This window comes from Pogona vitticeps, chromosome 2 (genome assembly GCF_051106095.1).
Source record: "Pogona vitticeps strain Pit_001003342236 chromosome 2, PviZW2.1, whole genome shotgun sequence".
Lineage (NCBI taxonomy): Eukaryota > Metazoa > Chordata > Lepidosauria > Squamata > Agamidae > Pogona > Pogona vitticeps.
The window spans coordinates 177,691,957-177,811,788 of NC_135784.1; the positions used below are offsets into that span (position 1 = coordinate 177,691,957).

The 119,832-nt window shown below is 45.7% G+C and overlaps 4 protein-coding genes and 2 long non-coding RNA genes across 20 annotated transcripts; 3 read left to right on the plus strand and 3 right to left on the minus strand.

The window, feature by feature from the left end:
• Positions 1–2,563: 2,563 nt before the first annotated feature.
• LOC140704721 (uncharacterized) lies at positions 2,564–3,246 on the minus strand. The gene is made up of 2 exons (XR_012084087.2): positions 3,065–3,246; positions 2,564–2,935 (listed from the first exon to the last, which is right to left on the minus strand). It is a non-coding gene; the product is annotated as an uncharacterized LOC140704721 (long non-coding RNA).
• Positions 3,247–5,913: 2,667 nt separating this feature from the next.
• On the plus strand, positions 5,914–17,239 carry LOC110078627 (uncharacterized). The gene is made up of 12 exons (XM_078386537.1): positions 5,914–6,909; positions 7,104–7,348; positions 7,911–8,038; positions 8,834–9,944; positions 10,148–10,316; positions 11,636–11,892; positions 12,153–12,283; positions 12,682–12,919; positions 13,719–13,854; positions 14,567–14,817; positions 16,100–16,236; positions 16,349–17,239. The coding sequence occupies exons 1-12, from the start codon at positions 6,707–6,709 to the stop codon at positions 16,610–16,612; spliced, it is 3,270 nt and encodes a 1,089-aa protein (XP_078242663.1). The 5' UTR covers positions 5,914–6,706; the 3' UTR covers positions 16,613–17,239.
• Positions 17,240–22,277: 5,038 nt separating this feature from the next.
• On the plus strand, positions 22,278–54,715 carry LOC110078628 (semaphorin-3F). 5 transcript variants are annotated; one of them, XM_072991408.2, is made up of 18 exons: positions 22,280–22,428; positions 25,493–25,618; positions 33,865–34,025; positions 34,305–34,367; positions 34,897–35,016; positions 35,822–35,915; positions 37,693–37,812; positions 38,299–38,438; positions 39,010–39,124; positions 40,388–40,457; positions 40,567–40,711; positions 41,456–41,678; positions 43,347–43,435; positions 43,568–43,609; positions 43,935–44,092; positions 45,439–45,506; positions 51,328–51,458; positions 51,624–54,715. In XM_072991408.2, exons 2-18 carry the CDS (start codon positions 25,516–25,518, stop codon positions 52,086–52,088), a joined length of 2,307 nt encoding a protein of 768 aa, XP_072847509.2. In that variant the 5' UTR covers positions 22,280–22,428; positions 25,493–25,515; the 3' UTR covers positions 52,089–54,715. The 5 variants fall into 5 exon arrangements, with proteins under 5 accessions (XP_072847511.2, XP_072847509.2, XP_020648654.3 ...); XM_020792995.3 differs by having other exon boundaries at positions 22,281–22,428; positions 51,325–51,458; XM_020792994.3 differs by lacking the exon at positions 22,280–22,428 and adding an exon at positions 22,460–23,124 and having other exon boundaries at positions 51,325–51,458.
• A 344-nt stretch (positions 54,716–55,059) lies between these two features.
• Positions 55,060–78,379, minus strand: KDM5C (lysine demethylase 5C). 6 transcript variants are annotated; one of them, XM_020792990.3, is made up of 28 exons: positions 77,281–78,379; positions 74,042–74,119; positions 72,890–73,012; positions 72,428–72,598; positions 72,146–72,280; positions 70,226–70,294; positions 69,683–69,806; positions 69,413–69,594; positions 68,965–69,123; positions 68,616–68,735; positions 68,323–68,481; positions 68,026–68,207; positions 67,369–67,531; positions 67,154–67,273; positions 66,754–66,948; positions 66,472–66,653; positions 65,112–65,236; positions 64,494–64,641; positions 64,106–64,202; positions 63,628–63,986; positions 63,319–63,457; positions 63,047–63,226; positions 62,817–62,957; positions 61,583–62,119; positions 58,072–58,129; positions 57,624–57,823; positions 56,045–56,248; positions 55,060–55,909 (listed from the first exon to the last, which is right to left on the minus strand). In XM_020792990.3, the coding sequence occupies exons 1-28, from the start codon at positions 77,824–77,826 to the stop codon at positions 55,901–55,903; spliced, it is 4,905 nt and encodes a 1,634-aa protein (XP_020648649.3). In that variant the 5' UTR covers positions 77,827–78,379; the 3' UTR covers positions 55,060–55,900. The 6 variants fall into 6 exon arrangements, with proteins under 6 accessions (XP_020648649.3, XP_020648648.3, XP_020648651.3 ...); XM_020792989.3 differs by having other exon boundaries at positions 61,583–62,122; XM_020792992.3 differs by lacking the exon at positions 70,226–70,294 and having other exon boundaries at positions 72,146–72,277.
• A 3,535-nt stretch (positions 78,380–81,914) lies between these two features.
• On the minus strand, positions 81,915–96,401 carry LOC110078631 (uncharacterized). 2 transcript variants are annotated; one of them, XR_013542279.1, is made up of 5 exons: positions 95,789–96,401; positions 92,148–92,192; positions 91,416–91,531; positions 84,360–84,555; positions 81,915–84,263 (listed from the first exon to the last, which is right to left on the minus strand). It is a non-coding gene; the product is annotated as an uncharacterized LOC110078631 (long non-coding RNA). The 2 variants fall into 2 exon arrangements; XR_002300474.3 differs by lacking the exons at positions 91,416–91,531; positions 92,148–92,192; positions 95,789–96,401 and adding an exon at positions 84,792–89,237.
• Positions 96,402–96,543: 142 nt separating this feature from the next.
• Positions 96,544–109,075, plus strand: FAM3A (FAM3 metabolism regulating signaling molecule A). 5 transcript variants are annotated; one of them, XM_078386541.1, is made up of 11 exons: positions 96,604–96,726; positions 98,186–98,260; positions 99,736–99,851; positions 100,077–100,187; positions 101,238–101,261; positions 105,052–105,175; positions 105,505–105,563; positions 105,663–105,713; positions 106,456–106,540; positions 107,386–107,512; positions 107,690–109,075. In XM_078386541.1, exons 3-11 carry the CDS (start codon positions 99,839–99,841, stop codon positions 107,786–107,788), a joined length of 693 nt encoding a protein of 230 aa, XP_078242667.1. In that variant the 5' UTR covers positions 96,604–96,726; positions 98,186–98,260; positions 99,736–99,838; the 3' UTR covers positions 107,789–109,075. The 5 variants fall into 5 exon arrangements, with proteins under 5 accessions (XP_078242668.1, XP_072847513.1, XP_078242667.1 ...); XM_078386542.1 differs by lacking the exons at positions 96,604–96,726; positions 98,186–98,260 and adding an exon at positions 96,544–96,597; XM_072991412.2 differs by lacking the exon at positions 98,186–98,260 and having other exon boundaries at positions 96,596–96,726.
• Positions 109,076–119,832: the final 10,757 nt, after the last annotated feature.

The following is a 119,832-nucleotide window of genomic DNA, read 5'->3' on the forward strand; positions in this document are numbered from 1 at the left end:
GAGGTTGGGATTCCCTCAGACTATACTACTGCATGGCCAGATCACCCATCTCCAGTTCAACCATTCATCTGCAATCTAAAAATGGGTCTAACCTTCAAGGATAGTCTGTTAGCATTATTTACTTAAAAATGTAAAGTGCTCTGAAGGAGGGGTTATATATGTGCCTGTTATCTGTGGTGATGTCTCTTAAAGGTAATGCATTCAGGCTTGCTAGTTCAGAAGGGACTGTAAGAGCATGGCTTCACTTGTCTTCCGTGTCAAGATTGCAGAGGTGTCCTTGGCGTTTGGATTTGACATGTGTAGATTCCGTGCGAAACTAAGCTGAAATCTTTATTCGGCTGTCAAGTTCACAGGATGCCCTTGAACAAATCATTATCTTTCATTCTGACCTACTGCTCCGGGTTCCTGTGAAGTTAAAATTAGAGAATCCTACGTAGGTTATCCTGAGCTCCTTCCAGGAAGGGTGGGATTCAAATACGATAATAGATGTCTAAGTATGGGGCACATCCTGCTCAGCTTGCGTAAGCTATCGTCAGGGAACTTGAAGGAAAGTTAGTGCCTCCTTATGAGGCACATGCATTGTTGTTTTTCTGAGTAGCACTCTAGTGGGAATGAATAGCAATTGTACACAGGATGAGATGTGTATATTCTTAATCATCTATGATAGCTACGGTAAGAAATCACTTTTGGGAGCATAAACCTACCTAGTAATTTATCAATGGGATGAGTAGTTCTTGCCTGCAGCCGTGACAAACATTTCAGTGTTGTGTGGTTCCATGGCTGATGCTTCTCTGTCTCCAAAGCCCTGTAAAGCAATAGTTCCCAGCCTTGAGTAACCCAGCTGTTCTTGGACTGCAATTCCCAGAAACCCTGGCCGGCACAGCTAGTGGTGAAGGATTCTGGGAGTTGCAGCCAACTGGGTTACCCAAGGTTGGGAATCACAGCTGTAGAGGGAGAATCTAAGCCATGAACTGACTTACCCACAGCCTTTTGCTAAAATAAAGTGAGGTGAATAGGCTGAATCAGGTGCATATAAAGCTTTTCTCTCTCTTCCTTAAAGCAATCTTAAAGTGAGGCTCCCAGTGCAAATTGATTAGGCATCCTTCAGTCTCAAGAGACTATGGTAACGTGCTCTGTATGGAGGACTTGGAGCAGCATCTAGTGTGGCTGAGAAGGCTAATTTGAAAGTGACCATCCCTTCCACACTGAAGACAAATACAATCCAGCTCCCTGATTTTGCTGGTTTGCAGAGCCTATGTATATTACTGTGTCTACAGATATCTGCTCTGCTGTCTGCCAGGCTCCCGCTCCTAATATTTTTAATTCTATGATTATTATTATTATTTTAAACAAATAGATGGTGAAGCACACTACAAAGTGGAACAGTAGCCTCTAGCGTCACTTTTATTTCCAGGACTGCCTCAAGGCCCGACAGGGCTCCCAGAGGCATGCTTTCAAAAGTGATTGTCACAAGTGGCTACAGCTTAGCTGCCCAGAAAGGAACGTCACCTGGAGGAATTAAGAATGGAGCATCCTGAAGGGATAGCAGGCATAAGGGGCATCCCCTGCATTTGGGAATGGAACATCCTGGAGGATCAGAAATGATGTCAGGAAGCAACAGATATTTTGGCTGCACTGTCTTTGTGTGTGTTATGCTCATTTGTTTGTTGTGCGTTAGAAGGTTTGAGTTTTTTTGTATGGGGAGAGTGGCTATGTAGATGGGTGGATTACATTGCCCATATGTATTCCTCTAAACTGCTTCAAAGAGTTACTTTGTTCTTCCGGGACACACGGGGCATTTAGAGTTTTGACCCCACCTCTCTCCTGTACCCTTGCCCATTTTCTTTTGCCCTAACCATCAAGCAATTAAGTATCCTTTTAACTAACTAAATCCACAGGGGCAGACATTTCACCACTGTGCCTCCAAAGCTCAGAATCCCAATGGCATCTTTAAAAAGTGAGGAGCGTCACATTAACCCTGTAAAGAGGAAGAAACAAAGACAGAAGCTGCATCAGATTGGTGGTATTTTTCCCATTTGCACAATGGGAGGGGTGTGTGTGAAATTAACTGCTTCTATGGTTCCTTCTCCAAGAAAGTAGTTGTAAGGTAAATTAAGACAGTACAGTAATTGTAACCTCTCAGCACCTCAAGTGATAACAGAGCTCCAAGGATCATCAGAGGAAAGAGAACAAAATAGTATAAAACCACACAATAAGACCAGAATCCTGTACAGTACACAACTGAAAAGAAAACTGATTGAATGGGCTTTAACAGCACAATCTTACATATATTCTTACGTATTTCCTATTCTGACGAGGCACACAAACTCGATAGGGAGGAAATGGACTGCTGGAGAACAAAGTTCACTTTCTATTCGTAGCAGACCTTCTGTCTCCTGATCCCCCCCCCCTTTAAAAACTCCCTAAAGAACTGTCACTCCCAAATAATCCTTTTAAAAATCTCAACTCCTGCATTCAGGCTCGGCTTTTCCCATCAAAGCGGAGCAACGTGGCGAGGGTGGATACAGACTTAAGCTAGAAGAAAAACTCGTGAGTCTTAAGAAGCTGAGGAATGCAATTCTTTTGTGGATGGAATTTCCAATATATTGGAATTTGAATGACAGTTTTTTCCCACGTCTCCTTAGTTCTCGCCCCAAGCGTTAAATCGCCATTCAAGAACTGAAAGAAAAAAGAAAACAAAAACAAAGTAGGCATGCATCTTCTGGGGAGCCATTTCGGAAGCTGATGGATCTTGCTTCTCACAGCATAACGTTGTAGAAAAATGTCTCCTGTGGGCTCCTTGGTTGCTTTTTTCCAGGTTTCTCTGCAAGGTTTGGGTGAAGAAGAGGACAGATAGTGCCTTTCTGGACAAGAACAGGGTTCCTCTCCCATTCTGGCCTCAACAACGCTGCCCTTTCGCCGGTTTCACCCCATCCTGCTTTAAAAAAAACAGAGAGAGAGAGAGCAAACCGATTCTTATCGACTCGTCCCGGGAAAGAAAACACCACACAGGCAGTTCCTCCCGCTGCCCTTTTGACTGCGGAGCAGGTGGTGTCGCACGAACCATTTCGGAGGCGGGTTGACGCCATCTCCAAAGGGCCAATAGTGAGGCCACGAGGCGGAGCGTCATTCAGTCGACGCCATATTGGGAGTGGCAGGTCGGGACGCTGTCACAAAGAAGGGTCCCACCACTTCCTCTCGGGAGGGCACTTGAGACCCTACCTTTTCGACGCCATTTTGAGTAAGGGAGAATTTGGCGCGAGGGCTGCTGGTCTCTGCGTCGAACTAGTGAAGCCGAACTGGCTTGCCTCACTTTGCTTCTTAGTACTGTACCAAGTTATACTGTAGTAACTACGTAGAGTGCAGAGGGAACAGTATGGTGCTTGGCTGCCTGTCCAAAGTAGTTGTCTCTGAGGGGTGTCATTTGCTGTTGGGGGCAATCTTAATTTTTAGCAGAGCCCAAGTAAAAGCACTATATTCTAGTCCAGTTCTTAGTGCTGGTTCTATCTGAAGGTGTTCCACCCATGCTCACAGCTCTGTTCACCCCAAACCCCTCAGGTATATAGTGGCTAATAACTATTAAATGCAACCATTAAAGGGACAACATAAAAATAGTGTGAGGTTCATTTGTGTAATTCTTTACTTTTCTGCATGTTAGGCCATGCAATAAAACTTGAAATTTCAAAAGTTTCCCTACATGGTGACTTTACTGTTCTCAGTTTCACAACATGATGTTGTTGTTTAGTCACTAAGTCATGTCCGACTCTTCATGACCCCGTGGACCGGAGCACGCCAGGCCCTCCTATCTTCCGATGCCTCCCGGAGTTGGGTCAAATTCATGTTGGCAGCTTCAGTGACACTGTCCAACTATCTCGTCCACTGCCGTCTCCTTCTCCTGCCTTCACACTTTCCTAACATCAGGGTTTTTTCCAGGGAGTCTTCTCTTCTCATGAGATGGCCAAAGTATTGGAGCCTCCGCTTCAGGACCTGTTCTTCCAGGGAGCACTCAGGGTTGATTTCCTTTAGAATGGATAGGTTTGTTCTCCTTGCAGTCCAGGGGATTCTCAAGAGCCTCCTCCAGCACCACAATTCAAAAGCACCAATTCTTTGACGGTTGGCCTTCTTTATGGTCCAGCTCTCACTTCCATACATCACTACTGGAAGAACCATAGCTTTGACTATGCAGATCTTTGTCTGCAAGGTGATGTCTCTGCTTTTTAAGATGCTGTCATAAACAACATGATGAGTTTATGTTAAATAAGCCTACGCTGGGAAAAGTAACCTAGGTACTTCAAATAGCATTTTGTTGATGGTATCTCAAGATTCTCAAGGCATCCTAAGGAGTAATATGTGAGAAACTTAAGGCAACCAAAACACATAAGTAAATTGGTTATGTATTTTTCTACATATGAAATTTGTTGATTGCCTTTTCTAAAATAGTGCTCAGAGTGATATAAACCACACTCAAAAGCTGGTAAAACAAAATAAGTCAGAAAGCATTTCAGCACTTGAAAACAGATTTATTTCTGTTTTCATGGATTACAATCCACTTCCTCATTCAGATTGAGTGTAATGGTTAAGCATAGGTTTGCATACACAAGAACTAGAGGAGTGGGATGGGGACCTTGTTTGATGGAGAAAAGAGGATGACAATTACATTGGAAATGAACTTTACGCTGAAAATGGCTTATTCAAACCAGTAATAAACATGCAAAGTATTGATTTCACTGACATGTCAATGGGTGGAGCAATCAGCTTGTACACTGCTGCCTTTAGGTTTAGATGGAACTGTTCTCAGGAAGCTGTGCTGAGGTTAGAGTTATGAGGGAGAGAATACAGTATTTTGGTAAAAGTAAGATCCACTAATTTTTTTTCTTTGCCATGACTAGCACAACTTTCTGAAAGCAGCTCCATCTGCACTTCAAAGACCAACAACAAGACTGGGACTAGTGGCAGAGATTTTCAGACATTAAAAAGTTTTCCACTTCATTCTGTGGTTCCCAAAGGCTTCCCTAGAACAAAAAAGATTTCTCGGGATCGCTGGTATCTGGAAGGAGTGGGGTCAAATAGGAAAGTTTTAATTCTTGTCAAATAGCAACAGCTGATGATATCATTCAAGTTGTGTGGTGTAAAGTTTTCCAACAAAATTCCAGGCATTTTGTCACAGCTGTGGTGCCACAAAGGCTATGCGTACCATCCAGGAATATTCCTAAAACCATAGAAATATGCCTTCCACTTAACCTTAATATTGATCTATCTTGTTGAGAAGTTCGCAGGAGCTGAGCAGGGCTGCCAATAATAGGACATTTTGGAGGTCACTCATTCATGGGGTCACTATAAATCAGAGATCTGAGAACACATAACAACGATAACCCAATGTTATCAACTGTGATTGGCAGTGACTTTCCATGGTCACAGGCAGGATTCCTTCCTAGCCCTATATGGAGATCCCTGGTAGTCACCAGTCTAAGTGCTAATCAGGTCTGACCTTAGTTATCTTTTCAAATCAAATGACATCAGCTGTGTGCAAGATCATATCATGAAGCCTAGGCAGTTGATGTTGCTGTAGAAAGTTCAGAGAATTCTACCATGAACAGAAAAAAAAGTACAGGTTAATTTGATAATCTCATAAACAGATTGCCAGAAAATTGCTATATTTGTGTAAATAGGTTGACAGATACTCACTATAACTTTTTTTTATAAGTCCTTTGTTTCATGGCATAGCAATACTATAAGACATAACTAGGGGACATGGTAATGGATGGTGCACACAATCCTAATTTTATGCTACTGGGTCACAACTGCACTACAATGCTTTATAAATATCTGTATCCAAGTAGTAGGAAGTTAGATTGATTTACTAGAAATAGAAGCAAATTTAAAATGAGCCTGGTGCTCCTGAGTGTGGCAGAAGAATGCTATCCCATTGCTGGTGCTGAAGTAAGAATCAACTGTCTGGCTGGCTGTTTTCTTCAATGAACTGATGAGAACAGGTACCATTTTGTGTTTTGGCTGAGCCATTGCCACATCTTGGGATGGGCCTGATGTTAGGATATCAGAGCACTAGGAAACTGAGGTCACAGATGACTCTCTTGTGAGCTCAAAGGTTCCATCCCAGACTCCTTCAGCACTGACTTTATGCTCTGTTCCAGTGGGGCCTGTGGGTTAGCCTGTGTCATCTCATCTCGTCTATGATGCCCCTTCATGACTCTTTGGCCTCCCTCTGCCACAGAGAGGAAGGATGGAGCTTCTCCTTGGGCTCTGTGCTCTTTTCCAACTATTTATCGTCTCCTCCGGCCGTAAGCAACAATAGCCAGAGCCAGGATATTTGAACTCAGTTTTCCCAATTCAAGGAAGTAGGGAGGGCTTGGGGGACAGACCTGTGTGACTCAGAGACTCATAGTTCTTTGGGATGAAGTGGTATAAATCGGAAGACACAAAACCCAGGCAATTAGTCTATAATAATAAATTATTGTGGAGAAGTCAAAACCTGTATGAACTGAAGCTGGTTTCTGTGACCAACACCTTGCTTTGACTAGCCTGTCCATCATTAAGGGAGGCTATGGATGAGTGCTTTATGTTGTGTGTTCCTGTTCACGGATCTGGCGTGAAAAACTGGTTCTTGCCAGCTCTGCACGTAGGGCTCAAAACTCCCCAGATTTGGAGCAGATGCTGCCTTGTATGCTAGGTAGGATGATTGGGATGGATGATCTTAACGGTGTTCTGCTGTTCCCTTGTAGTCTGTGGCTTTCGTCACCTGCTGCCCAAGCTGGCTGAAGCCATGCCAAAAAAGAATGCAACTGTGGAAGCACCGTGGTTAGTGAACATCTATGGCAATGGCCAGAGGTGCCAAGGAGTGGTCCTGAGCAGCTGGTGGGTGCTGACCGCAGCCAACTGCTTCCTGTCAATGTGAGTAATAAGAGAGAGCCTGGTAACTCTTTCTCATCCAGGTAGAATTATGAGCTCTGGTCGTGGAATTGTTGATTTTGCCATCGAATATAGCGGCTGATCCAAAAGTGAGCTGCCGTAAGTATAGCAGCTCAGGATAATGGAACAGGTACCCTTACTTGGGATAAAAATGAACTGCCATGTTTGCCTTACAGGTCGCCGAGCCATGTAGAATTGACCGGGGCTCATGGGAGTATTAACACTCAGTCGGTGAGCCAGTTCATGCCACACAAAGGCTTCAGTACCTGGGATACAGAGCCTAACAATGACCTGGGACTCCTTCTGCTTAGCCAGCCACTTGATTTAAGAATGAAAGATATGTGGCCAGCTTGTGTCCCCAAAGAAGAAAAAGCTGACAACACACAAGAGGAGTGTAGGATTTTTGAACGAAGCCAGGACGGTGAGTTTGCGAGGTTGTACCTTCAGGATTCAGGGGGTTTCATTTGCTGATGATAGTAGCCGTAGGATGCAATATATTGTAAAATGATTAGCTATTGTGAGGAGTGGATGCGTGTATGAAAATCTGCACAACAAGCAAATTGTCTGATACCTAATACACCATTCAGCACCCTAACCGTTTTTTTTTAAAAAGTCACTTCTTTAGAATGCTTAAGGCTATCAAAATATTTTTAAACATACAGTTAGATTCTAATGCATTACCAGAAGCAGAGGTGGATGGGGTCTAGATTTGCTTTGTTTTTCTGTATATACATAGTACACACACAATCCTAGTAAGGGTCTCAGATATTAAAGGACATTTTATTTATGTAAAAAAAATTTACCCCATCTTTCTCTTTAAAAGTACTCAAGGTAGTTTAGATAATTAAAAAGATATTTAAAAACTAAAAACAATGAGTATGCTAATATTTTAAAAATTAAACAAGTATTATATTAAAATAGTAATTAAAATTAATACTAAAAACATATCTGGCTTAGACAAACCAACTTTCTCTCCTCTACAGAATCGACACTGAAAGAAATTGAAGTGGATGCTTTGATGACATCAAAATGTGTCAAACGCTGGCCTGGAACAACAGAAAAACTGAACTTGTGTGTTGCAAGAAAGAACTCTGACCAAACTGATTGCAGGGTAATGTGTATACGTGGATTTGCGATCAGGCTTTTGAATGGGGGTAGCACTCCTTCCCTGCTTTGCAAGAAAATACAGTCCTTTAACAGCATCTCTCGCCATTTCCTTTGGCTCTCAGGGCGATTAATTCTCTGAAACACTCACAAGAAGACATCACTTATACTTGCCCTATCAAGACCCTGGATGCTGGTGTTTCAAGCGGCAAGTGAGACCCCTTAAGCAAAGCAAAAGCAAAGCATGCTGCTTATATACCGTCCCATAGTGCTTCAGGCACTCTCTGGGCCCTTTACAAGTTAATTATGCAGGCTACACATTGCCCCCCCCCCCAGCAAGCTGGGTACTCATTTTACAGACCTCGGAAGGATAGAAGGCTGAGTCAGCCTTGAGCTGCCTACCTGGGATTGAACCCCAGGTCGTGAGCACAGTTTTGGCTGCAGTACAGCGGTTTAACCACTGCGCCACGAGGCTCATTTAATCTGTTTCCTGCACTTGTATCATCTTTTTCCCAGCCACAAAGGTTTTCGGAACCATTTGGGACCTTTTCCTTAAGGTTCACTATTGGAGCAACCCAGTGCTTGAAATCCACTGGTTGGTGGTTCCATTGTACAGTATAAAGTGGGAGACATGCTGCACTGGCAAAGCACAGTAGGTGTCACTGCCATGGAAGATTGATCCAGGGAATACCTCTGAAACAAAGCTTTTCCATCAGCAAAGATACACCAAGGACAATTTCTGGACCTTCCTTAATTGTCTTCCATATCTCATTCTCATGCTCACCTTATTTTTATGTTACAGGTGCCCATAGGCAGTCCTGTGATCTGTCATAACCCGGACAACAAGCACTGGGAAGTAATGGGCATGGTGAGTCGGAGCTTGCGTAAGTGCACTGCTCCTATCTTGGCTTCCAAAGTTTTAACACATCTGGAGTGGTTGAAGAAAGAAAAAGCAGTAGAGGATCCTCTCAATCCACGACTTGATGATAACAACCAGTCATCTGCTCCAGAAGAAGAAGAATTGTCTCCAACCGCTGGACAAGCTGTAACATTCCCAACAGGATTGATCTATAAACCAAGATCCCAGGAACCTTCGGCAGCTTTAGAAGTGCCAGTATCGCTCCCAGATGCAGAACCAACACCTGTACATCCCAGAAAAGCAACAAAGCCTTCCTCGACTGCCAATAATGTTATTTTAGTAGCATCTCCATCCATCCAGCGATCATCACACATTGCTCCCACAAGAACCAAAACATCAAGGCGAAAAACATCAGCTTCAGTACCCTCCACATCTGAACAGCCGTCAGTTGTACAGTCCACGGAAACACAGCAGTCATCGCCTGTAGTCTCTTCCACAGCCGAAGAAACATCTGTAGCACCCACAACAGTCGGAAAATCTACAGCAGAACAACAGACATCAGCTGTTGCCTCTTCAACAACCAACCAAACACCTACAACATCTACAACACTTCAAACATCTACAACAACGCAACAGACCTCCACAACAGAACAGCAGCCATCCACAACACAGCAGCCATCAACAGTCTCTTCCACAACTAAACAAACAACAGCAGGACCAACAACAAAACGCCCACCCCAAACTTCCCCAACATTCAGACCACCGCATATAATAATAATACCTGCTACCACCCCAAAGCCTTTGCCACCTCCAGATCATGTTCATTACATTGTTGTAGATCCTCAGTTCCCCAAGAACAAACGTGAAGAAAGCCCATCTCCTGACCCTTCTGTAGCATTACGTGGCCCATCTAGTATGGAGGTGTCCTTTATTCCCCACTTTGGACTCCCTGTGCAGGTGAAGCTCCACCAGTGTGAGATGGGATTGGCCTGGAATAGCAACTCCCATACATACCAGCTTAACAAGATGGCAGTTCTGATAGATCGCAAAATTGGTGAGCATTTCTGGCTAGTAACTTTTCATATACCATTCCTTCCTTGGATCATGGGGGCCTGGGCATAGGTTATTTTCCCTTTGTATCAAGCTCCTCCATCTCCACCATTCTTGAACTTGACAAGTGATCTAATTTCTGACAGAAAATCTAAAGCCAGAATGCAGGTAAATCCTATTTGTAATATTTGGGTCTTCCTTCCACAGGATGTGGGCTGCGGCCTGGTTTTGTGCCGAAATGCCCCAGCTGCTCTGAGGCAGAGATGGGTGAGTTCCCCTGGATTGTTTCCCTAAGACTGTCCATCCAACACTTCTGTGCTGGCTCCATTCTCAACCCTTGGTGGATTTTAACCACAGCCAACTGTGCCAACCTGATGTGAGTGTCCTATTCTACCTTTCTTATCCAGTTCAGTACTTGGGAACTCTGCAGATGATGCCTGGGATCTGTAGGGAATCTCCTTTCTCATTTCAAATGTTTCAGAATTCTGTGTAGTTGGAGACAACCTGGCTCATAGGTTTATTAGGGGATCTCCTGGAGGCACTCCAGGGTTTAATGAGCCCCTGTGAGCCCCATTATATTATCCTGCAGTGAGAAGGATTGTATCTTGGTCTGGAATCTGGTTTGTGTGAAATAAACCAAAGTAAGATCATAAATAAATGTATTAGGCAAAGTATTTTAATCTAGAAACAAATCTTGTGTGTTGATTGTCGGAACCTTTATATTTCAGCAGTGTGAAAAATAACTCTGTAGAAATATTATTTAATGTTTCTCCCATCATGAGAATTCCAGATCAGTGGCTACGGTAGGTGAGAGCAGTGAGGTCTTCTTTGTATTAATCTTCTTGTTTACAGGTTGAGCAGGTATAATGGGTTGAAGAAGCATATTTCAGTTGATCGCATTTTATGTAAGATATTTTCAGAGCTTGGAAAGTTACTTCTAGCAACAAATTAATTACCGTTACGATTGCAGTCCAACTCACCGTTATTGCTGCATTAACACTTTTGAAAATGATTATTTAAATCTCTGCTTCTTATAAGAAACTGAAATAGTTACTTTAAAATAACCTGAATGCTGCAAACTGCTGACCTGCATTATAAAATTAATTATTTCCCTATCCATCTCGTCATCACCTCAGCACCAGCAAGACAGCACAGGACAACATTATAGACGAGGACTTGAATTGTAGGGTTTCTCCTCTTTCACTGTTAGAGGCCACATTCCTGTAACTGTGAAAGTAACTAAAAGTTGCAGTTACACCATAGGAGACGTCAGGACACCCCTCAATACGTTATATGATTTTGATATGGAGAAAAGGAATTAATTGAAAGTAGCAAAAATTTTTTGTAACTAGTTATTCTAAGCTGTGGCTGTTCCTAGCTGCCTTTCTTAATCAAAGGGCAGAACAAATGCTGGAATAGCAATAGATGGAAGAATTGATTATTGATGTTGTATATTGATGTTGTATTTGAATTGTTTCATTTTTGAGTGTTGTTAGCCGCCCAGAGTGGTCAATTGACCAGATGGGTGGGATATAAATAAAATCAATCAATCAATCAATCAATCAATCAATCAATCAATCAATCAATCAATCAATCAATCAATCAATCAATCCCAAACAAGTCTCTGTAATATGTGATGGGTGTAACTATTGCAACTTTGCTTACCCTTTTGATTTTGCTCCATCCCTATTTCAGAAAGAATTCAGAGACTTTGGCGCTGGTGCAGGCTGGGCAGGTAGATGCCTCCAAGGCAAGGTACTCCGTCCAGATCCGCCAAGCTCTGACTCACCCTGGTTCACTAGAGCAGCAGGATCTTCACAACTTGGGGCTTTTGGAACTGGAGGAACCACTGGAATTTGGGCCCCTTGTTGGACCCATCTGTCTCTTAGACAAGGCGGATACAATGGCTAATTTCAGAGACTGTTGGCTGCCAGGCTGGACTATGCTGGATGGTGAGTGCTAGCAGGTATCTGTTTCGAGTAGAGCACTGACTTGCAGCTGGTGGTAAGCTGTGATACCCTGAAGGAGGTGTCTTTAGGACTGGGAGCTAGAACTGACTGCTTCTCATGGCCTGGTCAGTGTATTATCCTTTTTTAATGGCACTCCTTGTTAGATCATTCCTGGTGATCATCCATGAGTGCATTGGTGTATTTGAATAACCTAATATCAAGCCCAGAATATGCTAAGCGCATATGCTCTCCTTGTACTCCAGGAGGTCCTACTGTGCTGTTGAAGCATCATTTAGACATCCTGAACATCAGCAAGTGCAGCCAGCTTGGGGACCAGCTCCCCAATGCTACCTTTTGCGTCAATGCCCAGGTGGGCCAGGAAGGAGTCTGCAAGGTGAGAGAGAACTTGGCAGTATGTAATAATTCTTACCCATTTCTATATTGGTTTCAATGCTGCTGTAAGCTGGGTGTGAATTTAAGTCATTACTCCCCCTACTACATCTTGCTTTTGGACAATGAAAGTGAAAGGGCCCAAACTGCATAATTTTCTGACCACCGTGCACAATTTGTTCAGTTATACAAATTGATATCAGGAGCACTCAGTGTGAAAAAAAGCCATTTTACACACGGTATGTACAGTGTTTACAAATTAGCTTACTAAATGATTTGCAGAAAGCATCCTGCAGAAAGCAAACCAAAAGATTCAGAAAAAGTGTGATGGCCAAGATGTCTTTTTCATACTGCTTTTGTTTCTCTTCTCAACTCTTCTCCCTTCTTGTCTCTCCTCTCCAGGGTGATGTGGGCTCTCCACTGATCTGTTCTGACCCCAAGGGTGGGGCATGGCTTCAGCTGGGGGTATTAAGCAGCTTTGATGAAGCTTGCTCCCATCCCTATGTGTTCAGCAGCCTGCCCTTCTACTTGCCCTGGCTGAAGAGGGCCACAAAGGCTGCTGGGCATCGTTACAACCTCTTTGTCCCTTGGGAACGGCTGGGTGCTGCAAATAATCTTCGTCTGCTAAGGCAACCAGAGAGTGAGTAGCAGCTTAATGATTGATCTGATTTAGTACCATCTCCCTAGTCCTCCAGGTCAGTGTAAAAGGCTTGGGACCCCAATATCTGCTGGAATGTCTCTCCTACAAAATGGCTACACATCCAACCTATTCAAGAAAATCATCACTAAAAACTGGGCATTTTCTATTGTGGCCCCATATCTTTGGAGTAAATTGCCAGGTTTGCCAGGTGCCTTCCCTCCCAGTTTTTAAGGAATTATAAGAACAGAGTTGTTTAACACAGCATTTTATTAATGTGTGCCAATTCATGTCTAACTGTGGTTTAAATTTGTTTACTTATGTCAGATTTCACAAGTTATGTGGTTTTATTTATTGTTTATTGTTTGCCAGTGTTCTTAACTGGTATTATATTATCTGTAGTTTATATGTATTGGTTGTTAACCACCAGAGATTGCTTATCCCTCTAGTGGACAGTATACAAGATAGAATGAATGAATGAATGAATGAATGAATGAATGAATGAATGAATGAATGAATGACTGAATGAATGAATGAATGAATGAATGAATGAATGAATGAATGAATGAATGAATGAAGAAACAAACAAACAAACAAACAAACAAGTCTTGGTTCTATCCCTATCCCACCATACAGTACAGTACCCTCCCTAGTAAGCACTTTTTGCCGTATGTAGAGAGTCAGAGCAGTGAGGGCTTAATCTTTCCTGCTGGCTGGGGAAATATTTTCTCAAAAGATGTGTCTTCAAAACTCTGCTCTTGTTTCTTTCCCTTACACCTTGCACCCTCTTTCCCCTTCCTAGCTATGATTGCACAGATCTCTGCACAGTTGTCCATGCCCTGGCAAGTACTCATTGCCACATGTGAGAATCAGAGCTGTGGAGGCTCCATCCTGAACCGTTACTGGGTACTGACAACAGCGCAGTGTGTTCGGGAGGCGTAAGTGATGCTCTTGCTCTCGGCCTGATTCAGAGTCAATGCCATCTAGAGGTGGGGGAAGGAAGTCCCATGTCTCCCACTGGGTCGCCGTGGCCTTAGATAGCTTGGCCCAACAAGGGAATGGTATTTTCTTATTAAAATCCTTTCTGAGTCGTGTCTTTTGCCTTGCAGAGATATTGCCCTTTTATGGAGCTCTAGTTTATTCCCTTAAATCGCATTTGCATAGAAAGGAGGAGTAGGGAGAGATATCTCATTACAGAGTGAGAACCGAAGGATGCGCCCATTCTGCCCACACAAGGTGCAGGGAGCAGCAGTCCCCCAATAGGCAGGCAGGAGGAGACTATCAGGTTGTCTGGCCTAATCTATACTCAGCCGCTCTATGGAGATCAGAGGATATGACATTCAGGAAAAGTGAGAGAAGGGACCAATTAGGTAAAGAATAGCCTCTTTACTTAATTATATCAGAAGTAAACTTTCAGCTTACTATAGTTTGTGGCTAACTGAGCTAATCCATAGTTTGAAATAGTGGAGGAGTTACCTTAGATAAACAATGTAAGCGTCTCTCAGCCTTTTGCTTCCTACCACAGCCCCACCCACCAGACTGTGGTGACTATACAGTATAGAGCAAAAGAGTTTCTGTCCCTCATGCCTTGTCGTTCTACCTCTCACCTGAAACCAAGTCCTTCTGGCTTTCTTTTTAAAACCTATGTAGGGACCCAGGAAGCACAGCTGTCTTTGTGGGGTTGACCCACCCCAAGGGCTATGTCAAGGGCATCCCTGTGGCTGGGATTTATCCCTATGAGAATGGCTCCTCACAGTACAGCCTCTCCGATGACTACAGCTTGGCTCTGCTGCTCCTCCAGAAACCCATCACCTTTGGCAAACACATCACTCGTATGACCTTCACCCCAAAGGAGTCCTGGGATAGCTGCAAAGTGATGGGTTTGCAAATGCTACAGCCTGGTATGTTAGGGGTTACTGGGGCCAGTGGGGGGAGGGAGGGAGGGAGGGAGGGAGGGGAGCATCCCTGGGCTGAGATGCTGCGCTCTAGAGCCACTGCACACGGCATTGTTATTGTTTCTTTCGTCACTTCAAAAATCCTTTTGTAAACACTACACCACTTTTGAACTGGGTTTGTGCAGGCAGGCAACAAATCTCAAGCAGACAGAGCTATTCCCCCCCCCCCCAAATGCTGTGCAGACTGGGATGTACGTACATGCTCACAAACTGTTCCACTTTGAACAACACCAGCTGATGTATGGATTATGAAAATCAGATGAATTACATGGAAGTGAAGAGTCTGATCTGTTCTCCATGCCATCAACTCCGCACCTTTCTATCAGCTTTATAATTATTCTTTGGGTCCCATACAAAGAAATCTGTGCATGATCAGGTGAACAAAAGTGCAGCCAAAAGACATTCTCTCTCTCTCTCTCTCTCTCTCTGTCTCTGTCTCTGTCTCTCTCTCTCTCTCTGTCTCTCTCTCTCTCTCTCTCTCTCTCTCTCTCACACACACACACACACACACACACACACACACACACACACACACACACAAAAGTTCCAAAGACTGTCTGTGCTAAAGGGTTGATCCTTGAAGCACTTTGTGGTACCAGTATATATCTCAAAGGTCACTCAGCTACTACTGATCCACATGTCCCCAGAAGCATTTTTGCTAAATGACATACGCCATGCTGTTATCATGCACAATATTCTCCCATTCCCTGTTTCTTCATGTAAGCATCAGTCAATAAAATAAACAGAACCTGGGGAAATTACTTTTTTATATTGCAACTCCCATATTCCTCTAGGTAGTTATGATCACTATGGGGTTCTAGGAATTGTAATCTGGAACAATAACTTTTCACAACTCTGGAAATGGGAGAGAAAATGAAATCTATTATGTCAAATCTTGTGCCATCTGGATCCCCTGTCACATATTTCATTCCTGTATCTTTCGAGCAGATGTGCTGAAGATAATGGTGGATTTTTAACATGCATGCGGTACTAATATATAGTAGAAGTTGTGATGATGGGAACAATGGGTAGGTCGTAGTCCCTAAATAAAATTAGTTTGGAATAAAATAGTCTTATACTGTACTATGTCTACACATCTAGAGTTAATGGGTGTGTCCATACAGGGTGAGGTTTACTCAAGGCAGAGTTCTGCAGGATTGTTCATCAGAAGCATAACTGTTCAAATGAGGGTGGAAAGCAATTTCCTGATTTTCCCATCTTTTGCCAGGAGAAGTTCGATTCAACCCCAGTGCATACCAAGTCAAGGTGCTGATACCCTCAGACTGTGCCAAAGAACATCCTGGAGTCAACCCAGGCGTGTATTGTGTTGTGAGGGATAACTCGAGCTACCTGCCTGCTGGAGCTGTGAGTACCTCTCCAAAAAGCCTCCGGTGAACCACAGAACTACGCAATCTAGGAAGAGGCCAAAGCCCATACTTTTGTCTGATTCTCTTCTTTTTGTCTGGTTCTTCTTCAGGTAGGTGAGGGCGCGGCCTTGCTGTGCCACTTGGAAACCAAAAGCACCAAGTGGAGCCAGGTTGGTTTGGTGAGTGAGCCATTTCCAGGATCCCAGACCGTCGTTCTGTCCTCCAGCATTGCCTCCTATGTGGACTGGATAGAAAAAACATCCAAGCAAGCCAAGCATCTCTTCGTCATGCCCCACACAAGCGCAGCCCGTAAACCAAGTAGCTGGTTACTCCTCCTGCTTCTGTCTTTGTTTGGTGGAGCAGAGCTGGGCTGAACAGAGAAGCAAAGAAGATGGCGACATCACCCCAAAACCTTCTACATGGAACGCTGGCCCAGAATACTATTTTCAATATGCTGTTGTGGCTACCAGATTATGGGCTGGCTCAGCTTCAGTGCTGGTCTTGAGTGCCTCTTCCCCATGTTGCAAGTGGCCGGACTCTTTAACTTCTGCAGACATCATGAGATTTCTCCACATGTAGATACTCAATGAAGGACAATCGTGGCTGCCTCCGTCTAAGTCAGCCGGGGCGCAGCCTAGATGGACTTCAGCAGCTGCCCTGGATGTGGCTGAGCCGAGCCTGAGGGCTATTATGCCGACTTGTATTGACTACAGCTTTGATAAAGGAGCAAACTGTAATTATGATAAATGAGACAGAGACATTTGAGAGCATAGAAAGCTTCATCTTTAGGATTTTAAGAGAGAGAGGGAAAAGATAAGAAAACTATGGAAAAAAAAGCTCTGGAGAATTCCTACTGAAGTTTCTGAAGACTTTGCAAGGAGCTACTGATTTGATTCTGTGATGTGGGCCACCTAATCCTACTCCCAAGCATGGGATTTGCATAGAATGAGTGTCAAAAAACAACAGATTTGGCAGTATATATGATTCCAATTGTACAATTGGACCATCGCCCTATAATTAAATACATTTTAAAAGCTCCAAATCCTCCTAAATATGATGAGGGTTTTCCAGTCTATACTGGGCTACCCCAGGACTCGGCATTGAGACATCAGGCAGGGGGTCAGTCTTTTCCTGGCCCAAAAAAATCTTGTTCTAGAAAGTATCCTTTGCTTATCTGCCACCTTTTTTTCATTCTAGAAGGAGCTTCAGAAAGGCTCAGAACTATAGCAGGTGGTGGCCGAGCAGAGGAACTGGGAACAGGAAAGATAATGGGGGATAAGGGGTTGTTTCCCACTGTCTGGGTCAGCCAGTTGCAGTTCAGCTTTCACCTCGGGGGCAGTCGGATGCTGATCATTACTTCAGAGCCATGAGGACCATCTGGTTTCTCTCTCTCCCAAAGGCGCTGTGGATAGTGTGGTGGCAGGTTCCATCTATGTAGGTTTGCAGAAAAGCAGACACCAAGGGAGACGAACTCTGTAGACTCGGAGGGGAGGGGAAAGCCATACCTGACATTCCACAGTGTGAGCCCCCAGGGCTAGAATCTGCTCCTTGTGATTTACCTCCTCTGCTTTCTGAACTGTAGTGCAATTTTAAACGCCCTTCTCCACACCTTGGTTGCTTCCAGCTTTTGGTCCCATGTTTTAAGCTGTCGGCTCTCCACTTTTTTTCGGTGGTGGAAGATGGTGTCTGCATTCTTTAGGTTTGCTTAGCTACCCTCTTTGGAGGCATGTGGTCATAGAACCCAGGAGTTCTGATTCTGAAGCTTGGTCGGTGTAAAAGGTCCAGAGAGGCTTGTTAATAATTCAAGGGGCATTAGAGACAAGCCAGTGAAAAACAGGATGCTTCCAAGTGAGTGTTTACTCTGCAGTCACACTCTGCCTTATTCATGGAAAATTATAGGAAGTCCACACAATGCTGCCTTTGGTTAGCAACCTTCTGTTTTCCCAACACTTGTGTCTCCCCGCTCTTTACTTTTGAATATCCATCCAAGGGGGGAAAATAGATTAGTTGCACAATGCCATTTGATTGTAAGCAGTGTGCTTTCTCCATTTGGAAGTGTCCAGGATCTCAGGAAAATCCTGACAGAGACCTTCTGGATTTGTGATATTTTCCACACTGTAGAAATACTGAGAAGACTTTAAGACCTGGTGATGTGTATGGCCCATGTAAAGGTCAGTCTGAGCCCATTAGAAACACAGTATGGAAAATTCCTTCCGGCTTTGCCAATAGCAGTATCAACCTCCATCCTGCAAAACTACCTGCAAGAGGCCTAATATGAAGGTTATAAAACATCCTGTGTGTCTCTGGAAGGAGGGAATGGGGCTAGCAGCAACAATGACTACAACACACTCTCAAATCAATTCTGATTTATGATTTCTCTTTTTTGGTATAGAGTAGTCAGTCTTGGTTTACCAGTTCGTCCTTCTCAGAGTGCTCTGGGATGGAGTAGCTGGCCCAAGGCTACACCAACTGGCTCTTCTCCCAAGAGGCACAGTGCGGAATTGAACTCCCATCTTCTGGCCCACAGCCAGGTACCCAACTCCATCCATCCATCCATCCATCCATCCATCCATCCATCCATCCATCCATCCATCCATCCATCCATCCATCCATCCATCCATCTATCTATCTATCTATCTATCTATCTATCTATCTATCTATCTATCTATCTATCTATCTATCTATCTATCTATCTATCTATCTATCTATCTATCTATCTATCTATCTATCTATCTTCATCTAATCTTCCCTAGGAATTGATTCTGCTGTGGACTGTGAGGGATTTTCTGGTCTAAAGAATGTGACCTAGGAATGATGCTGTTCCAGGGTATGTGGGTTCCTCATTTCTTTGGCTGTTTTCTCAGGTCCCATCTGCCTCCACCATGTTTGCGCTCCACAGAGTGTTGCTAGGCACCTCTGTCCCCATGGAACGCCTTCTACCAGCACCTGCTGGCAGTGAGAATAATCACAGCCCCCTCCCTTAATCAGACTCATTTCACTCCCATCTCTCTCTCTCTCTCTCTCTCTCTCTCCCCATATCCCCCTGCGGTAATAATGCCCCCCAGCCCCTTTCCAAGAGTTTGGGGGAAATCTGGAGCCGTGGGAATGATTCCTGCTGTGTGGCATACATGAAGGATGAAGGACGGGGAGTGAGACAGGAACAGCTCATGCATGGGCTGCAATTCCTAACAATAAGGCTGTAAGCTGAAAAGAAGCATTTGCACTAGTCTGGGAAATTTGGGCATGAGGTGGGGGAGGGTAAACTTTCAGCATGTGGAAAGAGAAGGCATTTCCCCAACGTGCATTGCTGGTTTATACTTATTTATTTTTGAATTGGAGCCATTATACATAGAGATTCCCATCATTCTGTGCTCTTCCCATGTGCCCCAGTTCTTGGGAGGAGGGATTGGGATTTTAGAAGCATGACAGTGAAGTTAGTAATACAAACTTTAAGGAGAAAGGCTGAAAGGGGTGGGGAGAGAAATGGCCATTCAGAAACTCAAGGTACACAGGATAAGATATTGCTCTAAGTACAAAATACAGAAATATATTCAATCACAGACAATATTTCCCTTAAGTGCTATTCTTTTTTTGAAATTATACAAAAAGGGTGTTGGTTTCCTGTGCCTGTGAACGGAGGTTTTCTGGCGGTCAGTTTGTACTGAGTCTTCCTGGGGAGAAGATCATGTGAAGAACATAGGAAGTTGCCTCATGCAGTATGGGCGAGGGCAGGGCAGGGGGTGGGCAACTGTGAAGGGGTACGGACCAAACACGCACCCCAGTGTCATTCACCATCTTGAAGGAAATTTGGAAACGGTAGTCAACCAGCAAACGTTTATTTTAAACTGTTTGCACACAGCTCCACCAGACTGTTCAAGTCACTGTAGTCTTTGCAATGAAACCAGCTCTGTTCCACTGAATCAGCCCATTTGACTCAATGGACCAGAACTAAGGGCTGGGGTGAACTCATCTTTACTGCACCCACTATCCATGCTGTCCAACCAATAGCTTTTGTCTTGCAGCTTATATACTGCCTTATAATACTCAATCATTCTCCGGGCAGTTTCTAACATAATTATGCAAACTACTTTGCCCCCACTGAGCAGGGTACACATTTTACCAACCTTGGAAGGATGAAAGGTCAAATCAACCTTGTGCTGACTACCTGAATCCATCAGGATTAAACTCAGATCATGAGCAGAGGCTTGACTTCAGTACTGCAGTATAACCACCGTGTTGTGGGGCTCTGTGACTGTGGACAGTATTTTTTTACCATTCATGTTCTATTGCTACATCATTTTCATTGGCTTACATCTCTGTTTTTAGAGCGTTTATCTGGTCCAGTAGACTTCCAAGGAAAATAAGTTAGCAACTTAGATTGAATTAGAGCAGGCCCTGGAGGCAGAAGCAGCTTCCCAGAGCTGTTATGACACAGCAGCAGAGACATAATTGTAAAGCTACAAAAACTTTTGATTTTGTTTTTTTGGTTCTGTATCTCAGAGCTTGAGCCAATACAGGGGGTCCTTGATCCAGACCCTGGCGGGAGTGGCAAGGGTCCTTGTCCAAGCCCCCCCCCCCGAGAATCATTGCCAGTCAGTGCACATATATATTGGGATGGGTAAGGCTTGTACCTCTCCAGTGTTATTGGACTCTTTTTGTATGTTGTGGCATATCTAAAGTGTAGCCCAAAGCTCAAGAATGTAACTCACAAACTCAAAGGCCACACAAAGAGCCTCCTTTATGCTCATTTATGGCAGGGAGCATGCAATATCCATCTCAACTGGCAGATGCTGCCTGGTGTGGAAGAGGGTGCAGATGTTGCAACTGACCAGAATATTCCCGCTTGAGGGAAGGACAGACTTGTGTTTCCCAAACAGACTGCTTTGCACTCCTTAGCATACTCACTCCACTCAAAGGAGGTGGAAGATGCCTTTCCATCACCAGCTTTGAAGTCACGTTCAGCTGGCTGTCCGGTCAAGTACTTTGTGTGGAGCTGTGTGTTGGCGGAGAGACAATGCCCTCAGATCTTAACCACAGACAGCAAAATGTCTTGAGCGGATCCTGCTTCCCTGCATTCTGCAATCCTTGAAGAAGGCAAAGGAGATGCCTTCAGGCTCCCAAGCACTGGTGCTCTTTAACTGTTTTTGGATTCGGGACTTAGTGGTCTTCCAGAGGGGAAGGCCTCTTGCAGGGAACATTGGGCTCTCCAGGTGGTGTTGGGCTGCCCCTCCTATCAGCCCAGGCCACAGTATGGTGGGTGGTGGTGGGGAAGGGATGAAAAGAGCCCTGGACTGAAAAGAGTGGCAGGAAGGAGCACCACAGATTTCACACCTTTTATTTACCCTAGATAGGAATGTATACTATTTCACATAATTCAGTGGAGCTTGAGAGAACTCTCTCTTTTGTTGGTAATTTGACCAGACATTTGGAAGCATTTTTTTTACTAAAACAAACACCCTGATTGTAACTGAAGTCCCAAGAAGTAAAATGCCCCCCCCCCTGCTCTGACATGGGGCAAATCAGCCTTGCCGCATGGCCCTTTGTGCTGAGCAGGGAGGGGGCTGGATTCCTGCCCCCAGGCTGTGCCCTGGGAAGCCCCCACTGCTCTTGGAGGCTCCGTTCTGGAAGGGTCATGAAATGAGATGGATTGGCTTCCAGCTCAGGCAGTTTGCGCGCATGAGGACTGTTATCCACGACTTTACCCTTTCCGAGCAACTTGACCCGATCGGTATGAAACCGGAGGGGTGCACCTGGGGTGGAAAGAGCTGGATCCGAGCGGAGGAGGGATTGGAAGCCAGCCGGCGGGAAGACAAATGGCCAGCCTCTCTTGTCAAGGTGTCTCTCACACACCTCTCCTCCTTCCAGCCGGATCCGCTCGGGGCTTCACCACCAGCTCCTGACATCCCGCCTTCGCCGGCTTCCTTCCTTGCCAGCTTTCCTCTCCCTTCTCTGGCCCCCCACAGGTGCCGCCCAAGAATGCTGGGGAGAGTCCAAAGGTGCGGCGCGCCGGATGCACACCGCTCCAGAGGAATCTCTTCCCCCCCCCCCCCGGTCCCCCTGCTCAAGCCTCCCTGGCCGGCCTGGATCGAGAGGCCGCCGGGACACTTCGCTCTCCCTCAAGTTGTCCTCCATTCTCCTTCGCGTCCCGAAACTGTAGGAAAGCCGATTTATTTTAGGCTCCGGGGAGCAGGTATTTATGAGCAACAGATACTGCCAAGCCTTCGATTCTAGAATTGGGAGACGTTAATTTTCTGGACTGCGGCTGTCAGAACACGGCTCCGTTTCTGCGAGCTGCCACCCAGATGACCAACCTCTGATCTCTCCTCTCTCACCCATCACAAATAAGGGGAAGAGGAGATGCCTTGGCGAGCGGCTTCCTTTTCCCAGCCGTCATCCTCCGTCTGCCGGCTTCCCTTCCGTAATCCACGGAATCCCCTCCTGTTAGGAAGGAAGCGGCCAGAAGAGCACCCCCTGGAAGGTTTTAGAGCCGATCCCTGCTTCTGGCGGCGGCAGCGAAGGGGTTAAGCTGTCCCAGCCCGTCTCGGGGGAGGGAAGGGTCTGGTTATCTGGTACAGCGAGAGGCAAAAGGAACGCGCAAGCCGATTAAACGCCGCGCTCGCTCCTTCCATCCGCGCTCCCCCGTTTTGTTTCGCTTTTCCTCCCCCCCCCCCGCCCGCCCGTCCGTCCCCCCTCCAGGCCAGGTCACTCCCGCTATAAACCCAGGGCCTCTGGTGGTGTGACGGTGGGGGAGGGCAATGTGTCCCTCTGTCCTGGCCGCCCTTCGTCCTTCTGCGAGAACATCCCTCCGCAACTTTTTCTCTTGGGCATAAGCCCACTTTGGGAGGAGAGCCCGCCCGTGATCTGGACGCTGGGAATCCAGGCGGGGGTAAGTAAGTAAGGAGCTAACTCTGACGTCCGCTGTTTTCGCGACCTCTGGGATCCGATCCACCACCCCCACCACCCCTCAAGACACACGTATACCTGAGATCTTCTTACACCCAATGTCTCCTACGAGCCTCCCTCCCTCCCTCTCCCTCCCCCCCCCCCCCCGCGGACGGTGAACCTCGCGGTCTCTCCCTTTGCAACTTTTTCTCTCCCCAAGTCACTCCTAGCCTCGGTAGTTTTTAGTCCCCCCCCCCAACAAAAAAACTGTCGGTGGTTCCCCTTTAAGCCGACTCTGCTCCACATTGCAGTCGGACCCGATCGGTGATTCCCTAGAAAGAAACTCGCCTTCCCCCACCACCACCACCTCCCCTACCCCCCCCCCCGATTTCTGTAGGGACTTCGTTGTCAGGTAAAAAATGTCAAGGCGGAGGAGAGGGGAAGGAGGGCTGCCGCGCTCGGTCTCTGTTTAAGCGCCGCCGAGTCGCCTCCGACTTAGGGAGGCCCTTGTCGGGATTTTCAAGGTACGTGAGACATTTAATGCATCGTTTTGCCGCCGGCGCCGCCGCCGCCTCAACGAGTTTCGTTTGGCCCAAGGGAGAATTTGAACCCAGAGCTCTCAGGGATCCTAGTCTAGGTATCCCTCTACCCACTACACCCCACGACGACGGGTTAGCCGTTCCTCAGTCTCCGTCAAAGGAAGTCCCGCCGAGCCCTGTTGGCACCTCAAGGGCTTTTAGCCCAAGTTTTCCCTCGGCGGCAGCGGCCGTGTGGCTGGCGGGCCACGAAGCGAGCGCCGGGCAAGCCGGGCCCGCCTTTTAAGGTGCCCAGGGACTCTCCCGCCCTGGTGTGTGTGTGTGTGTGTGTGTGTGTGGTTCCCCCCCCCCCCACTCTTCGGGAAAGCGAGCGGAGGAGCGCCGCTTTTGGCCCGAGGGAACCCGCGCCACTTCCGACGCAGAGGCGAGGAGGGTGCCCGGCGCCTTGAGGGGGGGTCGGGTTTGGCTTCCGTGAAGCGAACGCGGGTTGCCCCGAGCCGAGAGAGAAAGGACGCTCGGAGTGCCTCGGGCGGCACAAGCCTTGTGCAACGTGTGTATGTGTGTGTGTGTGTGGGGGGGGAAGGAGGCAGGCAAGGAAAAGCTTCAAACTGGGGTTCACCTGTGGGGCTGGGGCTCTCGGAGCTGGGGGGGGTTAAAGAGAGAGGAAACGGTGTGGCAGAACCCATGAAAAAATGGGCGCAGGATGTGTGTTTGTGTGTGTGTGTATGTGTGAAGGGAGGAAAGTTGACGCCGTTGGCACCTGGGGCCATTCGGGACTCCAGGTCCCAGCATGCAGTGCTTCTGCAGCTGCACCTGGTTCAGGTATGGGAGCGGCAGGTTACAGCACGTTGCCTGAGCCGGGGAAGGGACAGGGCAGAGCAGAGCGCTTACACACACACACACTCGCACGACACAGACACACACACACACCCCGGAGAGGGAGGGGTGGACTGGCAGGCAGGCCCAAGCCCCAGGCCCTGTTGGCACGAGTCTTGAGCTGTGCTGGTGGTGCATTGGGGAGGCAGGAGGGCCTCCCCGCAGCCCCCGAGACGGAACTGCTGTTGGCATTGTCCCCTGGCACCTGTTCTGTGGCATGGGGAAGATTATAGCCCGGCTGGGGCGCGGGGAGGGATTTCTGCCGTTCCTGCCCCCCCCCCCTTGTTCGGAGAGTGATGGCGCCAGGAGGCCACCAGCCAAACCCAAGCCTGCGTCCAGAATGGCAGCTCAAACCTCGGTGCCCTCTTCAGAATGAAAGGGGCCGTCCCAAGATGAAAGCACCCTCCCCACTGACTTAAGGCTACGCCCGAGCTCCAGCAGGGGGCGCTCTTTTCAAGGCAGTGGCGGGGGTCCCCCACCCCACCCCTCTTACTCCCAGGACAGACGGGAGTCCGGCGAGGTAGGTTTTCTTGGTGGCGAGTTTTGGGGGGGGGGGAGAAAAGAGGAAGACCCAGCTGGGGACTCCCATTCTCTGCACCCCAGCTTCAAAGTGCCGCTGGCCTATAGGAAGGGGTGGCCTCTGTGTGTCTGTGTGTGTGTGTGTGTGTGTTGGGAGGAGAGAGTCTAGCAGAAGCTGGCAGAGGCAGACCAAGCCTTTGAAGTGCCCATCAGCCGCTGCCGCCACTCGGGTTACAACTGCTTGGATCGGTGCCCGGGAAGGATGGACGAGGCAGGAAGCTTTGATCTCCGTTACTCCAAAACAGCGCCCTCTAGGCCTCTTCCCACCCGCCTGCCCTTCCCTGCAGACGCGAAGTAACCCCCGATGCGTGTATAGCTTCCAGACGTGCCCCTCTGGCCATCGAAGGGGCCAGGATTCACTCCCGTCTTCTCTTCCGACAGGTGCCTGCAGGACGCCCCCTACCATGGTGCCCAGGCTTCCCCTGTTCCTGCTGGCGCTGCTCTTCCGCTGCTGTCCGGGCCACAGCAGCCTCACCGGTGCGCCCCGTGTCTACCTAACCTACAAAGGTAAGGGGAAGCTCAGAGAAGGGTCGGAAAGGACAGCTGGGGCGGGCGATGGCTGCCCAGCCTCCAGATGGGCAGTGCTTGTGGGTCAGAGAGTGTCCCCGGATGGGATCCGGTCACGGCGGAGTTGGAAAACAATACTTTTTGGACTACATCTCCCAGAATCCCCCAGCTGGCATAGAACCTGGGATGGAAGAAGGGTTTCTTTCATTCGGTAGCAAAGAGACCCCCGTTCGGTTTGCAAAACGTGTGTTTTATTTTTATTCGACGTTTCGAGTTATAGACCCTCCCAGCCCCTGCAGCTGACGGGACAGCCTAGCTATGGTGTCTCAGAGCAGCGGGCTAACACTGGAAGCAAAACAAAGCGAAGCCAAACAAATATTAGAAAAATATAGCAATTAGCTCCCTGCTTGATGAAAGAAAGTTGGAGAATTGTTTGAGTTTTAACTTAGCTGATTAGATATGCTTCAGACAGCATATGAATAAGACAACGGTTTTGAAGCAAAAAAAAAAATCTGTTTTGTTTGGGTCTTTTAAAAAAATATGAATACAGATGTGTTAGCGCTGGCACCATGTAAAAATAAGTTATTCTCTTCTGTATGAATGAATACCTTTGAAAATAATCATGTGTGTTTTTATATTACAAGCAATTAACAATTCAAAGTGCAGCCTGATTATCTACAGGTTTCTTTTATCAACCAAGATTTCTAACTGATCAGTCTGGTTAATTGACAACATTGCAGCCTTACTAGTAGTACAAAATTATCATGGGCAGGAGGGGGTCGGATTGGGGAGAGAGAAAGAGGGAGTTTATTCTTTACACATCATGTTTGTGCTTCATATCATTGTGATTATTTCCAGGGCAACCCTTTTTGCTTTCTCTTATAATTGTGAACATTAAAGGAGAAACCAGGTGGAGAGCCCTGAAAATAATCGGTCAGTGTTGTGTACTCACAGAATCATAGGGTGGGAAAGGATCGAAAGGCTCACCTAGTCCAACCCCTTTGTTTGTGTCCATTTATTTATTTGTTTGTTTTCTTTTTGCTTAGACCAGTGGTTCCCAACCTTGGGTGCCCAGATGTTCTTGAACGACAGCTCCCAGAAACCCTGGCCAGCACAGCGAGTGACGAAGGCTGCTGGGAGTTTTAGTCCAAGAACATCTGGGGACCCAAGGTTGGGAACCCATTGGTTTATTGCAAATGTATATATTTATTTATTTATTGGTATGCCATGGGAAAATGCTTACATCCCAGATGGTACGGAGGTGTAGCCTGAAATATAAAGGCATGAAAAAAACAGAGGAAAATAGAGAGTCTGTATGTTGGTCAAGTTGTGGTCAGGTGATGAGAGTAAGCAGCAGCACCATGAAAAAACTGTGGCTACTTCCCTGGTGCTTGTGGCATCTTTGCTTCCATGGCGGATGAGAGCAGAGGCAGCCCCCTGCAGAAATACAGGACGGCACAGTAGCAGTGGAGTACAGTTATTAAGACAGAGCATTGCTTTTATTAGCTCAAAAAAGTGATGGGTGTTGCTAAGCCAGTCCCTACCTCACAGTCTAATAGACTTCACAAGGTGGTTGTGAGAATGCAGTGGGATAGCTGCCATGTATGCTGCTAACATGAGATATTAGGAGCAAATGTGAGATATATATTTATATTTCTATCTGTCTGTAAGGGAGTGTGAGCTGGGTGGATAGCCCAGGGGTTGAGGTATCTGGGTGCCGAGCCAGAAGTTGGGGGTTCAGTTCTCCGCTGTGCCTCCTGGGAGAAGGGCCAGCCTGTGTGGCCTTTGGGCAAGCTGCACGGTCCCAGGGAACCCCCCCCCCCCAAAGAAGAAGAGAATAGGAAACCACTTCTGAGTACTCTCTTCCTGGAAAACTTTAGAATGGGTCTTCATAAATCAGAATCGACTTGATGGGATGCAGTTATTAAAGAAATATAGGAGCCCTGTGTGTGTGCGCACATGCATGGGTGCACATGTGAGGCATATTTTCCTGTGTGATCAACCTTTCCAGGATAGCACATAAGGTCTGTTATTCACAGCAGAAGACGTACTTTGCGTCAGACCAAAGGTCTGGTTTTGAGCATCAGTCAGGGTCCAACCAAATCCTCAGGGAGATTCATAATGAAAGCCTACCTAAAGTGTCTTTTCCCCACTGCTGCACCCTGACGTGGGGCAGCTGAAGAAGGCGGGGGGTCCACCACTTGCTGTTATTGCCACTGTCCTGGAGCAACAGGTTCCATAGGCTAAGAAAGATACTTGTGGAGCATTATGTTGGCAGGTGCTTATGCCTTGTGAGAAATAACTCCCTTTCCCCAAATCAGCAAGGGGAGAAGCAGTGCAGATCAGACACTGGAAGGGTTAGTGTTTTGAGTTGCAGCCTTTGGGGATCCTCTGCCAGCGTGGCGGGCTTGTGGGAGCTCAAGTGTAGGAAATGGCCACAGGTAGTGTCAAATTCCCAAGTGGCTTTCTGAGCAGCCACGGTCAACTGTGTATGCCGAGGAAGGCCATTCAGACAGAGGTGTTCAGGCAAACTAGACATTTTTCCAAAAGTCGGCACTCGTTGGTGGCTGAGAAGTTTCATGTTAAAACTATGCACATTTAGGAGCTCTTCCATATTGAAGTCCTGCTCCTACATTCAACTATGCATTTGGAGTAGGAAGAGTGGACTTGCTGCCGAACAGGCCTTTGTGCCTACAGGTAGGGAGTGCGTGCGTGGTGTGCGTTGATGGCCGCTTTTAGCCAAGCAGAGACAGTTGGGGGCCTCTGCTTCCTTTCTCTCTTCTCCAGCCTCCCTCCCCCACCCCACCCCAATATAACTCCTGTGACCTTGGTGGGTTCCCCCTACACTCTCTGTTCTCGGGGATTCCAGGATCTGGTTACTTGCCAGCCACAGGGGAAAGGATTTCCCAGAAGGGCTTAAAATACCCAGCATGCCATTCAGAGAAGGGGCTGGAGTACACTTTAGATAGATTCCCCTTTCCAAAGCACATTGTGGGGAAGGGGGAGAAGGAGAAAGAGAGAGAGAGAGAGAACGCCCTGGGGACAGAGAGGGGCTGGTTTAATTTCTAGGGTTTGCATGCTACGGGACCTCCCCAGAGGCACCTTTCCTCCATGGCACTCCTTGCAGGGGCTTCCTCGTGCTTTCCTAAAGGGACTGGGACTGGCCCTTGAAGTGTGTGCATGCGGGAGGGAGGGAGAGGGAGAGGGAGAGAGGGGCAGAAGGAGAGGTCTTTGGCCAAACGACAATTCATTCCTTTAGGCAGCAATAGCTTGGCTATAAAAGGCAAAGCTCCGGACATCACTCCGATCTGAACGGTCGTGTGTGCGTGCATGTGTGTGCAGACATGCAGGCACATGTGTGTTGTTTGTGTTTACACACCACAGAACTGCATCTGAGAGGCAGATGCATCTCGAGGGTATAGACATTCTGGATCAGGTCACTGTTCAACGGAAAGGGATATTTGCTGTGGAGTTTGACCAGCTCATCATCCGTGCCAGCGGGGTGGGTTTATGGTTTAACCTGGGCATTAATATTTGAGAACAGTGTGGGTAATGGGGGGGGGGAAGAGGCTGGACAGTGGCATTTATGCACAGAGATCTCTTGCTTATTACAATGTTGTCTGCACCGTGGGTTTGGCCAAAGGGGTGGGCAGTTGCACTGCTACCTAATGTGGGGCTTGTGTTTGGCACAGCTTGGGGAAGTGACCTTTTTTTTTTGGACCACAGTTCCCAGAATCCCACAGGCAGCATGACTCCTGGTATGTAACTTGGCCAAGCTAACTGAGGAATTCTGGGAATTGTGGTCCCCAAGAAGTAGCATTTCCAAGGTCTGGTGTTCAGGAAGATCACAAATTTTGTTTTGTCCAGATGGTGTTCCCACCGTGTTCCAAAGCTGCACAGAGTGTTCTTATACCCGCTACAGCTGGTTCATTTAATCAACAAGGGAAATGAGCCTGGGATAAAGAAGCCCCTGGACTGAATCAGGTGGCCTTGGAAAAGCCAACCAAGCTCACCCTCCAGCCCCAGGTAGCCAAAATGCTACGGACAGGCCATCGGGGCTAATTGCAGTACAGAACGTTAATACCTCTGAAGTACCCATCCAACCAGGCTGTTGCAAGTAGATGATGCCCATGAAGCACTTTGGGAACACGGACGCCCAGCATCGGGGATTAGGAACCTGTGGGCCTCCTGTTAGGCCAGTCTTTGGTCAGTCCTAGCCCATCTGACCGAGTGCAGGCACCTGATGATAGTAGTTAATCAATACGTGGAGGACTGGAAGTTACACTGCCCAGGGATTCTCTCTGTACAGTTAATGAAAAAGCAATGGGCAAAACCCAGATGGTAGACCCAGTTAGAATAGGCACAGTGAATGAATGGGTCTCTTTAAGTCAACACTTACATAAATCTCAGTAGTTCAATGTGTCTACTCTATTCGGAGGCTAACCATAGGATGTGTCTATCATAGGAGCTGTTGGAGGGTTGGAGCACCTGAAGGGGGCCCGGGAGTTCAAAGCCTCCTTGTGCCTCCCAGGCAAGCGGCCAATCTGTTCTGGCTTGGGGGAATCTGCATGGCTCTGGCACCCCACCAGGAGGAGGGATCAGTAATCTCTTGCTGTATACTTTGTACCTAAAAACCTTAGGAGGCTAACCGTAGGTTGGAATTTGAGTTGATGGGATGTGGCTGTTTATGTTCTTGTTGTTTAGATACAGAACTTATATACTCACAGATAAAAAGTTTTGCAATTAATTCTTTTCTCTAGTAACCAAAGTCTAAGTATTCTAAGTCTGTCATGTTACAATTCTAACTCGATGAGCAATCATTTCATGCTTTTGATGGCATAGCTGTATCTTTTATTTACTGTTGTAGTCCGGGGTATGGAAGGCTGGCTGGATAGCTCAGTGAATTAGGTAAGGAGTTCAGTTCCTGACTCTGCATCCAGGGAGAAAAGCCAGCCTGTGTAGCCTTGGGTAAATTGCACAGTTCCAGAGTGACCACAGAACAAAAGCTATGGTAAACTACTTCTGAATACTCTCTACTGAGAAGGGTCACCATTAGTCAGAACACACTTGATAGCAAATAATTATTATTATATGATGGAGGAGGGATATCACTGGCTTGTGCTGCATCTTTTGATGCTATCTAGTGTCCTGTTGTGGGTATTGAGGACATGAAAAGATGGATAATAGAAAAAGATAAGAGTTTAGTAGAGACTAACCGTTGGTAGCATTCTGATTTTTTTTTTAAAAGTCATATAAGAGCTACTCTTTTAGTTGTTTTTGAGAAATGAGAAAGTCGAGTGTTTGTCTCTTGATGATTACAGCCATAACTCTACCTAAGTTTTGAAAGTTTACCCTTGGCCCTTAAGCAACTTCAACTAATTACTTTTAAAAGTAGTGTTCCAAACTATTTGTATTGCTCTGCAGAGTATGGGAAATAGGAGTATACGGAATTTAACCAGTCCTTCTAACTGTCCATCTGCCTTCCCAGCTTCCATGTAAGACGGAAAGGTAGACTCTTTTTAAGATCTCGCTCTCCCAGGTTGAGAGAGAGCTTTTGATTTGAATTTGTGCAAGAGGGTGGTATGAAGCCAGGATGCCCCTAGGCAACTTCCTAACAGCAAAAAGAGAGTAAGAACCAGATTTACAGCTGCAGTGAAATCCACCACAGTCTTCCATTGCTTCTATTGTTCAACCTCAGAGGCTCATGTATGATAGATATGGCCAAGATCAGTTAAACTTCCTACTCGTTAAAGCAGATACCAGTTCTAATGGAGGATGAAAGTTTAAATAAATTATCTGTGTGGTAGGCATCTGAAATGGACGTGGTTTCTCAAAACCCTAAAACAGTCGACCAAGTGTGATTTGCATTAATGCAGTGTGCAGAGAATGGGTGGGTGATTTTCTTGTTCCTTGTTTTGTTTTGGTGTGTGTTTTTTTTGCCATGATCTTTCTCAATGTGTATGCAAAGATAACAAGGAGTTTGGTGGCCTTTCCTGTCTTGCCGTGGCCTTGTGCAAAACATCCAGAGAAGGTCTCCTGTCATCTTAAAGACTGACAGGAATTTGTTTGGTGTGTGCTTTTGATGACAAAAGTCCACTTCATCTGATTCAGCCGTGTGTCTGCAGTCCAAAAAAGTTTCAGCCCAAGAAGTTAGTCTTTTAAGCGACACTAGACCTTAAGGAGTCCTTTTGCTGCAACAGACCCCCCACCCCCCTAAAAAAAAAACCACCCTGAAAACACTCCATCATCCATCCATCTAAGGGCCAGGGAAGCAGGATGGTGAAGGTTTTTCATAACGCGAAGTTGTTCGCTTTCTTTCTCATTTGTACTGCTTAGCAACTATCTCCTTGTTTGACCAGCAACAAAACTGCCAAATTTGGCCCAGGGAGATTCCAAATTTATCCAGTGGAAACGTCATGGGTGAACTGGTTGCTCAAAGACAACAAGCAGTCCTTAGGGACTCACTGGGTCTAAAGACCACTGGTAGTAGCGTTGGCATCACCTTTATTTCCATAGCAATCGTCTAGGGCAATTTCACCCTCTTTACCTGTTACCCTAGTGACAAGAGGATTTTCACTGTGCATACTCCACTGGTGATCAATAGGAAGAAGGGAAAAAGCAGGCCTGGAGAAGTTACTTTTAGCCTTCTACAGTACCTCCCAGAGTTATAGTCTGATACCAGTATTTAATCCAGTTGGTGTCTCCTGAGGAAGAAAGAGGCTTTCTGGATGTTCTGCTTTTAATACCTTTTCTGTCATTGTTTATAATGCCTCATAATCCCATATTGCTTGCTTATGTACAGGTTCCGGAAAGGTTAGCACCGCTCCTTGATATACTACCAGTGTTATATAATGGGCATTGTATGTCAGATCTGGGTGGTGTGCCTAACAACATCCTATCGCTGGGCATCTTGCCATGGGGGCTGCATGACATTTATTGTGGGGGCCAGCGGAGGAGGGGGAGAGAAAGGATGACAGTCTTCCACCTGCCATGTGTTAATGCTTGGAGAATGCCATCAGGTTTCCTGGATCCTGCCCCCAGCTTTCCAAAGTCAGGAAGGGAAAGAGGCCTGCTAGCTAGGGATCCTTTGCTGCTTTTCTCTGATTTACCTTTCAAAAAAGAAATTAGAGAAAATTGGAACTTGATTCCTGATCCAGCTAGACCTATTTTCTTCCCCACCCCCACCCCCGCCCCCACCTGTCTTTCTTTGAGCTCCCCGGAAATCTGCTCTTCTTCTAGGCTTTAGCCCACTTGTCCAGAGGGATTAGGGCCAATTTCAGCCCATGTTCTCTGAATTCTTGCCCAGACTTGGCTCTGGAGGGTGACTGGGCTGTCGGAGATGTCCTCTGGCCATCTCCCCAAGGTCGCCGCAGGTGGGAAGCTCCCCACGCCACTCTCTGATCTTCGCCCATGGAATGCGGCTAAGGGGATTGCTGGGGGATTTAGGCTCTTTGCTGTACCAGCCGCGGAGCGCAGTCCCCCCCCAGCGCCCACGTCAGCTCTCTCTGCCTTGAGCCACTTCATGAGACCAAAATACCCCTTGAGCTCAGCCCAGACCAACCCCGGGCTGGACCAGGCCCAGGCCAGGCCAGCCATTACATGGATTAACGTAGGCTCCAGCTGCTGCCCTTTTGGTGCACGAGGAGAGAAGGCGAGGAGGGTAGAAAAACAAACGCTTCTGACAACCCCCAGAATCCCCCCAGATAGCAGGTTCAGTGGCCGCTGCTGAGTAGAGGAATCAAGGGCTTGTAGTTCTTTAAAAAGAACCTTTACCCCAAGCCCTCATGGAAGAAGGAGGACTCTTGTCCTCCATTTGGGGAGCCGCCGCCAATCAGCAACCGGGTAGCCATGTGTCCTACCCTGCAAGGGACAGATCTTCTGTTTAAAGGCGCCCTTTTAATTGACAAGTGGTCTAGTCCAACATACAGACCACTTGTCTGCTCATCCCCAGACAGTCCCTGGTTAACAGACTAAGCAGGCACATGGGTAACCTTATCACAGCTTTGCCTTTTATAGCGGCATATATTCTTGGGTCAGATGTGTTGCATATTTGAATAAATTATAACAACTCAAAAATTTTGCCTTCATTAGCATGTGACAATTGTATGTGCATTTGTGGGTGTTCATCTTTTCTGTCGTGGGTGATGGATGGCTAAGGGGCCACCCGAACAGGGACTGGGCAGGGCTTGGAAGCAAAGGCTTGTGGAAACAGCCCATGGCTCAAAGGATACTCCTCTTCTCCCCAGAACTTCTGGAGACTCGCACTGCCCGTCCCTTCAGTTTCACCTTCAACACAAGTGATTATCGCATCCTTTTGGTGGACCAAGACCAGGAGCGGCTCTACTTAGGGGCACGGGATTTCCTGGTGGCCTTGGATCTTCACAATATCAACAAGGAGCCACTCATTGTAAGCCTGACGGAGAGACCTGATCGGAGAGGCCCAGGAGGTCCATCGTGTCTGCTCCAAAGTGTGGGCAGATGTCGTAGGATGGGGCAGAGAAATGGGATGGGATAGGATCGGTGTTGCAGAGGAGAGGGCTACCAAGGATCCTTGGGTTCTAGCCAAAGCTTCAACAGGATTGAAGGAAAGTGACTGAAAATCAAGGGGTGGGGGGGGGCAAGAATATTAGCCTCCCAAAGTCATCTTCAGTCTCTCTCTGTCTCTCTACCCTCCCCACCCACCCAGATCCATTGGCCTGCATTACCAAACCACCAGAACGAGTGCCGTTTGGCAGGTAAAGGTCAACAGGTGAGTAGTTGTCATCTGTTCTGCCATTCTCTCCTCTGAGCCCTAGGCTGCTTTGCCTCATCTCTCTTAGGTTCCTGTGGATATTTGTCAAATAACACCGTGGTTCTATTTTGCCCTTGATTCACCCAACTCATGGTTGTTGTTGTTGTTGTTGTTGTTGTTGTTGTTGTTGTTGTTGTTGTTGTTGTTGTTGTTGTTGTTGTTGTTGTTGTACAGGGGAGCAAAGAAAAGTGTGCCATCCTCATGTGAGCCACTTCAGGGAGGCACACTTATCTATCTACCCGTTCTTGCCTTCACAGTATTTCCTTTGCTATTCTGTGACCTGGCTGAACATGTGGCTTTCAGCTGTTGTGTTGCTAATGGGGCACATCAACCCCCCCCCTTGAGGAGGCCCCCATCTACTAGAGCTTGAGCCTTGCCGTATGATCTTTGGAGGAGAGTCTGGGACGAGAAAGCAGGGGTTAGACCAGTTTCTCCCTTAGCGAAGGAAGCCGGCCAGCTCATGCTCTTCTTCCTCTGTCCTCTCTAGGGTGAATGTTTCAACTACATACGGCTGATGGAGCCCCTGAACCGCACTCACCTCTACGCTTGTGGAACAGGGGCCTACCATCCCGTCTGCGCCCTCATCAATCGTGGCTGGCGCTCTGAAGTAAGCAAAGACCATTTCCGTTGGGAGGAGAAGAACCAGGGCAGAGCAGATCTCTTGCTTGCTAAACCTCTCGGGTCCTCTGGTAGACATCGGAGGGCAGGACTAGAAAAGACGCCTCTCTTTGAAACTCCGCAGCACTCTTGCTCCTTTGTGCCCTCTAGTGGCCACTCAGTATAGACCAAGTTAGGCAACATACAGTACAGCCCAGGAACTCCACGCAGCCTCCTGGAGGCCCAAATATGGCTTGCCGTTCCTTCCAACAGCCCAGTTATCTTAAAAGTTTTGGGGGAAATGTTATTTGCCCCCAGGAAGTCCCCATTTGCCCTCCAGGTAGCATGGGGGAAAATTTTGCCATCCTTTGAGAATCCCACACACTCTTGCACATTTATTTTACTTTTTGCCACTAGACCTCACAAACCCGGATTCATATTTAAAATGTAGTAATTTTTAAACGGGGTGATTATTTAGGGGGGGGAGCTCTCCCAAGGTACAGGGAGAGGCATCTGTGGCTTTTGGATCTGCACATGTTGTCCACCTGTAGAAAAGTACTGTACGTAGGCAAGAGTGAGCTTGGTGTATCAAGTAGCCGGATTTGGTATGATGCAAGGTATTCTAAGGGGAAAGAAAAGGGGGAAGATATGCAAGCCGAGAAGCAGAATGGTGGTGGAACTCTCTTCTGTGTCTCCTCAATACCAGGTGTTGACTTCAGCCGGGACTTAGGGGACTTGAATTCAAGGTCGGTTTCCATTCTAGCCTTCATGCTCTCTCTCTTCCCCCCCCCCCCCGTTTCCCTGTTTCTTCAAAGGAATACCTTTTCCGCATGGTCCCTCGTTCCCTGGAGCCAGGAAAGGGGAAGTGCCCTTATGACCCACGGCAGCACAGCATGGCCGTCCTTGTCAGTAAGTGGCTGTGTGTAAGTGCAGGCAGGATGCCACCATCCTCTCACCAATAAAGTACAGTGCTTTTGCACATCCTGAGCTGTTCCGTGTTCACCGGCTTCCAAGTTTTAAGTTTTGGCTGACTTAAAAATAAACTGTAGGTAGGCATGACCCATCTTGCCTTTCACGATATATGTGGCCATATGCAGCCCCGTGGAGTTGGAGACCCTGTGAACTTGTGTTGTCTGTCTGGTCTTCTCATATTCAGTAGGTATAGCTGCATTAGGTGAAAAGATAAAAGAGCTGATTAGCCCTAAGGAGTTGATTGGTGGGGAACAAACAGCTGATAAGGATGTTGCAAGAGGAGCAGCTGCTTTATTACACCAAGGAGCCATAGCATACAGTGGTGCCTCGCTTGACGATTACCTCATTAGACGAGGAAATCGCTTGACAATTAGTTTTTTGCGATCGCTATTGCGGTTGCTTAAACGCTGACTGAATGGGCTTTTTTCGCTTAACGTTGATTGGTTCCCTGCTTCGGGAACTGATTTTTTGCTTAACGACGATAAAAAACAGCTGATCGCCGGGTTTCAAAATGGCCGCCCGCTGTGCAAAATGGTTCCCCGCTGTGCTTTAGGATGGATTCCTCACATTACAGACACCAGAAAATGGCTGCCCCTATGGAGGATTTTCACTGCACACTCAGGTATTTCTCCCATTGGAACACATTGAAACGGTTTTCAATGCATTTCAATGGGATTTTTACTTTCGCTTGACGACAATTTCGCTTAACAGCGATTTGAACAGAACGAATTATCCTCGTCAAGTGAGGCACCACTATAGTTGTAGATCACATGCTTTGGATGGAAGAAGTCCTGTGTTCCACTGCTGACATCTCCAGGGTAAAAAGTTTTGGATAGCTGAGTTGAAGAGACTTCTATCTTACACCCTGCAGAGCTGCTCACGGTGAGGATAGATGAGGCTGGGCAATAGTTCTGGACAGTCTCAGATGGAAGAACACAAGAAAAACCATGGTGCTGCTGCTGCTGTTCTCAGACCAATCTGAGTCACTGTTCTGTGGTCCGTCCTTTCAGTGGCTGACCAGATGCTTCTGGGATGCGTCCGAGCGTGTCTTGTAGGCAAGAGCACCTGGCTACTAGCGGAATCCAGCAACTTGTATCAGAGCTTAGAACTAGCCAGTTGCTTTTTGAATAACAATATATATAGTAGTTGCAAAGTTCCATTTTTAGGTGTGATGAATAACATCTGTTAACACCAAAGTCCCCCCTAAAATGTTATTTTAAAGATATGTTTGGAGACATTTTGACTGTTTAAAAATGTTATGGCCCATCTTATCCATTGTACTTTTTCTTACATATTCTGTACTTTTAGTTGCAATATCAGACATGGCCACTAGAGAGAACCAGAGAGTATTTCCTTGTATTTTTCTGACCTGACTGATGGAATGTGTTAATGTGTGAAAAAAACAAATCATGAATCCTTCAGTTTATTCATGAGTGATAGGAACAGTAATAATGATAACCTGAATACAGAGAAGCAATGAGGAGCACAAATTCCTTTTTAAAAAGTAACATTGAGAGTTCTTACCTATATACAGCAGCATACTGTATACCACTGTGTACTACTGGAGGTCTAGTAGCCATAAAAAAATCCAGAAGTGTTCCATACTAACAACTCCTGGTCCCTCAGAATGGTATTGGAACTATATACACCTGTGTGTCCATGTTTATGTTCAATTGATATCCTGTGTGTTCTTTCTTTTTCCCACCCTCCTTAGATAACACACTGTATGCGGGAGTGCATGTGGATTTCATGGGTACTGACGCCGCCCTGTTCCGTACCATGGGGCCTCGCCCGGCTGTGCGCACGGAGCAACATGATTCCCGCTGGCTTTATGGTAGCAGTTTGAGCATCAACTAGAGAACGCTGAAAGGGAGGACAAGTAGAGAGCACAAAGAGTAGGCAGAGTGTTGGACGGACACAGGGGACAGACTGACAGAACATTGGAACAAAATGGGTGGAATGCAGAACCAGGAGGAAGCTTCTGACCCACATATATAAAGAATGGGTTGAAAACATGGGTGCCTTACTGTGATCTGAGTTGAGTGCAACCACACTCATAGGTGGTGGCATGCTTATTTCATGTTACACTTCTGCCTCTTCTCCAGTTCCTGCATCAAAACATATAACTATTCCAAAGGATAGACTGGGGGAGGGGCTGCATGAATACGACACACTTGAGGGTGATATTATCTCGTATTTTTAACTGGGTATGTGGCGGATCACCTGCCCACGAGGTCACGCCCACTGCTGGCTAGAAGTGTTTGCGGACGTCACCTAATGGCCAAAGACAGTAAAATCCTCTTTTCCTCCCTTGCTCCAGACCCTGTTTTCCTCCAAGCCCACATCATTCCCGACAGCTCCGACCACAACGATGACAAACTGTACTTCTTTTTCCGGGAGAAAGCCCTTGAGGGTGCCGTGGGGCCTGCTGTGCTCGCTCGGGTGGGACGGGTTTGCTTGGTGAGCAGTGCGTGGACTGGGGCTGACACCCGGACAGGTCTTTTGCTTGAAGCAGGGGCTGAGAAGGATGTGGAGGTTTTGGGGGGGTTCCCTCTGAGGGGTGTCTGCTTGTCTCTTGTGTGGGCAACAGCTGTAATTATTTCTCTTGCCACTGGCTGCCAAGCTAGAGTCGGAGGCCCTGAAGGATCTCCGGTTAATGGGTTGGGAAAGTTCCTTTTTTGGGGGAAAACAATGTCTGGAACCACCAGCGCCCCAGCCGCCATAGACAGGGACCATGCTGACTGGGGATCTCTGGAAGTCTGTGGACTGAACCCAGAGCTCCTCAGTTCTCAGTTTGTTTTCTGTTGCTGCTCTTTTCCTGCAGCTCAAACTTCCTTGCAATATCTTCTCTCCTCCCCCCCATCACCCCTCAAATGATCTCATTAAATATTACGTTTCCTCTTCCCCGTCCACATGCTGGGGATATAGGCAGGAACGCATGGCTCTGTCGGGGTGTGTGTGCGCGTGGGGGATCCAGTGGATGCTTGGGGCTGTTAGGAGCATCTTTCCTTTCCCTTCCCCCCCCCCCCAGAATGACGATGGGGGACAGCGCTCGCTGGTGAACAAGTGGACAACGTTTCTCAAAGCTCGCCTGGTTTGCTCTGTGCTTGGAGATGATGGCGTGGAGACCTTCTTTGATGAACTCCGTGAGCATCCTTTTTTGGTAGAGGGACTTGGTTTGGGAGAGCAAGAATAAACGGGGTGTTAGTGATTGCATTCGTGATGGACAGAGAAGCAGGGCAGGCTCATCCATTGGACAATGTGAGCAAGTGGGGAAGGGAGCCACTAGGCCTGCCCTGGCAGTCCTACACTGGTTTGGTTCCCTGAAGGCATGTAATGGATGTTCTCCTGCTTGCCTGTGTTACTGAGCTGCCAGTGGGCTCTGCTCCTGAACAGGGAATGAGAAAGGGGTGGGTGACCTTCTTGCACTCGGCCTCTGGCCACAGTATGTTTGAGGCTGAGGCTGGTGATGAGGGTTGATGTTTCAATGCTGGAGGGGAACTCATGGTTTAGTAAGATTGGGGGGGGGGGGGAAAGAGAAACAGAACTCTGTCTGGACAGAGAAAGTTTTAGAAGAGTTTTAGCCATCTGTGCAAAGCCTATCGATCTAAAACAAAAGAAAAAAATTAAGACAAAAGTGTTGCGGCACCTTAAAAGCTAACTATTATATTTTAATGTGAGCTTTTGTGGACTTTCTCACCCCCCACTTTGCCAGACACGTGAGGTGGGAAACATTCATGCTGGACTGCAAAACATTCATGGTAATCCCTGTTTTCCACCTTAATACGTCTGACAAAGTGGGCTAAGAAAGCCCACGAAAGCTTACATATATAATAGTATAATAGTTTGTCTTCAAGGTACCACAATGCTGTTGTCTTTTAAAATTATTATTATTTCTTCTTTTCCTTAGAGGAAGTTGTAGCACAAATTATTTAACACTGGGACCAATGAAGACATGTACCAGAGAAGGGCCAACTGACAGGGTTCTTTCCTCATGAGCTCCGCATGGAGTTCTCTCACTAAAACAGGTTGAGGCAGCAGCGCCTAGAATTCCTCCAAGCAGAGGCACTGTGCTGCTGCTGCTGCTGGTGGTGGTGCTGTTTCTGGGAGAGCTGTAATTCCAAGAACTGACTTTCACTCAGCCCCTGTGAGAGTCTGCCCAAAGCATGTCTATGACCATTTCAGTGGGTGATAGTTTTGCATCTGGCCATTGGGTTGGGTTTCTGTAAAGAAACCAAAGTATTGCCGTGGTTGTTCTCCGTGATTGTCCCCTTCAAGTAAGCACAACACTGAAGCACCTAGGAGTGGGGAGAAGGCAGCTGAGGCAAGAGCGTGCTTTGAGGTTAGCTATAGGTGCAATGCCTCTCACAAGACACTCACCTTCTTTGTTCTCTCCCCCGCCCCACCAGGTGATGTTCTCTTACTGCCGACTCAGGATGAGAAGCATCCATTGGTTTATGGAGTTTTTTCCACCTTGGGGTGAGTGAGCACCAAGCGACTCTTTGGGTTGCAAGGCTTGGCCTGGGCAACCAGCTGCACAATTAAGCACCCCTTCCTCTTGTGTCTCCACCTCTCTTCCTTCCCCAAGGTCAGTCTTCCGCGGTTCAGCCGTCTGTGTTTACTCCATGGCCGACATACGCACAGTCTTCAATGGGCCCTTTGCCCACAAAGAGGGGCACAACTACCAGTGGGGCCCGTACACCGGACGCGTGCCTTACCCTCGCCCTGGAGCTGTGAGTCATCAAGACCTCCCGTTCCCCTGATGTCCCGGTTGGCCTTATGCCCAGAGTTCATTTCCTGATTCCATGTGTTCATTCTGTTGCCCTCGACTCCTGAATAATACTTCCTTATGTACAATTAGCGGTGCATCCCCTTTGCACTCCGGTTCAAGCAGATAAGCATAAAAAAACTACTCTTAATTCCTTCCCCCACCCCAGCTCCCTGAGTCTGGATGTAACTTGTTACAAATCAATATTCTATTGTAATATACTCTTTACTTTTTCTGGTAAGGAAAACATTGTTCTAGTAAGAAAAGGATAACTATAGTACGTTATAACTGCAATGTAATGAGGAGTGATATCACATCTTTTTAGTGTAACTATAATCTTTACAAGTTATATTAGAGAAGTGCAACCTCATGGATGGTGGAGAAGGAATGTAACTGGCTTCAGGTGCCATAATCTCATACACAATATTGCAGATGATGACGTGATGAGAGAAGAGCGTATTTGGTACTGCTGGCCTGCAACGTGTAGCATTCAGCTATAATTTTAATGTTACTCCTTCAATTACTTCTGAGAAGTGGGGAAATAAAGTTACTTTTAAAAAAAAGAACCATAATGATAACTAACTACTTGTTGGTCTCACGGAGCTGCTACAGTAAGAAAGTTTAACTTGTTAAAAGTAACCGTCTATGTAGTAGAGTCTCTCTCTCTCTCTCTCCTACTCTATCTCTACAGCTTGCCTTTCTCTTTTAGTGCCCGGGAGGGACTTTCACCCCAGGGCTTCGTTCCACGCGGGAGTTTTCGGATGACCTGGTGTCCTTTGTCCGCGCCCACCCATTGATGTACAATGCTGTTTATCCACTGCAACGCCGCCCCCTGCTGGTGAGGACCAATGTACCCTACAGCTTCACCACACTGGCTGTTGACCTGGTGGATGCCGTGGATGGGCGCTATGAGGTCCTCTTTCTTGGCACGGGTATGCCCAAGAAATGTGGGTTTGACTTTGCCGCTCTGGGAAGGAGCCAGCTGTGCAACTGGGTGCGAGTGTGTTCTGAGAAGCATTGCTAAGCCTTAGGTCCCAATACAAACAGACAAAACAATGTAAAATCCCAGCCCTTGACATCAAGCCGGGCCTCACTGATTGCTGCTGGAAAGGTGCTTCAGTATCACACGGAGTAATTTTCCACCTATGACCAAAGTGCTCTCTCTGGATAGAGAGGCCAGAATCCTGTGGCTATGTATGGAGGTGATTACAGAACTCACTGTATCCAATTGATGAGGGCCCTGGTGCATGGCCTGTCATGCGACTCACAAGGGTCCAGCACCATGCCAGTTAGCCATAGCAAGTTCTGCAGTCCCTCCCTTGACAGGACTCTGGATTATTAACACGTTCATTTGAACACCAAAAAATGTTATGTGTGGTCATGTCACCTCTGGCTTGTGGTCACCCTATGAATGAGGGACTTCCAAAATGTCTTGTCTTTAACAGTCCTGCCCAGCCCTTGGAAACGCAAAGCTGGAGCTTCCTCTATGCAGTCAATCCCTCTCTCCTGTTTGGCCTTCCTCTTTTCCTGCCGCCTTCAGCAACTGAGACCTATAGACCAAATTCAATGTCTGTAAGGCAGAGCTTGAACCTTGACTTCCCCCTGCCTGAGAAAGTCCAAAAATGTAGGTTTTCCAAGCTCTGCAAACAAAGGAAACATTATTGTTTGCTGGATGATTAAAACAATTGCAACTCAAAATATGACAGCCTTGAAAAATAGCGAGATCTTTGCCTGTCTCTTAGCAAGAGAGAAATCTCTATTCCAGGTGAGCTTTTCTGAACGGGAATTGCAAAAATGGGGAGCCACTCTTAAAAAGGGGGGGCTTCCCTCTCATTGTTGCCCCCCATATGCCTTCAAAGGGAGGGGGCTCTGTGGGAGGAACTAGTTTGAGGAATTCAACAGAAGAGCAGGTCGTTGTGGGGATGACTGTTTTCCTCAGGACTCAGCCCTCGAGGGCAGCCGTCCCACCTGTCGGGAGGAGTCACCCCAAGAGCTGCGCAGGCCCATCCTTGGGCCTTGGAGGGCTGCACGTTGCCCCTGCAGCTCCCTATGCCACTACCCAAGGGAGTGGGGTGGGGAGATCTTACGAATAACAGTTTTCTTCACTAAAAATTAGAGGCCAAGATTATACATTTAAATTCAAAAACAAGTGCCTGAGTAGGTCTAGGGTGCTGTGCAGAAGAAGGCCTGGCAAAATTAAGCCCCCACCTCACCTCCACCTCCTAGGGCACTGGAGAACTTCTGGGGCCATCGGGGGGGGGCGACTGATTTTTTCCTCAATTTGAGGCTGCAAGGTGCCTGCATTTGGGCTTGTGGGGTGGGGGTGGGGTACTGCATGTAGTTCACAGGCCTCACACTGTTCACCCATGCTGTGCATGGTGTCCCGTGTTGGGCACCATCGTCATGATGGGAAGAAGAGTAAGGGTTGTAAATCACCACACCTGGAAGACGGCAAGATCCAAAAAAAATTTTTTTGGCCTTGTTATCAAATCAAGGAAGACTGATGTAGTGCTCTGAAAAGAGGCCAATCTTTATGGTGCGTGCGTTCTGGGAAAGAAGAAGCACATGGTCTGGCTGACATCTGGTTCTTCTCCCTCCAGACCAGGGCACTGTCCAGAAGGTGATTGTGCTGCCCAAGGAGCCTGGGGTCTTGGAAGAACTCACCCTGGAGGAGGTGGAGGCGTTCAGGGTGAGTGAGCGAGCTGGGGCACCAGGATTCTCTCTCTCTCTCTCTCTCTCTCTGTTGTGGCTGTGCCAACCCTTTCATCTCTGCCATTCTCAAGCTTTGTTTTCCCCACCCTTTTTTTTTTTTGCCATATAGGTTCCAGCTCCAGTGAAGACCCTCTGGATATCTTCTAAACGGGTAGGTTTCCAGAATCTGGAAACATAGAGCTTTTCTTTTTGGACTACAACTCCCAGAATTCCCCAGTGACCATGGCCATGTGGATGGAGGATCCTGAGAACAGGTAGTCCAGGAAAGTGACTTTTCCGAGCACTGGTGGGACGTTAGCTTTCTGGCTGGTGGTCCCAGCATGAAAAATGGGGGTTCGCTGCCTGTGCAGGGGGAGCTGGGAACCAGGTGGCTTGGGTTCGGCTTGATGGCGGCCAAAAAGGCCCCAGGAGATGGGGAGAGTAATGAGAAAGCATGTAAGTTCCCTTGCATCGTTCTGCCCTCTTCCGTTGTGTAGCAACAGCTGTACGTCTCTTCCGATGTGGGGGTTTCCCAGCTGAGTCTGCATCGGTGCCGTGAATATGGGGAAGCCTGCGCTGACTGCTGCCTAGCCCGGGACCCCTATTGTGCTTGGGATGGGCAACGTTGCACCCGCTACAGCCACACGGCCAAAAGGTACAGGGGTCTAAGAGGACCACTGAAGTGAAACTGCTTAAGGCAGAGAGACGGAGCAACGGGGTAGCTAGAGAGTTGGCCTAGGAAAACCTGGGTTCAAATCATCATTTGGCAGTGAAACTCCCCGTGGGGCCCTGGGCCAGTCTCTCCTCCTCTCAGCTTATTTATTTATTTATTTATTTATTTATTTATTTATTTATTTATTTATTTATTTATTTATTTATTTATTTATTTATTTATTTATTAGATTTATACCCCGCTCCTCTAGACCATGTCTACAACTTGGCCCACCTCACAGGGTGGTGGTTGTGAGGAGAAGTGGAGAGGAGGAGGGGATCCATGTGCTCTATCCTGAGCTCACTGGAGAAAAGGTGCGGGATAGAAATTAAATGAATAAACAATTAAATCTCCTCAAGTGCACCTGACCCCCGTTTGGCTGGCCACCCATGAGAAGCAATGCAGGGGCAGAGGCTTTCCTGACCTCACAGCTTGGTTCTTATGGGCCATCAAGTCCCTTCCAACTGACAGTGGCCCTAAGTGTGGTTGCTGGGGGGTCTGTAACATGTTAAAGGCATGGTTTTCCAGTGCCACTTTCCATGTTCTTAACTTTCAGTGGCTTAGTGGGGATTTGAACCCAGGTCTCCTGTGTCCTAGTCTTGACATTCTGTCCACTATGTCACACTGGCTGTCAAGTTGCTTTTATAGAGGGCTTTCTCTTTCCCTTGTTCTTGTAGTCCTTGACCCCTGATAAGACTGAGAACAACTTAGTTCCAATGTACTGTATTAATAAACCAAAAGCTGCTTTTTTTGGACTTCAGCTTCCAAAATGGTGTCCAAAAACCCCTTGTTTGGAAAGCTCTTTGCTGAGGTAGCATTGTCCTAGGGAGTTTCCAGCATAAACATCAAGGAAAGAACGGGAGCCTCTGTCTGTCTGTCTATCTGCGGAAAGCAACCCCTGAAGAGACCGAAAGCAACTTAGTTCAAACACGTTAATAAACTAATTATAATAAATTAATAAACTGCCTTCAGAAGCTATGTTGTGAAGAGCCTGTCCTGTGCCCACTAAACGAATGCCTTATTCCTTCAAGTGGAGTGACCGTTGCTGGCGTTGGAAGTAAAACGCCTGCTGGCCATGGAATGGAGGAGGCAGCCATCTTGGCCTTTGCCTCAGAGAGCTTTGGCTGGGTCTAAACCCACTTCACAGATACATAATAAGATAAGCACTGATTGTTATGATGGTTGTGGTTCAGGGTTGTTCAAAAATATCCCCTGTCTTTCAAAGCAAGTCTGGGAAAGAATAGCAGGAAGGGAAATGGAGCCATTTTGATCTCTCCCTTCTCCCTCAGGAGGAGCCGTCGCCAGGATATCAAGCACGGTGACCCCCTGAGGCAGTGCAGAGGGTTCAATGCCAAAGGTAAGCCTCTCCACCATCATCCCAAGAATAAGGCCCAGTGTCTCCTCAGTCCAAAATGTTGTGTTTTCCCCTTTTCGTGAACGATGAAAGGAGTTGGCAGATCTCAGAAGAGGCGCCTGGAACCGGACGTTTCCCCTCGCCTGTCTCTGGGGGTTAGGAAGGCAGAGGCAAGTGTCGGTTTGTAGCACCACAAGAGGAAAGGTTATGCCAGCTCCTCAGATCAGGGACCCCGCCTGGGTCAGCCGCACTCTTTGAGGAAAAAACAGAGCCGTTGGCTGTGCAAGAGAGGTAGTGTAATAAAGGTTGCGAGAAAACCTCATGGGGTTTGGCTGCTACGACGCTCAGCTTCATCAAAGCCAACTCTGTTGCTGAAGGAAGAGTACACAGGAAGAGCTGAGTTGGATCAGACCAAAGACCTATTGAGGCTGTTCCCGCCATGGCTAGCCGGATGCATCTGAGAAACCCGCAAGCATGGCATGAGCGCCATAACACCCTCCTGTTTGCGTTCCCCAGCAACTGGTATACAGAGACAGACTGTCTCTGGAACTAGAGGGAATATATATCCATCATGAGTTGACCAGCAGCCACAGATCTCCCCATCTTCCATGAATTACTCTGATCCCTCTTTAAAGCTGTCCAAATTGGCAGCCAGTGTTGTTTTGTGATAGGGAATTCCATAGCTTAACTATGTGCTAAGTATGGGGACAGGACTGTAGATCATGTACTCTGTGGCCAAGTACATGAAGTCCACAGAGAAGACCCTGTATCTCTGGTTGGAAAAGATCTTAGACAGTAGGCAGCATATGGCTGTTCTCTGACTCTGGAGAGTTTCTGCCGGTCAGAGCATACAGTATTGGACTAGCTGGGAAAATAGTTTGACCTGCAGTTTCCCATGTTCCTAGGACAATTGGACAGTTCCAGCTGTCATCCCAGATAAGAAAAGAGGAGACACAGCTGCATTTGTATTGCCAAAGATAGGAACAGAGTGAGCAGGGTTTGGGGGCAGGGTTTGCTCAGGAAGAAGAGAGAGAAGGGACCATGATTCATAAAGAGAAGATTCTGGGAGTGGCAGTTCAAAAAAAAAAAACAAAAAACACCACTTTCCTCACCCCTGTGAAAGAAGGGGTTTGGGAGGGTAATAATAATGGGAAGTAGGGCTGTGCTCCCCAAAGAAAGATGGCAAGAAGGAACGGGTGCAAGCAATCTGATCCCACAAATGGGAAGTGTTATTTTGGCTTGTTCCAAACAGAAGCCAACAGTATGATTTGCTTTAATTGCAATGCATACCTATGACTAGCTCGAATTCTCCCACTGCCACAACACCATGCAGGCTCCTATAAAATGATGGGTAAGTCTTGCCACTAGGATTGGTGTAGAATTTAGTTTGGTTTGCATTAAGTGAAATGACCTAGTTGGCATTTCTTGGAATAAGGCACGGAATGGAGCTTCTGTGCTTCTCTGGATCTTGCAGTGCTGTTGTTTGTTGACTCAAAAACTGCATTCAGAAATGCATCTATAGTGGAGAATGTTGCAAAAAGAAATGTGAGTGTTTGGAGAAAATTGCATACAAAAATGCATATGTAAAATAACAATAATCATGATCATATTGTAAAAAAGGACAGTAGAACCCCCATATCCATGGGGGATTGTTTCCAAGCTCCCCCTGCAGGTGCTGGAAAACGTGGATTACTGTATATCAAACACTACATAGCATGGTCCCTGGCTCCCTCTAGTGGCTAGTTCTGTGATGATATGGTGGAAATTATTTCTCTAGTGAACACTATACAATCATAGCATGGACTCTAGCTCCCTCTCGTGGCCCATTCTGGTAACTTCATTGTTAGAAATACCGGTATATATTTCCAGAAATTTGTCTTCTAATATTTTTAATATTTTCACACCATGAATAAGTAAATCAGCAGATACTGATCCCACGGATATAGGGGCCCTACTGCATGTAACACAAAATATGTTATGTTAGCAAATGTAGTATATAAAAGGCACATATAAAGTAATGATGCATAAAAACTGTAAAAACACATATATCAATGTATTTAATCAGCCTCTTAGATAAATCTTTCTTGCCAGCTGCAAAGTCTCTCCTAAACCAGATGGATCAGAAAATGAGTTCCTTAGACTTTAGTGGTCTTGCTTACAGCTCAGTGGATCTGGGCCTAAACCTGACTTCCTTGTTGCTAACAGTACCTGCTTCTGGCCAAATATCTGAGCCATTTGCTTTCCAGATGGACCGGTCTGTGAATGAAACCATATCTGTGATTTGGAGGAAGACAGTGGGGTGCAAAGATGCTTCCCTGATTTGTGAGGTTTGTTTTTCTGTTAGGGCCAGCTTGCAGAACAAGATTTTATCCCTCTGTACCGGTTCCCAAAAGGGATTTGGCAGTGGCATAGGCCAAACTGTGAATATCTTTCCTAAGAGTGAGTGACAGCTAAGAGGATCAGGGAAAAGAATGCACTGCTCAACTTAATTTATGCTGCTTTGCATGTTAGCTGCAGGATGATGTCCCTTTTGCCCTTCTGCCAATTAGCATAGTTCCTTCTGGCAATAAGACTGCACCCATAGGAGCAAATGTTAGGCAAAAGATTCCCAGACAGAATCCTTTGTTTAAGAGTTAATTGGCAAAATTGTCCTACTTTGGCAGCTTGGTACCAGATCTCGGGATTCGTAGGTTTTAATCTTGGAGGCAGATCACCGGGTTCTTAAAGACCGAAGTTAGTGTTAGTGCTAGTACTGTTTGCCCTTCTCAGCAATGATGAAGGTCGGTTTCTGCCAACTGGCTGGGGAGTGAGGATTCCAGAGTGTTTGTTTTAGTAAGACCACATGCAAAAGTGGGCAGGTGTCCTCACATACTTTCAGTATTTGGGCAGAAGAGGATGTCACAGCAGGGTTAGCTCATGGGGCACATGCTCCACTTGCTCTTCCACACAATCATTTAAGGGATAAGAACCCCGTTTCTGCCTGTGGCCACCCAAGCAACCTGCCTTACTAGATTTTAATTTTGTTTCTGCCTGTAACAGTGAAGCTTTCATACACCCATCAAAGTACTGAGAGGCAGAATAGCTTCCCATGATGTCTACTTAGCTGCTGGAGCAGTTAGCATGGATCAGGCTCCACTTCATAACCCCAAGGAGGCAGGAATCCTTTGGATTTTCAACAGGAATTGGGTGGTGGCGCTTGTCCTCTAGTTGTCCTGCTGTGCTGTATCATGGATAATAGTTATAAAACCCCCACCATGATGTGATATAATTGGTAGTAATTTCCTCCCTCCCATGGCCACACACATACACAAAATGTGGAGAAGCTGGGTGTGGAAGACAGGCTTGCATACACTGGTATAAGTGGCTGATTTTGAAACGGCAGCAACTGGGCGTCAGAGTCCCTCTAGCTGTGTGCCAACAAGCGCTCCAACCCTCGGGCTGCCAAGTGGCTCCATGTCAGCAAAACCAGCTCTAGCAGCTTTCCCCTCCTGCCAGAAGTGGGGTTTTTGCAAAACTGATGAATCTTAATTCCTCGTTGAAGGACATCAGTGCAGGGACAGCTCACACCAATCAGTGTATTTTTTTTCACGAAAACCCACCTTCTCCCCATTACTACGAGAACAGCTTAGAGAGGAGTGGGATTGCAGATAATGTCAGAATTATCCCTCTTAATAAAAAGACCCGATGCTCGGGCTTCTGTGAGTCTGGCCTCCACTGCCCTGTGGACTCGATGAGGACCCTGACGAAATGGGACACCAATTGTAGTCCATTAAGAAAGGCCTGATGAATACGAAAACAGGCAGCTTCTCGTTGTTGTTGTGTTCTTATTGGGTTTGTTGTCACTGACACTTGAGCTTCTGTCCTCTCATCCTTGGTCTCAAATACAGATGCATCACATTTCTGATTTTCATATGTTAGGCAAAATAAGTGTTTGCCGTTGACGATAACTGTAATAGGTGTCGGAAAAGATGTTGCAGATTTTGAAAATGTAGAAAATATATGGCGGCACAGAATGGGATGGAGAAGACTTGAGAGTCGGACAGCTGGGCCAGTTCTAAGGAGCCAACCCTGCCTAACTAGTGAAAAGTGATCAAATCATGTTGCTCATAATTCCAGTGATCTGGGATGATGAATTTCTACAAGATTGGAAGATTTTGTTCTCTGCTCTTATTGTGTCATGAAATCCTTTCCTAAATCTTGATAAGAACAACCAACTGTGGTCCAAAATTCAGCATCAGTTCTTCCAGGATCTGTCTGGTATTTTTAGCTGTAGCAAGTCCAGTATACATTCTGCTGAGCAGGGTGATTTCCAGCATATTTACCATTTTCCTGGCAGTTTAACAGAACTTTCCACGGAAGACTGATAATGATAGATCTATTCTAGATCAGAAGGACGAGCTCATGTTGTTGTTTAATGATCCTTGGAAAGAAGCACTGGTGAGAATGTGGAGGGGGTGGTCAGAAAAGCTGGTTTCCCTGTTACAGTTCATAATGATGTAGTGCTTTTTAATGCAGCTCATCAGCTTTTTTTTAAAAAGCTTTAAATCGTTTTTTTTAAAAAACCCTACGGACTGCTTTCCTTAAAGGGGAACCTTGAGAAAGCAAAGCTGTGTGTCAGTGGTGGATTGGGCCCAAGCTAGAACTTGAAAAGGAGCAAAACAACCTACACACACACACATTCCTCATATTATCTCACATAATTCCCCTCTCTCACCACTGCACTCTGTCACTTGCACAACAAAGAGGCCTGGAAGCCAATGGGAGGTTATTCCTCCAAGCTTATAATTATTGCATGGAGGGAGCAGCTTGGTGGGAGGAGGTTAGTGCACGAAGAGCAAATAGGGTCAATTTGGTTTCTCCCTCTGGAACTGCTCCAGCTCGCTCAACAATACAATAAAGCTGGGGGAGAACCCTCCTATTCTCTCCCTCATGGGTATCATTTCCCAAGTACAGTACTCTTGCGGAAGGGGGAGTGGAGGAAGAGGCAGGGTGTGTCTGCATGTGGATCACTAGCTGCCTCCTCTCCTTTTTAGATCACAATACACCCACCTTTGCCCTGAGGGTGGGGAGCCTGTAGTTGAGTTGCCCATCCTGACCACTAGCTTTTCTGCTGTTAAAAAGCCTACCTGCTATGTGGGCAATCATTTTTCAGGAGGGGGACAAAGTCAGAGCTGCACTGGTTCATGCCACCCAAGCCACCTGAAGAAGGCTCCCATACTTGCACACTTTATTGGGAGTAAATGCCACTGACCTCAGTGGCACTTAATTTCTGGTGGGAAGAAGCACAGTGCAGAAGTTGGGTTGGAGAATCTGGAAGTTAGAGTAGCTTTTCCTAGCCAATTGACTTCTTAATGAGCTAGATTTCCTTATTTGGCAGGCACAAACAGTTGAACCTGTGAATGGCTTTGGACTCCCTTATTTTTTTTATTTCCCACTGTCTGTTTGCATATTGTTCTGGGTGTGCAGGTGTACCCCTTGATCTCCAACAGACTCAAGACTACACTTTCTGCTCCTCACTCATTGGGAATTTTCCACTTCATCTCCTTTTACTGTGGGACAATAATTAAGTACCCTACTCTGTGTTCTCTTAATTATTTCTTGGAGGAAAGGAAATGCTTAAGCTGAAAGTGAGAATTTACTTGTATGTTGTCATAGCCATGGTGTGATGACTACAGGATTCCTGACCTAAATACTTCTGTAGCAAAACCACTGTTCTCACCAAACTGTCAAATCTGCAGCGTTTACAGAAAATACAGCTGTGGATGCACAACACAAAGAATCCTGAGCTTTTCCTCTGACTCATTTTTTTTTTTTATCACAGTAGAGCAGCAATTACGCGAACAGATTCAGTATGGGCTAGAAGGAGGGAGCGTGTTTCTTGAGTGTGAACCAAAATCTCCTCATGCATCCATCAAGTGGCTTGTGCAAACCGATGATTCTGACAAGCGCAAAGTGGTAAGCCCCTCTTCCCGTCTGCCCTTGTCAATATTTGTTCTGTAGTGATAAGAAAAGCCTGGTTCCCTCTCAAAAAGGCAGCTAACAAATTGCTGCAAAATTATTTAGAGGACAATGGATTCTCTTGTTAGAACCATACTATCTCACTCTCTGTTCTGTTCTCAGTTGCCCCGGGATCGTGTCCTGCTGCGAACACCCCAGGGTGTACTTTTAGGCCCGGTGACACCTGCGGATGGTGGGCTGTACCAGTGTGTAGGCACAGAGAACCGATTCCGCCACACACTTCGCCGCCTTCGTTTGCACATACTTCCACGGGCTTTGCTTGAAGGGGCCATAAACCAGGAGGAGCCTCCTGCCCTTGGGATCTGCGAGAGCTACTTGCGGCAGCTCAGCAAAGGCCAGGACACACGGCGTGGTCGGAGTGGCCGTCAGTCTCATGCCTCACCGACCTTGTGGGACTCTGAACAACAGGCTGACTGGTCCAGAGTCATCCAGCAGTCTCTGAACTGGACCACGAGTCCTCCTCACTACTCCCACAGCAGCAGCAGCAGCAGCAGCCGGCGCCATCACCACCACCACCATCACCGCTCTAAGCCATGGACAGGCCACCGCTCCCCACCACGAAGCTGAGTGGAAGGGAAGGGAAGGGAAGGGGGGGCAGGGGAGAAAAGGCCACGACCTTTGGCATGAGAGAATGACATTCCAATGGACTCCTTCTAGGAGCTGAGTGGATTGAGAGATGGGGAAAACCTCTCCCCGCACCCTCGAGAGGGGACAACACTGTCGCTAACAGGGTGTGTTGTGCTGTGTGTCCAGGCTAATTCCAGGGTTTTGCAGGACCAGAGCTCACTGGCTCTTTCCAGAGATGTAAATATGACCAGTGCTGATTCCATGAGCTTTGGTTTTAGAATTTGTTTTTTACCGTGCTCATTCCCAACCCACCCCCACCATGCCAGGAAAATTGTGGTGGTGGTGTTTCCTTCAACATTAACCCCATTATTTTATTAACGCTCGGTTGCAGGAGCAGACTGCAGAGAATAAAAGTGCCAATTTATTTTCTAAACAAAATGGAAAAGGACCATGGTTAGTTTGTGACAGGAGAACATTTCCATGCACTGTTATCCTAGTATTATATAGTAAAAGCTGCAGGACATGATCCTGGTTTGGATCAAAGTCCTATTGAAAATGGTAGTGAAAAACAGTCAGTCCAGGTGTTATTAACGGACTCTAGTTCAGGCTAACTTGAATCGTGGCTATAACAAGAGACATTAAACTGAAGTCTTGCTTCAGTAGAAATAATGAGACTACCCCACCCCCTCTTTTAAGGGTGTGGGTAGGAAAATGAAAAGAAGGATGTGACTTTTTTTTTGGACTCCTCAGAATTCACCAGGCAGAATTCTTGGGAGTTCCAGCTTGCAAACCCATACCAACAGATACCTACATTTCATTCACCTGGAGAAGGGTCTAAGTCCAAAGATGCTTCACAGTAGTAGTAATCTTGCTGTCCTTAAACCTCTATAGAGGGCCCCTCCTAGACACCTATCACTCCCACAAAGTTATTGAGTACTTTTTTCTTTTGGTAAACTCACAACAGGAAGCAAGGCTGGAGCCAGGTTGTGCAGCCTTGGAACTAAGCCCTTCTCGAGAGGAGTAAAATAAAGGTGTCTGTGGGTGTACATATATGGGCTGAACTCTGGAAGTTGGGAATTGAAGAGAACCCCAAATGAGACCTCTCTATAAAGAAATATGGTCAAGGAGCTTTGTCAACAGAGTTATAGACTGGAACTTGTGACTGCAGTTCAGCTGGAGATGCACAGCACAATTACTGAAACTGGCCTGGTGGTTACAGTCATGACGTCTAAAGGTTGAGGCTACCTGTGGTAGAAAAATTTATTTCCCTTGCCTATTGAAAATGATACCTGCCTTTCCCGTCATCCAGTGCTGGCATAAAAAACATTCTGGCACCTGTAATTCCTTTTGTTGGCAGGCCCTGGTTTCCAACGTCTTTAAGAATTTGTGTTTTCCTGAGGCCACTGAAGCATAGGCTATCACCACAGCTTAAATGCATGAATTCCATATGTTGATCACAGTAGTAAAAAGGCTTCAGAAGCATATCAGAGAGGTGTGTACTACTTCACATTTGAATTGAAAAAATGGATAGCATCTGGAGAAGTTGGTCACTCCTTATCCACTCCTAGCAGCCATTGCTTTCTAAAAATGTTACACAGTACAAATATATACATACTATCATGCTCCTTTCTACTGTGAAAACTCTTGATTAGCTCCCACTGTTTTTTCCTGTTTTACTCCCAGTAACAGATGCCTGGGAAGACACCATCTATCCCTTACCATTGCAAGTGTTTTAACCTTTGGTAAGAATGGCCACATCAAGTATACAGTACAGTGGTGCCTCGCATAGCGATCACTCCATATAGCAATGAAATCGCTTTGCGATGGACTTTTTGCCATCGCAAGAGTCATCGCTTTGTGATGGCCCCTATGGGGAAATTTCGCTTTGCGATGATCGCAGGAAAGCGATCATCGCAAAGCCCTCATTTTCGGCCAGCTGATCGGCGGTTCCAAAATGGCCACCGGGTAAACAAAATGGCCGCCCGTTGTTTTGCCTCACTTTAGAGGCACCAAAAATGGCCGCCGTAATGGAGGATTTTTGCATAAGGTTAGTTTTTAAGCCCACGGGAACGCATTAAACGCGTTTTAATGCATTTCTATGGGCTTTTAAAAATCGCTTAGCAGCGATTTTTGCTGCACCGATTAACATCACTAAGCGAGGCACCACTGTACCTCCCAGCTCTGGGTCTGTGTGCGAGACAATATTCCAGAAGACAAGCATACAAGAATTTTTTAAAAATAATGAAAGCCACACTGATTATTTAGCAAGGTTTGTCCAAGCTAGGGTTCCTTTCTATAAGGCTTAATATTGCTTTCTACCAATATGCAGAGAGTGGACAACTACGGAAACAGCGCTGTTATTTCCTCAGCTATTTATAACTACTATTGGACTATCTTCTATTCCTCTGTGTAAAAAAAAAGAAGAGAGAGAGAGAGAGAGAGAGAGAGAGAGCAGGCAATGGTGTTGACATGTTGCTTGTTTTAGCCAAGAAGTCAACTATTTAATTTTAGAGTGGAGAGGTTCCAGCAGTTAGTGTTATGAAACCAGCTGTTCATTATTTTTAATTGCAAATCCTCTTTTGTCATCTCTATGCAATACAGTGTCCATGTTCTGATGGCAAGACTGACTAGATTCATAAGGTTCTTTTTGTCACGTTTCTGTTTTCATCTACTGGTCCTACTACTTTTCTGTCTGGTTTTCTGCTTCTGCTGTATTTAAAGACGTATTTGGTATTTGTTTTTATATCCTTAACAGTTTGCTTCTCAGATTTATCCTGTGTTTATCTGACTGGCTATGTGTGTTTGCATTTGGGCAGGACATCTGCTTTTCTAACTTTAATGATGTGGACTTTCCTACAAGAGGAAAGGAAATTTGGTATCAGACCTGTGTACACCCACATTTTACACAAGGTAAAGGTAGATACTGGCCCGCCCGCTCCCATGATTTCCCTTCCGCCAAAAGCCAAGCAAGTTCATTAACCTCCAAAGTTTAATAATAATAAAAAAATCATAATACAATAAAATAACACACCCCTCCCTATCCCCCAACAGCCCACCCTCCTCTGCCGGAGAAAATAAAGGAGAAACACTAAAAAGAGAAAGACAAAAGACTTTAGTGTCAGAGCCTGAGGCAGCCTTGGGGCCCATGATGCAGGGTTGGGAAGGGTGAGGGCGGAGTAGAGGCTGGAGTGGAACAAGAGATCCCTTGCCCTTTCCTCCTCCCCGAAGAACAAAGTGGTTGCCCCAGTTCCTATAAAACCCACCAGGTACCAGAGGAGGATGGGGTGTTTGGGGAGCGCTGCCCCTCTGTCCAACAGGAGGCATCATCTCTCCTGCATCTAGTGAATGCTGGTACAAGGAGTGGGGCACGACCTTCAAGAGGGCACCTGACTCCTCTCACTGCCTGAGGTGATGAGCCTGGGCTAGTCCCAGCACACGCTGCTCCCACCCAGAACAGGCCTCCGCAAGGCTCGAGTCCTGACAGCAGCAGGGCGGCGCTCTCTGCTGCTTCTGCCAAAAGGGAACAGGTGGCCCCTGCGCGTCGGTGACCCCTGCAATGCCTCCCCCTTCTGAGGTATCAATAATACAAAAGGAGGACAAAGAAAATGAAATATTACACCGTCTGAAAAGAGTTTGGTGCAGGGCCAGTGCTGAGTCCTGGTGAGGGAGGGGAGTGGCAGACCCCAGCTTCTGGGGCTGGCTACCTCCCCCAATCCAGAGTGCTAGTCAAACCAACAGGGTGGCAGGGGGCTGCCAGAGTCCCTTGCAGTGCAGTATAGTCCAGGAAAGGAAATCCAGGCATCTTCTTACTGTCACAACTGCTAGGAAAGAAGCAGACAAAAATTCATATACATTAGGCAGTATTCAACTAACTGGGGATGGGTGGGGGGAAAGAACAAATCCCGAGGGCTCGCACAAACTCGAGCAGGACTTTTTCCCCTTCATCCCCCATTTACCCCAACTCCATTGTGGCTGCAATCTGTGCCTGCTGCAGGGGGAGCCCCACCCTGGGGCAGTGCTGGGTCTGCCCCCCGGATCTTCTTTGGCTCTAATTCCTCCTTGGGCAGGGTGGGGTAGTCACCACGCTCCGTCTTGCGTTTCCGCCGTCGTTCCGAGTCCCGGCCTCGCCCGCGGCTGCCACGTCGCTCTGCCTGCTCCAGCTAGAAAGGATCAAGGAGACAGAAACTGAACACTCCAGTTCTGCTACATATGTGGGACTGCACACTCACTCACATACATACATATACACAGTAATAATTTGGCTTAATTACACATTCCTCTATGACAAATTTAATTATGACACTATGCAGTTCCAACCATACCAGATGCAAGTCTTAGTCTGAGAAATCTGCTGAGGATGCAAAACAGTTATCAATCAATGTGATTTTTCAATGTGCCTTCTATGCTCTAAATCTCTCTTGCTTGCTGCCCAGCCTACAAGTTTCCATTTTCCTTGGGCACTTACTAACTCAAAGCATTGCACAAATATTCCAAACAATCCCAAACCACAAAATTGCATACATTTACGGAGCGCAGCCAACAACAAATGTGGCTTTTCTTGATGCAGAATAGCCCTCAGCATAGGGCCAACATGCTATTTTGAAGCAGCTGCTTGGTCACAAGCTACACGAGATGGCCCACTCCTCTCTCACAGTGGTCCTCCCTTAGTCACAGGCTGTCAAATCAGAACTGTCTGATGGCAACCCTTTATAGGGCTTTCAAGGTGAGATATTTAAGGAGTGACTTTACTAGTTCCGTTTCCCCACTGAGTTTCCATGGCCAAGTGGGGATTTGAATCCTGGTCTCCAGAGTCCTAGTCCATTACTCTCTCCAATACACCACACGCTAGGGGGAAAACATCTCACTAGTAACATTCGCGCAGCATCAGCAAAACTGCACCACTCATTCTAGGAATCTGCTTTGTCATCATTCCAAATAGTGCATCTGCTCTTTGCTATAATGCCACTAGAAACCACGTCAAGAATGAACGATTTATTTTATTTTTATCTGCTGTCTTGAGCCCAATTATGTGGGAAGGCAGGATACAAAGACATTAAGGTAAGAGACATTGACCAGAAGCCTATCGTGAATTTACAGTTGCATACGAGAACTCATGTTAAGTTTTGTCAGCAAACTGCCACTCACTAATGAGATGTTGGTTGCTCTTGAGCACCTGCCCAACTGAGTGTGTGCCCTGAATGCAACTAGCACCTTAACAAGCAGGAATTTGCCACCAAGACTTATGCAATTTCTGGTATAAAAGCATGGATCAGCACTAGGATTCTGGTCATTCAGTTTCTGAGTGACCTTAACTTTGATGGAAAAGCTCTCAGGATCTTATCTAATCTGCACTCAGCTCCAAAAACAATGACAAGCTGCAATTTTCAGTGAAAGGTGTGCTGCAATATTTCCGTTTAAGGAAGTATCATGTATTCAAGTATAGCAAAGAATACAGCAGACTTGTTCTCCCTCCATCTCTCTCACACAGACACACATAATAAAGGGAGACAGCAGGGAACAGAGACAGACACTTACGTCTAGCAGCTGGCGAAACTTGTCAACCTGGGGGGCACACGCAGCCTGTAGCAGGCGCCAAATGCTCTGGCTCTCATCTAGTGTCACTTCCAGAAGGTCGCCCTCCATTAGTAGCTCTTCTAGGGGCAGACGAATGGCATCAGGCAACTCCAGCACAGGGCCTTGCAGCTGTGGCAGGTAAGAGCAGAGCATCTCCAAGTCTGTGAAAAAGACAGAAAAATGACTACAGAGAAGAAACAGCAAAAAGCCAGGCTCCTCATCCTGCCAGCAGAGAACAGGGACTACATCTTCTTACAGAGATCTAATGAATCAGGCAAAATGGGGGGGTGGGGTTAAAACAACCATCTTCACTGCCTGTTGACATACTTCAGCGTTGTTGAAATCTAAATAAAACAGTGAAACTAGCCTGCTGTGCCTGAACAAAACAAAGACTTTATTCAAGGAGTACCTGAGGCACAGGTGCTGTTCTTCTCTGGAGCTGCCGAGTCCCCATTCTCCAAGGAAACCTGGGGGAAAGGAAGGTTAGAAAAGTGATGAAAGGGGACTCCTGAATCACCAATGCAATTTTGACCTGGCACCTCACAGGAACCACAGCAATCCTTTAGGCTGTGACAAAAACATCTGCTCAAGCCGAGATTCACTTGATGTCACACCTCAGTCAAGAGAAGATAATTCAAGAGAGCCACATTGCATTCTAGTTTCAGTTATGAAACCAGTGATCAACTGTACTATTTTAAAATAGTCAGTTGCTTAGAATATAAAGCAAGTGGACGATAAGGTTTCTGCAACAAAAAGTTATCAAGAGTTTAGAACCTCATACAAGATCATGTAAATCTGCCAGGGAACATTATCCCTCTTAAAAGCAAGGTGACAGTCACCATGCAATATTGCTCACCTGCTAAAAAGTGAATAATTTTTGCCACTGCAAATCAGATGGAAACAGAAGCACATTTTTTTCCAAGTAAACACCGCACACAGAGATTGCCTACCTGTTTAAGTAGATCATACACCAGAAACCTCAGTGAAGTACCCTCCTTAATAATAAGAAGTTGTGCGGCTCCTATACAGCTGATTTGCTTTGAAAATGTTTTTTTGCCAGGTGGGATGCAAAAGAGAAACCAACCAACCAGGAAAGGATGCGGTCCACCGCTCAAGGACTGCCCACAGTGAATGAAACGACAAGAGAGGTGTCCAACAGGCCAATAGAGAAACGATTGGGAAAAGTGAGACTTGATAAAAAAGACAAAGACTGGAAATTGAAGCAAAGGGCTCGTCACAGAGGGAGTGAAAGAGGCATATTCTGAGGAATTGTTGCATGCTAAACAGAAGCAAGGGAAATGCTAGAAAAACAAGCCCAGAAAGAAGGTGGCTAAACCAATGTGAGCCAAAGCTGGCAATGACCAAAGAAAGGATGAGGTGATGGACTCTGAGGTAAGGGTGAGTTGTGGGATAACAAGTCATAGGTCTGCTTGTTATAGGCCTGAAAAAAAGCTGACCGGCAAGGAAAGTGGTTAGGGGCTAGACTGTTGTTGCCGCCCAAGTGGCTTCCAACATATGGCTACTTTATGAAATAATAACTTTCAGAATGTCCCATCATTGCTCAGATCTTGCAGACTAAAAACAGTGACTTCCTTTATTGAATTGGTCCATCTCAAATCAGGTTTTTCTCTTGTCTTCCAGGCATGACAGTCTCAATGTCATTGTAACTTCTAGTCAGAGTTTAGGCTCAATTTGCTCTAGAATCCATTCATGTGTCTTTCTGGCAGTCAATGGCATCTGTAAAACTCTCTTCCCAACATCACATTTCAAAGCAATCTATCTTTTTCCTGCCAGATTTTTAAAACTGTTCAGTTTTCACATAACAACTGGCAACACTGTAGTCTGAATGATAGTCACTTTAATCTTCAGCAACACATCCTTCCTCTTATGGATCTTTCGTACTTCCTTTATAGCTGCCATTCTAAACTTCCATCTCCTTTTGATTTCCAGACTGCAGTCTCAACCTTAGTTGCTGACTGAACCAAGATGGTCTTTTCAACATTATTTCTTTCACTGTCCCCATTAAAGCTGTATAAGTCTTCCATAATAATTATTTTTGTCTTTTTAATGTTCACCTATAATTTCACTTCTACACTTCTTTAACCTTTATTAGTAATTATTTCAGACCGTTCCTGTTTTCTGTCAATAATATGGGGTCATTTGTGTATCCTAAATGGTTGATGTTTTCCCTTCATCATCCTCTGAATCTACTCGTTTTCCACAGATGTTCTGCATACAAGATGAACAGGCAGGGAGATAAAATACATCCATGACTGACTCTTTCACCAATGGAAACCATTTTGTTTCTCCACAGTCTCTCGTATCTGTAGCCTCTTCTCAGAATACAGTTTACACACCAGGACATTCACATGTTGTGGCATTCCCGTTTCTTTCGAAACAATCCAATTTTTAATCACTTACACAACCAAAGGTTTTACTGTACAATGGTGCCTCGCTTGACGACGTTAATCCATTCCAGCGAAATCATTGCAGAGCGAAATCGTTGTCAAGTGAAACTAAAAAGCCTATTAGAATACATTAGAAACCGGTTAATGCATTTTAATGGGTGAAATACCTCATCGTAAAGTAAAGATCATAGGGCGGCCATTTTCTGCTCCCTGCAGAGCGAAGAATCCATCCCTTAACACAGCAGGGAGACATTTTGCACAGCGGGCAGCCATTTTGGAAACCCGACGATCCGCTGTTTTGATCGTCATAAAGCGAAAAAAACGGTTCCCGAAGCAGGGAACCAATCATCGTAAAGCGGTTTTTTGCTTTACGATCGCAAAAACCTAATCATTAAGCGGATTCGTTGTGGAGCGGGGTAATCATTAAGCGGGGCACCACTGTAATCTACAAAGCACAATTATTTTCTTCAGAATCCTTTGGTATGCCCCAGCAGATACTATACATTTGCAACATGATTTCTAGTGCCTCTTCATTTTTGGAATCCTGCTTGAACATCAGACATTTCTCATGCCGTACAGGGTAAAAGTCTTTGTTGCAACACGCTGAGGATCAAACTGATTGCACTGAAAGTTAATTTGATGGTCCTCCAGTTGCCACAATCTTGGATATGTCCTTTGGGCTTGGAATGTATTTTGAACATCTCCAGTCTGTGGATCACTGTCTGGTTTTCCATATTTTTCAGCATATTCTTGTCAGCATTTTGATAGCTTCAATCTCTGTGAAACAGCTTTACTTGTATCCTATCTCATCTTGGCACTGTCTTGAGTACTGCTTACATTTTGCTTTCTAAAACTTTTAAGTTCTGTGTCAAACAGTTTGTCCCTGAAGGACACTATCATATTTGTATATCTTTTCTATAGTTCTTCCATGGATTGTTTCCATCTTTATTTTATTTTATCCCAGTCAGATCATATATATTTTATGTTTATGCTAAAACCAACATAGGAGCTAGGTTCTGGCAAAGAAATTATGCTTGAGCTGCCTTGTAATGTTAGCATCTTTTTGCAGCAAGAGGAATAAGGCTCCAGCAATAATAGGTTCACGTGTGTTGAATTTTACATAGATGAACAGATGTGGACCAACCAATCATTTTTTTAGCTCACAGTACTGACAGAGTATTCTAAACCACATGCTTGAAGCAAGAGCTTGACAGAGGATATGGATTTTCAAATACCTCCACTTGTCTTCATTTTAATACTAATGTAAAAACCCCTCACATTGTATTCCTCTGCATATCCATCCATAGTCTTCTTCATTTAAAAACCAAAGCCACAAATTCTTCAAAAACCCCATAAATAGCAAGCGTTGCAAGCTATGCAAAGTGTACACTATGTTTTTGGAACAAAGTAAAATCTCATATTAACACAAAATGCATTTCAGGAAACCTGCAGCCCTTGCCCATGGCAGCAAGCCAATTCCAGGAGGAAATACCCCTTGACTTGCACACTCACCTTGGTCTGTTCATTGCAGCTGCTCTCTTTGAGTGCCCCTGCCTCCTTGGTAGAGTCCCCAACCAGCCGTTGCCGCAACACTTTCAGTCGCTCCAAGGCAGCAACTGCCTCTGAGGCAGCCAGGAGCTGACGGGCCCGGTCCTGCCACGTGATGGCCCGCTCTGTCAAGCACTGCAGGGCTTCGCCCTCTGGGAGCCGCACAGGAAGTTTCTGGAGGGCCACCAACAAAGCCAGGATTGTCTCCAGGCGGGGCCGGCGAGAACGCTGGCAAAGCGGGCACAGGAATTTGGCATCCCATTCCCACCATGCAGGAGAAGGTCGGGGGTTACCCAAACGGGGCCAAGCCACACAGGTGGGGTGGAACCAGTCCTGACAGAGTTCACACTGCAGCATGGCAGAGCTTGGAGGCTGGGAACACACGCAGTACTGACTCCCTGGAGGACTGTGTGCTGAGGGCACTGGCTTCTGGGTGTTGGACTGGCGCAGCCGTAGGATCCCTGCTTTCTCCTTCTGCTCACCTTCCTTGAAAGCTATGATCTGCTGGCACAAACAAAGTCATTGCAATTATACAAAACTTAACCAAACACATTTTGACTCACGAAAATTTAATCTACCCTTCTTCAAACAAGGTACAGCAGGTTACAAGCAGAAATCAAAACATGCAACCCATATCCCCAAATTCATGACAGGCCTTCCAGTGGCTGCTCCCAGGCTCTGGCATGTGCTGCAACCCTTCCTTTTGTCATCTGGCAAAGACCTAACTTTTCTGGCTGGCTTTTAAGCAATATGTGGGTAATATCAGGAATGTTTTATCTGCTGAACTTGAGAGATTTTGGTTATTTTTTTAAAACGGGTTTTAATACTGATAAACGTTTATTTGCTTTTTAATATACGGTATGTAATTTCTACAGCATTTTAAAATCTGTGATTATATAGTCTGAATTGCTGTGAGCTGCCTTTGGCCTTCTTTGGGGATAAAGGTGGCATATAAAGAACATAAATGCATAAGTAGTCTCCCAGAAAGTGAACTTCTCACTTCCTAGTAGCAATGCGGTCCCATTTACCTTCAGAATTAGTGAATAGTTTGGGCAGACTCTAACCAAACTCTGTCCTCTGCAACACTTAGGAATTCCCAAAAACTATCCCAGACAGAATATTTCAGCCTATGCTTGGTGGAAAAAGGCCTTTAAATTCATTAACTGAACACATCATTTCTCCCAAGCCAGGAACTCACAACAGAGCCGGGGTCCCTGAGGTCTTGTGCTGAGAGGCCCAGGCTCTCCGTGTCTGATTTGTACAAGCCAGGCTCCTTTTCCCTCTGCCACTTGGTACGTTTGACACTGTCTGAGTCAGTGTCAGCACATGGGCACAGCACCTGGGAAAAAGAGACAGAGAAATGAAGCCACCAGCTCTGTGGGTAGGTGTCAGTCTGCCACACTACCCTCCACCCTCCTTGCTACCAACCTCAAGCAATGTGTAGCAGGAGTTCTTCTTGAGGAAGGTCTTGGAGGCTTTTTCCCGCCAGGAATGTGCAGTCGCTACCTGTACCTCTAAGTGACGCAGCTCTTCCAGATGCACTGGTAAATCCCTACCCACAGCCACAAGCCCCTCCAGGTCATCCAGGCAGGGATAATGATCCCCATTCTGTGAAGAGGAGACAACACATACTGCAACATCCTGAAGCCTCAACAACAAATGCAAGCTCAGTTAACCCAGGCCTTAAGACTGCAGCCCACCTGGATCTCCTCCACATCCGCAATCCAAGCCTGGGCCTTAGATAGTGCCTCCTTGAGTGACAGGATATTGGGCAGGTGCACGGGGATGTTCTCTGCCTCTTTGATGATTGCCTCCAGAGTAGCTGGTGGATGCTTCTGCCTATGACAGATGAAGTGACTATGAGAAAGAAGTTTTCATGGACATGTACCTGCACAAACACTGCCCCCTCCCACAAGAGCACCAACTCTCTTTGATGAGCTGAAATCCTCAGACTCAAAGCCACGGACTCCTGACCACCTCTGTCCTTAACTGAGAGGTCCAAACCTCACCTTGCTTCCAGGCACATTTGGGCTTTCTCCTCCCAACGCTGGGCGATGGTGATCAGCTCTTGCAGCTCAGCCATGGCCTTGTCCACAGCAGGGCTGGGGGCCACTCCACAGCCAGAGGTGATGAGCGCCCTCATGACAGACAGTGTCACCTTATCCTGGGGAGAACGCAGTGTCTGCTTGACCTCCTCTAGCCAGACAGCCTGTTGCACCTGCCTCTCCAACAGTTCCATCTCAGGCACCTCTACCCCTAGCCGTGTCCCCCGAGCCAGCAGTTTGTGGAGTTCTGGGGAGCTGCCAGGGAGATCTTGCAGGGCCTCCTGAACTTCAGCTTGGAAAGCTTTCACCTTCTCCAGCACAGCCTAGAAAAGAAGAAAGATCTCAAATCAAAGCTATGTCTCATACCACAAGTAGCACCCATGCAGGCCATCAGGTGTCGCCTGCTGTGGTTAAGGGGCACAGAAAACTGCACTTTGCGCACCTGGACTTCTTTTATCTGATGCATGACACAGGGCAGGTTGCTCATTTGCTCAAGGAAAGCACAGAGCTCCTCCACGGTCATATGGACTGATGGTTCTCTGTAAGAGTAAGCAGGAGAAAAGGTGGAATACACTTAACAGTCATCTAAGAGAAGAGCTGAAGAACTCAGCCAACATGAAATTAGCAGTCAATAAGGCAAAGGAGCACGCAAGCAGCCTCATCACCTTAAAGTGAGCCAGTCTACCCGAACAAGCTCAATCCTTTCACAGAAAACAGAGGAGATAAACCATACGGCAAAAAGACCTCAGTCCCCTGGATAAACAGCCACGCATCTTGATGTGATAATACTGTTCAAGATAAATGCTCATTATCAGAGATCCTCCACTCACCCTGTTTCTTGACTGCTTATGAGACCCAGGGCTTCCGAGACGCACTTCTCTGCCTCACTCAAGCAATTCTTCAACCGATGTAACAACTCATTCTCAGGGAATTTCCTCTCACGGGCCTCTGACTCCAGGGCACGCAATTCCTCCAAAGCTGTAACAGCAGAGTCATACAGTGGGTTTTAATAACAACTCCATTTTCTCAGTCTATGCAGCTAATTGTAGAAAACTATCCATCTGAGGAAGCAATGCAATGAAAAAGCCAAGGAACTGCTGAGTTTCCCCAGAGATTCTAGTGCCTGGGACTCATCCCTAATGAGGCTGATGGTTAACAGGGCACCAGCTCTTTTATCCCTCTCATTCCCACTTACATGATCCAAATCCCTGTGGTCCAGAAGCCCTTGCCTACCTTGTAACAGCAACTGGCTCCACCTCTCTTGCTTCCCCCATATTCCCCCTAGTGTCTATTGGATGTGCCCTTTTCTGCTCACGCTGTGTTTCAGCATATTGAGTGTCAATTAACAGGGCTTTGAAAGCACACTGGCACTTCCTCACCCAGATCATAGACATTAACTGCATTTCTCAGTTAGAATTAAAGGAACCCAAGGGACAGGGTCCGCTTACTTCTCTTGCGCCCGTCTTCCACTTCCAGTGCAATTCGAACTTTGTTGGCCCACGTGTCAAAGCACTCTGCTCGGACCTTCAACTTGTGTAACATGGCTGGGAGCTCATCCAGGGTGTACCGATACCTAAACAAGAGACAAGACAAACGAGCAAGACAGACAAATGAGGAAAAAAGATCTGTCTGGTTTTCCTTTAGAGCACAGCCAACAGAAACTTGTTTACCAAACCAAATACAGTCCAAACCTTGTGTGGGAGTTACAGACTTCCTTACAAATGAAGCCTCACTTTAAGAGGCTTTGAATACAAACATCACCTATAAATGAACTTTACCACCTGATCTGTCGCATTATGTCAGAACCATCTGTAGCATTTCATTTCATTCATTCACATCTGTAGCATTTCATTCATGTAATTATCTCACCACTAAACATAATAATGGATCTTCGCAACACTGGCTGAAATCCTGTTGCTTGGTGTAGAAAGTCACAACTAGAGTAGACCCACTGAATGAATGGGACCTACAAAGGAGTTGACTTATCAAATCCTCCCTGATTCACTGAGCCTATTCTAGTCCAACAGCATTTCAGCCACTGTCTTATAAAACCTGATTATGATAGAAAAGTATTCCATATGTGAGATTAAGGTGCAGAAGTGCTGCTGTGCTTCTCCCAAGGTATTCAGATTTTGGCCTTGTTCTGAAACTTATTCTACTTGCATGCCTCCCTGTCCATTACTGACTTGAGTTGTACCTGAGTTTGCAGACTCTTCTGCATTTTGTGGAACTATATCCATACAATACTCGTCTAGACTATGGATGTATCTAGTTAAAGCTCTAAGCCAACATGCACACTAGAAAGGCAACACAACAGCATCGCTTTGAATGCCTCTTTCTCTGTGTGTGGTTGGTGATGCGACAACAAGACAGGCTGGTAAGCAACCACCCTGCAAATCCAGGACAGAGCAAGGAGATTCCTTTGCTAAGGACAATTCAATCCAGCTGTGTCTTAGTCTGCTAGCAAGAGGAAGATGAAACCTGTTTTGCAATCTTATGCCTTTCTGAACCATGTGTCCTACCCCCATCAGGTGTTTCCAAATCTGCCCAAGGCAGCCTCATCTTTAAACACTCTAGAGAGAGATACTGCTGAGACAAGGCAGTCATTACGTTCTTGGATGACTAAAAAAAAAATCACACTAGAATCAGACAAAGCCTACCACAATATTCTTAAACCAGGCCTGCTCAGTCTTGGCACAGCCTCTTTTGCGAATACAATGAGAGCAGGGTATGAAAAGTTAGCCAGCAAAAGTTTGGCCAGAGAAACAGATACTTTGTTGGTAAGGCAGTCTCTTTTTTTCTGCCCACCTGAGGTATTGCCTGTTGCTGGGGCACTTGCAGAGATCATTGATGTGGTAGAGACAGACCAGAGAGTCGGGACAATCATAGCAAGCCAGAGCTGAAAGGAAGCAGGTCGTCTTGCATTTGTCACACTGGCGCTCATCGTCCGGAAGCAGTTCAAAAGCCTCCCGCTCTGCCTCCGTGATACCCTGTGGGGGAGGGGAGCGAAACACTCATCAATTGCTAGACCTTCCACAATTAGCACCACAACAAGCTGGCCTTCGTCCGAGGGTAGCAACCAACCCCCACCTTATCCAGGAGAGCTTTGCGCAGCTTGCGCTCCTCTTGCACCAAGATAAACATCTCCTTATGCACAGCGGCTGCCAAGTTCAGGTCCAGCCTCTCCGGGCAAGCAGCCATCTTACAAATTAGCTCTTCGTGCGAGAAGACACAGTATCGGCGCAGGCGCCGGTAGTGCTCAATGCACTGGCGACCGGCCGGCAACTAAAGATGAAACAGAAGGGGGGGAAAAACAGGCTTGTTGCCAGATATAGCTGAAGAATTCTGGAGCATTTAGGTGCACTTTGCACTCAGCAGCACCATACACAGTAATCTGTATTCACCACCCTCAAACCTCCCTTTAGCAGTCCACTGTGCTCTTTTCTAGAACAAGATAACGTGCAGAAATCTTGGCTGGTTCCAAACTCACCCAGTCAGCAGTGCAGAAGTTGACTGCTTCAGCAAAGTTGTAGCCCTGGTTGAAACCACTGTGATAGGCTCTAGGGAACGTAATGACAAACTCTCCAGCACACTGGTTGGTCCGGACAACCTGCAGAAGCAAAAGGGAGAGCAGCAATGAAAACAGGACCAGCAACTGAGGGATGGGCAGCAAGAGCGCATGAGCATCTGAAAAGGATGACTCACCGGGACCCCATGAGCCATAAGTGTGTTGGGATTCATGAGTGTCACCAACTGGTGCAATAAGTCTGGCTGGCTCTCAAACAGTTCTGGGGTCAGTTTCTTCATGACGTCTTCCAGATGCTCAGCCGCAAAGGATGGCACTCCATACCAGGTCTTGGGCTCACCCCTACAAAAAGGAAGGGTGAATTAGGAAAGGCTGCCTTCACTGATGCCTTGGCACCTGTTCAACCACACCCATCTAGATCTCTTCTCCAAAGTTCAGCATTACAGCAGTGGGGGAGGCAGATCTCCCTAAGTAGATCCAGACAGAGGCAGAGATGGTTGAGTTATATTGTTTCTTCAAACGTGGGTTACATGATAGATCAGAGTTTTGAGGTGAATGAAAGGAGTGCAAAAGTAAGACAGAGGTAACTGAGTTGAATCTTTCGGAAGGAGTACTCTGCAAGCTATAGGTCAAGTTCCATAAAAGCAGACTATTGTTCACTGGCTTTTTCCTTTAGTCTGGATTCAAGTAGGATTTAAATGTTGACACCTGACTGTGCTTTTTAAATTCTGTAATGTGCATGCATTATTCTCTTACCTCCACGAGACGAGCCCTACGTGTTAAGAAGTTAGCAAACGCTAGATAGCAGATCACACACACAAACCCCGATATCTCACCAGTGGAGGTAGTTAATAGAGTAGCTCCAGTGATCCTCGATGTGCCAGCAGAAGGCAGAAAACACCATGCCCACATAGAGCCACGGTACCTTCATGCCTGAAATATCAGCGTTGATGTGGCATAGCACCGACTGCTTCAGCACTGGCATCACATTGAGGTTCCAGCCACTGGCTGCATACTCCTGCAATGATAAGCAAGGCACCAGTGGTTCAGTTTCACCTGGGAGGCTGAAGCAGAGTGCCAGAGGCCAAATATGTAGGAGGAGTGTGACTGCCTCCAACAGGAATGGGACACACCTCTTCCTCTGGAGAGAGCTGCCTTTTGCCGTCATTGATGGGGAAGCCACTTCCAAATTCCTTAGAATGGATGTCAGCCCCGTACTCCACTGTCACATCCTCTTCAATGCTGTTCACCAACCGCCAGAACTCTTTCTCCACCAACTCAGTTGGAACCATCTGTGGAAGGTCAGCAACAAAAGGAAAGTCTAACAAAGAACAGGAAGTGGGGTCCCCTTCCAAACCCAGGCCCCACTATGCTCTGAGGCATGTTCTAGGTGGGACGGGCCAATGCAAAAGGTGTCAGGACTCACGTGCACAGGCATATTGAAGTAGTCAGCCTTGAAGGAATCTGCCATCTCCCCAAAGCTCTGTAGTGTGTATTCCCGGGTGGCCTGCTCAAAACCAAAAGCTTCTGGGGGGCGCTTGCATTCCTAAGGACAAAAATGGGGGGGGGAGAGAAAATGGTTAAAGGATTTATAGCCCATGGGCTTCTTTGCTGCCCAAGCTGAATCGGGCCTGTGTTACACTCTTGAATCATCCCATAATCCATGGTTCTGTCTAGACAACTCCACATTTAGCTGAAGTAAACCCAACATGTGTAGTTAGTCAGGCAGGAAGGCTTCTCTGTGCCTGCCATCAGAGTAGGCAGGGACTACTCACCGCCATGACGCATTTGGGGCACCTCCAGACACCTTTTGGAATCTCTGGCAAGGGTGGCAAGAGACAGAAGATATGGTAGTTGTCATCACAACCATCACATAACAACAGCTTGTCATCCTCATCTCCCCGCGTACATATCCTACAAACGTAAGACTCAATCTGGGGGGAAAAAAACACAAAACCTTAGAACTATTGTTTAATTAAGAAAATTATAACATAGAAAACCACAATGGGTCCCAGCATTCTCAAATCTTCATTGGCAGCTAGTCTCCTCTGCTGCATGACTGAAAGAAGGCACAAACTCTGGCCTCCTGGGAAGCAACTCGCTGGTAAAACACTTGGGCTACCTTCCTCACCCATCACAGGACACCTAACGTAGTGGTAAAGCACAGAGGGCATTTGGAGGCTAATGAAGAACAAAAAAACACATCCTGGTGACTTTACTTACAAACTGAGTATTGTAGTTGCGACGGAGACGCATAGTCATCTTGGTGCAAGGTTCTGGACTGTGCCTCAGCTCCTCTTTCACATTTGCATAGCCTCGGGGTGAGGTGGGCTCCAACTTGGTCTCTGGCGCAGGAGCCTCCTCTTTCACTATCACTGTTGGAGGGCACTCAGGCATCTCCTTGTCTATATGGGGGGGGGGGATAAGTTTAGAATACAGAGAGACTTTCCTTCTGTTGATTCCCGAATTGTGGGGCTAGTTCATCACTCCCACCTTTCTTGCGCATGTTCTTGTCCTTAGCCACAAGCCCCAGACCCAGCATTTTGGGACCAGCACCGTATATCTGTAGTTTCTTCAACTCTGGATTCTTCTCAATGTCTTCTTCTGTTGGCTCTGGCTGCAAGGAAGGCATAGTTAGAAGGGAGAATAGCAGGATGAGGCTACTAGCCTTAAAAACGGTGCCACAGAGAATCTCAGAAAACAGAAGCAAAGAAAAGCAACAGCAGAAAACAGACTGGAATGAAGACGTAAGAGCAACTGTTGCAGAGGGAGAGAACACTACAAGAATGCTGTGTCTAAGCTTATATGACAGAAATCTCATCTTGTTATGGAGCAAAATTCTTGGCAAATTACAGCCCTAAGAACGGGACATCTCCTGAAGCCATTGCAACTGAAGTCGAGGTGGGAATATGGGAACATTAAACATTCTTAGGCCACCTCTCCTGCTGCATATGGTCTGTGAACTTCAGTTACGAAGCAACACAAGTAAACAGAATGAAAAAGAGGCAGGAGAGGTGGACAGAACAGGAACAGTACCCATGCTTGAGGCGCTCGCTCAGGTAACAGAGCTGGGGCGCTGGCAGGTTCAGGGCACGATTCGGATTCCTGTAGGAGGGCGAGAAAATGCGTGGGGAGTGGGGATCAGCAAGAGGGTTCTAGGAATTTTAATGAGGGTATCAGCAAAAGAAACAAACCAGGCACTGCTGGACTGTACAGCAGAAGCTGGCTACCTATCTTGTCACTCCTTCCTCTTGAACATATGAAAATTAAAAGAATTAAACTGCAGACAGAAGGGGAGCCACTGCAATTGGGCAGAATGTGGTCCTGAATGGTTCCTTAACTCTCCAGGAATCAGGGGGGAGGGGGAAGCAGGAGGAATTACAACTATTTTTGAGAGGTCCCATTTTACAGAGAGAATACATGAAGGAGGAGAGGCTATTCAGAAGAACAGATTAGATCTTAATTCCTTCCATTTCTTTTTACTACTATTCAAAGGACAGAGAAATCCTCTGCACAGCCTTTAATGATGCATTCAATAGATGGGAGCAAGGACGGAATTTCAAGCAACCTTGCAAAGAAGGCTTTTGCAGACGAAGTGGAGATTTCAATCTCCTTCTTGGATCCTGGGGGTAAGGGCAGCTGCCAATTTTTCAAGCCAAGGAGCTAGCCTTGTGTATGAGGTATAGTTCTATATGCTTTGACTTCCTGAAACTCTTTCCTTTTATTCAAATCATTTCCCACTAAAGACGTGATGGAAGAAACTCAGGAGACCAATATTCAACTGCATTCTGAGGAACCCAACTCCCTACTAATCCCAAGGGAAACTTTGAAGCGCTGAACAGTTTGGTCCAGGACAAAAAAAAGGATAATTCTTGTTTAATGCTGATAATCCACTGAGATCTGGTGAGATTTTACCACACTTCATTACTATTAGTAATAAGGGTGTAGCTATGTATTATAGGGTTCTCTCTGTCACATCACTCAAATTCTGGAATGCCCACCCATGGTAACCCACCTAATCCCTTCCTTATGCTGAAAAAAGATTACTGAAGACTAGCATATTTGACAAGATAAAATTCACTGGTAAGCCATCCTTTTAATTGTGGTATGGCCTTATCCAATTTAACCTAGCAACTATTAATATGCAGTTGAACAGAGAATAATGCTTTCTTCTCCTCCAAGACGCAGCTCTATCTAACACGTACTTGGCAATCATACAGAGTTGAATAATTTTCATTAGTTGTATTTTGCAGTTGTCACAAGACTCAGATCATAAGATTCCTATTGTTGCTACCATAATTTATGTAATTCTGTATATAATGCAACCACAGGTATAGTTATGTATGCAGTATATACTGGAATTATATACTGGGATTTGTGTACTGTGGCTGTTGTATGCAGTTTGGCTGTTTGCTCTTATCTTTGAGTACTGTATTTTATTCAACTCCCAACAACATTGCATTTGCTGATCTTTTAATTGTTTTCTTGTATGCTGCTCTGAAGGCACTTTCCAAAAAAGCAGCCTATATATTTTAACTAACAAACAAATGTTTGTGCTCTATCTACTGCTACAACATGCTATTATTAGGTTCTGCATGATCCCAAAACTCCTGCAGGAACAGAAATTTTCACTTCCTATAAAATACACATACAGTGTGCCCATATGAAAAATTTTTCAATAAATTAAAAATCACCAGTTTGGTTATTTCTGAAGTAATTAGAGGCTTTATCCTAGAAGGGTTGCAAAAGAAAAAAAGAACAAACTTTTCCAGTCCTTAAGACCTGTAAGAGTAATACTTCTATGAGGGGGAAGGATGTACTTCTGTGAGCCTGGGGCCAAATAAGGATTTCTGCAGAGTCAGGGAGAGGGGTGTGTTCAGTAATCCTGATTGTTACCGGCCTGCCCAACCTACAACAAAAATTGTAATTAGGGCTAGAAGTGTGTGTTGTACTCACCTCCTGCTGCAGACGCTTGGCTCGGCGGCCATAGGTGTTGAACTTGGAAGGCTGCACTGATTGACGCAGTGGGATGCTGTGTGGCTTATACTCTTTGTCTTTCTCCTCGTTGTCAAATGGATGGGTATTGCACTGCTGGGGGAGAGGGAGCAATATTAAGATCGAGCACTTCTGAGTGCATCCAGTCTACCACCAAATACAGGCAGTAAGGGCCTCAGCCAGGATTTCTGTGGAAGAGCAATAGAAAGATGAGGACCTAATACTGCAGAAACAAATACTCACCACCAGGTTGGCACCAGACTGGTACATTTCATAAGGGTAGATAATGCGCTCATAGTGGGAGCGAAGAAGAGAGCCAATGTTCTTCCCTGATGGATAGGAAAGGCGCTGGGCTACTCTTGCCCACCGGCGATCCTTGCAGATGGCTTCATATCCACCTTCTTCCATCACAATCTGGAACAGAAGAATACTGAGAAACAACTAGCCTCCCAAGGACAGTTAATGTCATGCAATCTCCTTACACACAAGTAACACATACTCCTATATATTATACCAACAGTTTCTGGTTCTTAAAATTACCAAATGAAAACCTAAAGCTTCTTTCAGTTTCTACCACTAGCCTATACAAGATATTTTCTAAATCAGCCAGGGGCAGTAACAGTCATCACTTCTACCACTCCTACTCAGACACTAGGCATTACAATAATTTCTCCCTTTGCTTCCTCAGAAGGAATTCCAACTTACTTTGCTCAGGCTGTACAAATCAAGGATTCGCCTCTCTACATTGGGGATTTTCAGTGCAGAGCCTTGGATCTCCCAGAATTTTGCAATCTGGTCCAAGTAGTTCAGCTTCACCCTGGTCTGTGCCTGCCAATGTGGACATACAGTAACAAATTACAGTTTGTCTCTCTTGGGCCAGCAACATATAACAGAGCTATCTACATCACCCTGTTATCTTTTAGCTGAAACCGCCTCCCTCCATTTTGAGCTCATTTTCACCATGGTGAAATGCAGTCAGTTCTTATAGTAGTAAAGCTGATATATTTCTAGCCAGGCTAATACTTTTTCTGCTGTGCACAGAAAGGAGAAGAGTAAATATTTATTTTAATGTTTCTATGACAGTGTCCCACCAAGACGTTTCTTTTGAAAATCAGAATTTTCCATCAGGACTCCACTAGTCCTTATTCTCAAATCTGGAGACTACGTTCCCTCAGTCACTCTCCAAGTCCAAAGGGAAAATGACTACATCAAGAATAGAGAACAAGTATCCCTGCCCAAATGTTGCTGGAATGCAGTTCCCTTCATTCTCCACCACTGATTTTATTTGCTAGGATCTACAGACCAGCAGTACCTAGCCAGTCATGGGAGTCTCATGTCTCAATATTTCACCATAATGTTCTTCAGTATATTTCATCTTCTCATCTAGAGAACCAGTGTTTTATCAGTCAACTGTGTTCAAGGAATTTGTCTTACGACAAATTTGTTTAGGATTGTGACCTAAAATCACTTGTCTCAGCAAAGCACAACTCAGTCTTAAGAAATATATGAAACAAATCCCTTGGAAAATACAACACAAAGCACAGGATCCCACATACAGTGAACCAAGGGTGAAGCAGAAGAATGTGCACAATGTAATGCAAACACTATTAAAACCAGATAGTCCAGAATATGCAAAAATCATTTAGAATGTTTCCGCAGAAGTGTTTTAACAAATTGCACTCCATAAATATAAAATTCTTTCAAACTGTTAATATTCTGTCATTATAGATTGAAACTGTTTTTTGAAACCAACTATTTAACTGCAAATCAATACAGTTTTAGTAGAACGGAATTGACCTATTAGCCTTGCAAGACCTGTGAAAGATACTGTATCTTCACTATACCTGCAAAACTCACCTCTAACTCATTAAGCCTCTGTATCCGTGGAGTAAACCTGAAGTTATCCACTTCTACAGCAAAGGGAGGCTGCCAATCCTAAGGAAGGAGGTGGAAAGATAATATTATTAGGATCTCAATCCTTTCTATAATCACACAAAGCCCACACTGACCACAAGGATTCAATCAAACAATTACACATCTTCTGTTCAAAGAGCAGAACATCACAGAATCCCAATTCAATTTTCCAGGTAGAAGTGTTTAAATAGAAGACTGAATGAGATGGATTAACACGGCAAAATAAGGGCAGACGAGAGGAACCATAATTTTGCAATGAACTATTCTTCTTGATACACAAGAGAAACAAAACTCAAGCAGTGACAAACCTGACATTTGAGAAAGACTGTGCTTTATTCATTGGTGCCTCCTAGTGAAGCATGAACACATCAGGCACTCTAAAGTGTTAAGTATCTTCATCTTGACCATTTACGTCCAGGGAGCCAGCACAGAAACCCATGACATTATCTATGCCTTTTTAACCAATCTGTAAATATTTTCCCCCAATGCACTGGACATGCAGAAGATACACTCCTGACGTTCACAATTAGATGCTCTAACAATGGGACAATTGTACAGTGGTGCCTCGCTTAACAGGCGCCACGTTTAACGACGAAATCACATAGCGATGAAGATTCTGCGATCGCAAAAGCGATCGCATTGCGATGTTTTAAATGGGCAAAAATCACTTTGCGAAGATCGGTAGCCTGTTTCGCTTACCGATCATCACAAAGCGATGATTTTTAACAGCTGATCGGCGGTTCCAAAATGGCCATCGGGTAAAAAAAATGGCCACCCGCTGTTTTTTGGGACAGATTCCTCACTTACCAGGCAGCGAAAATGGCCACCCTATGGAGGATTTTCATTTAAAGGTGAGTCTGAAACCCATAGGAACGCATTGAAGGGGTTTCAATGCATTCCTATGGGCTTTTTAAAATCGCATAGCGACGAAATTGCTTTGCAGCGATTTTTGCTGCACCGATTATCGTCGCTATGCGAGGCACCACTGTATATCATTATCAGCTGCCAGGGACAAGACAACAAGGGAAGACTTGTGAAGGAGGTGTTTGTGTGTGAATGTACCCATGAGAGAGAGAGAGAGAGAGAGAGAGACTGAAGGCCTCATAACAAAAGCTTCCTGGAAGTAGGTCAAACTGATGGTTACTCATGCTTACTTCTAAAGACTGGGACGACCACCAGGATTTCCTCCCATGTTCCTGTGAACCATATTAATAAACATAGCATAGTCTAATATCCAAAAGGAATATTTGTTTCTAATAGCATGGCTGAATTATGCAAAAGCTTGAGAGAAGGAAGCAAATTAATTGCAACCTCTGTTACCATGTTGCTGATTTCTTTGTTAGTGTATGAGGAATTTTGAAGACAGATGCACTAAGTGCATGTTAGTACGGTAAATTCAGCTTGTATGTCATACTGGACACCTTCCCAAAACCCAACAACAGTAAGGCAAACATTACAACACATCTTAGGTATCACTGTCCAGACATAAACTAGAGAACTGAATGAAAGCAGAAGCTATCAATCTAGAGGCTAATGACTAATTTAAACTGAAGTTCACAGTTCTATAGAAATAAAAAAGGGAAATATATATAAACCCCCTCTCTTCACCTCTCATCCACCACACATTCACTGGATAGGCCCCAGTAGTTTCCTACCCTTAAAAAAAATCACAGTTTTTAGTGAAGTTTGGAAGGTGAATGGCAGCCTAAATTCTGTTCCAGGAGCTTCTGTGGGACCAGAGGACAAGAGATGCTGAAACCAACTGAGTTTTACAATGTTCACTCTCCTCCAGACACACTTATGTAGTTCTGCCTCAATATCCTCTTCCTCTTGGTCCCCCAAAACATCAGTTCTTCATGTCTTCTAATGAGCAAACTCTACTAGAAATAAATACAGTATTGCTGTCATACTTCCTAGACTTCTGTTTCTTACTACTACTTAGACAAAGAATGTGCCTCTGGCAGACATATTGAATATGTCACTGTTATTGTTCATGACCAGAAATACTATTTAAGGATGGTTTCACACTTCCTCCTTTGGCTTTACTTGACTAGGACCTCATCTCAAGAAAGGAAGAGCATTAAACAGGTCATATCTGGGAAATAAATGATATAAGATTAACACCATCCCTGATACTTCAGCTATGGATAGTGCTGTATTATGGCTGACAGTGACAGCTGAGGCCTAGCAGCAGAAAACTAGGAAATCAGAATACAACGGAAAGCATAATGGGCCATAAAGGTAACAGATGATCCAACCTACAGTTTCTCCTACTTGGCAATAGTACAAACTCTCTAGAATGGCACCAGATAAATTTAAATATAAGGACCTCTACCACCATGAGCATGGCCAGCTTATAAACCCGTGCAACCAACATGGTCTGAAACTACAAGTCTTGCCAATCAAAACAGATGTTCAGGCCTCTTCCAAGCCTACTGACACAGTGCCTGTGCCAATTTGTCCAGTATGTAGATGAAGAAGCACAATTTATCGTATCAAAGCTGTTTTTTCCATCATATTCAACACACTACATCTTGTCACTGATTATACCACTAGGGATGCTCCTATTTTAAGAAATACCCAATTTCTGAGCAGTGTACATATTGAACATTCCTACCTCTAGAATCCGTATGTGCTGCTTTTCTAGTCCATCATCACACAGAAACAACTGTCCGAAAACAGGGGCATCTATGTCCATATGATTATAAAATGGACAAATAATATAGCTTGAGAGAACATGGAAGGGAGTTACCCAGACCTTTCAACCTCTTTAAAACCACATAACTTTCACCAAATCTTGCCAGTTTCTATTAATCACTTTCCATGAATAATTAATCCTTTCAATGCAGCAACCAGTTTTCAACCATATCTTTCAGGTACTATGATTCCATTCACTCTCAAAGATTCTTACTGAAAACTTGTTTCATTCAGTATGGCCACTGTCTCCACATCACACTTTACTCTCCAGAGACTCCATGTTGCCACTGTTATGGACCTCAGGCCCAACAAACATCTGCTCTAAGCACTTGTTATCCTTTTCAGAGACATAACCCACAGGCCTAATCCCACAGGCCCTAGGGCAGTCGGCCTGCTGCCCACAAATTCAGAGGAAATCAACCCACTTCTGTCACACTGACTAGTCGTCATCATCACTTCCACCATCAACATCACTCCATACTTACAGCAGGAGGGCGGATCTTGCAGATGCCACTCTTTTCTGCAATGGGCCGGATCTTGGCAATGTAACCTAGTGGGTCACTAAATTCGGCCCAACTGGGCTCAAAGACAGGACACTCGGGTGGTGGTAAAAAGTCCTCAGGGGGCAACAAGGGGTCAGGCTCCCCAGACCAGGGCGGGCCACGCTCCACCCACTCACCTTGCTCTGCCCCCCACAAACCTCGGTCTGACGGATCTGAAAACCTAGGAGGTCGAAGGGCTCGATCCCCCCGGGGACCCCCATCCCCCTGCTCCATCTTGTCAGCCCGAGGAAGCCTCTCAGCCTTGGCACCCCGTTCTCCCTTCTCTGTCTTGGCGCCCCGTTCAGCCCACTCTCCATGATCCCCCCTCTCCCCTGAAGGGCCCCGCTCCCCCCTCGATCCCCGCACTCCTCGATCCCCCTTCTCTCCGCGGGCCACCCAGTCCGTCTGGTCCCCGAGGGGAGCCCTTTCTCCCCAGGTCCCTTGCTCTCCCTTCTCGTTCTGCTCCCCCTGCTCCTCTCTTGACTCCATGTCACCCCTCCACTCCTCCCGCCCTGGGGGGGCCCCTCAGGGGGCCATGCCCGACCCCTCCTCCTCACTCGAGCCGCAGGCCGGACGGGCGGGGGTGACTAGGCCGCTCAACCGTCGCTCCTCTCCCTGGTCCCCGCTTCCCTCGTCCTCGCTCCCCGCCTACTCTGTAGGGTCTCCCCGGAGCCTCGCTGACCCAAAGTATCCCTCTCGCTCTCCTTCCTGGCTGGACTCAGGGCCTGCCGGGTCCCCTCGGCCTGGAAGACATCGCCATCTTGGACTTTCTCAATACCCTGCACGGAGGCTGCCCCATAAACAACAAAGCGTCTCCCTCCGCCAGTCGCCTCAGGTTAAAAAGAGGTCTCCTCCAAGCGCCACCGCACCCCTCTAGATAAAACTATCGGATATAGAAACCCCCGTCCCGCCCTCTCCTCTGATGGCGCTGGTTTATGCCGGAAGCTCCAGGAGCTATAGAAAGCAGAAGAAAAAGTCCCTCAGGGGCAAGGCGGAAGGATTCAGCCAGCAAGGGAATGAGGTCGCTGGAACTCCTTGCGCACGTTTAAAGGGCCGCATCGCGCCTGCGCCAGAGGACAGAAAACAGGAAGAGGGGGAGGATTGAGTGGGAGAGGCTAGTTTTAACCCCGCCCATCTGGTTGTCAGAATGCTCTTCGTCCGACAGCTGTCAATCGAGTTCGACTGAGTTCAGTTTTCTCAGCAATCAGGACCAGTAGCTGGGTACTCTTGTGCAACTGCTGTTAACTAAGGATTATCCTTATCCTTCATTTGTGCATGTGTCATCCATCCACAAACAAGGTGGCAATCCAGCTGTCAAAGCATTCTGCACAGACAGTCTTATTGTTCAAGGCATCTTCTTGGTCCTCAGCAGCTGGTTTGTCCATAATGGCTGTAGCTCCACTTACAGAGTTTCGTATGGGGTTTCTTCAACACACAAATACAAATGAATCTTTTTCAGTCTTCCAGAAATTCTGGAGGAGTTTATGTATCGGATTCAGTGGTGGGCAGCTTGTGGCTCTCCAGATGTCACTGGATTGGTGCCTCCATCAGTCCTTGCCACCATAGCCAATAGTGAAGAATAATGGTAGCTAGAGTCCCATAAGTTGCACACCTGTTGTAAATATTGGCAAATAACCTGTGTACAATAATATCTAATATGAAATGGAAGTTATAATTAGATTCCTCCTTGATATGTTACCACAGTACAACATCTGAAAACAGTCTACCTGAGCCATGCACACCATGACAGCTGTGATTATATGCAGCTAGTAAACTCTGGGTAAGGAATATGCTGCCATCTATACTGTATATCATTGGACTACTTCTATCAGCATGTTCATAGTTGCAATCTAACAACATCTTCATGGTACACTGAAGTTCTGGATGGGATCCATAGTTCACTGATAAGACCTCTGCTTTTAAAGCCCTTCTGAATTTGATTCCTGTTGTTTTTCAAATCAATGGGCTGGGCTAAGGCTGTCTTTTCCAACTCAGTGTCTTTCATACGTGTTGGACTATAACTCTCTCCAGGGGGGCTGTACTGGATGGATTCTGGGAGTTCTAATCAAAAACATTTGGACAGCATCAAGTTTGGAATAACTGAGCTATGGAACATCCTCTGCTGAAGCTTTGGGTAGCTAACATTGGGCTGGCGAACAATCTAGCTAGTAGCCAGAGTTATTGGTCTGTATCTATTGTCCTCAGTTCTCATTAGTTAGGCTGGCCGAGGCTGCTGGAAAAAAATAGCAACACTGATGATATCTTGAGGGCCATAGTTGCCCACCTGAGGTTAGTAGGACCAATTGCCTCCCTGAAACTATATCATCTAACTTCATAATCACACTTTAGATCCTTCTCCACATTGTCTTATTCCCTTTATCCCATTTCCTTTCTGGCCAGCATTCTAAAATTCATAATCTCTCCTGGTGTCATAACTTGTTACTTATTGCTCTATAGTGTTTATTTTCCATCTATAGGTGGCACCAAACACATTTCCTAATCCTGCAGCTTCCCCATTAAGAGATATTTAAAGAGGCCATCCTTTCTGCACAGTGATAGGGAACCTGGCCTTCTGCTTGTTTAGTGTTGCTAGACAGCAGCCCAGATATTACCCTCTATCATTTCCTGCAGTGGTTCTTAACGTGGGCGATAATGCCCCCCAGGGCGCGATTTCATTTTTCAGGGGGGCGGTAGAATGAAAAGGGGCGGTGTGGGGGCGGTGGAACAGAAAGGGGGTGGTAGGGGGGTGCTGGAGCAAACCAAACCTGTGAAGGCAGCTGCAGCCATGGTGCCGCTCATTGAATTAAAAAAAAAGAATTTAAAACTGCTACAAGGCAATATACAACCCTAATTTGCTTCTCTATTTCCTTAATATAAAGTCTACTATCTACAGAATTTCTCTCTAACATTGCTCTGCTTTTTCAAAAAAATTATTTTGAGACCCAAGTGGGTTGCTATCTTGAATTTAAGGTTCAGACAGCAGCAAAATCAATAATCCTTTCCTTTCAAACAAATACTCTATTATTCTAAGATTCACTGATTCTTAAAAGTCTGTTAGGACTTGTAGCTGAAGTGGCAAAACCAATTGCTAGCATATTATTGCCAGCAATGGCAATAATATGCCAGCTGACATATTATTGGTCAGTTTGAAGACTAAGTCTTTTGGTGAAACTAGAATGGGCCATTATTACATAGTCCTGGCTATGTTTTCATCAGGATGTGGCCAGAAGCTGTGGAGACATATTGTTTTTAATTGCCACGTTTTAGTATCAGAGGTAGTTTGTGGAAGATAAAGTGAAGCTTTTATCAAGCTGCATTTTTCAAGCTTTGGAATACACAGGTTTGTGTCCAGTAAGGATCATCTTGCTGGTGGAAGGAGAAATTAGGCTGCTTCCCTACCTTAATTTTCTTTCTCCTGTGCTGTCCTCATTCTCCATTGCCACCACACCAAGCTCAGTTACCCAACTCACACTTAACAGCAGATCTGAAGTGGTCTGCAAGAGGGAGGGGCATAACTGAAAACTGTCTCCTTCCCTCTTCTGAAAGGGGACAGTGCCTTCTATCAGTGGAGTGACTTCCACTGGATAAATACCTCAGCACCCTTTTTTCATTTTCATGTCTTGTTTTGTGTTTTGTCCATTGGTGATTGATTGATTGATTGATTGATTAGGCATCATTCAGTCTTGAGATACTATGGTAACGTGCTCTGTATGGAGGACTTGGAACAGCATTTAGTGTGGCTGAGAAGGCCAATTTGAGAGTGACCATCCCTTCCACACTGAACACAAATACAGTCTGTCCCCTGTCCAGCTCCCTGATTTTGCTGCTTTTCTGACTTCCTCTTTGCCTCGGCCTGCTGCACAAGGGTCACTTCAAATTGGGAGAGGCTGTGATGCAACGCCTGCCTCCAGGCTGAACACTCAGATGTCAAGGTTTCCAATCTGTTGAGGTCCATTCCTAAGGCCTTCAGATCCCACTTGCAGATATCTTTGTATCGCAGCTGGGGTCTCCCTCTGGGGCAATTTCGCTGCACTAATTCTCCATACAGGAGATATTTTGGAATCCGATGTCAAAAGGATCTGATGTTGAGCCATCAAAAACTACAGTGCCCTTCATTCCCCCATGAAGGGACCTGATGATGTTAAGGAGTCGAGGTGGACATCCAATCTTGGGAAGTATTTTAAAAAGGCCCTCCCTGCTAACCAAATCAAACGGCTTTGTGAGATCTATGAAGGCCACAAAGAATGGCTGTTCTTGTTCCCTACATTTTTCCTGCAACTGTCTGAGGGAGAATACCATGTCAGTGGTGGATCTATTAGCTTGAAATCCACACTGTGATTCTGGAAAGACTCTGTCTGCAAGGACCTGGAGTCTCTTCAGCACAACACGGGCAAGCAACACTGAGAAGAGAGATGCCAGGGTAGTTATTGCAGTCGCTCCTGTCTCCTTTGTTCTTATACAGTGTGACAATGTTTGCTTCGCTTTTGAATTCTTGTTGTGCTCTGTAAAACATTTTGTGTTTCTCTGTATTGTACTGTACTTTTTAACATGCACTCCAGTTCAATATTATATTTTGATTTCTCAGTTTTATGGTTTCAATTTTTTTGTGCTCTTCGTGTAAACTTTTTGTGTAGAGATATATATACAGTGGTGCCTCGCTTGACGACGATAATCCGTTCCAGCAAAATCGCTGTACAGCGAAATCATCATCAAGCAAAAGTAAAAAACCCATTAGAATGTATTAAAAACTGGTTAATGTGTTCTAATGGGGAAAATACCTCATCGTCCAGCGAAGATCCTCCATAGGGCAGCCATTTTCCAGTGCCTGTAAAGCGAGCAATCAGTCCTAAACACAGCGGGGAGCCATTTTGCACAGCGGGGAGCCATTTTGTGACCCACTGATCAGCTGTTTCAAAACCATCATTAAGCAAAAAATCAGTTCCTGAAGCAGGGAACCAATCGTCATAAAGTGGATTTCCCCCATTTAAACATCGTTTTGTGATCGCTATTGCAATCGCAAAAAAATCATTGTAAAGCGGATTCGTCATGGAGCGGGGTAATCGTCAAGCAGGGCACCACTGTATATAATTTGTCGCTCTGATTTTTGTTGCTTTCCTTCTGTAAAATTTTTCTTTGTGTCTTTTAAACCCTTTTTATAGTGTGCATGAATATGTATTTTCCTCGAATCTTAATTTAATTTCAGAGTTTTGATCTTGAAATTTTTAGTTCCTGCATTGCGGTTTGTTTTTAAGCCCTTTTTATATTTCTTTTTGCATCTCAAAATTCACTTAAATGTTATTGGGTTTTTTTCGGGCATTTCATTTTCTTGCAATTGAATTTTACTTTCAGGGGTCATTGGATTTAAGTGTCATAAATAAATAAATAAATAAATAAATAAATAAATAAATAAATAAATAAATAAATAAATAAATAAATACGAAAGATATCGCCATGGGGAGGGGGGAATGATAACTTCCTCAGTGGCTCAAGGGGGCGTTTCTTTCAAAAAGGTTAAGAACCACTGATTTCCTGGGCAACATGGTGGGGTAAATGAGGGGAGGGAAAGAGGTAGTTAAGTAGGTGTAAGTATGCTTACATAATCAGGCTAGACAGTTCAGACTTCATTCCACACTACTAGAAAAACAGAATCACTACACCTTAATAAAAACAGAGCTTGAAAGTGTTACTTTTTTGAATATAGTTCCCAGAAACGTGCTATGCTGGCTGGCAGATTCTGTGAACGGTAGTCAAATCTTTCTCAAACCTTTGAGGAGGGGGAGCCCAAACAAACAAACAAAATCAAGATATCCATATACAGTATCTTGAATTACGGCACAGCTAATTTAAATAATGAGTTTCAGTTACAGGTCACAATTCTGATAGATCTATTGAGAAATGAGGAAGCCATGCCGCTGTTAGGCAGTGTTAAACTCTGAACTTAATGCAGGAATAAGTTATAAGAAATCAGAAGAATGAAACTTGGAAGGCAGCAAGGAAGAAATTGGAAAAGAGCATCAAATGTAAGGATGTGTCACTGGAGATCAAGACCATCCACATGCTTGTATTTCTGATCACAACGTATGGGTGTGTGAAAACTGGACAGTTAAGAAAGCTGATGGGAAAAAAACTGATCTGTTTGAAACATGGTACTAGAGAACAGCTTTGCAGATACCTTGCATTGCCAGAAAGGGAAACTAGATCATATCAAGCCTAACCTTTCTCTGGAGGCAAAAATGATAAAACTGAGGTTGTCATACTTTGGGCACATCATGAGAAAGCATTGTTCTCTGGATATGACAATAGTGCTAGGAAAAATTGAGAAGATTAGGAGAACAGAAAGACCAAACACAAGATGGCTTGACTGCATAACGGAATCACAGCCTTGCATTGACAAGGATTGCCTGACCTTTATTTTAAGAGATGGGCCATGAATTCCAATTCTGCAACGTGGCTAGGAAGGAGCTTGAAAACAACCTGCATACTGCATTATCACCCTCTAAGAAGCGAACGTGGCTTCAACATCAGCCCTGTGAATTTGGGACATTAATAACAGCATATAGATTTGGAACTACCCACAAGAATTTGAATATATATACTGTACACATACACACACTTAATGGTCAAAGGTATCACCTGTTACTGTACAGTATTTGTATTCATTCATAGGGTAGCAGTCGGAGGCATATAACAACAAAGTCAGAGGCACGTAACAATAAAGTTACATATGCATCTTAAGAGAAAGGAATTTATTTTTAGATTATATATCCCTGTTGCAAAATGTGATATGCCAGCCCTCTTGTATCTTCCTGTCAGTGGACCCTGGACATCTGCCCCAAACTCTCAAAACATGTTACTATGACCAAAACACAATGGTTCCATTTCCCTTCTTTGGTCATGTCTTGCTTATGGGTGGCTCCTTTTTCTTTCTTTAAAATTAAGAGAAAAACCAATGAGAACACAGTCAGGGTAGTACTTTCCCGGTTTTTCATGAAAAGCCATTGTGTCTGTGTGAAGATACTTACCGGGAACCTCCTTGTGATTTGTATCCTTCTGCAGGCTACACTCAATGTCCGGCTTGCCTCTTTCCAGGTAAAAACCTCTTCCCACAACAAAGATGGCCACCAGCAGAGTGAGAAGGAAGCACAGACGTTCTGTGATTGCTAGAAGTAAGTCGATTGGAGAAATAATGGGCCACATTCTCATGGAGAGGGAGAAGGCCTGTAAAAATGAGAGTGGGAATAAGAATGGTGGCTGGCATAATAAAGATCTTGATGTTATTACCTCTCAGAGATGGCCTGTCAGACAGAACTGTGGGGAGAGATTGATTGATCCAGGAAGTTATGAGGAGAGACATAGGCCAAAAGGGCTAATTTAGATTTGGGGATGGTGTGATTGGACTACAGCTCCCATCAATCCCAGGCAGCATAGGAAAAATTTGAGGATTAAATCTTAACCTTGGATTAACTGATGATGGGAGAACCCTGGACTTGGGGTTCCCTCTTCCCCAGTGGGGTCTGACACCATATTCTCAGATGGGTCAGAGGAGGGGGTGAGGAGGACCCCTCGCCATTCACACTGAGAGGCCCTATCCTGAATTTGAGCCTGGGACTTCCCAGAGATGAAACCTAAGCGGTTGCACCTGGCCCAAGGCTTCTTCAGCAGCCTAAGTGGTCTCTATGATTGGGCCCTCAAGCTGGAGGGAGGTGGTGAATGCCCCGTGATGCCTCTGCTCCCTTCCTCCTGCTGTGGGTGAGGAAGCCTCTGTGGACCTTGCAGTGTAGATTTGAGACTCACACCCCCTTTCCTTGCTAACATGAGTACTCAACCTCTTGCTGCCAACCCTGTACGTTTTCACTAACCTACTAAAGTGTGTTCTAGTATGCCAGGTGGGGAACCTTAGACCTTGAAGCCAAATCTATCCTTCTGGGGGTGGAATCCTGCCCACAAATGTTGCCCACTCAGCTCCAATGTCTTCCTGAATGAAAGGGTTGACCCTCTTCCTGAAAGTGATTTCCCAGATTTTACATGGCTCTTTTCATCTTCTAAATCAGTGGTCCCCAGCCTTGGGCAATCCAGGTGTTCTTGGACTGCAACTCCCAGAAGCCTTCACCACCAGCTGGTAGTTGCAGGCCAAGAACATGTGGGTTACCCTAGGCTGGGAAGCACTGTTCTAAAATGTTGTAATTGTCTTTCCGAAAAGCCTACTTACCAGCAGAAAAAGTTTTAAGCCAACACGTATTCACCAGAATTCTGTTATTCATGTCAGCTCACTGGTTCACTGGTACAGTATAAGCCCATTGGTGTAAACCTCAGTTGCAGATTGCTGCAAGTTGACAAGTTGGTGTAGGCATTTGGTCTCGCTCATCACTTGCATGATTTTGTGACAATGAATACCTACACTGACTTTTTAATCAAAAGCAGTCATTACTGACATTTATCCTGATGACTTAACACCGGCATATTTCTTCAACTAGATTCCAGCTATTGATATTTTTGGTTCAACCTTTTTGCCCTGGGCACCCCAAGTACCTTTCTGGAATACCACGTATGATTCCAGCTTCCCTTGTTGGGTGGCCTGGCCTTTATTTTCCTTTCCCAATAATATACTTCTTTCTTGAACCTCAAATTGTTGTCCAAGACATATGTGCTCTTCTTGGAACACCTTCCAGCCAAGAAAGATGCTGTATGCTGCTTCCTTCCTTCTTTTTGACTTGTGCAGTCAAAAGCGTGCTGTGGCAGGATTTCCTGGAGGATTTCCAATGTCTCGGCTGTTCCTGTCTGTGCCAGTCACTGATGCAGTGGAAAATGCTCTCTCTGTCCTCATCCTATTTGTTGGATTGTGTACATGAGATGGAGTATGAAAGTGCTATACAGCCCTGTTTCCATTGTTGTGATTCACTGGATTAGATTCTTCTACAGTAGAGTGATGCAGGGTCCAGTGGTTATTTCCTTGGATGTCAAATAATGGGGGAATTTTTTTTTGTTCCTACCCTCCTCCTCTTTGCTGTAGCTATTTGAAAGAGGTGCTATTAGAAGATAGCTAAGCAGGAGCTCCATGACAGATGTTGCACTAGAGTGATGGAACTGCTGTCATAGCCTTCATCATGATAATTTTCCTTGGTAATCCTGATTTTTCAGGCAAGAATCTCCCCACTTTTGGGATGGAGTTTGAATTCCTGATTTTAAGTCAAGAACAACAGTTCTCTGTTATGTTTCATTGGCATAACTGGCACCCTCACATTTTTGTTGTTGTTGCAGCAATGCCTTTAATGTGTTTTCACTGTAATAGTTCATGAATTCCCTTGAGTTACACCTTAGACATTCTCTCTCTTTTTAAAATAATTTTCTTTCTGTGTGTACTTTCTTTAGTGAGTGGGCAGTATTGCAGTATCTATTGAAGTCGTCGTTTTGTTGTTTTCTGGTGCGCCCAAACTGTGTCTGATCTATTTGACTAACTGTAATACATCAAAATAACTTTGCCCCACTCCAAAATGCCATTATTATTATTCCTTTGTGAAAACAGTATTTGTAGACAGGGGGTAATTCTACAATAGCTATTGTGTACTATATGTACCGTGTTCACACTGTGGCAAATGATTTTTGTAGTCTGTTTCCTGAATATGTGGCAAGAGGTAGCCTTCCCTGAAGCTATATCTGTAGGATCATATCTAGGGACAATGGAAGATGTAATCCAATACACCTTGCAGGCACCAGTATGAAAATATGGCTGTTATTGGATATAACAGGCCCACCATCCATTATGTGTCTTAGGTCTAAATTATCTTTGAATTTTTACAAGTGTTTTTAGACATGGCATATGTTATCTGCTTTTTATAGTCATTTGTTTCAAATTATATTGTCACAAATAGCAGTGATAAAATGTTTTCGTTTTCCATTTTGTTAATGTGCTGAAAATTATGCTGGCTGATTTGTCATGTGATTTGTCAAACATTCTGTTTATAATGGTAGCCTACTATTAGCTATGCAACTGTCATGACAGATAATGCTCAGCAGCACTCTTCTAGTAAGATAGGCGAACATGTTATCCTCCAGATATTGTTAGACTGGAAATTCCAGCTCTATAACCCCGATGGCTGTGATGGCTGGATCATGCATTCTGAAGGGCTACATATTCTCCTCTCATGCTGCTTTCCTGGTAAAGTTGTTCTGCTGAAGTAGTCCAGTCTACTGCTGAAGAACAGCTACACCTCGTTTTTTGCTCAGGGACAAAACACAAGGCAGTCATCTGTAAGACAGAGACAGGCCATAGAAGAGCATACTAATATGGCACGGTGGCCTCTCTCTTTGGCCTCAGATTGCCTCTGTGTGTAGGCACCATGTAATTGTTATTGTCCACGATGTCTCTAATCAGTAGGGTTTGATGACATGATTGCTGAGAAAACTCTTTTTTTATCCCATTTGCTGCATGTTGTATTTTCTCATCCTGCCTTCTCACCATTATTGTTCTATAACAAAAAGATCTTGTGCCCACAACACACAATTTATGCGCTAAGACTGTCTGGCTATTTCCCCTGGAGTCTTTGTGTTGTCACGCTTCAATTATTTATTCTCTTGTGTACAGTTAAATTCGTGAATCTCTCATGTTGTCTGGCCCTCAATATATAAAGAGAACTGACATCCAAATACCATATGGAAGTCCAAAGACTGCATGGGAAATGTTCACTTAGCCTTACCACAATCTTTGTCATGTAATTAAGTGGGAAAAGGTGCTACCTGCGTATTTGTTTTGTGTAGCAAAAGTGGCAGTAGAGGCATTTTGTTCTTCTACTCCCCCTGTGTTGTTGGTTGCTTGGGCATGTAGTGGTCAAGCATGCAAAATTGAATTTAGCCAAAGTTCGGACTGTACTCTATAAGACTAAGTCATTACTTAGATTGATAGGTGGAGTTTTGGTTAGCTTTGACTACTGCTTGAAGAATCAGGTAACCAAATGAAGCAAGTAGAGAATTTAGATACCTGAGTGCCCAAATTATTACTAATCCTTTACCTCTGTTGGATCTTGAGATATATAGTATTTCCACTGAAATGTTTCTTGTACAGTATTGTGAAGAGTCAATTTTAAGGAGTCTCTTTCTACAGAGGTGCTGGTGCCTGATTGCATGTGTTTGGGGAATCTTTGGCAAAAGGATAAGATCTTTGGATGGCTTTCATTATATCAGTGACTGTGTCTTCTCAATTGTTTAATGACAGCAATAGAAAGATTAGCTTTTTCTCCTAAGGTAGGCTGCTAAAATGATGAAACTGAGGAGGAATAGCTGCAAGTGAACTCAGGCTCTGACTACACTTTATTGCTATTTGATTTGCAGCCTATATTGCAGCTGAATTTGCAGCGGTGAACCACGATGGTGCTGTGGATTGATTTGGGAGTTCAGTGTTCACATTCAGTTTTTTTTTTCTTTAGAGCTTTTCCATTCTTAATAGCTTTTCTTAAAGAATGCCTTTGTAGGTACCCTCTGGTCTTCTCCTCCTGCCTCCTCATTGTCTTAAATGCTTAAGCTCCATTTGCTAGCTTGATAGTTTCTAGAAGAGATCTGGAAGTTCCATTTTTGAAGATGCTCCTGTCCCTGGCAAACAAACTGGCTTCCTGGGTGCAAAGAAATGAAAGGAAAAACAAAAGTCCCCCTCCTTGCCCTTTTCTGTCCCTTCCCACTTCCAGAAGAAAGCCTTCAATTTCTAATTTTTCTCTAACAGATACAGCGCATCAGAGCTCACCTAACTGGACATTAAAAAGCATTTATTTTCTTAAGAGCAAAGCTTTTCTTAATAACACTCAACTCCTTTCTTAAAGGAGCAAATCAAATAGAATTGCTATGCCATGCAGATGCAAAGATCCCACCGTACAACTCTATTTAGCCTGCACCAGCCCACTCCAAATGAGTCATGTAGCTGTTACCTTTGAAATTAAAGTTCGGAATCTCCGGCAAGGAAAACAGGCTAAGACACACAGCTGATACTAAAGCCAATCTTTATTTAGAAAGTACAGCTGGACTCTTCGTCTTAAAAGCAGAGAAGAGCCCCGATTAGAAATTGCATAGGCATTTTATAGGGTTTCACACAAAGAGCAATAAAGCAAAACATTCCCTTATTGGTTCCCTGAACCCCAAGTTTGGATCCTGCTTCTAATTGGACTAAAATGCCAATTAACTCCAACCTTTGGTTATGCGTAAATATGCGTTGTGCCCCACCCCACCCCCGTGTTCCCTTGACCTAAAGTCAGAATGTACCCAGGGTGTGCAAAAATGTTGCCTGAATGTCTGAGGAGATATTTTCCCTTTCCTTCTTATCTCATTAAGATGCTGATTTCTCTTATTGCTGGTCTGGCAAGGAGCAAGGTAATTGTGGTATGCAGGAATGCAGGAAGATGTTCTAAGACTACAAGGGCATTATAACAGGAAATGTAATCTTATAGCATTGAAAGTTACATGAGTTTGTTAGAGTTCTGTTACAAAGGTTACAAGGTATTTTGATTACAGACTACATAACCAATACAGTGCTTAAGACTCATTACAGAAAAATCTATCATAGAAAATATACATCAAGCATTAACTACGAATAATGAATGAAGCATAAAAGAATAAAGCATAATATTGCTTGTTAAAATAAGGTTTCATCCTGGCCCCCTCACATAGCCAAGCCCAAAGTTAACTCTACTAGAGTTACACTTTTTAGAAAAGGCGTATGTACTGTACAGGTATTTGGAAAACAGAATAAACAGCAGTGTTACCACAATGAATAAACTTCTGTGACAGAACTGAATTAAGTATCCAATTGTGTAAACAAAAAAACAGAATGTCGTAACACAAAAGGTTGCAGTATGTGGAAAGGTAAGTTAATATTAGACGTTCCATTTGCAGACAGAACATTAGCAACCACAAAACTAGTTCAGGCAGTCTCAAGCTTTTTTGGCCATGGTCGTAAACACAATATGAAAGAATTATAGGCTGAATCAGGATTGTATAATTCCCATAACAAACCCTGTAAGGTGGTGTGTGAATAATTGTTTCCTGTCTGTGGCCATATGCTCCCCGTTGAGAATGGCTGATTACTACTTGATTTTAGGAGCAATGACTATAGATAGGGAGTTTGTTCTTGGTTGTTAGGGAAGTGATATGCCACCATTTATTTGGTGTTTTTTTTTAAGGGTAGATAATCTTCCCAAGTTAGGGGCTGCAGCCTCATACCACTGTTGCCAGAAACATACTGTCACTTCTGTTGTGGCCAACGTTTCTATTTCTGTGTTTGAAAGTCCTGTTGATTCTGCCTAGGAACATGGCATACAGCAACTTGATTGGGGACACAATTCTGCTGCAAAACAAGGAGTGTGTTCCCTCTGTATATCTGGGTGATGGGTTAGAAAAGTGAGGCCACCCTACACTCCATTTATAAGGATTGCCAGATCTATGTGAAAATGAGACATATAAACTCACTACTGGTGAATCATAGGATTATAGACATATGTGTGTAGACATCCTTCAGTCTCAAGAGACTACGGTAGTGTGCTTTGTATGGAGGACATGGAACAGCATCTAGTGTGGCTGAGAAGGCCAATTTGAGAGTGACAATTCCTTCCACACTGAAGACAAATACAATCTGTCCCCTGTCCAGCTCCCTGATTTTGCTTCGACGCTGTATGCGAAGCTGGAGTGTCCTTTCCAGAGCATGAAGCCTGGGTAAAATAATATGGAGGATAGGCTGTTACCCAAGCAGCAAATCCCCCCTCTCCACATTGCTGAAATAGTCCAATGGAAAAGCAAGAGACAATACAACTGGTTCCAGCGATGTAGCAGGAGTCCAACTCCGGATTTTGCCTCGAGGTTAACTCCTGAAGCCTTTTCCATCAGTGGATATAGCCACAAGGTTTGAAATTGGTGTTTTCCTTCTCCTAGATGGGCTGCCTTCTAAGACTGATGAGCCCCACCTACCTGGCATAGATATGTAGATCTGGAAGTAACCCCAAGGGGCGTCTAGTCCAGGCCTTTGAGAAAACAGAAATCCACATGCTTTGTAGATGACCACTCAACTTCCATTTAAAAAGCATAAACAAAAGATAGTCAACTACCTTCCAAGGTCCTCCATTCCACTGTAAAATAACTCTTGCCATCTGAAAGTTCCTTCTAATGGTTGCTTGGAATCTCCTTTCTTATAAATTGAATCCATTGGTTTGTGTCCTGTTCTCTGGAGCATAAAAAAGAAGTTTGATGGGGGGGGGCTTCAATGATGCCCCCTCAACCTCCCTAACATGAAAACTGATGCAACTGAAGGCCTCCAAGAACAGAAATAAGCACGTTTTAAATTAAAACAAATCTGAACTTATAGACTCTGGGAGAGCTCTGGGAGGTGTAGGGGACCACCAAAATCCTGCTGACTGCAAGCAGCCCATAGGCCACACCAAGCCCACCCCTTCTGTTGCAAATTGAAGGCATTGGTGTGTGTTTGTGGGAGGAAGGGAAACATCCTTCCTTTCCCCATTCTGCTGTCAGAAGCAGTTGTGTCAGTAGAACCAGAAGACACCATTGGATTCAAACCAATGTTTGTGGCAGTTCAGCCAGGAGAAAGGGGCTGGGTCTTTAAAAAAAGCAGGTGCTTATATTCAGGTACACTGTAGTCCTAGGCAAATATTATTCATACTCATTAATAATATTTTGTGGCTCCCCCATTTATGTTATTCATTGCAAAGTACTTGTGCATAATAGGGAACAGGTCCACACTATTAGCTTTTATACTCACATGCTCCTTGTTACCTATGATGCTCTCAGAGCACATGTACGAACTCACACGTTCCAAAACATACCTCAAAATTCTGGAGCAGATGATAAAGCAGTCAGTTTGCAAGCACCTTGAAAATAATTTAGTGATAATTAGAAGTTAATATAGATTTGTCAAGAACAAATCCTGCCACACTAATCTCATGTTTTGACTGAGTAAGTTCCCTAGTAGATGGTGAGAATGCTGTAGACATTTTTTTTACTTATATCTTGACTTCAGCAAAGCTTTTGATTAAGTGCCCCAGGATATTCTGTTTAGCAGGATAACTAGGTGAGGGCTGGATAGAACAATTATCAGGTAGATACACAGTTGGTTCTAGAATTGTTATCAGAAGTGCTTATCAACTGTTTTTTCTTAAACTGGGAGGAGATAACGTGGTGTACCCCAAGGCTCAGTCCTGGGCCCAGTGCATTTCAACATTTTTTAATGACTTGGATGAGGGGATGCAGGGAATGCTTATCAAGTATGCAGACGACACAAAATTGGATGGGATAGCTGACACCTTGAAAGACAGAAACAGAATCCCAAAAGGTCTTAATAGGCTCAAGTATTGGACTGGAAACAACAAAATTAAATTTAACAAGGATAAGTGCAAAGTTCTACATCTGGGGAAAAAGAAATAAAATGCGCAGGTTCAGAATGGAAGATACTTAGCTTAGTAATTCTACATGCAAGGATATTGAGTGTGATATGGCTCAAAAAAATTATAAATGTTATGTGAAGCTGCATTAACAGAAGTATAGTCTTCAATCATGTGAAATGCTAGTTCTCCGCTATTCAGCACTGGTTAGGCCTCATCTTGAATACTATGTCCAGTTCTGGATAATACACTGAAGAAGGAAGCAGACAAATAGAAACAGTTTCAGATGAAGGCATCAAGGATGATCAGAGAGGACTGGAAACAAAGCCCTGTGAGGAAAGACTGAAATAACTGGGCTTGTTTAGCCTTGAGAAAATAAAACTGAGGGGAGATATTATATCAAATACTTGAAAGGTAGTAATACAGAGGAAGGGCAGGATCTGTTCTCAGTCATCCCATAGTGCAGGACACATAATAATGTGGTCAAGCAACAGGAAGCCAGATTTAGGCTTCTTAACTGTTAGAGCAGTATGACAATGGAACCAGTTCCTCAGGATATGGTGAGTGCTCCAATGCTGGAGGCATTCAAGAGAAAATTGGACAGCCATCTGTCAGACATGATTTGACTTGGATTTTCTGTATTGAGGAGAGAGTTGGACTTGATGGTTTTATAGGCCCCTCCAAACTTTATTACAGTATTATGTGATTCTATATGCAATCATTGTATCGGGAAACCACAATACAATTGCAATCAAGCAGCATCAGTGGCAAACCAATACAAATATTATAAGGAAATACCCACTGAAAGGAAGCCAAACTTGCAGTGCTGAGACAGCTGCTGCCTGGAGAAGGGGGTAAAGCAGTGGTCCCCAACCTTGGGCCTCCAGATGTTCTTGGACTGCAACTCCCAGAAGCCTTCACCACCACCTCTGCTGGCCAGGATTTCTGGGAGTTGAAGTCCAGGAACATCTGGAGGACCAAGGTTGAGGACCACTGGGGTAAAGGAAAGAAATCCAAAACTGGGGGAAAGGTGATGATCTCTTCCTAACCACATACTCACATCCAAAAGGGGAACAGATGGGGATGCCACAAATACCTGGGGAAGGTATTCCCAAAAATAGATTGAGGGGGTGACAGAAATTACTTCTGCTTAGTCTCATTAGACTGTCTTGATGCTGGGGAGCATTGGTACAGTGCCTAAATAAAGCAATGCAGGAAAAGGGAAATCTTGACCAGTGATCTCAAGAAAGGACAGCCTGATGAGGGTTTTTTTTGTAAGAAGCACGAATTTAAGAGATATGTAGCGTAACAGTGAAGACTTATGTTCACAACCTGAGTTTGATCCAGGGCTGGGGTAGGCAGGCAATGCATAGTCTGCATAATTAAATTGTAAACCACCCAGAGAGCACTCTGGGGTGGTATGTAAGCAGCATACAGTACTTTAACAAGACTCTCTAGCTAAGGTCTGGCTTTGGGGAAAGGACTAAGAAAATGATCCAGCTTAGTCTGATTTCTGAAAGACTTTGGCTTTCAGTGAAGTTAGCTGAAAGGGATATTGATAATGGTACAGGAGGAAATGTCAAGGCAGCTTCAGGAGAGAATGGAAATAGCAAAATATGGCCATAACAGGCCTCTTTGTGGGTTTCTTGTGGCCATTTGGTGCAATGCCTAGTCCTTCTTGTCAGCCTAGTGCCCACCTCCCATCTCCCACCCTGTTCTGACCTGATCATAATCTTGCACAGCTGGCTAATCCTTTCTGAATGTTCAGGTGTCAGCAAACAATAGGGTCCCCTGGGCTCTTGCTGGGAGATATCAGAGGGTGCTTTACTTCTAATCACTTGGGCTGAGAAAGGCAGGATGCAGGTGATTTTTAGTGGGATTTCCTGCCATAATCCTCTCTTTCTCTGGGAGGTGCTCATGCATAATGCCTCATTAACTGCAGTATCTACATTCTAGCAGACTTTATTGAATGGGGTCATTCAGCATTACAATTCCTGTAATTTTCCATGTTTTGGGACCCTAATTTAATACTCAGATATGCAGATGATAACACTCTGATGGCAGAAAGTGAGGAGGAATTAAGGAACCCCTTAATGAGGGTGAAAGAGGAAAGCACAAAAATGGTCTGAAACTGAACATCAAAAAAGCCTAAGATCATGGCCACGGGTCCCATCATCACCTGGCAAATAGAAGGGGAAGATATGGAGGCAGTGACAGATTCGACTTTCTTGGGCTCCATGATCACTGCAGATGGAGACAGCAGCCACAAAATTAAAAGACGCCTGCTTCTTCGGAGGAAAGCAGTGACAAAACTAGACAGCATCTTAAAAAGCAGAGACATCACCTTGCCGACAAAGGTCCGCATAGTCAAAGCTAGGGTTTTTCCGGTAGCGATGTATGGAAGTGAGAGCTGGACCATAAAGAAGGCTGACCATCGAAGAATTGATGCCTTTGAATTGTGGTGTTGGAGGAGGCTCTTAAGAGTCCCCTGGACTGCAAGGAGAACAAACCTATCAATTCTAAAGGGAATCAACCCTGAGTGCTCACTGGAAGGACAGATCCTGAGGCTGAGGCTCCAATACTTTGGCCATCTCATGAGAAGAGAAGACTCCCTGGAAAAGACCTTGATTTTGGGAAAGTGTGAAGGCAAGAGGAGAAGGGGATGACAGAGGATGAGATGGTTGGACAGTATCATTGAAGCTACCAACATGAATTTGACCCAACTCTGGGAGGCAGTGGAAGACAGGAGGGCCTGGCATGCTCTGGTCCATGGGGTCAACAACAATTTAGTACTCTGACCAGTAAGACCTTGTTTTCCCCATTTTTCTGGTTTAAACCACCATTCTGTGATTGTGGCTTCCATATCTTTCCTTCTGAAGTGGTTGCTATTTTTCACCGGTATCTCTGTGCCATACACACACTATTGTAAAAAAACATAAAAGCATTTGATGTAGATTTATCATGGGTTCCTGGGACAGGAGTACAAAGGGAGCAATATGAAGAGAATTGGGCTGTTACACTCAACCCCCACCTGCCTCAGGTGTAACCATAAAACAGCAACCATACTACAGAACTTCCTGACTCACCTCTAAGAGACACATGCTTGGAGAATTCTATCTTGCCAAGAACTTTTGGATTTTACCTCTAAGAGTAACTTTCCTTGTCATGAACTTTTAAACATTAAATTCTTCACACTGGTATAAACTTGATAGTGTTTTAATCCAGAAAAGCTGGTGTATTATATGGTGATTTTTATATCGCCATTTTCTGCATTTGTATTTTTGTTTGACCCTTGATTTCAGTACTAAGGGAAATGACGGCAGACCGAAATAACAGAACACACGCAAAACGCGGAAAGTTATAAATGCTGAAGGGAAAACACAGCTTTTTTTTTCTGCAGCTGATCATTCAAGGAAAAGGGCACAAGAAGTGCAGGAGGCTGAAGAATTTTGTGCTGGGAAAACTCCGGAGGTCGGGTTCGGCTGCCACACAAAACCGGTTTAGAGCTACCGCCGTCTAAAGTAAACATTGCCGCGAATGAACTCCCAAAGAACAGGGAAGAGGCCATAAAAGAGACTCTCGGCTACAGGCAGATGCGTGAAAGCCGGGTCGTAGGGAGAGCGTGTGTCGTCCGCAGGCCGGCTCGACTTCGTTAGTGGAAGGATCCCCACCTCTCCGCGCAGCCGGCGTGAGCCGGAGAGCGGGCCGGCCAGGCGCCCTCCCATGGCTGGGATCCTCGGAGGCATCCGGCCGCCTACTCTTCCGCCGGAGGGGAGGCGGCTCGATCCGTCCCCGCCTTGGGCTTGCGGCTCCCTCGGAGACGGGGCGGGACCGCCAAGGCGGAGCTGCCGCGGATGAGCGGGCGGGCGGGCGGGCGGGGGAAGGCCAGAGCCGGGTGAGGCGGCGGCGGCGGCGGCGGCGGCGGCAGAGCGAGGCGAGAGAGGCTGGGCCGTCCTCTTTCAGGCCGCCCGCTCGCTCGCTCGCTCGCTTTGAAGAGATCGGGACAAGCTATGAGGCGATCGGGGTGTGTGTGTGTGTGTGTGTGTGTGTGTGTGTGTGTGTGTGTGTGTGTGTGTGGGGCAAGATGAGTACCTCGGACCGTGGGAGCGGTGGTGTGCGTGGGAAGGGCTGAGTGTGTGCAAGGGGAACAGCGGGGGGGGGGAAGAGAGAGACACTAAGGGGGCGGGGGGCGTTTGTTTGGGGGGTGGCTGGAGGAGATCCACCCCCCTGAGATCGTGCCTTGCTCTGGGGTGTTGTGTAAGAAGTAGTTGAGAAAGGTAACCGCTCGGGCAAGGCCTGGACGTCTTTCTTGCATGCCAGGCTGGCACCAGGCTTATTTGGGGGGAGGGAGGGGAGAAGCTGTTGGTTTTGAGCTAGCATTCCTAGGAAACCTTTTCTCTTCCCCCCCCACCCCCCGTGCAAGCAGGATAGCTTTTCAAAGCTCTGGACAGGCAGGCACGCAACAGGTTCAGCTTCCCCCCTCCCCCAGTTTGTCTCTGTGATGAAAAAAACAGCGTTGCCAGCTGCACTTTTGTCTGGCTTGCAGCTGTTAAAAGCGGCAGGAGCACCGGGACAGGATTATTGGCATGCGGGGGGGGGGGGAAGATAGGAAACAGTACTGTTAAGAGTAAAGGTTTGGCCTAGGGAACCAGCCCTTCGTGTTGGGAGAGAACAGCCCCCCACTCCTGTTTTGAAGCCCCGGGAAACTGGGGGGGGGGCAGATGCTTTTGCAAGAAGGAGAGAGAGAGAGAGAGGATGGCTCGGGGCCTCCCCATGCCTGCCAGCTGCAGAAGGAGGAGGCGGCATAAGGTCAGGAAGACGGGATCATGGGAATCTGGGGAGGAAAAAAAACAAAACCAAGAAGAGGCTACACTGACAGGATTCATGCAGTTCCAGCCACCTTGGCTAATAAAAGTTGGCTGTTGGCTCAGGCTTGTGAAATTGGCAAAAAGCCCAGGTTAGAGTAGCCATCCTGCCCTTTCCATTTGGTAAAGAACCCACAAGGAGGTCAGGAGGAGGATGGCCAGATCTTCTTTTCTCTGCCCCACCTCTTCCAGGTTAAGGAGGCCACCCACTGTAGCCTTGCCTCTGCAGCCATACAAAAGCAACCCAGTTTGGGCCTTGGGAGAGAATGGAGGCTTACCTGTACCCTAGAAATGGGTGTGTGCATGTGTGAAACAATTATTCCCATAGCTGTTAACTCCTTTGAGTATACATACGTAGAACATGGATGCCTGGTTCTCTCCTTCACCCTTGCAGCACTCCTGTTACACACGAGGGGCAGAAGCAAAGAGGTTGCATAGCAGGGATTGGTTTGCACCTGGCTGGGCTGGAACCATTGAAGAGAAAGGATGTGTTGAACTCTAGCGCCAGGCTTTGAGTACATTGCACTGATTTTTTTTTTTAATCTGTAACCAGTAGAAGCTCATAAATAGCATTATAAAATGGTAGTAGAGTGATTGCCTTTTCCACCTCCACAACAGGGACCGCTTTTTAAAAACTGATTCTTCAGGGCAAACAAGAAAAGGAAGTGACCCTGCCTCAGAGATGAAAAAATAGTAAGAGGAAAAAAATTAGCCCAGCCCTTACTTGGTTTCATTCTGTCGTGCAAGAAAGCAACTAAATATTTTTTATTGTACAGAATGGTATGTGTTTGGTATATGTGTGTGTGTTTGAGGTATTATAAGACTGATAGATCAGGCCTTAATTTTGTGTCAGGAGCTTTAGGTAGCATATGGATTGGAGGCAGTGCTAGAACAGACATTCCTTGCATGATGATTTACAACTGCAGAATATCTTTCTTTGGAAGCTTGCCTGAGGCCCTTCTCATGCACCTTGTTTTTAGATGTGATAGTGGGTGGTTTGAAAAACATAGTTAAATATCTGTAGCTTGTCATCAAGGCTTGTGCTCTGGTAGCCTAAGGTTAGGTTGTGTGGTGAATCTGTCTTTGAAAAGTATGCACAAGTTGCAATTGGTTAAAATGTAGTGTGCAATACTCCTATTACAATCAGATTATAGAGATCCAATGACACAAGAATGGGATGTTTTTGGTGCTCCAGATATTTATTTTTTGGCTGCGGCTCCCATAATCTGCTTTCATTCTTTATGTGAGCGAAGGTGCCTGGTAGCTAAAGTCCAGCCTCTGCTATAGAACGTGCTAATAGCACCTGTTGTGAAGGAATTAAATAGGTTGCCAGTTTATCACAATCCTTAAATCAGATTGCTGATATTCACCTTTAAGCTTGCAACACCCATGGATAACAATATTTGAAAAGCAACATCAAGGCTGGCGTGGTGAGTGTGGGCAGTGGTGGAGAATAGTGGGAGTTTCAGACCAACAGCATCTGGACTGAAGGAGGTTCATACATGGTTATCCCAGCCTCCAGTAATATGCAGCCAAACATGCCCCAAGAGACTCTGTTGCGCTTATATTTCTTTTCTAAGATGTGGATGTAGAACGGCTGTGGGAGGCTGCTCTAGGTTTTGTTGTGATGCTGTAGTCATGAAGTCCGTTTCCCTGTGAGCTCTGGACAACTGCCCAATACATTCTCAACATTCAGAAGCTTGGTGAAAATGTACTTAATTTCAAAAGAACTTTGTGGTCTTTGACTTTCTAAATTGCTCGGGGATAATGAGATTTTAAGACACTTGGATCTTATTTTAATAGTTTAATGCGAGTCACTACAAGGGTCTGTATTGACTGGCTTACAGAATGAAGTTTCTTTTAAACAAAATTGCAATCAGATTTATTTGCTGGTCTTTCTTGTGTGTGCAAATTCAGTTCTGTTGTGGTGTGAAGAGGCCCAGAGCTTAACGACCATGCAGGCGTAATAATTAAATGGTTCATTCTACTGTCAATTTATTCTGTAGCGTGCCATGGAAGTTTCATTTCCTAGTTGTACCTGTGTACATTTTTAACACACAATCCACTAAGATGGTGGGTGTAACAACAGAAGTTCAGGCTATAGGTCCACTGTAGTGTTTTCTTTTATTTTAAATTCTTTGGACTGATTCCAACTCTGATCTCTATAGTTTTGAAGGTTGCATGTGACTAACCCATCTCAGCCATCCCTCTCCAGCCCTGAAGCCTCAGTAGCCTTGGACTAGAGCTGCTTCCGGACACACTCAAGGGGCCATGAGACTAGCAGGTGAGTTGCTGCTGGAGAGGAAAGCAGAAAGGGCGCAAGAGAAAAAACAAGAGAGCAACAACACTTGAGGTCCAGGAGCCTCCCGGGAGCCGTTCAAGCTCCCTGGGGCAGCGAGGGGATAATGCAGCAGTCAGGATTACATGACAGTAGCTCTGGGTTTCAGCTCTTCAGGACTTTGGTGATCTTGCTGCAGGCCAAACCTTAAACCTTTCTTTACCCTTGTAGGTCCACTTCGTGTCATCGTGATCGTCTTGACGGCAGGCCTGACCTGGATCCTTGTTAGCATCCTGTTGGGCACTCAGAGCGGCTTCTCGCGCCTGCAGCAGCTCCTCAGTAGTAAGAGGCAGAAATACATCTTGGGGATGATGGGATACAGAGCAGGGCCCCCGGAACATGGGAGTGTCACGTTGCTCTTGGGTCTGCACATGTCTCTCTGCAGTTTGCTCCTATCTCTCTCTCTCTCTCTTTTTTTTTTCTGGATTCAAAGACAGGAGGAGAATGGTGATGATTGTTGGATTGTACGGTGGCCTTGTGGGCTTAGCTGCAAGGTAGCTAAAAAGGAAAAGTGACTTGTGTTAAACCAGTGGCTCTCATCCTTAGGTGCCCAGCTGTTGTAAGCACTATGAGAACTAAGGTCTAAGGATGATAGTGACAGGTTCTGGCAACTGTAATTCAATATCATCTGGGGATCCACAATTTGGAAACCACTGTGTTAAACAGATGTACAGAGGAGCAGTGGAAAAGCAGTTGTCTCTTTGATGTGACTGGTAAATGGATCCCAGTTAATGTGCCTCCAAATAGCAGGGGACAGATCCTGAAAACTGGCTCTCAGGTTTAGCAAACTTTCTCACTCACCTCTGGCCGAAAAACAACACATACCCTCATGTTTCTAGCTCATGCATTTCTTTGAAGAGCACTCCTCCCACACACACACACCTCTTTTTTAGTAATGGCATTTCCAGTCTTAGATATCTTGAGCAGCTTTTTGGAACCTTTGATTGCTTGATTGGGATGTTCTAGTCCAGCTTGTATGTGCAGAGTGAAAGAAGTACTGTAATTTCCCCCTGCGGAGTACTACGCGGCTGTGTTAAATACAGAAACAGAGAATCATGTAATCTAGAAGCAGTGTAACTAAACACTCGGGCTAGTAAACCAAACTGAGCCAGATGTCTTCCTGTTTTTAAGACTGGGAAGAATCCTTTTTAGAAATTGCTTCTCCAAAACTTCTGAGACTGAATCCCTTCAAAACGACTCTCCTGCTTTCTTCTCTGCTAATGGATTAATAGCTGGTGGTGTCTGTTTCATGTTCAGGGAGATGTAGCAGGACACATGTGGTTGCCCTGAACCAGATCTTAACTGATGTTGCTGTTTTATGCTTTCTTGCAGGTCCTGAGAATTCTCCTACTTCAGGTAGGTGGATTCATCTGCATGCTCATAGAGCCCCGACCACCCTAACCCTCCTCTGGCCCCTTTGATTTAGGGTAGAGTATGGCTTCTGGCTATGAGTTTGTGAGTAGTGGCCGTCAGCCTGCATTTCCCAACCCTGTAGCCTTCTGACAGTTGGATTTCCAGCTGTTGGAGGTAAGCTCCCACCATTTCCAGCCAGCTTTGCCAATGTTTTGTGGAATAATGGGATATGTAATGCAACAGAGCCACATCATAAGAAGTCTACAAGTATGGGTGCGTGCACATGTAGGTACTGCTTGCAAACCCATGGCCCTTCTCTTGCTAGGATTCACACAAGAGTGGGTCTCTGAGGATATGAAACTTGTTGTTTGTCATCCCACAGAGAAATGAGGAGGCTTTCATCTCTGTGGGGTTTCTGTTCTGGGTTTTATTTGTTTTCCCCTAACAGAACTAGAGCCAAATCAGATTACTTATCTCCCTGTGCTACTTACTGCGGTGGATCCAGGGTAAGGTGGTTGAGAAGGCATGGGGAGAGGTAGGAGAGAGATGCACACATGATGAGACATAAGGTGTACTCTAAAGAGCCATCCATAGGAGATAATTAAAATGAAAAGAACTATGGGGAGGCAGGCTGAAAGTTAGCTTTGTTTCTTTGAACCATAGGCCAATCATGCAGCATTATCAGCAAAGGAGTATACAGTTTTTGCAGAACTGATGACCAGAAATGAGGATCCAGTTAAAATCCATCCAAAAAATTAAAGATAGAGAAGAAAGAACTTTGCCAGGTCCCTGTGTTGGTCTCCGGGATACCAGTTGTTCTGTTCACAGAACACTTGTTACAGTTTGGGCTGGATGCTACTTCTTAACATAGATCCAACGACAGTGTTGTAACTGGACTGTATGGTAGGGCTTCCCCATGGCAGCAGGAGCAAGAATTGAATTGGTGGTAGCAGAAGTTGTAATGGGTGGGTGGGGGGTTGTAGAGCACATCTGCAAAGGAAGCACCTATGATCCTGGTTCCCAAATTGGGGTCTATAAGTGCCAATCAGGCATTAAATGTCCAGAAGCTCCTGCCAGCATGGCCAGAGGTCAGGGATTCTTGGAGTCAGAGTTCAGCAACCCAGCTTGGAAACTCTTGTAAGATATTGCAAGTGAGAGATAAGGGTTCTGCCTTTCCTCTGCTTTAATCTCGGTGGGGTTTCTGTTCTGGGTTTGTATCTGTTTTGTCATCCCTAGAACCTTTGTCCTTTATCAGGTTTCAGCAAGGACTTTGAGCTCATCAGAGTGATCCCAGCACAGACTAATGCAGGCAGCAACAGTAGGCATCACAGTGAGTTGAGATAAGTTTGGTCTGCGGGTGAAGACACAGGACCAGTGGACAGATTCTTAAGCAGCTTGGGAAGCTACACCTTAAGGACTCCCAATTATGAGGGGTCCATAACAACCACCCACAATATCAGTTTTTACATAGCTGTTCAAATTTTGGGAGAGGGATAATACTATGGGGCTTATTAAGTTTGACATAGCTTAGGATTCAGCACATTTTACTCTAATGCTAGACAATACAGTGAATGACATGAAACTTGTATAGGAAGTTGGTGTTATTTTCAGATTCTTCCTTTGCCTCTCATATCAAGGGATTGGCCAAGGAAGTGTTCCTGGTTTGGCTGACATCAGTATCTCTTCCACCTACATGGCATTTAGCAAGGAATAATGGGAATTTGTTGTCTAAAACGTTTTGGAAGGTCAGAGGTTTCCCTGGCCCTGACATGAGGGAACTTCATGACCTGCCCTGGTTCACAGGAGGAGAAAATTTGCTCCTTTCTCTAATACAAAATTCAAGTCCATTGATAGAATATATATATTTTTGGGTGTAGAAGACTTGTACTTAATTTGAGTAGAAATGATGTTGGGTTTGGAGGGCTGGGAAAGTGGCCACAGCCCAGAACATGGAAGCATTACTTCTGAATGTTGGCCAGGGATTCTGGAAATTGTACTTCCAAAAGTAGTTTCCCCAAACTTTGCCGCAACCCTGGAGGACTGTTGCCAGTCAAAGTGGGCAGTTCACAGCACAGTTTGGCTCTGAATAGGATAGCGCTTTCCAACTTTTCCATAGTCCCTGGGATCAACCCTTTATTTTCCTCTGGTGGTAAAGAATTGGCTGTTTTAATCTCTGGGGCATAAAACCTTAATCTTCTGGTGTGTTGGTCTATCATCTGGCTGTGCTGGCCAGAAGTCATGTGAGTTATCACCCAAAAAGTCTGGAATGTAACTGGCTGGTGAAGTGGGAATAGTGTTGTGTCCTTCTAGGGCTAAGGTTTTGATTCTAGACCGGCAAGTTTTAGACCTCCTTAGTCTGGCAGATGTCAGGAACTGATGATCTTCTAAGAATGGGAAGTTTAACTGGATTTGTTTATTTTCCTTCCATTTTTAATGTAAATCACTGGTCCTTAACCTTGGGTTACTCAGGAGTTTTGGACTGCAACTCCCAGGAGCCTTCACCACCAGCTGTGCTGGCTGGGGTTTCTGGGAATTGCTGTTCAAAAGCATCTGAGTAACAAAGGTTAAGAACCACTGATGTAAATTATCTTTAGCATTTTGACTGAAGTATTAAAAAAATTAATTTTACTTGAGTTTTAATATAATAGATTTTATTTTGCTTTGATACCTGTAACTTTATCTGGCTGGATAGCTTAGTAGTTTAGGTGTTGAAGCCAGAGGTTGGGAGTTCGATTCCCCACTGTGCCTCCTGTGAGCACAGCCAGCCTGTGTAGCCTTGGGCAAGCTCCTTAGTGCCAGGGCACCCCCAAAAGAAGGGCATGATAAATCACTTCTGTGTACTCTGTGTAGAACCTCCTAGAATGGGTTGCCATAAGTCAGAATTGGCTTGATGGCACGCAGTTACTATTATTTGTAATTTTTTTGTGTTTTAGTGCCATAGGGGTGCTCTTGCAGTTTGTCAGTTGTCAGTCACATACCCAATGGCACAAAGAATTTCTGTGTCCCATTGCACAATCAGAGTAATACAAGGCTTGTGACAAGCGGTCAGCAAACTAACTCCTATTGCTTGTGTGACTATTTTCAATGTTACCACATGATACAGTAGCTTTTTAGCCACTTTTTCCCCAACAACATGGTAAAATCCCTTTAGTCCCAGTCCTTGGAGAAAGGTTATTGGAATGAAATGGCTCGCCAGACATTGTTGGATTGCAATTCCCTTCTCTCGCCATGATGTGGGACTGAGAGAAAGACAGTCTGACAGCATCTGGAGGGTGACAAGTTGCTCATCCTTGACTTGAAGGGTTGGTGTCTCTTGAGTATCCATGACTGATGTTATAATCATACACATATTTGTCTAGGTCAGGGGTCTCCAAAATACGGCCCACCTGGCCTTTTTATCTGGCCCGTCTGCACGTGCGGGGGTGTGTGTGTGTACGGGTGGGCGGGAGTGCTGGTGGGTGGGTGGGTGAGAGTGTGTGCGGGCACGGCATGGGAGTATGCGCGTGTGCGCATGTTCCTTTGGCCCTTGTAAATATATTATGTGGCCCTCCATGTGAAAAGTTTGGAGACCCCTGATCTAGGTGTAAGATTTCCTGGAAGTGATAACTCTTCAAAGCTGGTGTGTCAAGGATCGCACTGTGACTTGCAATAGTGGCTTCCTTCCCCATGATTTAGTCACCAGTGGGGTGCTGCAAAGCAAGCAACCAGCCATCCAGTGTGGATCTGAAGGGTTCTTTTACCCACAAGGCTTTAGGATCACATGTTTGCCTTTTCATGTTTGCCCTATTCACAGAACCCAGGCCCAAGAAGTACAAATGTGGCCTTCCTCGGGCTTGCCCAGAACATTCCTTTGCCTTTCGGATCACAAGCGGTGCTGCAAATGTCATTGGACCCAAAATCTGTTTGCAGGACAAAATGTGAGTTGTCTGGTATTATATAACAGATACAAGTTTTAACCAAAAGCCTAAGTATCTGTTAAATATCAACGTAGTATGTATGCTGTTCCTAATATTGCCTTTTTTTTGGTAGATCTCCCAATGTTGTTTCTGAAATCTGCACCTGCTTATAATACTATGTGAAATGTCTTGATATTGTTCCCAAAGCCCCTATGCTGCTGATGATGAGAGAGAGTGTGACTGGTCCAAGGCACCCACTGAACTTCAAGCCACTACATCCCACTGGCTGTCCTCTCTTTAAGGGATCTTTCAGCCGTTCTGTCTCTGACTTTCTCTGATCTTTCTTTCAGGCTCATGAGCAGTGTAAAGAACAATGTAGGCCGAGGCCTGAACATTGCACTGGTGAATGGTAAGATGGACTTTTGGGGGGAACATAGGAATAGGAGGAGTGCTGCTGGAGGGTCACAGCACCAACGGGGTGCTAATACTATTTTGTTCTGCTTTTCAGGGGTGAACGGAGAGCTGATTGATGCCAAGTTCTTTGACATGTGGGCAGGAGGTCAGTGTGTGGGGCTAGCAGCAATGTTGGTTCATCTGTGATAAAGCAAGACTTGCCTGGGCGAAGAGAAGGGGATTTTGTTTGGGAAAATATTGGAAAGATCTGGTGGTTCAAGACCCTGCTAATGGAAGAGGTCAGAGGAGTAATGGGAGAGTTTGGCACGTTGACTAATGTGCACTGGGTTAGAGACGTTGGAGGATGTATAGGAAGAGTGGGCAGAGCTTGGAAAAAGTAACTCTTCAGGACCATCGCCGCAGTCCAAAAATAACCTTCCAAAGTTCTGCTTAGGAACTTGCAGTGTCAGGAAGTCATAAAGGTGCATCATCTTGACGAAGGCGTGGGACATCCCTTGTGAAAGGAGAGACTCTACAGGCCTCAGCCAGACCTGTGCTTTATCTGGGCTTTCAAAATCAAATTGCACCCATTCAGCATTTCTGCATATGTTTGTCTTACCCTGTTAACAAAGTCTGGAGGAGCATCAAGGCTCTCTCACCGCCTTTGGAAACCTATTTTTTTATTTTTGATGACATTGCATGCACATACCTTTTCAGGCATATTGTTACGTTTAAAAATACAAGCTTAAAATTCTCAGAAAGCAGAATCCGGCACCCAATGCTGTCACCTGCTCTATGCTGGCACTTCTGCAGAACTGTGCAATCCTCAGATTTTTTTTGGAGGAAAATCTGTGCTGAAACTTCCCCCTGTCCTCAAAGCTGTATGTGTCTCTTTCTGTCTCCTCCAGATGTGAATGAGCTGTTAAAATTCATCCGGCCGTTACATGAAGGAACGCTGGTGTTTGTGGCCTCTTACGATGACCCTGCCACAAAGTGAGTGTTAAGAGCAAGCAAGCCAGCATGGCTACCCTTAGCCTGTGCAGGTACTTGTGCTTGACATGGGGGAAGCTCCCTAACTGATGCAAAGCTAACCCAAGATTGCTGCTGTAGTGGTAGGGGAAATCTCCCCAGGGGACTGCCCTGATTATCTCCCACTCTCAGACCCCGCCAGACCACTTACCACACAATGCGCGTGACTGGTGTCATCCTCAGTGCACTAATCGTGGCAATAGCTTGGCTGCCCCAGCCCCACCTCCCTGCTTGCCCAGCCTCTCCACAGCTGAGCAGAGGGAGACTCTTCCTCCTGTCACCTTGCCGGAGTGGCTGGACAAGCATGGGGGGGGGGGGAGGGCGGCCTGCAGTAACCAAGCTGCTGTCACAATTGGCACACTGAAGATGGCGTCAGCTACATAAGCCATGGGCTGCACAGCAAGTGATCCAGTGGGGTCCAGGGATGGGAGATAATCATGGTGGCCACCTGTGCCGTGGGGCTTGGAAGGTCGCATCTCTTGCTGAATCTCTTCTGTGACCGTAGCAGGCAGGAACCTGAATCCATGGCTGTGCTCCATCAAAGAGGTGAGGAGCCTTGGGGAGTACACAGCTTGCAATGTGTAGCCTGCATCATTAAATTATAAACTGCCGAGAGAGTACTATGGGGCAGTATATCAGCAGCATTCTTTGCTTTTTTAAAAAAAAATGTGTTGCCATCCAGCAACATCTGAAGGGTCCCATATTGCCCATCCTGGCTTCAGTCAGCCAGAAAGGAAGTGAATGTGGAGCGGAAATTTGACATGTACAGTAGAGGTTTTCACATTTTTCCACACCATCTTCCTTTCCAGAATGAACGAGGAGACCCGAAAAATCTTCACGGAACTGGGCAGCAGAATTGCCCGGGACTTAGCCTTTCGAGACAGCTGGGTCTTTGTGGGAGCCAAAGGAGTGCAAGACAAAAGTCCCTTTGAGCAGGTACCAAGCCACCTTCCTTCCTTAGAAACTCAGAAGGGTTACTTTATTGCCGTCTGGAAAAATTCTGTTTTGGGTTCAGAGAAACCCTGAGATTTCTGGATAAGTGATCAGGGAAAGCAAAGGACAGGGATGCAAGAGAAACTCATGCCAACCTTCCCTTTCTGCTTTTTTCCATAGCATGTCAAGAACAACAAGAATTCCAACAAGTATGAAGGTTGGCCTGAAGCCCTTGAGATGGAAGGCTGCATCCCCCAGCGAACTGCAGATGTCCAGTGAAGGTTTACTTCCTCGAAGCCTCCAGGGATTTTGCTTGCCTAGTGGAGGAGAAAAGTCCTTGCCCACCTGCCTGCTGTTGCCTTCCCTCACAGTGGCAACTATCTATCCTGATCCTCCTTGGCAGACCTTTCTGGCTCTGCCTTAAACCACCCAATTTTCCTTTCTGAAAGACATGCCTGGTGTGCCCCTGGAAAACAGTGTATTGAAAGCTGCACCTCTGCACCTGTTGTCCCCGTCCCCACGTGCCTTATTTTAGCTTCTAAGTGGAGGAAGTACTCCTTCCATTCCTTTTCCTACGGCTGTGAATTTGGGGAGCAAATCGGTGTCCTCCGTTGGGGATACTGGCTCAGGAACTCAAGCTGGAAGAAGACGCAGACATATTTATATGACTTTCTTTGCCTTTGCCATGATACTATATCATGTGCCACTGCTGAGAAGGACCACATTCCTCCCACGACAAAAGTGGGGTTGAAGGATGAGCCCCTGTTGGGTGGGGCAAAACCAAAAGCGGGCAGGGACATCCCATCTCCCTCTTTCTCCTGCCTCCTTTCCACACATCCTCTCCCCCTTATCTTCCACAATTCCACTCCATTCTTGCTCACATCATTCTATCCCTCCATGCCTTGCATTTTCATAGTCCTACACAACTGTTTCCTACTAAGCATCATGGGAGGACATTACAGTGAGGAAAGGGGATGAAATTGCTAGGCTACATCTGGCGTAAGGGTTGGACCAGTTGGATTGGGAACCTTTTACCTTTCCAGATGTGTTGATTTTCAACTCCCGTCACCCCCACCAAACAAGGTCAACGGTAAAGGATTATGGAAGCTGTAGAGCAGTAGTTCCCAACCTTGGGTCCCCATATGTTTTTGGAATACATCTCCCAGAAATCTTGGCCAAGGTTGGGGACCATGGCTTTAGAGTAAAGCATTTAGAGGACCAAAGATTCTTTACCCCTGGGCTTGGAGGTTCCTTCTCCCGGTATTATAAATGGACCACTCCTTTTTAAAATCATAGTTTATATGCCTCAAGTTAACACTTCTGCTACCACAAAGACTCCCCAGTCCATGGACAGTTTTAGTAGACTCCTAAAATTCTGGAGGTACCGTTTCCAAACATGGGTGCTTCATTTGTGATGAGAAAGGGCGAGGGGATCAGGGCCCTTCCTTCATCCTTGCAGACGTGATTCCTTATATAAGGCAGCAGTGAGAGAATCAAAGTTATATCATATCATTTTGGAAGCCTGTCTTGTTGAACAACATTTCCAGTAAATAGTTGCACAACTTCTGAGACTTTGATGATAATGTTTAAAATGAATGCTCATCTCTTCCTATACGGAAACAACTGTTCCTTGGCACCTACATTTTCCTTATGTTCTCTTTCCTATCCACATGCCTACAAAAGAGAAGACAAGAGTTTGGAGAAGTTAGGGTGGGAGGTGGTTGGGGTTTGCTTATTTGCTTTTGGCTGCATTTTCCGGTGTGATGTAGCGGATAGAGTGACAGACTAGGAATCTGGAAACCTAGGTTCAAATCCCTGCTTGACGATAGAAATTCAAGGTGTGTGTGTGTGTGTGGCGGCAACAGTGGCTAAAAGCACTCTTTAAATACCTCCAGTGGATTGAAAATCTTATTAGATTCCTTGTAAGTCGGCTGCAGTTTGATGGCATATATCACACACATCATGACCATGGTGGTGTAGAGATTGTGCAAGGTACAGTCTTAAAGAAGACAGGAGGGCCTGGCGTGCTCTGGTCCATGGGGTCACGAAGAGTCGGACACAACTAAATGACTAAACAACAACGGTCTTAAAAACTAAAAATTCCAAGCTCTGAAAAAAAAGGGAGGTAAGACTGGTCTTTGTATGAAGATGAATTGCAAGGGGGAGAGACAGCTTTGCATCCTGGGAAGTAAAGGCAGAGAATGGATGGCAGGGGTGCTTCTGTTGATGTATTATTGTTTATTAGGTACCTCTGTGCCTCACTTTTCTTCTAGTGAATACAAGATGGTAAAGGTGGCTCTCTTCTGCTCTACTTTATTTTCAAACAACCCTGTGAGGTAGGCCAGGCTGAGAGAGAGTTAACTGCATGGTTCAGTGGAGATTACAGCTTGTATCTCCCGAATTCTAGTCTAGTACTCTGACCACTGTAACACATTGAAGAAATGCTACTGCAGAATCGCACAGGATGGCAGAAACACCTACTGAATCAAGACTTGTTTTCTGTTAATCCCCCTTCTTGGGTCTTATTATCCTTCTTCCTGATTTGCCTCATTCACTACAAATCTTGCCCCACCACTAGCATACAGTGGACCCTTGACTTACAGACGGCTTGACTTACAGACTTTTTGAGTTACAGACTTCTCTGGCCGCAAAATTTAGGTTTGACTTGCAGACTGAGATTTGATTTACAGACCAGAAAAAAACCAAAATGGAACAAAAACGGCCTGTTACGGGATTAATCGGTTTTCAATGCACTGTAGGTCAATGGAGACTTGACCTACAGACTTTTTGACTTGAGAACCGCCTTCCAATACGGATTAAGTTCTCAAGTCAAGACCCCACTGTAATCTGAGCATGCAAAATTATGGTGGAGCCAATTCTTCTTTCTAATAATTGTCTTCTGTAAGTGGGAGAAGCAGCCAACAGGAGGCAGCACTTCCACTTAATTTAGTCACTGATATCTTGAGGCTCCAAACATCACACTGTTGTTGATTTAATGGGAACCCTGTGAATTAAGGATCTCCAAAAGGCTGTGTGACAAACCCAGACCTACTGGGATCTGTCACACAGTTACACTAAGCTGCCACCAACCATTCCCTTTAAGAAGTCACACAGACCAGGGATGGATTTTTAAACAATAAAAAGAATAAGGTTTATTTTAAATACACACAGGGAAAAATAAAACAATCAGGTGAATAATATAAAGTAACGTGGCTTATTCTTACTCAGACATACACACAGTTTGGTTCACCCAGAACCCTTAACTTGAAGCACAGACCCTGAACCTATCAGTTCTGGCTAACCAACAGACACCTGAACCTATCAGGTTGGTACTCTGACACACAGTAGTACCCTGTCTGACACACAGACTCCCACAACAGCTTCTTCTTCCCAGCTGCTGCTTCGTCACAACCCAGTGTCTCTCAGCATCTCTCCTATCTTCACCACACAGGCATCACATATTTATACAGTATAGCCCCTCCTCCTGATGTCCCGCCTTCCACTCCCCATAGGATGGAACTTTCCCTCCAAACCCATGACAGACAGGTAACATCAGTGCTGTATGTAACACCTCCCCTCTTTATAAGTTGTTTTGTAGGGGGAAAGCTAACGTGCTTTTCACCAAAAAACAACCTGTATAAAATACACAACAACAGTTATACATACCATATTATACTTACTCATACTTACATTCTAAGTTAACCATAGCAAATAGGCATTTAAACATTTACCATTAACATTACATCAATTTACCTTTATTCATACAAACCAAATTCAAAAAAAAAACACAGGTACATTTTACTTTTTGTTCACCATTATATACACAGAGTCCATGTTCTTACGCCGTCTTCATTCTTCAGGTCTTCTTGATAAGGCGTCAGCAACACAGTTCACTGACCCTCTGACCACCTTCACTTCAAAGTCATAGTCCTGTAGATTTAAAGCCCACCTCATAAGTTTGCTATTGTGGGTTTTCATTGTCTTTAACCATTGCAATGGTGAATGGTCAGTACACAGAATAAAATGTCTTCCCCAGATGTAAGGCTTGGCCTTCTGGATCGCGTAGACTATGGCCAAACACTCCTTCTCCACGGTTGCCAAATGTCTCTCACCTTTTTGAAGTTTCCTACTCAGGTAGGACACTGGATGCTGGTCACCATTCTCATCCTCCTGGCACAGAACTGCTCCTACCCCGCTGTTAGACGCATCGGTGTAGATGATGAACTCCCGGTCGAAGTCTGGAGCACGCAGGACAGGATAGTTGATTAACGCCTCCTTCAACCTCTGGAACGCCGCCTCACAGTCGCTGGTCCACGGGATGCGGTCATCAGCCTTCTTCCTCGTCAGATCGGTCAGCGGAGCCGCAATCTCGCTAAACCTCGGGATGAACTTTCTGTAGTAGCCCACCAACCCAAGAAATGATTTGACCTTTTTCTTGGTATTGGGTCTGGGCCAATCACGAACAGCTTCTATTTTGGCCTCCAGGGGTTTTATCACTCCTCCCCCTACCATATGACCCAAGTATTTTATTTCTGGGCTACCCAGCTGACACTTGCTGGCCTTTACTGTTAGCCCCGCTGCACTTAACCTCTGCAGCACTAACTCCAGGTGCATCAGGTGATCTTTCCAGGTATTACTGAAGATCCCTATGTCGTCAATGTAGGCCACTGTAAAGTCACTGAGCCCTGCCAAGGTCTGGTCCATCAGCCTTTGGAATGTGGCTGGTGCATTTCTGAGACCAAAGCTCAGGACTCGAAACTCATAGAGACCAAAAGGGCTGCAAAAGGCAGTCTTTTCTTGATCCCTGGGATCAATTCTTAATTGCCAATATCCCTTTACCAGGTCCAATGATGAGATGAACCGACAACCCCCTATGGGTTCAATCAGGTTGTCTAGCCTGGGCATTGGGTAGGCATCAGGAGTGGTTACACGGTTTAATTTCCTGTAATCGACACAAAACCTAATGCTCCCATCAGGCTTGTCCACGAGGACTATCGGAGAGGACCAAGGACTAGAAGAGGGGACGATTATGTTCTCCCTCAGCATCTCGTCCAGCTCCTTCCGCACCTTGTCCCTATAGGGTCCCGTTACTCGGTATGGGGATACTGCCTGCGGGGGTGCATCCCCTGTGTGGATCCGATGCATCACTCCCTTCACTATCCCCGGCTTGTTGGAAAACACCTGTTGATATTTACTAAGCAGCATTTTTAGTTCTTGCTGCTGGTCTTGGGTGAGTGCAGGACTGATCTTTACCTCCTCTGGGTTGTATTTTACTTCCCCTCTACCCTCCCAGAAGGGTAATTCCGCTTCCTCACTCTCAGCTGCTTTTATCGCGAATAAAACCCTCTGTTCCCCTCTGTAGTAGGGTTTTAGGGCATTCACATGAACCACCCTCCTTGCTTGGTTCTCCTCCTGCTCTATAAGGTAGTTCAGGTCTGACATCTTGGAAATGACCCTATATGGTCCTGCCCATTTGAGCTGCAGTTTACTCTCTCTGCAGGGCCTAAGCCAAAGCACTTCCTCCCCTGGGTCAAAGTGCCTCTCTCTAGCTTTGTGGTCATACCATGTTTTCTGTCTGACCTTCTGAGCTTGCAGGTTTTCTGCTGCCAGCTCTAGATTTCTCCTTAGGTCATTCATCAAGGTGTCTATGTAAGTCACAACGTCTTGTGGGTCATCCTGGGTGATCTGCTCCCAATTTTGTTTGATCAAATCAAGGGGCCCTTTCACCCTTCTCCCAAATAGAAGTTCAAATGGACTGAACCCGGTACTGGCTTGTGGCACTGATCGATAAGCAAACAAAAGGGATTGCAGCTTCTGGTCCCAATTGTTTGGATTCTCTGCCAAGTAAGCCCTAATCATGCGCATTAGAGTCCCATTGAACTTCTCAGTTAACCCATTACTTTCAGGATGATAAGCAGTGGTTTCCTTGTGCTTAATTCCACAGATTTGCCATAAGCGTTTCATGAGCTTTGATGTGAACGATGCGCCCAAATCTGTGATTATCTCTGAGGCAAATCCCATCCTGGACATATACCCCACCAAAGCATCGGCCACTGTGTTAGTTTCAATGTTAGTCAAGGGTATGGCTTCAGGATACCTTGTGGCATGGTCCACAATTGTTAGAATGAACCTGTTCCCCCTCTTTGTGGCCTTGGGCAAAGGTCCCACAATATCCACCCCTATGCATTTGAACGGAGTGTCAATCACAGGCAAAGGGCACAACTTTGCTTTGGTCCTGTCGCGGTTATTCCCCTGCCTTTGACACACATCACATTGTTTACAGAACTCCCTGATCTGCTTCCCTATGTCAGGCCAGTAGAAATTCTGTGTGATTCTCTGCTGTGTTTTGTTCACCCCTAAGTGTGCAGCAAACATGTCAGAGTGACCCCTTTGTAAGATCATGGGGCGATACTTTTCAGGTACCACCAGCTGACTTCTGATCCCATCTCCCCCTTTTGAGATATTCCTCAGGGTCTCTCTATATAAAACCCCCTTTTTCTCTATAAATCTCACTGGGGTTTCAGGTGTTAGCTGGGCGTCAGTCACCTGTTCAAAACACTTTTGGAGAGTGGCGTCTGCCTTTTGCTCCTGTCCAAATCTGCTGTCTGTGGTTAAGGTTTCCACCACAGCTTCTGAACTCCCCTCTGCTTCCGTCTCTGGCTCATCATTACCCCCCTGAACTGTCCCCGTGGTGGCTTGTGAACGTGTAATCACTAGCACCCGTTTCACATGTTCAGCCAGGTCATTTCCCACGAGCACGGCTGCTGGCAGAGTCGATGAAATCGCTAGCCGCCAAACCCCCCTCCAGCCTTGAAAGTTGACAGGTACCTCTGCTACTGGCAGAGAGATTACCTGCCCCTCAATTCCTGCCACCTTCATGCTCTCATTTGGGATTATAAACTCCCTAGGGATGATATCTGGATGGCACAGGGTTACCTGGGAACAAGTGTCCCGCAGCCCCCTATACTGACGGTCAAGTATTCCTACGTCCACCCCTGCCGTCTCAAACAACTGAGAATCTGTTTTCACCAGCAAGCAGCGCTTTACCTCCACAAGAGGACCATTCTCCTCAGCCTGATCAGCAGAGGTAGCTGTTCCAGACTGAGTAGCCATGGCAACAGGCTCCCTCTGTGACACTGAGCCTTGCTCTTTCTGGACACAGAACACAGCTTTTGGCTTGGTCCCACTAGAATTCTGAGGCACCATTCCTTTTAGCTGCTTTAATTTCTCACACTCTGAGATTAGATGACCCTTTCCCTGACAGAAATAACATTTTCTGGTGTATTTTGATTCTCTCTCATCTTGTTTTGGTTTTCCCTCCAAAATCTGAGGTCTTAGTTTCATGTCTGAGGGCTTCCCTTCACCATGGGCCCCTCCCCCTTGCTGGCTTTTCCCTGGTCCCTGAGAGTACTTGCTGTAGGTTTCTTTGGGTTTACCTACAGATTTCCCCTCACCCAAGGGCTTTCTTATTTGGGAAATAAAATCTGCGACCTCCGCGGCTTCTGCCACAGACCTCGGTTTCCTTTCCCTCACCTGGAATTTTAATTCCCCATGCAGGACTGAATAGAACTGTTCCAGTGCTATCAAGTCTTTAAGCTGCTCATAGGTCTCTGTCCCTTCCTGCGATAGCCATTTCTCAAGCAGCCTCACCAATTGGGCCCCCACTTGGGTAAAAGTCTGTTCTGGTTTTTTTGTGAGGGACCTGAATCTTTGTCTCAGCTGCTCTGCATTTATCCCATGTCTGGCAAACACCAGTTTTTTAAACTCTGCAAAATCTTTCATCAGTTCCTCAGGCATCTCGGCATAAACCTCAGCCAGGCTACCACTGATTAAAGATCGCATGATGGTCATCTTCTCAGTTTCCCTCACTGAGAAGTCCACAAACGCTCTTTCCACTAGGGAAAAGAACACCTCAGGACAATCTCCCTTGTGGTACACAGGGAATTTCTTCAGGTCAGCCTTAGACAATTGGCCTCCCTCAGAATCCCTATTATTATTATTGTTCTGATTCATCAGTTCCAATTTTTTTAATTCAAACGCCATTTTCTCTCTCTGCAATTCCAATTCAATCCTCTGTATTTCAAATTGCCGCTGTTTCTCCCTTTCCCTTTCTTCTCTTTCCCTTTCCTCCATTTCAAATTGCCTCATCCTCAGTTCATGCTGTTGGGCTATGAGCAATTTTCTAAGTTCTGGGTTTTGCTCTCCTGTGCTGTCACCCTGCACTGAGCCAAATTCATCCTCAGAACCTTGGTCAATCTGGGGGTCTTTTACTTCACTCATTTCGGCCATCTGGCTTCGAGTCAAGGGCATAATCCCCCCTCAGAACAGGCTGCTTTAAAAGTCAAGCCTCAAAATAAAACGACCACTTTTTTTCCTTCTTGCCTCAGAACCAGCTCTCCCTATAGAGATTGCTGCTGTTCTTCAGCACTACTTGCAACAGTATCGAGTCAGAGCCTACCCCCCTCTGCTGGGCCTCTCAGCTGGCAAGCTAGCTCGCTGTTACTACGCAGTTTTGCCTCAGCTTTTTCCCGCCAAAACTAGGCTGCCTCAGAGCACCTTAATCTAAGTCTCCCCAGTTGGCACGTTCTTCTACTAGCGCACCTCCCCGTGAGGTACACCTAGAAGATTACCTACGCGCCTCAGACTGTCCCTGACTAGACCCCCCTTGCTCTGGGCACACTTGCCAAGGCTTTGCTGGACCACTGGACAACTGGACCAGTCGTATCCCACACGCTGGACACCAATCAATGTGACAAACCCAGACCTACTGGGATCTGTCACACAGTTACACTAAGCTGCCACCAACCATTCCCTTTAAGAAGTCACACAGACCAGGGATGGATTTTTAAACAATAAAAAGAATAAGGTTTATTTTAAATACACACAGGGAAAAATAAAACAATCAGGTGAATAATATAAAGTAACGTGGCTTATTCTTACTCAGACATACACACAGTTTGGTTCACCCAGAACCCTTAACTTGAAGCACAGACCCTGAACCTATCAGTTCTGGCTAACCAACAGACACCTGAACCTATCAGGTTGGTACTCTGACACACAGTAGTACCCTGTCTGACACACAGACTCCCACAACAGCTTCTTCTTCCCAGCTGCTGCTTCGTCACAACCCAGTGTCTCTCAGCATCTCTCCTATCTTCACCACACAGGCATCACATATTTATACAGTATAGCCCCTCCTCCTGATGTCCCGCCTTCCACTCCCCATAGGATGGAACTTTCCCTCCAAACCCATGACAGACAGGTAACATCAGTGCTGTATGTAACAGGCTGTACCCTTAACAGTCCTGCTTAAGGCTTGCAAACTAAAAGTCACAGCTTCTTTGAGTCAATCCATCTTGTATTAGCTTTTCCTCATTTACTGCCTTCCACTCTTCCCAACAAGACAGGGATGATGTCTTCTTGTCCTTTGTCCAGAGTACTCCCGTCATTTTAGCTTCTTTTGAGAGTTTGGATTTTGATCTAGAGCCTTCTTGTTTTTCTATCACTGGAAGGCTGTCCTTCAACACCATATTCTGAATGGTTATTTTTTTTCCTGCAAACTTTCTTTCATTTTCCATTTGTATGTTTTAATTGGGAATAACATAGTAAGGATTATATTGGCCTTGGTCTCCAGTGGCATATATTTACAGTTAAGGCTCTTTTTCAGTTTGTTCATAACTGTCCTTCCAAATCTTATCTCCTTACTGATTTCTTGTCCACACTGTAAAACTAGAAATACCACATTCAGAATCTTACTGTTGTGATCTAATTGAAATGTCCAATTCCAATTCATTCTAGTTTGCTCACACCGAGTATTGTAATGTCTTATGATTTTGCTTATCTTGTTTCATACTTCTTACATTCTATGTTCCAGTTATATGTAATGTACAGCTTTGGACTTTCTTCCTGCATTTTTGTGCGCATGAGAGACTAGACCACCTTCGGATTTGATCCATTTGCTTCATTCGTAACAGCACTGGTCATCCTCATCCTTAGGTCTTCCCCAGTAGCTAACTGAATGCCTTTTAACCTGGGACTCCCATTTTTAAGCACTATCTCTTAGATTGTCTCATCAAAGGTTTTTTGAGATATAAAATATTCAGATGTGTTTTAATATCGCCATCTTCTGCACAGTACTAATAATTAGTTTTCATGCCACTGCCGTTGTTTATGAAAGATGCTCCATTAATGGCTGAAATCCTGTTACTTAGTGTCATAAGTTGTAACTAGAATAAGCTGATAGAATGAGGAATGCAATTCTCATCAGCTGTAGTCAATGTATAACCACTGGCGGATAATGTCAGAATCAATTACTAGTTGAGCATCTGTACCAGCAGGGCAGGTTTAATCCTGTGAATGTCTTCTTACACATTTTAGTAGTCTTAGAAGAGGTGTTTGGGCTGGCATATCAGGCCAAAGCAAAAGAAAATTAAAGACAACAAAAATGTGTGGCATCTTAAAGACTAACTGCTATATTTAATGTGAGGCTTTGTGAGCATAAGTGTATTTATGTCTGAGGAAAGGGACTTGTCTATGAAATATCACATTAATATGTAGCAATTAGTCTTTAAGGTACCATAACATTTTTGTCTTTATTTTTCTTATACATTTTAGTAGAGAGGGCATGTGGATCTGTGAGGGTTCGTTGGGGTGGGCTGTTTTTTCCTCAATAAACGGACGAGGCATTGGTGGTAGGTCAAAAGGTTCTGCATTTATTTCAACATTAACATCAACTGGGTTTCCCCCCACAAAGGGGTTCAGGGATTCTTGTAAAACATGACTTGGTTTCAACGGTGTCCATAAACTATGTACAAAAGGGTTTGTCGTCTCTGGATTCCAGGGGCCGGTTGTAGGTGGCACCGACCCTAGTCCAGGGTCCAAAGCTTCTTCCAAGGAGATCAAGGGTAGTGTCTCCTCGTCCCCACTCCAGCCATCCCAGGAGGATCCCTCTCCTCCATCTGTACCCCAAGGGCCGGGTAACCCCCCAGCTTCCTCAGTTCGGCGATATGCCATTGTTTCTTTCTTTCAAGTTCTCTGGCAACAGCCTCCCTTCGCGAAGCTTTCTCCTCCACTCCTTCGCTTCCGTTTCCCCCCAATAAGATGGTCGAGGCTTCAATCCGAGTTGCCGGCGTTTTTCCGCCTCCTCATGAGGAACCCTGACCTGTTCCCACTTGTGGGTCCAGGGGTCCTCCATCCACACCCATTCCCAACCGCCCGGAATATCCATCGCTCTCCCCCTTATATCCCCTACCCCTGCTTCAATCTCCTCCCCTCTGTTTCCCGCCTGAACTCGCCCCGGTTCCCGGGTGATTTTTAACTCCTTCATGACCTCCTCTAGGTCATGAGTGTCCACCCCCTTGTTTAGGGTAAGGGATCCGACGCATTCTTTTCCCCAATCAGGGGTCTCCACTCCTTTCTCTTCCCGTCGCGGTGGGGATGGCGGGGGGGATGTCTGTGTCTGGTGGGTACTCTTCGGGAGCAGCGGCACTCCTACCATAGCCTCCATTTTGGGAGCCTCACAGGATCTGCTTTCATTAAATTCATCAGTTCTTGTTTTTAAATGTAGGAAAACATAGCACCTATGACTGTCTCGTGTACCAAGCAACCACAAACACCCTTTTGAATGTTGAGGGTGGAGATTCTGGAGTGCCTTCGACTTGAATGGACAGCTGAAGCCCTTTATATTCACAAAATACTACATTCCATTTGGCGATGCAAACAAGAAGATCTGGTTTGTTAGTATGAATCAGCACACCTCCCTGCAGTGTAGAAGCCTTCCAGTGGGTGGATGAGTATGTTTGTCTGGGTTAGTGTTGCTGTACATGATGCAAGCTTATTGCAATTTAAAAATGAGGAACTGCATCGGGGCTTTTGTCACCACCTGGCCAGTGCCAGGAGGATTCCCAGCTGCTGACAGCACTGAGGTTGGATCATCAGAGTCCTTGCCTGCTCAACATATGGGCAAAGGGGAGCAACTGGCCCCCCTTGCAAGAAGAGTGTTGCTGCCTGGCCAGTGCCGGGGGGGGGGGCAGACTTTCTGGCTACTTTTGGTACTGGCTAGCCAGCCATAGTGTTCTTGCCCAGAAGAGCAGCCCACTCCCTGTTTTCCTTACATATTGAATGGGGGAGCTGCTGCCCTGACCCTTACCCTGCCAGTAGTTGGGAAGTCTTTTAGCACTGGCCAGGTGGCTGGAACTACAGGCCCTGCCTTAAAGCACAGAATCACATTAAAACAGTATGTGTGGTGCGAGTGGGCTTGTTCTTGTTTGCTGATAACCCACAGCCAAGAGCTTTCCTATAGTTCCTATAAAGGCAACCTATTA

Excerpts from the sequence above, each read along its gene's own strand:
- FAM3A (XM_078386542.1), top strand. Across the intron at positions 101,262-105,051 it reads TGAGAATTCTCCTACTTCAG|AACCCAGGCCCAAGAAGTAC; the intron begins GTAGGTGGATTC and ends CCCTATTCACAG. Across the intron at positions 105,176-105,504 it reads ATCTGTTTGCAGGACAAAAT|GCTCATGAGCAGTGTAAAGA; the intron begins GTGAGTTGTCTG and ends TCTTTCTTTCAG.
- KDM5C (XM_020792989.3), bottom strand. The coding sequence starts at position 77,826 with ATGGAGTCAAGAGAGGAGCAGGGGGAGCAGAACGAGAAGGGAGAGCAA. Across the intron at positions 74,120-77,280 it reads GCAAGATCCGCCCTCCTGCT|GATTGGCAGCCTCCCTTTGC; the intron begins GTAAGTATGGAG and ends CTCCTTCCTTAG. Across the intron at positions 68,736-68,964 it reads GCCCCAAATGCGTCATGGCG|GAATGCAAGCGCCCCCCAGA; the intron begins GTGAGTAGTCCC and ends TTTTGTCCTTAG.
- LOC110078628 (XM_020792995.3), top strand. The coding sequence starts at position 25,516 with ATGGTGCCCAGGCTTCCCCTGTTCCTGCTGGCGCTGCTCTTCCGCTGC. Across the intron at positions 35,916-37,692 it reads CAGCATGGCCGTCCTTGTCA|ATAACACACTGTATGCGGGA; the intron begins GTAAGTGGCTGT and ends CACCCTCCTTAG. Across the intron at positions 51,459-51,623 it reads ATTCTGACAAGCGCAAAGTG|TTGCCCCGGGATCGTGTCCT; the intron begins GTAAGCCCCTCT and ends TTCTGTTCTCAG.
- LOC110078627 (XM_078386537.1), top strand. The coding sequence starts at position 6,707 with ATGATCTTAACGGTGTTCTGCTGTTCCCTTGTAGTCTGTGGCTTTCGT. Across the intron at positions 6,910-7,103 it reads GCCAACTGCTTCCTGTCAAT|GTCGCCGAGCCATGTAGAAT; the intron begins GTGAGTAATAAG and ends TTTGCCTTACAG. Across the intron at positions 9,945-10,147 it reads TCTGATAGATCGCAAAATTG|GATGTGGGCTGCGGCCTGGT; the intron begins GTGAGCATTTCT and ends TTCCTTCCACAG.